This window comes from Protopterus annectens, chromosome 2.part0 (genome assembly GCF_019279795.1).
Source record: "Protopterus annectens isolate FY-2018-M chromosome 2.part0, PAN1.0, whole genome shotgun sequence".
Lineage (NCBI taxonomy): Eukaryota > Metazoa > Chordata > Ceratodontiformes > Protopteridae > Protopterus > Protopterus annectens.
The window spans coordinates 1,693,331,769-1,693,475,947 of NC_056728.1; positions in this window are offsets into that span (position 1 = coordinate 1,693,331,769).

A 144,179-nucleotide genomic window follows, 5' to 3' on the forward strand; every position below is an offset into this window, starting at 1 on the left:
TTAATGCCCACCCCTCCAGGCACGTCTAAAGGTCAGTTCCATGTGCTTTCTCCTATTAACCTGGTGAACTTGGGCATCCTGAGGCAACATAGCAACTGCCTCATGTGCAATGACAACCCTCTCCTTTTAACTCCCAACACTCAGACTTGCGAGAGTTGCACTTATATATTCAAACTGGAAGCCACACACTCTCCAGCCAAGACCGGAATAGCTGGTCAAGAGGAGAAGGTCAACACTTGCACCACACCACATGGAACACACAGCCCTCCAGAACACACACCAGCACTGCCTTCACATAAAAACACAAACCACACACCCACCTTCGCAGAGGCTCTCATTAAAAATCTACCCAAACAGCAGAGACCTCCAAGGCAGAAACACACACAACCACCACAACACAACACTAATCACAAGGCACATAACTCTCCTAAACAGTCTGCCACTCAACCAAAGCTCCTAAGGCAAAACGGCACGCCCAACAGACTTGTCATAGGTGACTCACTAGTGAGGCATACAGATGTCCCACTCACTAGGTTGAATAAAGAGAAAGTAACAGTCAGCTGCCTGTCAGGTGCCAGGATCCACCACATAACACACACACTCAGGTCCCTCAACAACAGGTATAAATATGACTCTGTCATTGTACACATGAGTATGAGTGACCTGAGATGTACCTCCATGGACTACATGAAAAGAGACATGGAGAAGCTCTCGGATTATGTAGCCCAGGCAGGTATGACCCTAGTCCTGAGCAGCATCTTACCATCACCCAGAATGATACCACAGTGCAAGCAGAAAATTATTGATTTCAACAATTGGCTTAAGTTTTTGGTGTCATTCTAAGGGGATCCAGTATCTGTCTGTCTGGGATGACATGATTGACAGACCTTGATGCTTTGCCAGAGATGGCCTGAATCTGTCACCCCTGGGCTTTTGGATACTGGCCAAGGCTCTTGCCACCCCTATAGTCCCTTTTTAGGCAGTGTTCCAAAGACCAAATTGCCACCGTAACAGCTACAAACAAATGCAGTCTGAGGGTCATGATGCTCAATGCTAGAAGTCTAAATCTCAAAATGCACTCACTCGAAGCACTCCTTAAAATGGAGAACATCGACATTTGTGCTGTAACAGAGACCTGGTTCAAGGCTGCAGAAAGCACCCCTGCACTACCAGGCTGTAAGTCATTCCACACCTTTCGGCCCCAGAACTTGGACCAAAGCTCCAAAGGCGGTAGTGTTTCCATATTTATAAAGGGTGTGCACACCTCCAGACTGGTAGCCCAACATAACGCATTTGAGATACTTCAGGTGCATCTAACATTGGGTAAGACAGCGATTCAGGTTTTAGCCTGCTATAGGTCCCCAACCATGTCCCAAGACTCACACTCTATGTTCCTAAGCACTCTGGAGAATATTAGGATCCAACCTAACACTATCATACTGGGTGACTTCAACTACCCCTCCATTAACTGGGAAAACTACTCGTGTACCAATACACTTGCCCAATGTTTCCTGGAATTCATTAATTCCAATGCACTTGACCAGCTCGTTTTTACCACCACTAGTGGTAGCAACATCCTTGACCTGGTCATTACTAACATGGACGACCATTGCTCTATACCAATGGTCAACTCATCCCTGGTTAGGTCCGACCACAAACTAATCATCTTGGAAATCCACCCCCCCCCCCCCCGCAAAGGTAACCACCATGAAAAACTTCTCCAAAGCTAACTTTGGGCTCCTTAAAACAGAGGTGGCTGACTTCACAGCAGCCATGCAAATGGAGAATAGTTGCATGACCGCTGAGTCATACACCAATGCACTGTACGAACCCGTACACAAATGCATGGATCTCACCATACCCAACAGAACCAAGACGCTCTCTTCCAAAAAAAGGAAGCCAATCTGGTGGTCCCCTGCCATAAACAAACTCTACAACAGAAGGAGGAAACTGATGCAGAATAAGGTGAAGTCCCAAGACTGGAAAAACCTCCTTTATCAGCCTCAACAAAAAGTTGAGATCCCTCATCTAATCCTCTAAAGCTAGCTATGAAAACAGAATTGCAGCAGATAGTAAAGACAACCACAATGCCTTCTATAGTTATGTAAAGAATCTCCATGGCAATACACAGATTTGCTCTGAGCTACTGCACAATGGTACCTCCTATACCGAGCCAACAGATATTGCTAATATACTGGCCGACAGATTCAGTGCAACCTTTACCCCTCCCCCCAAAGGACCAATCACAATACCAGTAGATTGCTAGACACCCAGTATTACTGCTGCACAGGTTAAAGTAGCACTGTCCAAGGCCAAGAATACAGCTTCTATGAGACCAAACAATATCCCTGGTTGTGTTCTACATGAACTACAGAGTGAACTGGCACCTCACCTGTGTGCCCTGTTCTGTCACACCCTCACCTCAGGCTTTGCCCCTACTGAATGGTGCACGGCTACAGTCATCCCTCTCCACAAAGGAGGAGCAACTACAGACCCTGGGAACTATTGCCCCAGTCATGAGCGGAGTCCCACAGGGTTCGGTTCTGGGTCCTTTCCTGTTTGGTATTTATTTCTCTGAAGTCCTGGCCAACACAAAGGGACTCTGGCTGACAAAGATCACAGACAATTGCAAGTTGGGAGCTATTATTAACTCACCAAGTGATGTTGACATCCTACAGAAAGGCCTCACTGAAACCAACGACTGGTGTCAGAACCATGGCCCTAAGTTTAATGCTTGCCAGAAAATTGTCATCATCCCCTATGGGAAAAACCTGGTTCCCATAAATTACCACATCAATGGTAGTCCACTGAACACAGAGGGCTTTATAAGAGATCTGGGAACACAGGTTGATAGCAACCTCTCTTTTGATCACCACATTGCCACTGTGGTCAGAAAGTCCTTCTATGTGGCACATCTCATTACTATGGGTTTTACATCCAGAAAGAAAGAGGTCATTGTCTCCCTGTAATCTTCCCTTATTAGGCCAATCATCGAGTACAATGCCCCATTTGGTATGTACCTCACTAGACACTTGCAACAACTGGAGAGGCTGCAAAAGTACCTCACAAAGAATATCCTAGGCCTTAAACACTTGTCCTATGTGGACAGACTCAAACTCCAACTATTCTCTGTCTCGTATCGCCTACTTAGAGGGGATTTCTGCTTGACTTACAAAGCCATGTCTGACCCAGCTCTGTTAGAAATGCTACATCTAAAGAAATCCCCATCCCTCCACACAACATGCTCCAATGACCTCAACCTCATAACCACAATCAACAGAACATGCTGGAGGGACAGGTTCATAACCCAGAGACTGCCCATGCTATGGAATAGACTTCCCATACATGTCAAGCATAGCACCTCACTGGCCCTCTTCAAGAGAAATCTTGATGAGTGGATGGGAAATAGAAAATTCACCCCAGGGATCACTTCAGTGGCTCTGCTCGACAGAGGCACTGGGAACTAAGGTCAGGTGGCATGATGCCAGAGTAATCCTATGGGCTAGGCTTGTAAAGGCTCCAGGGCCATTAGCCTAGTACACACCTATGAACCTGTATGAAGTCTGAAACTCAAGTGTATGTCATTATTTAGTGACTTCAATCCTCAATGATTTGCCAGAAAACCAACATTTTATGAGGAACAGACCAAAAATATGAGGCAAAAATCTGGACAATACCTGGCCCATAAATTCCCCAGTGATGAAAGTTACCTTGGTAGAGAGTAAACTACTTTCTCAGTGGAGAAACTCCTCCCTTGCTGTGGCTACTTAGTGAAAATCTTTATATGCTGCCAATCATACCTCTCAACTGTGCAGGTTTTCTCAGAATGTCCAGATTTTTGCCTCATATTTTTGGTGTGTTCCTCCTAACATCTGTCCCTTTTTGGCAAATAGCTGAGGATTGAAGTCATTAAATAATGACAAACATTTGAGTTTGAGACTCCACATCCTTCAGAAAATTTACTCTAATGCAAAACCTATTATTCTATCAACTTTCTAAGTTTATAAGGGCAATATTTCAAATCTGTCCCCCCATCATTTTAGGCTTTGTCCAGATAGTTTGCTCTAAGAGGTCGAGAGGTATGTTGCCAGCTGCAAAGAGCATGCCTCCACATGTTCACAGCTATGTACATGCACGTGATGGTAGCAGGTGCTCATAGGCGTAGGTTTGCTCCATGGATGCAACATCTAGTGCTTCTACTAGATATCATCCAAGTGGTGAGTGAACATTGCCTCCATCTCCCTAAAATGGGTGAGCTTGTAGTGATCACTCACTCCCATCCTCCCCAGACAGCTCCTTCAGGCGCCTGAGCCACTAATCATACTCAGGTCACTTGGGTTGTAGTCAAGGTTTTATCCTACTACACCACTAAAGCTGCTCTCCATCTGCAATGTTTTAATATTTCTATAATGACATTCAGACAGTCAGCACGTCTGATGATGGAGACTTACACACAACAAAAATGCAACAAAATGATAGTCACTTTGGTGTTAGGGGCTAAAATAGCCCCACAAACTACAACAGTTCTCATTTTAAAGACATAATAGGACTAAGTATAATACATTTATCAACCCTGAATAATTACTTGCTGTTAAGATGAATTAGTGGATAAAAATGTATGATCAAAAATAAGAAATATGAGGTGGTTAAAAATGAAAATGGAGATGACAGCTTATTTACTTTTATTTGTTAAATATGGTAATGGACTGATTTAAAGAGAAGCCATGTCAGTGACACCTCCGTAGTTAAAACAGAAGCCAAAAGAAGATAGGTTTACATTTCAAGAGAAATAAAAAGGCAACAGTGTCTTGAAAGCTACAGATATTTTCAAGTAAAGTATTAAGCAGCAAAGATTATCAAAGACACAATGTATAAATTTGTACAAGTGTGTAATAGATCCAGTATTACAAAATATCAACATATCATTGTATTTCAAACTTTTAGGTATCCCCTGTCAAGATGCAGAATGCAACATTTGCCGCCATCTGTAAATGAGGTCATTTTGCTCCCAAACTGAATACTGAAGAACTAACTATAGCAAAATTAAATTATAATACCAAATATGTTTTTTATTAAAAAAAATAATAAATACTTATAATGTTGGTGGTTTACAGGGTTTATAATTAATATGCTGTATCCTTTTTTCCATGCTTTTTCTTCATAAAATGAAGTCACAAATGTTTATTCATTTAGAGGAATGTAATTTTGTAGTGCAAATAACCTTTTTTGGTATTCAAAGAAGCAATCTGTTTCACATTTGAAATATGATAGTTGTGAAAAGTAGCAGAATACAGTGAAGACTGGGCAACCCGAAGGAAGCCACAGTGGAAGGACAGGTACAGAAAACAGCAACAATCGATGAAGGAGAAACAGAGCCAGAGATAGCCATACAGGAACCAGTACCCAAGAGCAACATGAGGGAAGTGGGCAGAGAGGACACCAAGCCTGATGGGAGGGTAAAAGGACAAAAGGGACATAGTGGAGGGGGTCTGGAGGAAGAGTACATAAAGGACAGGAAAAGATTTAGAGAAAGCACGGGGGTGGGAGAGGCAACCAGCGCAGACAATGGCGGCCTTGCTAATAGAAATGAAGGGAAAAGGAAAGGTTGCACCTAGGACAGAGTGGCATGTACAGAATGTAAAGGAGATGAAAGTCAGTACTGGACATAGAAGAGGACTTCTGTTACTGGAGACTCAGTCAACAAAGGGATTAAGACCCTTAGCATGGGAGAAAGGAGAGATCAAATTACAGTGAAAATGGTGCTAGGGCTCGAATTTGGCAAGACATAGGAAAAAGAGCACAAAAGGGTTCCCAGTCAGAACTGCAACAACCAAAGTGAAGACAACTATACAGGAAACTTGCATAGAAAACAGTGTGTTTCAAAACTTATATTTACAAAACTATTTGTGAGGGAGGCTTCACCTCTGTACTCCCTGGTGTGGCAGTGGGTTAGCCTTAGCAGCCCTGACCCCTGCTAGCTAATATATGCCAATTTAGGGGTCCGTGTACCAGGAGTAGGAGGAATATTTCAAGATTCCTCAATTTTGGATTTAATATATAGTTCCTAAGATTTACTCATAGCACTTCAGAATTCCGAGGACTGTCATTACAGTTGTTATAACTACAACAGGAAGTCGACCAAGAATGCAACGAAAGGGTAAATGTGGACTTATATTGTAGTCAATGTAAACCAATGACCCATCTCACGGGACAGTTAAGGTAGTAACAAAGGAGGTCATGGAGCTGGCAGAAAGATTCTTGCATGTGTTATTAAAAGTGTTAGTGTAAACCAGCAGCAAGCACCCAAAGGAAAGAGGAGAGAAGATTAAGAAATATAATAACTGTCTGTAGCAATGAACAGAGAAGAAGGGCTTGTGGTTGGTGAGACAATGGATGAGATATGGTGAAGAGATCATCTGTATGCTGAGGACAAACTCCATCTTAACCAGATGGGGCAGCAGGATTTAAAATTAGGCAGGAAATGTACATCTCTATGATCTTACCTCTAAATTAAGATGTAACAGGGGAGGAGAGGGATGTCACAGAGCACAACAGGGAAGTAGATATTTAGAAGAAGACAAGAAAGAACAGATGTAGTAAATAAAGAAACAAAGGTGTTTCTGTACATTGGTGGATAGTATCACTATGCAGATCAAAGAGTTTGGGTAGAATGATAGGGAGCTGCAAGCATTGATTCATGAGGGGAATATGGACACTGCTGGCATCACAGACACGAGTCTGTGGCAGGAGGTGTGGGACATGGAAGTGTCTGGATATAGATGTTCAGAAATGACAGTGATGGAGGTAGAATAGCATTTTGTGTAAATAAAAGTGTTAAATGTACTAGCATTCTGTGTAAATAAAAGTGTTAAATGTACAGCCAGAGAATAAGATGAATGTCATCCCACTGGAGGGTGGGGGGGGATATGCAGGGGCAGAACCTAAGATTAGAGTTATGGCAATTAATAAAAAGAAAGGGTGAGGGGGTAGACTGATACAATGTTCTGGCTCCCAGCCTCATCAAAGGGGATTTGGAATTGCAGTAGAGAAAAAAGAGGGGGAGCAGCAGGAAGAAGATAATACTTGTGGAAGGTCTGAATCAGTCTGTAAACCAATGTTAGAGTCTGAGCTGCATGAGAAAAGAAGGAGTAGGAGATGACTGAGATCTTGGACCATGAGAGATTCAATCAGCTGGTATAGAACTGTACCAGAGAGAGAGAGAGAGAAACTCTGAATGTGGCTCTAACTAGAGTAGAGGTTCCAGGTGATGGTCAACATTGGACTGGATAGCTTAGACTAGGGATGGGTGGGTAAGAATGCAAAAACAAAGGTGCATAGGTTCATAGGATCTTACTATGCTTTTGGCCAAAAGAGACCATCAAAAAGTTCAGCCACATCACCTAATATTGGTTGGAGACTAACAGTGTTCCCCATTAAGTAGACTTTCTCCACGTAGACTTGCTAAAAATTTGCAATCAGTCATCCAGCCAACCAAACTAATTTTTAAAGTTGCTAGGGAAGTACTCTGCTTGCCAGACAAGGGCAGCACATTCCAGGAATGGGGGAATATGTTGCATTAGGTATCTGTCATGCTATCTGGTATTCTTGATGTCATAGTGTAAGATTAGGTTTTTAGAACAGGTGTTTGTTTGCTTTACCACTTGTTCTATTTAAGTGAATGAGTTCAAAGAGTGCTGAGTTGTTCATAGTTCAGACAGCTAAACAGAGATCATCCATCAGAAGTCTGTATGACACTGAGTAGAGGGACTGAGGTTTTAGTCTATTAGAGTAGCTAAGGATGCTGAGACATGAGATCTTTTTGGTGAAGAAACGTTGAGGTCTCTTAAGACTTGCGGTGCTTGGTGAAGTACATGCTGAAGGATACATTATATTTAATCATGGGTTTAATAAAGTGTGACTAACTTCTTTGTGCCTGGAGATTGTTAAATTTTATAAAATGGCCTAAGAGTGACCAGACTGACAACGTACTACTGTATCTATTAGTATTTATTTGTATTCGTACAAATTCTTGCCAAGCAGTTAAACTGTCAGAGTTATTTCAGTTCTATTACAACACAGCTAGACACACAATACAGATCGATGCACACTCAATCAAAACGTCACTAAAGAAGATTAAACAATGTTGGGTTTATATATCTTTTAAAAATGTCAGTAATGTTATTTGCAATATCTTTGTGGTTTGTTCTTCTGGTTACTGTTTATGTCATCTTGTTCTTCTTTGAAAAGACAAGTTGTTATTTCTAGCATGGGAATTTTCTGTTTTTCTCCTTTGAAATGTCAAGTAAAAGGTCCTTGTTGTTTTTGATATGAAAAGTCTACATTATTTCAGAAATGAAAAGTCCCTGAAATGAAATGTTCCTGTCTGAAATGTCAGTGTACCTTCCTTTTTTGTATAACAGGATGCCATTTACAATAAGCCCACAATTACATGTATCAATAACTCTTAGAAAAATATGTATTAATGTGTGTATGTTTAATGCAAATTAGTAGTTTAAAGAGTTAACACGTTTTTCATTCTATTTTATATGCATTGTTTTATATACAAATTGAGTTTCATATGAGAACTGAAAAAGATGCTTTTTGAAACTGCAGTGTGCTTTCTGAAACTTGCAAGATGCCCTCTGACCTAGTAACTGCTAGCACAGCAATATTCATGTTTATACTTTTTGGAAATGTACTTGAGAAGCAGGTGCTTATCTGCTAGGTCAGGAACGAATGAATGAACAATGCTATATCCTGTAAATGTAATGATTCTAAACAACCAGCTCTGTTCGAAGTATGAGAACATGTACAGCTGCAGAAGCTTAGAGATAAAGTAGACAAAGGATTATTAGAGAAATGAACTGCTAGCTTTGTGTTTAAATTAGCCATAGTACCTTGAATGGTAACATAACATGTATCTAACCAGTGGTAACCAAGGCCACGTTGTTTTCCTTAGGAAGTTTCTCACAAAAATTGATAAATCAGCAGAAATTCATGAGAATGGTGGTCAACAAGTGATGATGAAAAGACTTGTAACTTGCTACGTCATCTTGGTAGGCAATGTCTTATTAGAAAGTGTATAAAAATGAAAGCATTTCCTGTTTCTAGTTAGACAAACTCTGTAATAGCCCGTTTTTGTCTCCTTGCTGCAAGATTAAAGTGCCTTAATCTGAACCTACCATGTTTTGATAATTTTTAAAGTATTTTTTTCCTTTGACAATAACTAAACTAGACATTCGCAGTAAGTCTACAATAAAGGTCATCACCTAGCTGTTTTGCAAAGCTTGCCGTACTATTTTGAAATCTGCTGTTCAGCCTTGTATTGAAGCATGTTTCTTTTACAGCATAACTTTGGGGAAAGAATATTTTAATTTAAATAATCTCTATTAATTCCCCCTTTTCTATTTATTTAAGCAAAAACCTGCAATTTATTTATTTACTGAAAGAAAAACTTAAATTTACAGAGTAATGTGATTTAATTCATCATAATCTGTTTCTCCATTTACTGTAATGTGGTCTACTGCACTGTAAACAGTTCTTTCATTGCTAACAAAAGTCACTTGTTTGATACCTTTGTTAACACAGATTTTAACACATATACGAACTGTTGTAGTTAGAAAGATAATGACAATAAGAGCAATCAATGCGGTAATTATTGTATCCCACCATCCTGAAAACAATCCGCTTAACCAATCTGACCACTCCGTACTCCATGTTTTCCTAGCCTTTAAGGAAACCTCAGCAATTCTCTCTAAATGTCGATGTATAGACTCTGATTTATCAGGAATGTACGTACAGCATTCTGTTTTGTTTAGAGCGCATACCCCCCCCCCCCCAGCTAGCCAGCAAATAATTTAAAGCCATTCAGTTTTGGAGGATCATTGTCCTCATTGCTACCATTTCTTCTGTTATATCTGAAATAGCCCTATGTTTTGCATTCGCCAAAACTTCCATTAGCTTTGTAACTTTTCTTAGTTCCCATATTGCCTTGGCAGCACCATACCAGGGCAAGATTCCAGCCCCTGAGATAACACCATACCCTATGTCCAGCTGTTTTAAGTCTTCCCCAAGTTTGGAGAAGCTATCATGAACCTCTTGAACCTCTATTTTATTTTGATAATTTCTAACCATCTCTTTTGGCAATGTGTGAGTAATTCTCACCATTGGACCTACAAACCCTATGTAACACGATCCCTGCCAGCCTATTGGCAGCCATTTATATGCATTTTTCCAACATATGAGAAAGAATCCGCTAGCCAAAATTGTACTCTTGTCTTGGCCTATTAGATTATTCATAGCTCTATTATTGAAAAAATAATTTCATGTCTTCCTTAAAGGAAGTATTATGTATTGATTCCCATTTTGTTTTTATTTTATCAACTCCTCCATGATACTCGAGCTTGTCTAGTGACCATAGGTAAGGTGATGGAATAGTTACAGTTACTAATACCCACCCTAACTATCCCTTTCTGTTGAAAACAGAGTATTCCCTTTTCTGCTTCCACTAATTGTAAATGTTCTTTTATGACTGACTGGTTTATAACTTTGTTTTTAAAAGTTCCTTTAAACATAAACCCTGTATCAGTAATATTTACAGGAACTGCATGTAATGGCATTTTCCCCTCTGTAAGGAATGTGGCTAGAAACCCAACAATTTAACTTATTGTGCATTTTTGCAAACAACCTTTGCAGGGCCAAAAATGTTTTCAAGTCAGGTGCTCAATCATGGTGTCCTTGCTCTCTTGATTTATTATATTGGAGTATCTCCCCCCATTTTTTCTTTACAACCCTTTTTGTTACAGCTCTGAGCATACGTATATTTCTTTGTGTTTTCCCCTTTTTAATTTTCTTTATTGGTCTCAGTGGTAGGTTTACCTCCTGCATTACCCATTTACCTGACCTCATTGGCTGTGAAATTATCCTGTATTTTTTTATGTATTTAGTTACATTCTTTTCATTTGCCCCTTTTTTGTAGATACATTTCTTTTATTAATTGCCTTTCAATGTGTTGGCTCCATTTTTCACCATTCAGTTAATTTCATTTTCTCGAATTCTTTATATATTTCTATACTAAACCAAGTATAAAATATGTACATTACAGTCATCAGTACAATGCCTACCCAGAGACCTTTAGGTACTTTGTAACAATTCATTTTTTTCTTCTTTTCCAACTGTCTTTCTATTGGACTCTCCTGTTCTACTTGACTCTCTTGGTCCACTGGGCTCTCCTGCATCTAGAAATAAATAAAAAAACATTACTTTTCTATTTCTGTTTGACTCTTTATTAATTTACACTGATCTCTATGAACTAACATAGTACGTTTCCTCTGTTTGATTCCTGTTTGTCTTTTGGGGTTTATTTTTTCTTTTCCTATCCTTTGTACTCTGTACACTAATGGCCCTATCTGTTCTATCACCTCGTAAGGTCCCTGCCAATTTCTATCCCATCGTCCTTCCTTTAAAAAGTTTTTTTACAGGGATCTCATCTCCACTCTGTAAGTTCATTTCCATGGGAAGCACTGGCATTTCTTTCCACAGACGGTAAGCCTGTTCTCTGGCTATAGTGTCACATACCCCCTATATGTCTTTTAACCATTTCTGATGTTCTACTGCTGTCAGTAATGGTTGATTTTCTACCATTTCTGGGTCACAGGGAAGTGTGAGGGGCATTTTTCTCCCAGTAATTACCTCAAAAGGTGAAATTCCTGTTTTAATTTTAGGTGTACCCCTAATGCCTAGTAAAATCCCTGGTGAATGTTTTACCCAGTCCTTACCTTTTTCTAGGCACACCTTTTTTAATCTTTCCTCGACTGTTCGATTCATCATTTCAACAATCCCATTGGACTATAGATGGTATGAAACATGAAATCTGTGCTGGATCCCTAGCAATTTGCATAGATGCCACATTATTTGGCTTGTAAACTGTGACCCATTATCCAACTCTATGATTCAAAGCCATCCCCAATGCACAAAAATGTTTTTCCTTAACGCCTCTGCTGTAGTTTTAGCTGTCATACTTGCATCAACCACCACCAACAGGTATCTGTATCCCCCTTTTGCTACTAGGAGGGGCCCTGCATAATCCACTTAAATAGTGTACTATGGCCCATCTACCACTGGCACCCTATGCAGCTGAGGATTTTTTACACTGGCATTGGTCTGTAAACAAACCAAACATCCCTTTAAAACCGTTTTACACAGCTTTTTTAGACATGGATTCCACATCTTCTGTTTAACTATACTCCACAACTTTTTTGTACCTATGTGGCCCAAAATTTTGTGATTGTATTTAACCAATTGCTTGGCCAGATCCCCTGGAAGATAGGGTATTTATTTCCTGTCTGGCACTGGGTATACAAAAATGTCCTGATTGCCATTCTCTTCCTGGATACAGCTGTCCATTTCTTTGGGAATCCCTCTCTCTCTCTGAAGACTTGTCAAATCCTGTATTTCTGCAGGCGCAGATGTCTTAACTGACATTACCTGGTCTGTATGTTCAAAACACTCATGTGGTTCTAACCAGTCATCTGTTTCTGCCGTCTGTTTTGCTTTGGTGTCTGCCAAAGCATTTCCTCTAGCCTCTTCTGTGGTGCATCTTTGATATGCCTTAATTTTTACAATGCTAAACTTTCCCTGTAAGTCATTTTGGGTAATCAATGCCCATAACTCCCGTAATATCCGAGCATGTTTAAGAGGTTTGCCAACACTATCGACGAATCCCCTTCTGGCCCAAACTGCTATATGCAAATGTAAAAAATTTACCACATAGGCAGTGTCACTGTAAATGTTAATGAATTCAAAATGCTGTAGAACATATTTGACTGCTTCCAACTCTGCCCTCTGGGCTGACATGTAACCCGACAGTTTCCTCAGGATAGGCTTTTGACCATCTCATGGGATCACTGCAAATCCTGTCAAATATTTTCCACCTTTTCCAAAACTTTGCCCCGTCTACATAGACTGTGGGTAGACTATTTTGGAAGTGTGTGTTTAATGGTGAGATCTCTGGGCATTTTAAGCTCCAAACACAATTATGAGGTTCCCCATCATAATTGGCAAGATCTGAGAGGTAATACCTACCCACTATCTGTATTTGTACATTTTTTGCACTGAATAGAGTCATCAATTTGGCAAATATGGTCTGACTCACCCCTTCTGTGCTTTTATTTATTTCCATGGAATTTAAAAGAATCTTTATAGACTGTGGTGTCTGCATGATTATCTTTGAAAAGACTGTCAAGTATTCTGTCTGTTTAATTCCTCAATAAATGGCTAACAATTGTTGAATGCATGGGTGATACCCGTTTTCAGCTGGGGTTAACTTCCAGCTGCAGAAAGTCATGGGTCAAAGTGTCCTTTCTACTTTACCCTATTTTTTCTGAGGCCAATGCTGCAGGAGAACTACCGAAATGGTCTCATTTTCTGCCACTGCCTGTAAGATGAAATCTTGTTTTCCATCTGATGCTACCAACTCAGTGGCCTGTGTCAGTTTTTCCTTTAAGAGTTTAAAAGCCTCCTCTTTCCTCCGTCCTCATCTCAACCGGGGTTCTTCCTTTTGATCCACTAACATTTTATATAGGGGTGTGGCCGCCGCCACATAGTCTTCTATGAACTCCCTGCTATAGTTCATAATTCCTAGGAATTTATACAATTCTGAAATAGTCAATGGCTGAGGCAAGTCTAGAATTCCTTTTACTCTCTCCTCACAAGGGGATCTGTCAATGGGATGAACAATTGTTCCCAAAAACTTCACCTCTTGTGAGAGATTCTGAACTTTTCCCTTGTTAACCTTGAACTCTGCATCCTGTAGAGTATATAGAACTCCTTTAAGAAGTTTTTCATGTATATCGTCAATATAATGAAGGACACTGTCATCTGTTTCTAAAGGTTTTAGAATTTCTCCTACAACTTTGTGGAAAATTACAGGGCTATTTTGAAATCCCTGTGGCAATCTCGTCATTATATACTGTTGATTGTCAAAGGTAAAAGCAAACCATTGCCAATCCTCCTTTCACAGAGGAACTGCAAAAAGTCCATTAGCTAGCTCAATAACTGTGAACCACTTGCTTTGAGGTTTTATTCTCGCTGCCAATTCCGGCACCCCAGGACCAGATGTGCATGAGGAGTTGTGAATTGATTAAATTTTCGTAAGTCAATAACTAATCTGTAACTGCCATCCTTCTTTTTCACTGGCCAAATCTGCAAGTTTGTGGGACTATAACCTTTTTGTATTATGCCTGCCCATTTCCATTGTTCTATGCACCTCTTCATGTCCTCTCCTGCCTCTTTGGGAATTGGATATTGCTTCTGAAATGGAGGAATGTAATCAGACGAACTGCCTACACTTATTGGTACCTTTAACTTACCACAATCTGTCTTTGATGTAGCCCACAAGGGCTTCAATTGTAATTTAATTTGTTCCCATCTGTCCTGCATTTGTGAATGTCCTTTGTCAATGTCTTTTTTTTATAGTTATTTACATCTAACATAAAACAGGAGAAATGTTGGACTGTATTAGATTTGTCTTCTGCAGTAGCGGACCATAAAACCCTGTTAGTAAAGTCTATTACTACTCCCAGTTTTCTTAGGATATCCACCCCCAAGAATTGTTGTACCACAGCTGGAATTCATAAGAAATGTACCCTCCACTGGAGGTCTATTTTCTGTGAAACGTATTCTTACCGGTTTGCTACCTATAGCCATGCAAGTGCTGCCATCATCCTTGAATATAAGATTTCTTTAGTGGATTCACAGACAGCTGTTTATTAGTAACTGAGACTGCCACCCCGGTGTCAAGTAAGACATCTTTCTATAATGTCCCCTCCACCCATACGTCCGCTAATGGACGTTCATCAATTCCACATTTGAAAGTGGTCAGAAAAGTTACTTGGGTGGGGGAGGGCACACCCCTAATAGGAGTCATATTCATTTTGGTCTGTCTGCCTGGGTATATCTCTGATTACACAGACTGCATGTTCTGTCACTTGTTGATTATTCATATCCTCACTGTCTAATGTGTACTTTGTGCTTTCGATTTCACGTTTTAATTCCTGACTTGTGCCATGTGAGGGATTACATGGTGGGTTCTCTGTGTATTCTACAGGATATACTTCATTTTTTACTGAGTCCCTTTGATTTTGACCCTGTGGTTGTCTATCATCCTGTACACCTCTCTTTTCTTGGTTTCTTTCCCTATAATTAATTTTAGAATAAATGGTATTGTCAGCATAGATACCCTTTTGGATTTGGGCTTCTTTCCATCATTTATAATATGGACAGTGCTGTTTAATATGACCTATTTTCTTGCAAGTAAAACATATTACTTGTTTTTTCTGAATTACGCTGTGTATCTGCCCCTGTCATTGGTGGAGCAGAAGCTGCTCATGGTTCCCCTGCACCTGTCCTTTCATCTGACCGTCTACTGTGTCCCCTTCCTTTTTCAATGAAATCAACACTTTGCTCCCCTTCTATAGTGAAAATTTAGTGTGTGTAAATATTTCCATCATTCCCCATTGTCTTAACTCTAATGAGATTCTGTACTACTTCTTCCAGGGTCTTAGATCCTAGTCCATAAATATATTTGATATCACCCGAGACTCCCTTTACTTGTTTTAAAAATGTATGTATAAGCATCTGCTGTACCTCCGGATCTGTCATTTATCATTTTTACCACGTGCCACCTATTATGCCAATTTAAAATGATCATCTTGTTCCATTAACTTATCTGTAATGCTAATTTTAAAATAATCAAGTAATTCTGGAGTTAAAAGTTGACCCTGAGTATACACTTTGAGAATCGCTGCCATAGGAGCTGTTCTACTATCTAGAGAACATTTTTCTAATTCAATGTATGACTTTAAACATTTAGGGATAAATGGAAAAAAAATCTACACAGATCATCATTTCAAGTGGACCCTACTGTGTATGTTAACCTTTCTTCAAATGCCAACATATTGAAAAAAATTCCTTTTTTATCTTGCCACTGGGGCAGTGTCTGCAATAACCTAGACTGTTGATAAATTTTGGCAGGTGAAATGACTGCCATTCCTGCTGTTCCCTGTCCAATATCAATTGATTTATTTTGTGCCCATTCTAAATCTTGTTGGGCTTCTCTTAACAGTGTTTTTAGATGCTCTACTTCCTGCTTTAAAAGATGATTTTCAGCCTGTAAACCTTTAGTATATGCTGTTAGAGGGCTTTCATGGTTTGTTACACTGTCCTTAGGCAGTTCATGTAAAACTGTTTCAATATTGTTTAATATTGTAATAATAGCCTGCACTATGTCAAGGTGTTCTTCCTGTGCCTTAATAAGACCCTGTTTATAAATATGCCGGAGTTGTTTTAACTCCTCATTTAACTTTTTAGTATCAGTAACTGCACCATGTAATTTATTCCAATCCTTAACGTAATCATCATACATGTGTATTATGTCAAATTTAGGCAATGTGTTTAAATGTGCAAGAAAATCAGTGACAACTTGTACTGCATTAGAAATAGGCATTACTGCAGAAGGTTGCTGTATCTGTTGTATATCTGCTGAACACTCAACAGTAGAATCAAACATATCCTGTTTAATAACAGGATAAACTTTTTTGTATGTCTTACATACTAGGTTTTTGTGATACCACAGACATACCTGTGGAAATTTGCTGTCACATAAAAGACAATCCTTTTGAATAACCTTTGATTTGGCAATATATTGAAAATAGCCATTTATCCATTTACAAAGACAACATTTTTCTAACTTTTGTGCATTAAAAACTCTGGATTTACATTTTATGTCTGACGTAGAAGACTCAAACCATGATTGCAAATATGACCAGACCTTATCAGGTGTCTCATTTAAATATATATGCACAGAATGTGGACATTCTAAGCTAATGTCATTTATGGCATCCATGTTATAACTGTGATGAAGTTACCATATTTTCCACGGAAGACAGGTGATCAGGCTGGAGTCACTCCTGAAAGAGATGGTCATTCTTCACAGACAAATTGTAGGTGGTCCATCGCAGGACAGCTACTGCGGCATTACTCTGCAGTCTGCACTCACCTGTGAAGCAGTGGAACTGTGGATCCGTTGGAGCACTGGAACTACCAGTCTGTTGAACTGATGTAGAAAGATAGGGCCCTATGAAACAATTAACTGCTGGTAACGAATATAAAGGTCATGGCCAGCGGCTCGCCACTGTTAAATTTTATAAAATGGCCTAAGAGTGACCAGACTGACAATGTACTACTGTATCTGTTAGTATTTATTTGAATTTGTACAAATTCTTGCCAAGCAGTTAAACTGTCAGAGTTATTTCAATTCTATTATAACACAGCTAGACACGCAATACAAACTGATGCACACTCAATCAAAATGTCACTAAAGAAGATTAAACAATGTCTGGTTTATATATCTTTTAAAAATATCAGTAATGTTATTTTTAATATCTTTGGGGTTTGTTCTTCTGGTTACTGTTTATGTCATCTTGTTCTTCTTTGAAAAGTCAATTTGTTATTTCTAGCATGGAAAGTTTCTGTTCAGCCTTGTACTGAAGCATATTTCTTTTACAGCATAACTTTGGGGAAAGAATATTTTAATTTATATAACCTCTATCAGAGATACCAGGAAGGATATGCTGTGCAAGGTAGAAGGATTGTCTAACCACAACAGAGATGGGGTAGTCAAAGGAGTCTGTTATCAACTTGCTTACCCAAGTCTCTGATGACTGTCAAATTTAAATGGAATGTTACTTATATAGTAAGCAGAAGTGATGGTAGACTTCCCAAAGGAAACTATGCTGCTGGTCTTAGTGCTAAAGGTAAGCATGTTATTAATACTCCAAACATTTGTTTGGTCTAGTCCTTGGTAGCTAATTTGAGTATCATTATAGGATATGATAACCACCCTCAGTTTGTAATCATCAGCAGACTTGGTTATCCATAATCCCTTGATATCAGCTTTTATGTCACCAAAATATATACCAAGGAGGAAGGGACCCAGGGCAGAGCTTTGTTTGACACCACAAATTACATTTTCCTGTCTAAAGCAAACACCCCTGACCTTAATGGCATTGGTTCTGTCAGACAGCCAATTACCATTTCAGAAAACTATGTATGGATTAATGTTGAATTAAGAGACTTTGTCAATAATCCCAGCATGATGATATTGGATTTTAGGGAAGTGGATTATGCTGAGTTGTGGGGACAGTCAAAGATGAATTAGGAGAATGACAACAAATCAGGGAAGTAAACAAACTCTAGAACTGGGTCATGGTTGAAGTACTTAAGGTTATGGACAATAGTTTGAAGAAAAAACAAAAAACAAAAAAGACAGAGGAGAAGGACAGGGTGAACAGATAAGAAATTGAGGCTAGTACTAAGTGCAAAAAATGAGTACAAAAGTTAGAAAGGAGGAGTGTGGGGTGGGATAGAAAAGGCTTAGAACAAGAATGGTAGCAGAAGGTTAACAAGGTGAGATCACCAAAGTCAGAAGCTGAAAGGGAGTTGCCAGAAGAGGTCAGAAAGAGAAAAAAATAAAAATTTTAATGTATGTTATTGAAAGGAAGGAAGAAAAACAGATATGGCAGTGTTGACCAAAGGCTGGATATAAATCTTAGAAAACTATGAAAAAAGAAGCTAAGTTGAATTAATACCTTTCTTCCGTCTTCATGATGGCGAACATGAAAAGGGTGAAAAGCTGAGAAACAAGAATGGTGAGAGCAGAGGCAGACACCAGACCAGAAAAGAGAGAGTTCTAGACAAGGAACCAGCTACTGTTAGGGAGGATAAAAGATAAAGAACTGTCAACAAATGGGCAATCTTCAAGGGCTTTAATGAGTCTGGTCTCCTTGATGGAGATAAATCACTGACCAGTGGAGAACTGCCTGGGGAATGGAAAACAATAAGTGTCATACCTCTGTACATGGGGGTGGGGGAGCAGGAAATATGTGGGAATTTCAAGCTTAACAGGCTAACAGTAGGAGGAAAAAGGTTGTTGCTCTCCTAAAGGATAACAATCTCCAGGACCAGCAACTGACCCAGTTTCATGGCCAGAAGGAGCTGTCAGTCAAGCCTAATCCAGTTTTATGGTTAAGGTATGGAAGAACGTGATAAGATTGATGTTCCCTAGGGATCACAAAATATATACAATCAAAAGGAAGCCAAGAAAGACCTCTAGAACAGAACACAGTGGAATCTGTCAAGAAAACATTATACAGAGACTCAAATGCTGCAGTAGGAGGAGCAGAGAGTGCTGAGAGGGACTGGCAGCATGCCAAGGGGATCCCCCTTCCAGTTTAAAAAAAAAATACCAGGCAGTAAAATAAAAGGCAGACTTGAAGGCAACACAACAGGATCAGAAAAAGGATAACAGAAGGACTCTGAGGGGACTGAAGAGCTCCATATGAGAGTTATGAGAACACTCAGAGTGAAAGCAGGCATAAGTTATTTAGTTTTTTTTTTGGGGGGGGGGACTCTTTTTCACTCCCCTGCTTCATCCTATGGCATTTAGCTGCTATGTCCCTGTTCATCGCCGTGTTGACCAGCATTCTCTTAACTTTCCCCAGTTTACCTGATCAAGTTGTGGTGGGTTGAGGAACTTAATCGTGTCCAGGGGATATCTCTGTTATGTTCTGGCAGGGTTTTTTTTTTTTTTTTTTTTTTTTTACTTATTTTATGGCCTACTTGTTCCCCTTACCCTCTGTGGTTGCATGGATAAATCTGAAGGGTGGGCATGAAACAGCAGCTCAGATTGCCTACACCCTTTTCTTCTCTTTGGACTATGCCCTATATGTCTCCAGCCTCCACCAGAGATTGCTGATAGGAACATCCACACAACCATCCTCCCGCTTTGGATGGGCCTGACTAAACTCCTCTGCTGCTCCATCAGTCACCTGAGCTGTTAACTAAACTCAGGTGGACTGGTAGCTTAAAGTGGATATAAAACATTGAGTAAAAAATAGAAAAAAGAAAAAAAACTGTTGTATCAGGTAACAGGGATCTTCCTTTTTTTTCTGAAATTTTGGCAATTTAAACGGTAACTGCCAGAGTGAAGGGCTGTGATTAATCACGTGTGGACACATGTCATTGTAAAGGAGAATATACATAGTCAATACAATGTTGACCATTGAAATTCCTGCATACAGATGGGCTGTTAATGTAAAGCACACGAGTACTGGTATCACCCAGGTGGGGAGAAATAATGGAACAGACTATTTGGCAAATATGGGCAGCAGTAACTGGTGCAAAAACAAAATGCTTTATAAAACAAAACAGATTGAAAGAGCAGAAAAATTGGGAATAAATAAGTAGAGTGAAAACAGGAAAGGCTCTAAACTAAAGATGAAATTAGATCCAAATGAAGGGAATGAAGTAGCTCAAGGTTAAGTGACATCGCTGTGTGGATGGATAGGAAAAAGTCTTATATACACAGTGACACTGCCCTGGGTGATACGAACTGTGTGCATATGAGGAGGTTTGTAAACATAAAGACAGAAGATGAAATTAGATCCGAATGAAGGGAATGAAGTAGCTTGAAGGTTAAGTGACACCGCTGTGTGGATAGATAGGAAAAAGTCTTGTATACATGGTGACACTGCCCTGGATGATACGAACTGTGTGTATATGAGGAGGTTTGTAAAAACAAAGACAGAGAGAGAAAATAAGTTCACCATGAGAATTCTGATGGACTAAGGGCATAAAAATGCAAAAGGGGGATGAGGACGATTATGCATGGATCAAACAAGAGTGTAAGTAGAAAAAGACCAAAAGAAACAGAAAAAGTAAATAGAGAAAGACCAGAAGAAAAACAAGACTGGGGAGGGGTTTACACACAGACAAAAAGTTACATACACACACATATATATATATATATATATATATATCACATATATAAAAGAATGCAAAGAAAGATTGAAGCAGAGGGGAAATCATGACACGGGGACTTGATTAAGAGAGAAAGGCAGGAAGGGATCAGCAATGAGGAACAAAATTTCCTTGAAGGAACAAAAAATGTCACCCACCAGTTTAGAGGGAAAATCAAGGCATAGTCAGTACATAATAAAGGGGCTAATGCTTTCACCATGGATGACTGTTTTTTTTTTATTTTGTATATAGTTAAGGGTTGGGGATAGGGGAGGGAAAGTTGGGAGAGTAGAAACTAACAGGCACAGTTTACTTAAGAAATGAAAAGAAGAGAAAAAAATTGCACTGTGACAAGGGAAGAGGAAATCGGGGAGGAGAAGCAGCATGAGAAGAAAAATAGGAACAAAAGAAAGTAAGGGAGCTAAGTAGAATGGATCTCTGGAAACAACTGTAAAATGTGGAATGTAAAGGAAGGAGGGCAAGTATTAGATTAATATGGGGAATATAACAATATGCACCTGGAATATCTATGGGGTAGTGAACCCAGATAAGAGAGACAGAGAGAATACTGGCATATATGAAGCAGTACAATGATAATGCAAGAAATACACATGAGCAAGGAAGAGCATAAGAAATTGGAGAGGAAAGGAATGGAAGTGTTACACACAATGCATACAATGGAGGAAGAAGGAGAGTAGTATTGTTATTGGCAAGAATTATATTAGAGCCATAGACAGAGTACACATACAGCAAGGTAATGGCTGCTTAGCAGTATAGATGTGGAGCATTAGGGGTAAAATGTGATATTAGCAGTGCTTTATATACCACTGACAGCAAAAAGAAGGGTAGTCAGGGAAATAATCCTTAAAGTGATGCAGATAAAGGAAGGATTATTATTCATGCCAAGTAAATGGAACATGGCATTAGAGCAAGAGGAAGTGGAGGCAGGAAGGAGAATAGGCAGGAGAACAAAGACTAAAAAAGTAATTCATAATTAAGAATGCTGGAAGTGACAGCTGGAAAATAAAAGGAGGGGAACAAAAATAACAGGGATATATACATAGTATGGTGCTAGATGGAAAACAGAATGCAGACAATAAGAGTTGGCCCAGTACTGCTCTGCACAGATCATGTACCAGTACTACTGGGTTGGGCATTTCAACCTGTTTAAAGAGTAGATAGGTGGCACTCTAACACGAAATGGAAATGGCAGCCAGAAAGTGGGAACAAATAAAATGGGAGCTTAACACAAAAAAATAGAGAGAAAATATGACAATATAATAAATAGAAGAAACAGAGAAAGGAATATGAAAAAATGAATAGGGTAAGGGAATTACAACTTAAAATAAATACAGTGCCAGAAGAGGAAGTGGAAGAGGAGGACATGAAAGAAATGCAAAAGGAGATATTAAAGTAGGATGATGAAAGTTTTTTGCGACAAGAGGTAATCTAGCAGCAACTTCAGGAAATTACATTGTGGGCTGTAAGGGCACTAGCAGGCCAGATTACAACAGCAGGAAGTGGAAAGGGTAATCTTAATATAAATGAAGCTCAGATGAAGGAATCAAGGTAAATATTGGAATGCATGAGAGTATAAAAAAACAGAAACCTGCTTTGGTGGAAACAGGGAAAGATTAAATATCTGGGCATTTGGGCAAAATATACAGATGATGAGTCATTGTCTGACAAGTACAGAAATATAATGACAAAGATTAAGAGAAATATTGAAAAATGGAAAGAAATGAACCTAGAAATATAGCAGAGGGAGTAGGTCATTCATTGGCAAGGGATATCATATGTGCTGTATTTGGCACAGGCATTTTGGACATCACAGAAAAGGAGGGGATATGACTTGGTTAAAAAATTGGATGGACAATCTTCTGTGGGCAGCAGAAAGGCCCCAAATACAGTGGTAGAAAATGTCACTCCCTGGAGAACAGGGGGGATTGACAGTCCCTGATCCTGAAAGATATGCTCAGGTGGCCTGGTTGTCTACCCTGGTGTGATGTGGTATGCAGGAAAAAGAAATGGGTGAAGATAATGAGGGAGATGAATAACTGGTTAGGCTGGCTGGATATAATGGGGGTAATATGGGGTAGAGAAGCACAAAAATGAGAATCTCAATAATGGATAAACTGAGAAGAGTATTGGGCCAGATGTTCTAGAAAAAAGAATTAAAAATTGGAAGCAAGCATTTTTTGATAGGAGGGGTTGGGAGAGACAGCAGAGATGAGATGGAAAAAATTATAAACAGAGATAAAAACTGGGAAGAGATAGTTATAGGAGAAAGAATGATGAAATGGAAAGAGATAAAAAGACCTATAATCTTCCACATAAAATACAATGCTATGGACTAAAACAGCAGAAGAGAATAGTCCAGCTATACTCAGATGGTAAGAAGAATGAAGAAGAAAGGGCAGGGTGTGCAGAGGGTTGATAACTAAATTATATTAGGCACATGGCAGAAAACTACACAAAAAGGACAAAAGAATGAGGAAAATATTTGGACAGAGACATTAATGAAGAACAGTGGGTAAGGATCAAGCAAATGAACAGGCAAGTGTTCAAAATGAGGACATTTAGAATACTTACCTCTAAGTGTCTGCACACATATTTTTATGTGCTGGAAAAAGAGGAGGAATATATAAAGGAGCTTACACAGACTGTTGGAGGTGCATGCACAACAGAAGGGAGAGTGGAAGCATATGATCTGGTGTTGTCCTGAATTAAAAACATGCTTAAGAGAAATAGGTGGAATGGTAGAAAAGATGGAGAATAATAAAGAAAGATTAACATGAGAAAGATGGTTCCTGGGAAAGGATTTGAGCTGTTAAGGTAAAAGAGATGAGGAAAAATGACTACAGGTAATCCTGTTACTAGGGAGGAAAAGGCATAACTAGACAGTGGAAACAACAGGAAAGACCAGAGATAACTCAGTTGATCAATCTGGTGCAGAAATAAAGGAAAAAGGAGGAGAAAGAGATACTGAAAAGAACAGAGAAGAACAAGCATAGTAAATGGGGCACATGGGAGTTCTACCTTCAGGAAAGGATGGCGTTGCATAACTGAAATGACAGAAGGGATACTACAGTCTTTGGACAGGATGAAGACTTATACAGAGTATAAATAGTTTAGAATTGCAATATGCATAAACAGAATGGAAAGAGAAAAGGAGCATGCAGTTGGTAACATAGAAAACATAGGGGACAGAATAAGATAAAAGTAACTGAAGCAAGGAGAATGTAGGACAAGACATATAACAGAGAACAAAAAAAGAGTCACTAAAAAGTAAGGAATTAGAAAGGAGGGATATGTGATGGGGTAAATGAAACTCTAGGTTTAAAGAGATTACTGAAAGAACTGAGGCCAAAGGTCATGTGAAGGAATATTACTGACAGAAAAGGACAGTGAAAATCCCTAAGAGTTCTTATCATGAATTATGCTCCCCTGTTTGATAACATTTAAGATGGCTGAATAGGTCAGAACAATTTAAGGAATGGAGAAATACAGCAAGATGGAATGGCTAAAGGAAAACAAAAATGAATGTAAACTCTAGCCTTAAGCTGTCTTGTCTGTATTATGTGTGAGGTCTGCATTGTTAGTTAGCCAGAAATTTTGTGAAATCCCATCAGAGTAACTGGTTAAGTGCAATGTTAATGAGATAAGCACTTGTGGTATAATATGAAAAATGGTCAATAAACCTTATTGTTATTGTGGAAAAAAAGATTTGGAAGAACTTGACAGAAAAGTACAGGTAGTCAGAGTCTATCCAGACTTCATCAAGACATTTCACTTTGTCCTCCACAGGAAGCTGGTAGGAGAACTGGAAAGGTTGAGGGTAGGGCAAAGAATGAGGAACTGGATTGATGAGTGGTTGAAGGGTAGAGCCTGGAGTATTGTGTTTATTTATTTATTTATTTATTTTTAACCTTAAAAGGGATTATGTAAGAAATAATAATGTGACAAGTGGCATACTCTGTCCACAGTCCAGGGTCCAGTTCTCTTAAATCTTTGTTTCAGACATATCTGAGGGAAAAAGAAAATGGGATATCTCTTCACTGATGATACAGAGATGGGTACAGTGGAAGACCATAGGGAGAAGTCTAAGGAAGGATATGAAAAGAATGACTATGTAGGCAGAAAGGTTGCTGCTGAGTTCATTGACAAATGAAAATTACTGCTTTTGGTTTGTTCCACTCATTATGTGTTGTATCTGCTCATGGCTGCAAAACAAGAAAAGGAAACAGAAATATTGTACCCACCTGAATTGGACCATCAGGAGTAGACTGAGAGGAAAGTGGTACCAGAAAGCAGAATTATGGGGTATATTCTTAGTGGAATAAACTCAAGATGCATATAGGTAATGCTCCTACTCTACTAGACTTTGGTCAGGTTACACCTTGAATAATGAGTGCAGTAATAGTGGACAAAAAAGGAAAAGAATGCCAGGATGCTAGGAGAAGTACAGAGAAGAAGCCACCAGTAAGGCCCAACGGATGACAGAAGAAGAATATGACAAAAGACTAGAGATTAAGGATTTATTCTTGTTAGAGATCTAAACTGATGGCTGTACGACAAAAATGTACAAGGTCATCTTAGGAACTTTGTAGGGGTCATTCTGGACAGGAAGGACAGAGAAAGGCAGAAGCTGTACATGTAGCAGACCTTAAATTCTAATTGCTTTCTGGATCTCTAAAAATAGTTCTTCAAATAGAAGATTGTGGACCATTGGAAAGGTCTGTCAGAATGCTGGGTGAAGAAAGAATCCACAGTGACATTCAAAAGGGTGATGAAATAGGTTGAGATAGATGAGGGTGGTGGGGAGATAGGAGAGATGGAATGTTAAATGCACACAAAGAGTAGACTAGAGAGGCCTATTGAAGACTGCCAATGTTATGAGTCTGCAGGCATCTAATTAAATACAGTGTTTGAATATGTCAAAACTTAACAGGTTTTCTTCGTTTTCATACCAAAAACAAAAGATATCATATTGGCTGGTAAAGAGGCAAACTGCAATGTTGAAGGAATTCAACAAAATAATGACCTTAGTGAAATGTTTGAGGCTGAAAATCTGTACTACTATGGCTGAAATCACAGCAAGGAATTATGCAAATTTATTGGGAGATGTTTGAAATAATGTAATGTAGATGATAAATATTACCAAAAATCTGATATATCCTGAGAAATATGCCTGTTGGAAAATAAATAAGAAAAGGAGAAGGAAAGGGATAGCATAGGAAATAGTAGGATGATAGATTTGCAGTCTCAGGGAGGCCAGATTTCTAGGGATGTGCCACAGCAGCAAGTCAAAGGGCAGAGAAAGCCAAAGTGCTGGCTGGCTAAGAAGGACATTGGGAAGGAGTTCATTGGATGGAGCAGATAACAGAGTGAAGAGGTCATAAGCAAGGATAGCAAGTCAGAAAGGGTGGTTAGTAGGACATTGGAAAAGTTAAATAAAAAAGGTGGGATTACTAAAATGAGAGTCCAGGGTGAGTTAGAGCAATCTACTGAGACATATGAAATTCAGTTCAGTTCATTGATTTATGAAGCCTAAAACTGAGTTTGTAATAAGATATTGACAATAATACAATAAAAACAGTGTTAGGAATAGAGACAGTGAAATATCTTCCAGTCCACTAAGAGGGTTAGTTTTAGAACCCAAGACATGGGAGCAGGGTAGGAGCGAGTTTGGACAGGATAAGGGAGAGTGACTTGAACCAATCATGAAGATAGTAGAGGAAACATACTACACTATTCAGCAAATAGCATACATTATTTTGATGAGGGCACTGAAGTCAAGAGCACTGATAAAGATAAGAAATTTAAGGGGTGAGCACTAAGCCAAAAAGGACCTCCGAATATAATGATAAGGGATAGAAAATGCAGGTCATGTATCCTGACTTAATAACTTTTGTTGGACAGTTGATTTGGAAGACATTATACAATATTAGAAAACATATTGTGTGATACAAGTTCAGAAAGCAGCTAAGACTGGGAGCTAGAGTCAAAGCATACTTTAAGTCAACAAAGACCAAAATATGGAGTTTCCCAGAATTCAGAGTGTTACAAATAATATCAGTAAAAAGATGATAGTAGTTAAGGTGCGGACAATTTCATTTTGAAATCCACACTGCTTTCTTTGAGAAGACCAATGTCTTTCAGATATTGTTATTTACATGACTGAATATAGCTGTATCAACAGTTTTCATAAGTGAGCAGAAAAGATGTGTGTCTAAAGAAGTCTGACTAAAGCAGTTGATCTGTTTCTTGGGTCCAGCCTTGGGGATAGGTATGATGGAAGGCTACCAAAGGTCAGAGAGTGAAATGGATAATAGTGAGGTGCTGACGACTGACAGAGAAAAACAGTAGTAAAGTACCATATGCACAGAGAAATTTTGAGAAAAGGCCATTAAACCCTAGTTGACTACAACGTAGTGTGCTTTTGAACTGATGGTCAACTTATAAGAGATATACTTGTTTCAAAGTTAAAGAATAAATCAATGAAGTAGTTTTATGTAGAGAATTTAAGGTGAAATCTTGTGCCAATGTAGTATTGGATATGCCTGTTTGAAAATGTTAACTAAGACATGGTTAGTTCATTAAGTGACTAGTTTGACTATTTTATTTCAATCATTTTGAGAGTGGTCATTCTAGACTTCTGTTTGGCAAATAGCTTGATGGTGGCTAACACATGATCAAAAGTAGAGTCACTGCCACATCATGTATGTTAAAATATTCTCTGCCTAAAATATAAAGTGAGACACAAAGCACCAATGTAAAAGCAGGTAGCTTGATTGTACAAACCACACAGAACTTAATACAAGCTGCACAGAACTAAGTGCTTTAGTCTCTCCAAATTACGGGACTTCATCAGAGTTTATAGTTAAACAATCAATTAAGAATGTATATCAAATAATTGCTCCACCCTCACAAAGAAAATAACCAGTAGTAATCATGAGAAAAACTATAAAATTAGGATAAAATATTTCCTCAACACTCTATAATTAAATTAAATTAAATTGATAACTATGGCATATCCTAGGTAGTAGAAACTTGTTAAAAATACAATATTTGTGTCTATGTAAAGAATTTGAACAAGTTTTAATACATAAGTGCCTTCATCTTTAAAAAACTAAGCAAAGAACTGTGGTTGTTCAGTCTTTTTGGTCCAGTTGCATTAGTTCTTAATTGCCATTCACCTTCTTTGCACTCAATTTTAATCTTCATGGGTCCCCTCTGATCATGTTCGATCACTTCAATAATATAAAAAGCAAAGGTGTGACCTTCATTCTTCTGAATGTGTCTCCAGAAGGCATTTGTCTGTTTTTTAATGTTGATGTCTGTAAGATGTTCATATATTCTTTCTTTTAGGGAGCTCTCTGTTTTTCCTATGTGAAATGAGCTGCATTCCCTACATAAAGCAACATATACAATGATTTTAGTCTTGCAATTGCACCTCTTAAGACATTTGACCTTACCAAACCCATAAATGTTTATATATTTTCCTTTTATAATAAAAGGGTACTGGGAACATCTCCTGCATTTTGTCATGCCCTTATAATTAATTATTCTTTTCTGGGGGGGTCATCACCTAATTCTATGAATTTTTTTATATTCCAGTCTTTCCTGAATGTTACTACTGGGGCTTTTCCAATTTTGCTTGTATCCAGACCACTTATGTCACAAATTTTCCCGTTGCTGGCACTTATTCCTAAATCTGTCCATGTTGATATTTCTCACACCAACAAACCACTCAGTACCTAAAAGGGGTTTATACAGTCCACTAGTCCTTTTATAGTAATCTTTAAAAATCCCTTCTAGAAACTAGTTGGAGTACCCCTATTTAGTAACATAGATCTCAGTTTTGCACCTTCCAAGTAGAACTTGTCCAATAGGCAGACCATTCTTACTAGTCTCACTAGTTGCCCCTTTACTAAGGCTATTTTCTGGTGTGTTGAGTGACAACTTTCAAAGTGAAGCAATGTGTTAGAATAGGTAATTTTCATACATAAATTAGAAATAAAACACTTATTAATATGATCTATTGTAATTTCTGCATCCAAATAGCAAACCTTCTTCTAGGATTTTTTTATTGTAAACTTCAAAAACCAGTGGTATTGTTCATATAATGAAAAAAATCATTTAACCTAGTTTCTGTATCTTTTCCAAAACAGATAATGTTTGTGTGTTTGTGTCTTTCATCTTTTCCCGGTTAGGGGTCGCCACAGCGGAACTCCGGTCCGCTAATGATTGGCAGTAGAGTTTTACGTGCTGGCTTGCTGGGCCTAACACACAACCTTCAATGAAGGAACGCCCATTCATGCATGTCACCACACAGAAGACGCTCTAACTGAGAATCGAACGGGCAACGTCTAATTGTGAGGCGACAACGCTACCGCAGCACCACCACCGCAGTATCATCCAAAAACCACCAGTAGAATATCCAGGCATCTTTGAATCCCAAATTGAAAATAGAAGTCTTCTCCTAGAAGGCCAACACAATATTAGCAAAAATGGGGGCACAAGCTGCCCCCTTTGCTACCCCTGTTCTCTGTTTAAAAATGGTCCCTTCAAACCAAATAAAGTTATTCTCTAAAATAAGTTCCATAAGAGTTCTAAGGACTCCAGTGGTGGTGCTGTCTAACTTGTCCTTCTGTATTAAGTACTCAGTAAACCAGTCTAATCCACACTAGTGAAGAATGACTAAGAACAAGTCTGTGACATCTATGGTAACCAACATAAGTTGTTCATTAAACAGGTTCTGCTGGACTTTTGTTAAAAGGTCTCAAAAATTTTTTAAAATGTATCTTTCTTCACGTTTCACTTCTTTTAGCTTCAGGTCTATATATTTGGCCACACCATGTGTCTTAGACTCTTTCACATATACAATTATGCACAGAGGTAGGCCAAAGAAGATTTTGTGTATTTTTGGTATTTAGAATATTCCTGGTATACGGGGGTAGGCAATCTTCAAATACAAATGTTCTGTATCAGAAATTTGCCCTTGCATTAAGAGGTCATATATTATTGCATCAGTTTTAGAAAATGCTATGTTGAGTTGAGTCCTAGAAATCTCATATTTCACAGAAAATAACATCTGTTCCATCCTGGAGTTGTAGTCAGTGGTATCCATTACCACTAACACTCCTCCTTTATCAGGTTTCGTGAATCTTACATTCCTGTTTTTGCTGATTTCTTTTAATAACTTCCTTTCTCTCTGGCTAATGTTGCTTGTATGTTTAACCTTGGTATTGTTTAAATTATTTCTAATATCACTTTCGCGTAGTTTTTCAAATAGCATTATAATGGGATGTAATGGGGGATTACAGAGACTAGGATTTTAAATGTATCCATATAATTCTGTGTAAAACTAGTTTCACCTAATAATACATCAAGGTTCAATTTTCTAGTAAAGCATTTTAAATCAATCAAGGTTTCCGATATTCTGCCCCTCCTGGTAGGTACAAAAGTCATCCCTTTTTCAAAAAAAGAAGCATACAGTTCAGTGATAGTACCTGAACAAAAGTTATAGATCTTAAAATCCCCTTTATGGTTAGATATTAAAATTAATGGTTCCTTGTGTTGTACTTTCTCCTCCCACCCTTCTTTTTCTGTTGTGTTGAGGGAACTTGTAGTTCTCTTGTCTGGGGGTGTAGAATAACGCCTTCCTGTCTGGCAACCTCTCCCCTTGGACTTGCATTTCTGATCTCTGGGGTGATGGTATTGCAAAAGGGCTCCCTTGCCTACTGGTGCCTATACTGAAAGGTCTCTCAAAGTTAGACTCTCTCCCATAAATACTCTCATTAAAGCAAGGTAGGGTTTTGGATAAGCTCTTTTTTTCTGATAATTACCCTTATCTCATATCATTTTCTTTTCCTTTCTATTTTTAACATCATTAAGTAGTTTTTCAACATTCATAAGGTGTTTATCATAATAATTTTTATAATGGTCAGAATAGTCCCATCTAGTTGAATTATTTTGGTCTCTAAAAGGTCCACAGTAATTTAGTTATGTCTCATAAGGAGCTTCATTAGTTCACACCCTTGTCGATCAAGCATTATCAGGAGGTTATTATGTAATTCTGAACCTTCCTTAAGTCCAGTGTGAAACTTCCAGGACCTTAGTCCTTTTGATACAATGCCCTGTTATAAACACTCACAGGAAAAACAATTTTCAGCCTGGAGTTTCCAGTGTTTAGTTAGTTTGTTCTCAGAAAAATGTAATTGTTTAACTAGGGATATTGCTGAACCCTGGTCCTGCTTAATGCAGTTTCCAAATTCAATTTCCTTATAAAACCAGTCTCTTAAACTGTTCCTAAAGTTACCTGCATTCAATTGTCAATCATTGGTGGATTCCTAAAGTAATTTGCATTCAATTGTCAATTGTTGGTGGTACTGTGGTTCCTCAAGTCTGAACCAAAATGGTAGTTAAGTCCAAATAATGCATCTCGATCCATGTCTCTCTGCCCACAAGGTATATTATATAATACTCATAATTATGTGGGCTTTCCAATATGTAAGCCATTTCCATAGGTAGGGAGGCATTCATCTTCTCATCCAATATGTTAATTTTCTGGGTAAGCAGAGCCACTGGTTGAGTTAAATTAATTAAAGAATAATCCAAGTTCTCCATTCCAGTAGAACTGTTGAGTTGAACTGCATCCACACAGTTCAAAGGAAGTGACATCATGGTTGAGGTTGACAATGCAGCCACAAGCAAACCAGTAATCAAAGATGAAAAAACAGGAAAACCAAGTTCCACCTGGGTTCACAGCCAAGAACTAGAGTCAATGCCACAAGGTGAATGTTAAAATATTTTCCACCTAAAATACAAAGTGAGCCACGAAGCACCAATGTAAAAGCAGGTAGCTTTATAAAAATTGCACAGAACTTAATACAAGCCACACAGAACTAAACACTTTCATCCCTCCAAATTACAGGACTTCATCAAAGCTCATAGTTAAACAAGCAATTAAGAATTTATATCACACAACTGCTCCACCCCCCCCCTGTAATTTGTACAATAAAGCAACCTGCTTTTACGTTGGTGCTTCGTGGCTCACTTTGTATTTTAGGCAGACAATATTTTAATATTTATGTTGTGACAGTGACTTTAGTTCTTGGTTGTGAACCCTGGTGGAATTTGTTTTTCTTCTTTTTTTATTTTTGATACATGCTCAAAAGGTCACATACAGTAGTGGTCAACATGCATCTCAGGTAGACCTCCTAGTAAGGAAAGGGCAATGGGTTAGAATCAGCATTTGCAAAGTTATCTCCAGTGGAACAGTCATCCCACAGCATAAATCACTGGTTGCCACAATCAGCTAAAAATAGTGGTCAGATACAGGTCTAAGGTCAACAGAGACTGGGCTGAAGAAAAGGAAATTGAAAGCCGAGAAAGCCCAGGAGTTCAAGGAAATACTCAAGGCTGAAGAGCACCTCAGGAAAAAAGAGGAAATAGGTGGAGTTAAAGAATGGTAGTGCCTCCAAACAGCATGTGTAAGGACTAGAACAGATATGCAGTGGAGACAAGTATGGAAATAAGGTACATAAAGAAAGCTGGTGATGAAATGCAGAAGTTCACAAAGTCATCAAAAGAAAGAAGGAATAAGATGGACCAGGCTAAGAAGGAATACCAACTGGCTAACAAAGAGGCTAAGAGAACAGATGCAACAGCATAGATCAAGGCATCATTTTCACTCTACCAGTTTCTGGCACGTGACTTAGCAGATGGCATAAATAATCTTAATCAGGTTGCAAGGCATAGAGAGAAAGATGAAGAAGATAGTCATCAGGTACCCTTCATAAGGGATGCCAGCTGTCCACAGAATATCAAAAACAGATGGAAGGAGTACTTCTAGCAACTTCTGCATGAAGAAAAGGCCACAGAAGCTGTACTGCACCAGATACAGCCTACGATGAAAGAAGAAGAGAAAAACATCCTAGAAGACAGCGGTAGCGTTGTTACTTCACAGCAAGAGGTTCTCCCGTTTGATTCTTGGTGTGGCTTGGGAGTGCCTTCTGTGTGGATTCTGCATGTCTTCCCCGCGGTTGGGTAGCATTTGAAAGACATGCGTGCGTAAATGGATGTGCCTTCGTTGAAGGCTGGGTGTTGAGCTGGCACCTCGGCGTTTCATAAAAAAATCTACTGCCAGTCATTAGCAGACCGGAGTTCCGCTGTGGCGACCCCTCACTGGGAAAAGCTGAAAGACAAACAAACTAAGGAAAAAGAAGTCAGGGAAATCAGCAGCCTCATATGACGTCTCGACAGGTACGTATGAGCAAAACATTGGGTGAGTTAAGGAAGAAATAACTCCAGAGGGTGTTCATAGCAGTATGGAGAGAGAGAGGTGCATCCCAATGAAGGGAGAGTAAGAATTCTGGTGCCAGAGTAGAAGAACAAAGTCAGCATTCACAACTCTGGGCAGTACAGAGGTATCAAACTTCTGTCACAATGCACGAAAGTTCTTGAGAGGGGTTGATAAATGAATATGCAAAGTAGCAGAAAGCAAGAAGGGAGATGGGCAGTTCAGATTCAGATTAGGATGCAGCACAACCGACCTGATGTTTGCAGTGAGGCACAAGCTGGAGATAAGAAAAAGAGTCTAAATGAACATTCCTAGACTTGGAGAAAGCATGTCACAGGGTCCTAAAAAAGTTGATTTAGGCAGTCCCACGATGGTTCAAAATCCCAGAAACATTGGTAGAATTAGTGCAGTCTGTGCACAAGGACCCAATAAAACTAGTATGAACAGTATTCAGACTCACAGAGAGCTTGCCATTAGAAGTGGGTTCAGTTTTGGGCTCACTCCTGTTCATACTGATGATGGACTACATTAGCAAACCCATTCAGAGGGGCCAGATGAATAAAGCTGCCTATGTGCGGACAATGTGGCATTATAGGCAGACTCTGAGCAATAATTTCAGCAAATGATAGGGGACTGGAATGTAAAACTGGAAGCACACAGGATGAAATTGCATACAGATAAGACTGCAGCAAATAGAGAAAATCAGAATAAGCTGAAAATTGAGATAAAAGGGAAAATAGTGGAATACGTAAACAACTTTATGGGAGTTTTGGTTGAGTAGAACGAAAATCTGAATGAGAAAGTCAAAGCTTGAATCAGAGAGTCTGCAGCCAACTGTCTCAAGACTATCAGGGATAGTGTCTGACAGTAGGATGCCAAAGAAGTTGAAAAGTGAGGTGTACAACACAGTGGTGTGAACAGTACTACTGTATGAAACAGGTACTTGGGCAGTGTAAGCAGACCTGAGTTGGGTGGTAGGATGCAGACATTGGGACAGATGAAGAAATGAGGACATCAGAGCTGAAGCCCAATTATCTCCATCTTTAGAGAAGGTCAAGAAGAACATATTAAGGTGGTTCGGACACATGCAGGAATGTAAAAGACAATCTGGAGGAGAAGATTTGGGACAGACAAGAAGAAGACAAGAAGAACCAAGGGTGCTCAGCAAAGAGATGTATGTATTGTATGAGAGAAGACTTGTGACAATCAGATATGACTGTCGCAGAAGGTAGAAGAATGGCACTGAATCAAGAGAGATGGCAACAGTTGATTTGACACTCCTACCCATGTAGAAAAATGGGACATAAGGGCTTGATGATGGTGAGTATAATGCAGGACGGTTTGTTTCTTCTCCTAGGATTGTTTATATTATGCAAAAAGATGTTTAAATTGTTTACAAGGGAAGATTTTCTTGGTCTGAGAATGTGGTGAATTAAGCATTTACACTGGTTCCTAGCTGTATGGTATATTGTCCAAGCAGCAGGGTTGTTGAGTGGTGTGTATGATTTCCAGACCCGTTTCATTTTTGCAGTGCTTTAATGAAGGAAGACTCCAGATCCGATCTGTTGCCTGAGGATAATTCAAAAATAATATCTGTTGCTGTATGTTATATGACAAATCCACTACTCACAGTCACTGTCAAACAAATACACAGCGTGATATTGGTAAATTGTTGCTGTATTGTGGTATGACAAAACTGTGACCATATGTGATGCCACATTTACCGATGTGAGAATGAGACCTAAAAAGAAGACAATAGGAAAGGCAGAGATTTAGAGAGGTTAGCCAAGAGTAAGCTTCAGGTGTGGCATTTGAAAAAAAACAAAAAAGCAATCTAAAGCTGAGCCTGGTTACACATTGACAGTCAGTGATAAGTTAAACAGTCATCTGGGAGATCAGGACATGACTGGGGCACTTAGTCAGATCTGCTTGTTTACAGTTTTGACAAATGACTTTAACTGCCATTTGGCTTCTGTTTAATTTGAGACTGGTAATTATGCTGATTATCATGATGACACCTCTAGCATAGGTGACGTTGGGAGCAGGTGTTCAGAACTGTGAAGTACTTTGACATCAGTAGTTCCATTTTGTACTGCTCATCTGCATGACATTGAATGGAATTATAAAAGTATTATATAAGACAACACAGTTACTGATGTGAGCAGATAGTAACAGAAGTATAATTAGATTAGCTATTTAAAAATACTCACGACACATCAAGATACTGATCATTCCTGAAAATATAACTGAAGTACATCAAAAAGTATTAAAAGTGTTGTTTTGAGGTTTTCTATTAAAATCCATATCTGTTCTTAACTTTGCACATAGTTTTTTTATTTTACTTTGTGCACAGTTTGCATTCTTTTATAAACTAACAGACTGTTCTTATAATCATTATATCTTGGCAGCCTAAAACTATCCAGAAATATAATGTTTAATATGAGATAGGTAATGCACTCTGTGACTTGTTTTAGTTAAAAACAATGCTACGTTTAATAATGCCACTCAAATCTTACAGCTGCCATCATAGTTTATTTTAACATTAGTTATCTATGACATTTTTAAAGTAAATATTTAGACTTTGTTTTATTTACTGACTACTATGAACCACATACAACAGGTTCTGAAGTTCAGAGAGATGTGTAACAGTATCATCAATAAAAATATATATGTCATCTGGACTAGCTGTATCCTAATGATTTCAGGATACACACAGTTTATTAGACACTGTGTCAAATGTATATTGACATTATGATGTGATTCTACTGAACACAAAGGCAGAATTATCTAATATGAATTTTGTAACAGTTTTACAGAATGACTTATTCTTACCATCGTGAGTCAAATGTAATTTTAAAGAAAATGATGTGGCTTATTTCATTATTTTGCATTAATTAAATAGTACCCACTAGACACATAGGTCTGCTTTTAGGTATTATCATTTGATAGCCTTGTGACTTTTTTAGAGTCACACAGTATGTAAATGGAATGTGTGGGAGTCATAGCCAGGTTAGCAGGATGTGACTCATGTACAAGTCATTACATTAATAACACTACAGGACAAGCAGCAGTTCTAGCAATGTGCATCATTTGTAAAGCACATATTTATAGTCATCTATGATGAGGAAAAAAATCCCGCATAAAAATATATATATTCGAAAATATAATTTTGGTTTAAACATTACATAAAAGTAAATTAAACAGTAACCAACTAGTAGCTGTAATTCATTCATAGTTCTGTGAAGATATTCTCAAAGGACTGGGTTGACTAGTAAAAGGTTCTTTTTCCTAGAAGAGTTAGTATCCAATAAGAATAGATTAAAGCTCCACCACAGAAAAGCCGAGGTTATCAGAAGCCTGATTAAGAGGCCATTTAGCTAGGATTTGGTTTCTACAGAGACATGTATGTCTACATCTGACCTCACAGATAATACTCCGTTTCATCATTAGCTTAATTCATATAGTGCTGGACTTCCATAGACCAGTTTTAAGAAACTTCACTACCATCCCTATTGACTGCAATTTCCATCAACTATGGTTTAATAAAACAGTTTTCTCCAGCCCAAGATGCAGTACTTCAGAGAAAACAGACTGGGAGAGGAGAGTGGTGAATGTCTGTATATTATATATATATATATATATATATATATATATATATATATATATATATATATATATATATATATATATATATATGTATATGTGTGTAGGGTTCCTATCAGTTCGTCGAAACGTCAGCAGTTCGAACACCATATGTTTGAACTGTGAAGTTTGAAAACTGATTATCGTGGAGACGCGGTACACCAAATTCTTTCCCAGGGAAAGAATTTGGTGGGCCGTTTCTGTGGCTTCCCTATTTTTAGCACTGTGGTGGAAAGTTATGGGTCAGGTTCAGGTAAGTGTGCGATTGTACGGAAGTTAGGGTTAGGGCACAGGTTAGTTGAGTTAGGGTTAGGCACGGGTGAGGTGGATGTGTGATAGTGACAGACTTTAGGGTTAGGGCGGGATAGGTGAGTTAGGGTTAGGGTGTGGGTCAGGTGAGTGTGTGATAGTGACGGACCTTAGGGTTAGGGTTTGGGTTAAGGTAAGTGGATAGATAGTAGTGTATGTACAGTTTAGTGTAGGGTTAGATGTAGGATTTTAAGTGTATGTGTGTGGATTTCTGTTTTTTTTGGTGTGCTTGTGTTGTGTGTGTGTTTCTTGGAACAGTGATTTTTTTCCCTGGGGAAAAAAAATTGCTCTTCTAAGCCATCGATGGTTTTGCACTTTGAGGTTAGAATTTCGAACATATGGTTTTCGAACTTCTGCCGTTTTGTCGAAGTGATATAGACCCTGTATGTATGTATGTATATATACACACACACACACACACACACACACACACACACACACTAAGCCCCAGTTTCTGGGTGAATTAAGAGTTTAATTTGGATATGGTACATGTAGTTACCCAATTCCGAACCACAGAAATGTGACATTCAGCATATTAACACGCAAATATAATGTTTTAATTTTTTATTTTTCTTGTTTGTGTTTGTCACTTGTACCTCTTAACTAAAAATTAAAACAAACAAAACACCACTCCAAAGTCAGACCAAAACACGTGTCCCAGGAAAAAATGTCCAATCTAAAGTAGAAAAGACCAAAGTCTACTTTTAATGGCAAAAGCTGGAAAATACAGTGGCTTAAAATAGTAGTAAAACAATCCAATAACAAATCCAGTAAAACAAGTCAGGTAAGTGCTTTCGTCTGGTAAAATAACAGAATTTATCAAAACCACAATGTAACCCTGTATCTGTGCTTAAATACACATCACTTCCTATCCCATTAAAAAATTTAAAGCAACAGCTTAAAACATTTAATATATACAGATAGTGACACAACACCACCAAGTAAAATAAAATTAAATAATATAAAAACTTTATAATACAAGTGCTCTTTGTTTCAAAAAGGGCATCAAAGATAAATAATCATTGATACCTGGGGGTTGTTTTGCATTCAGTGTCAATTGCCATTTTAACTCTCTCTTTTCAATTTCATTCTGCCAATTCCCACCCTCACATTTTCTCTGACAACATCCAAAATACCGAACTTGTAACCTAAAAAGTTACTACAAGTTTGTGCATGTTTGTAAAGGGCATTCTTAGTAGTTTGTGTTTCCATAGTATAAAGGTGTCCGTAGATTCTTTTTTTTAATTATCTTTCTGTTTTACCTATGTAAAACACATTACCCCCAAGACAAACTCACATAAACCAAACTTTTGGTTTGGCAGTTCCCCCTACTAGTTTAACTCGCTGTAAAGGGTCGCCCAACCAAATCTCTGTGTTTTCCAAAACGTGGGAGCATTGATTACATCTACCACATTTCATAGTCCCCCTTACATCTCTTGCTTGCACGAAAGGATTTTCCAGCAAATACTTCATATTGTGGCCCACCTTGTATGAAAATGAAGGCCCAATTCCCAGGGGAATTAATGAGGTCATCATTGCCTTCTAACAAATCATTGTTCTAGAGTGATCAGAAAAACCTTTTCCCATTCCATGGTTACACATTTTGGTTCTTTTGGCCACAAGATGCAGAATATTTTGTTTAAGAATTGGGTAATATTAGAAGGCTGTGATGACCTCATTAATTCCTTGGGGAGTGGGCCTTCATTTTCATACAAGGTGGGCCACAATACGAAGCATGCACAGATCTGCTCTGAGCTAAAACAGAATGGCATTAAATATACTGATTCCAGGGATATTGCCAATATCCTGGCAGATCGATTCAGTGCCAACTTCACCCCCTAAGTGGCCCATCTTAATACCGGAAGATTGCCAAATTCCGGTAATAATGGCCACACAGGTAAAAAACGCACTCTCCAAAGCTAAGAATACAGCATCCATGGGACCAGATGACATCCCGGGCTGTGTACTACATGATCTACAATATGAACTGGCACCTCACCTATGTGTCATGTTTAATCATAGCCTCACCTCAGGTTTCATGCCCACTGAGTGGCGCAGAGCTACAGTTATCCCACTCTACAAGGGGGGATCCACCTTGGATCCCGGAAACTACCGTCCCATCAGTCTGACGAGCCTTATCTGCAAAGCCATGGAGCGTATTATCATGGAACTTATAAACAATGACATTGACAACCTTCAAACACTGGACCCCACCCAGTTTGGGTTTGTGAAGGGACAATGTTGTCTCCTGAACCTGATTGACTTCTTCGAATCAGTCTCCAGAGCCATGGACAAGGGTAAGGTGGTCCACACAGCCTATCTAGACCTTGCCAAGGCCTTTGACACCATCCCCCACTCTGGAATCATAGATAAACTTACTAAGCTGGGCATTAATCCCTACGTCACCCAATGGGTTGCTAACTGGCTTACTGACAGAATCCACACTGTAAAAGTAGCCGTCTCCAAATCCAGCTCCAGACAAGTGACAAGTGGAGTACCTCAGGGTTCAGTCCTGAGACCGCTCTTGTTTGGCATCTACTTCTCTGAAGTACAGGCCAACACTAAAGGACTCTGGCTAACAAAGTTCGCAGATGACTGCAAACTGGGAGCCATTATTGAATCCCCAAATGATGTGGATACTCTACAAAAGGGCCTTACAGAAACAGATGCTTGGTGCCAGAGCCATGGGCTCAAGCTCAATGCCAAGAAATGTATAGTTATCCCCTTTGGGAAAAAACATGTACCCATGAATTACCATATAGATGGCAGTAAACTAAACACCGAAAGTGTGATAAAAGACTTAGGGACACAGGTGGACAGTGGTCTCACCTTCGATAACCACATCGCCACAACAGTCAGGAAATCCTTCTGTGTGGCACACCTCATCACTAAGGGCTTTTCATCCAGAAAAAAGGTGGTCATTATACCATTGTACTCATCCCTCATTAGACCCATTATAGAATACAACGCCCCGTTTGGTATGTACCTCTCAAGACATCTGCAACAACTGGAAAGGCCGCAGAAATACATCATTAAAAGAATCACAGGCCTAAAGCAGATGCCCTACACTGACCACCTTAAAAAACTCCAGCTATACTCTGTCGCATATCGTCTACTCGGAGGCGATCTCTGCTTAACATACAAGGCCATGTCAAACCCAGAGCTGTTGGACATGCTACACTTAAAGAAATCCCAATCCCTCAGAGCCACACGCTCCATGGATCTAAACCTTGTCATCACAATAAACAAAACATGCTGGAGGGATAGATTCCTGACCCAGAGACTCCTTAGACTCTGGAATAGATTGCCCATACATGTTAAGCAGAGTGCCTCTTTGGCCCTCTTCAAAAGAAACCTTGACAATTGGATGGGAGAAAGGAAATTCACCCCAGGGATCACGTCAGTTGCCCTGCTAGACAGGGGTCCAGGGAAGTAAATAGTGTGGGAAGAAATAACCAGTGAATTTTTATGGCTAGGCTTGTATAGGCCCTAGGGCTGATAGCCTAGTACCAACCTATGAACCTGTGAACCTATGAGAACCCTTTCTTGCAACCAAGAGATGTAAGGGGGAATATGAAATGCAGTAGATGTAATCAACACTCCTACGTTTTGTAAAACACAGAGATTTGGTTGGGCGACCCTTTACAGCAAGTTAAACTAGTAGAGGAAATTGCCAAACCAAAGGTTTGATTTATGTGAGTGTCTGTCTTGGGTGTAATGCGTTTTACATAGGTAAAACAGAAAGATCATTAAAAAGAAGAATCTCTGAACACCTTTATGCTATGGAAACACAAAATACTAATAATGCCCTTTGCAAACATGTACAAACTTGTAGTAACTTTTTAGGTTACAAGTTCAGTATTTTGGATTTTGTCAGACAAAATGTGAGGGGTGGGAATTGGCGGAATGAAATTGAAAAGAAAGTGTTAAAATGAGAATTGACATTGAATGCAAAACAACCCCCAGGTATCAATGATTATTTATCTTTGATATCCATTTTGAAACAACAAGCATTTATATTATAAAGTTTTTATATTATTTAATTTTATTTTACTTGGTGGTGTTGTGTCACTATCTGTATATATTAAATGTTTTAAGCTGTTGCTTTAAATTTTTGAATGGAATAGGAAGTGATGTGTATTTAAGCACAGTTAGAGGGTTACTTTGTGTTTTTGATAAAGTGTTATTTTATCAGACAAAAGCACTTAGCTGACTTGTTTTACTGGATTAGTTATTGGATTGTTTTACTACTATTTTAAGCCACTGTATTTTCCAACTATAACCATTAAAAGTGGACTTTAGTCTTTTCTACTTTGGATTGGACATTTATTCCTGGGACACATGATTTGGTCAGACTTTGGAGTGGTGTTTTGTTTGTTTCAGTGATTTTTCCACTCCTTCACGCTCGATTTATTTTCGTAGTTGGATTTTGAGCGTTTTTGTCTGACCGGATCCATTGAACTTCCATTTACTGCCTGCACATTTTCCATTCACACTTTGGTGTTTTACATGGAGTCCAGTACTGAATCTACATCCCATACTAACACCTTGCGTGTTTTTAACTCCGAAGGGATGACTGGTAACGAGAAGAATAATATTGGACAATTGATTAAACTGATGTCCCTTCAGCATCAACAGATACAGAAATGCTCGACAGACTACAAGTCCCAGCGATCCACTTTCTCCCACAACAGACTTCTATGATGACTGTTTCTGGTCCTTCTGGCCTGAATAGGGAAGGACTGCCGAATTCCCGGCAAGCAGCAGTGTTGTCTCCCATGAACAGTATTGCCTGCGGTCAAATGAAAACTAATAATTATTCACAGGAGAACCACAGGATAATTTTTTTGAACATTGGGTTCAGGATGAGCCCTTGCTTTTTAATGAAGAGAGATTGGAGAGACCTACGGATATTCAACATCGGCTGAAGGAATTCTAACTGAAAACGAGCAAGATATGTAACCTACAAGTTGACAATGCGTACCTTGCTGAATGTATTAAACTTCAAAGAATCCCCAAGGGGTTACATATGAGTACATTTCCTAATGGACTGGTAGTGGGACAACAAGAGTTAGACAAACTGTTAGCCATGTTTGACAGGCATGGCATGGAACTGTTACATTTTATTATTAAGATCAATAATAATAAAATTGAGGGACTTTTGGAAGATGTCAACAAGTTGAACAATAACATCTTAAATGATGCAATTTTCTTAATTTTGAGAATAAGTATGACAATGTTTTTAATAAAATCGAGCAGCAGGTTAAGGATAATATTACTAGAAAACAGAAGAAATTGAAAAGGGATGAATTAGAATACAGACACAAGGAAGCTCATCAGCTCCCTAGGAGTTATTATGATAACAACACAGAATCTAATCGGGAGGTGAATTCTACAAACGATTTAGGTTCAACAAGTTATGATGTGAGGAGAGGGAATGACGATGGGCAGATGGAATGTTTCAATGGTGACAGAGATGAGGTGTTTGAACAGGATTATCTCTCCTTATGAAGGTCCGAAAGAATTTTAAACAGGGACAGGAATAGACAAAGTTTTTTAGGGGGACAACAAACACCCAAAGGGAGGCCACAGAGGGGGCCCAGAGTATTTTGGAACAACAAGAACCACAGCAGATTTTGAATGCTTTGGGCTGTCAGGGTGAGGTGATTTCTAGCTTTCAAGGAACATTGCTTAGTTTGAATGGGTTCAATATATTCAACTACATGAAGCAAATTATTATTGAAACTCATTTTTCTCTTTTTGAAAAAGGTTTTAAGTTTGTCCCAGCTAGGAAACCTGATATAGCTAGTGTGTTGACTAAACTTAAACTTTATACTAGAAAACTTAACTTCCAGTTACTTTTTTAGAACACTAGTGAACAACAAAGGTTTTTACCCAATACGTTCAGAAAGAAAAGTGTTTTTAACCCCCATTGCACCCCGTGTTGGCTCATTTTGAAAGGTCTTGCATTAAAGAGATTTTTCAAGAGTTTCATGGCCATAAGGAGAAATTTTTCAATCTAACCAAAGAAGAAGCGACACTTTCAAAAGTTTTGAGAGAGTCTGATAGTATACGAATTATGAAGCCTGATAAGGGGGGTGGGGTTGTCTTGGTTGATAAAATCAATTATGTGAATAATATTACCAACATGTTATTGGACATGGATAAGTATGATGTTACATCCATTAATGAGATCAATATTTCAAATAGGAGGTTGCAATTGTTTTTTGGAGGACAATGTACTGCAAGGGGTTATTAATGAGGAGTTGTTTAAATTTTTGCAAAACAAATACCCCTTCATTCCTACTGTTTTCGGCATCCCAAAAGTGCACAAAAATGTGCAGCAGCCCCCTTACAGGCTTATAGTTGCGGCGCACAGTAGATTTTCTTCATGTTTCACTGTTGCAGTCATTACAGTAGGGTAATCTGCTGGCAGGTTGCCCTCAGTCGGCCTGATTAACAAAGTCTTGGGTCCTGCATCAGTTGCTGTCCCCTCTTCCATGACATCAGGTTGTCAGGGGTATAAAACATGCAGCCGATGCCATTTTCACCAGTCTTGCAGTGCGGTGCCCAAAGCAGAAGCAGTTTGCAAGTGCTGGTCGGCCAACTCCTGAAATTTTCGTTTTCGAGTTTCAGAACCGAAGTCTTCAACCTAAAGCTAAGTACCCCATTGGGGAAACTTTTTCTTGTTCCTTACCGATGTCAGTAAAAGTTAATAATTGTATTACTTGTGGGAAGCAAATACCTCATAAGGATTTTGATTTGTACTGTATTCCTTGCCTAAGCCATGACCACAATGTGCCTTGCTGTTGGTTTTGTGCTAAATTTAACCAACGCACTATTAAGCGTCGGTATATTTTTGCATCTAAATATTTTGGCTCAAGATTTAACTATCCAGAAATGTTGCCGGTTAGCAATCCGACTACTGGAATTCACAAAAAATGCAAAGAAAAAGACAGAGACAGACTGTCAAGGTCCAAAACCGACGACGAAGCTTCTCCTAAGCCAGTCGTCGGTTCGCAGGTACTCATTGAGGCGTGTTCACAGCCCCTAATACCTGATACTTTTGATCCGCAGGCCTCTAATGAGACCCATTCAGAGTCCGGTATGCCGCGAGACACTTCAAATATTGAACCTGCGGATGTCTCTACCTTAGATGGGTCCAGAGCCGCTGACCAGGCACCGTTTCTGAGGGTGTTTTCAGGCCTAAAGATTTGTATATTAAACCGACGCCATCCTCAAAAACAGTGCCAAAACCAACTTCTATGTCTAAAAAACCAACGATGGGCCACATGCACAGGCCCCTATGCCTAAAAAACAAATGATCAAAATGGCTGAGGATTTAATTACCTTGATCAGGGGGTTCCCAACCCCCACCTGCTAAGAGGCCCTAGGCAAGGCACTGATTATGAATCTTCAGATCAGGTTTCCATTTCTTCTGATTCCTCTTCTCATCAGGAATTATCTGTTCCACCTTATCAGGACTCTGATGCAGAAGAATCCATCCCTTCTGCTTCTCCTCCTGAGGATTTTTCTTTTGGAGAAACTTTGCATACCTTAAGGGAACATTTTCATTGGGAGAGTCAGGAATTTTCAGAATCCAAAAAGAGGCTTAGGGATTTCATTCTTCTTCCCCAGCATAGGCCTTTGGCTATACCTCCTGTTCTAGACATTGTTGATGATGTTTTCTCAGAATCCAGCATGGCTCCTGATTCCCTGCCTCTGGCTCTTAGTAAGCCAGACAGATATTACAGGGTTCCTGACTCCCACAAATTTATTTTTTAAAAACCCTACTGCTGACCCTGAAACAATTTCTCAGGGTCCCAAGTGTGTTAAGGCTTCTACTGCTAAAAATCCTACCCCTTCTGATAGAGACTCCAGGGCACCGGATAGATGGAGTAAGAAGGTTTACATGTCTGCTACCCTGGCAATCAGAGCTTTAAACTGTCAATTTCATATGCTTAAATATCAGCAGCATGTCATGGGCTTATTTAAACAGAAAATGATGTTGATTTCTGACTGTGTGGAAAATAAAGAGTTACAGGATTTATTGCATTCAGCTGAACAAGTTGGAAAGCATACTTTGCAATGTGGTTTTGATTCCTTGGAGGCCTCTTGCAGGGCCGCTGTAACTGGATCTGTGATAAGAAGGCATGCTTGGCTCAAGGAGCAAAATCTGCCTGATCATGTTAAAGCAAAAGTGTTGGATGCTCCTTTACAACAGGAGAGTCTATTTGGTAATAAGGCAGAAGTTTTGAAAAAGATGGAAGACAAAGCTAAATTTATGCAAACTGTAAAAGATTTCCTACAAGTGCAGCCACCCAGGTTCAGTAGGCACTGGCCTACTAAGAATTGGTCCTTTCCAGTACCCACCAGAACCGCTCAGGTCAAACCCAGACACTCTAAAGGCTCCAGGTTTCAGTCACAAGGAACTTACAGAACAAAACAATGGGGTGCCTCCACCTCCAAATCTGGAAGTAGCAAGACACCCCCCTATGGTAAACAGTCTCAATGACTTTCCTCTGCCATTTCCAAGTACTTATATTTTGGCAGCCCCTTTGGGGAAAAACTAGCACTTCATGCACAAAATTGGCATCTAATTACCCAGGACAAGTGGGTTTTAAATATAGTATCCCAGGGATACAGATTTCATTTCCACACATTGCCAATTCTAAATGGATTGCCAGATCTGCCTCCAAATCAGTGGGCAGAGGCCCAGAAACAAGTTATATCCCTCATGAATATGGGGGCTATTCAACCAGTACCAGAAAAGGAAAAGGGACAAGGTTTTTATTCAAGACTTTTCCTGGTACCCAGAAAAGACAAATCATGGTGTCCAATTCTGGACTTATCCATTCTAAATACTTTCCTGGACATTCCAAAATTCAAGATGCTGACTCTACAACAGTTACTGCCTATGCTAGGCAAGGATGCCTGGTTGGTAACTCTAGACTTAAAAGAGGCTTACCTGCATATCCCAATCAGGGAATCTTGCAGAAGATACCTCTGCTTCAAAGCAGGCTATTTGGATTACCAGTTCTCTGCACTGCCCTTTGGCTTATCCACTGTGCCCAGGGTCTTCACAAAGTGCCTAGCACCAGTAATTGCATTTTGCAGACAAAGAAACATTCAAATTTATCCTTATCTGGACGATTGTCTAATTCAGGCGGAAAACAAGGACACTCTTCTACAGCATCTGGCGTTTGTAAAAAGGCTTCTAACTTTCCTCGGGTACACTATAAACGAAAATAAATCACAACTGGTACCCTCTCAAAAAATTGCATTCCTGGGTGCAAGCTTGAATACAACTGCCCAGATGGCTTACCTCATGCCAGACAAACAAATCCAATTGATGACTTACTTCAAACAAATGACCACAAAAACCTAGTTATCTGCAAGACAAATTCTGCAGGCCTTGGGGTTCATGGCTTCCTGCGTTCTTCTAATTCCATATGCAAGACTGCATATGAGGACACTTCAATGGTACCTAAAAAGCTTATGGAGTCAACATTGTCACAGCCTGGAAACAATGATTCCTATCATTCCTGCCTGCAGCAAGAGTTTCTATGGTGGGCAGAGGCCTGTCACCAAAACAAGGGACTGTCATTCATTCCACCCCCTGCCACCCAAGCCCTGACTACAGATGCATCATACTATGCTTGGGGGGGGGGGGGCATCTGGCAGGGAGATGCATTCAGGGCAAATGCAGCCCAAATCAAATGCACCTGCATATCAACCAGAAAGAGATGCTAGCTGTACAGAATGCTCTGACAGCTTTCAAAGACTTTCTTCATCCAGGACAACTACTGATAAAGACCGACAACACCACAGTCATGTGGTACATAAACAAGCAGGGGGGTACCCATTCCTACCCCCTTTGCAGACTAACCATGGCCTTGTGGAACACATCCTTGACTTACGAAATACATCTACAAGCCCAATTCCTGCCAGGAAAGCAAAATACTCTGGAAGACGAACTAAGCAGAAATCTTATGAACCCACACGAATGGAAACTGGATGCACAAATCTTCAGCATGTTGACACGCAAATGGGGGAGCCCAGACAGAGACCTTTTTGCCTCAACCCAAAACTATCAGTTGGACAAATTCTGCACAACAATCCATCACAAAAAAGCTTGGAAAGTAGATGCTCTATCCTTCAGCTGAAAAAACCTATCAGTCTGTGCTTTTCCCCCTCTGCCTTTGCTCTCCAAGGTATTACTAAAAGTCAGACAGGAAAAAATAAAAATGATTCTGATTGCTCCAGACTGGCCTCGCCAACACTGGTACCCACTCCTACACAATATGTCACCCCTTCCTCCGTGGTACCTGCCTCAGACACCTTATCTACTGTCTCAGCAGAACTTTCAAATTCTACACACTCAGCTCCAAACTCTGAATCTTGCAGCATGGCTAATCAATTAATTCCCCCAGTTACATCTCTCAGCAAACCTGTGATGGATGCCATTTTGGAGGCTAGAAGGCCTAGTACTAGAAAATCTTATGCTGATAAATGGAAAAGATTCTGTGCCTGGAATCAGGCACAAGGAATAAGAACAGAAATGCCCAATATTCCTCAGATTCTGCAATATTTAACTGAGATGCTTCACAAGGGCCTATCTTTCTCTTCCATAAAAATCCACACCTCTGCCATTTCAGCTCATTACAACACAGAGCCTCCCCTCTTTTCTCATCCCCTGCTAAAGCAGTATCTCAGAGGGGCCAAAAATGTAAGACCTCCTAGGAGAGCACCAACTACTGCATGGGACCTCAATTTTGTGTTGGAAAAACTCACCCTGCCTCCTTTTGAGCCAGCTGCTACTGCAGACATAAAATTTCTCTCTTGGAAGACAGCTTTTCTTTTAGCAGTCACTTCAGCTAGAAGGATCTCAGGCTCTGATGGCAGTGGAGCCTTTTATTATTTTTTACCCGGACAGGGTGGTGCTTAGGACCAATCCATCCTTTATGCCTAAAGTGGTATCTAGTGTGGCTCTTAATCAGACCATTCATCTGCCAACTTTTTTCCCAAATCCACAGAACAAGGGGGAGCGGATTCTGCATTCATTGGATGTACACAGACAACTAAGATTCTACTTGAACAGGACAAAATCTCTAAGAAAATCTGAGCAACTATTGGTGGCATTTGCTGCAGGGGCAGAGGGAAAGGCCATCTCAAAGCAGACAATTTCAAAATGGATAAGCCGTTGTATTCGTTTCTGCTACATGCATCATGGTAAACCTGTCCCCAAGGGGATCAGATCCCTTTCCACCAGGGCTGCATCTACTTCTGCAGCCTTTCTCAGAGGGGTTCCTACCAGAGACATTTTAGAAGCTGCTACCTGGAGCTCAGTTCATGCGTTCACCAAGCATTACCATTTACCTCTCTTCTCTAAATCCAGAGCAGGCTTTGCCACTGCTGTCCTGCAGGGCCTTATAGCTGCTCCTAATGCTGTATAATTCCATCCTCCCAACCATAGCTTTGGGATTCTACCCAGCTGTAATGACTGCAACAGTGAAACACGAAGAACATAGTACAGTTGTGTACACTTACCATATATGCAGATGTTCGAGTGTATTCACTGTTGCAGTCCTGGTTACCCACCCGCCAGCCCCCTACTTTTCTCTTTTTATACCTCTTCTTTCTGTTACTATGCTCAAAAACCTTTTTTTGTTGTATTTGCTTTTATTTGGAGGTATATATGTTTTGTGTTCCAAATTACATGCACATATATATATATATATATATATATATATATATATATATATATATTTTTTTTTTTTTTTTTTTTGCTCCCATTTGAGGGGCACCTGACATCTGGGGCAAGAAAAACTGATGAAAATAGAGTTGGCTGCATGTTTTATACCCCTGACGATCTGACGTCATGGAAGAAGGGACAGCAACCGACGCAGGACCCAAGACTTTGTTAATCAGGCCGACTGAGGGCAACCTGCCAGCAGATTACCCTACTGTAATGACTGCAACAGTGAATACACGCGGACATCTACATTTATGGTAAGTGTACACAACTGTACTTTCCACCTATTCACTGGGGGTGTTTATTAACCGGTTATTGAAGGACTCACTCTGAAGAATAGGTTATGTATTGTTAGACTCATGGGACTTTTTGTCCAGGGTCAAACAGGATTTTTGCACGGAAACCACCGTTTTTTCAACCATTGATGTGGTTGATCTGTTCGGATCCATCTCCCATGATATTGGATTGGAATTTTTTTCAAGAAGCTTTACTGGAATACACTAACTTGAGTGCAAACATGGTTAATTTTGTTATAGAAACCATGGAACTGATTCTCAATAATAATTACATTGTTTTTGAGAATGAGTTTTGCAGGCAGTTAAGAGGGGTTGCCATGGGGTCAAGTTGTGCCCTGATTTATGTGAATTTGGTTATGACCATGTGGGAAAGGAAATTTGGTTTTGGATCAGGATTTGGCGACCACTGGTTACTGTATTTGTGATACCTTGACAATATTTTTGTTTTATGGAAAGGGGATACCATGACTGTTGAAAAGTTTGTAGATTATATTAATAGTGTTTGTCATTATTTTAAATTTACACACACTTACAATTCTACTGCTATTGATTATTTGGATGTTATCATCACTAGAGATGTAAGTAAGGGCATCTTAACCTCAAAGGTATACTGCAAACCAACTTATTCTAAAAGTTTTCTGAGTTTTAACAGCCAGCACCTATTCCATTTTAAAAGGAACTTAGGGGGCAAAGGATTAGGGGAGCTAGAATGTGTTCAACCCTTGGTGACTTCAAAAGAGAATAAGGTAAACTCATTCAAATGTTTGTCAGCAGGGGATACCCGGAAGTCTGGGTTTATGAGCTGAGTGTTGAAATTTTGGAAGTATGGAGTACCAAATATACCCCTTTGTTGGGCCAACCTCTACCTGTTAAAAATCATTGTTCTACAGTGATCAGAAACACCTTTTCCCATTCCATGATTACACATTTTGGTTCTTTTGGCCACAAGGTGCAGAATATTCTGTTTAAGAATTGAGTAATATTAGAAGGCAATAAGGACCTCATTAATTCCCTGGGCCTTCATTTTCATAAAAGGTGGGCCACAATATGAAGTAATTGTTGGAGCATCCTTTTGTGCAAGCAAGAGATGTAAGGGGACTATGAAATGCGGTAGATGTAATCAATGCTCCCACGTTTTGGAAAACACAGAGATTTGGTAGGGGAAACTGCCAAACCAAAGGTTTGGTTTATGTGAGTGTTTGTCTTGGGGGTAACATGTTTTACATAGGTAAAACAGAAACATTATTGAAAAGAAGACTCTATGAACACCTTTATGCTATGGAAACACAAAATACAAACTTGTAGTAACTTTTTAGGTTACAAGTTCGGTATTTTGGATGTTTTCAGACAAAATTTGAGGGGTGGGAATTGGCGGAATGAAATTGAAAAGAAAGAGTTAAAATGGCAATTGACACTGAATGCAAAACAACCCCCAGGTATCAATGATTATTTATCTTTGATGCCCTTTTTGAAACAAAGAGCACTTATAAAGTTTTTATATTATTTAATTTTATTTTACTTGGTGGTGTTGTGTCACTATCTGTGTATATTAAATGTTTTAAGCTGCTGCTTTATATTTTTGAATGGGATTGGAAGTGATGTGTATTTAAGCACAGATACAGGGTTACATTGTGGTTTTGATAAATTCTGTTATTTTACCAGACGAAAGCGCTTACCTCACTTGTTTTACTGGATTTGTTTTTGGATTGTTTTACTACTATTTTAAGCCGCTGTATTTTCCAGCTTTTACCATTAAAAGTGGACTTTGGTCTTTTCTACTTTGGATTGGACATTTATTCCTGGGACACGTGTTTTGGTCAGACTTTGGAGTGGTGTTTTGTTTGTTTCAGTGATTTTTCCACTCCTTCACGCTCGTTTTCTTTTCTTAACTAAAAATGTTTACATCCAAATCATGGAGAGCTGAAGGCAAGAACCGTTATTCACTTTGAATAGTCAGCTGTCATTCAGAATTATGAGGCTTTATTGATAGTGTGAATCCCTTTTAGTTCATGTGATATTTCAAAGGTAACGGAAGACAATCTGAAATACAGAAGCTAGTCAAGAGCCAATTCGTAGCCTTTTTCCTCAATTACCAATACATTGCTAGTCAGTGTGAAGGTAACTATCCTTAACAGGCTTTTCTATAGGCTAGCTCCCCTGTGAACAGACTGTGTGCCATATTTCTTTTAGCTTTAGTTCATTAATGCCACCATCTTGCCTGAACATAGCTTCATCCATTTGAGTACTATCCAGCCTCAGATTTCACCTGGGTCTTAGTTTATGGTTTAGGGAACTATGGGTACTACATACTAGGTATCAGGAGCAGAGGCATAGAAACACAGATTGCACTGTCTCATGGTCCCTGACAAGAGAAGTATACACATTACAAATAACAAGAAAGAGAATGCTAGCAAATGTCGAGTTGCACTGGTGACATGAAAGGATAAAGCTTTGATTTCAACCCAGGTGACCAGTGTTTGATTAGTGGCTTGGATGCCTGATGGTGCGGTGGGTGGGGAGATGGGATTAGCATGACCATGCTGTAGGAAGGATACAGAATGCTAGTCAGTCCTATGCCACCACTCCCAGATGCAGTACTTGAATGATGATGATGATAGATCCAACAAGCAGGGTTCAGGGCAGTGACAGGTGTGGGTAAGGGTGTGGCTGTGGCTCCGTTTGTGGGTGACTGTAGTCCATGATGGCCATATGCTGGGGGCATGCTCAAGCTGTTGGACGAGCAAAGGTAGTGCCTATAATAATGTAAGTGCCCACACCACCCATGGGGAGGGGTTAGGGACTGCCATATATAATGCTGCCATAGCCTGGATGCCAATAATAGCATAAACTCATAAGTTCATAGGTTTATATGTGTATGCTAAACTAACAACTACTAGTGCCCTTATAATCCTAGCCGTGCAACCCAAATGTGACCCACAAATTTGATTTATATAAGAAGTAATTTACTGACTACTGCTGTCCATCAGAGGCATAGGCGCCAAACTAGGGGTAAATTTCCAATTACCCATCCATTGGTCCAAATTGCACTAAAGTAGGATTAGAGAGGAACTCTGCTTCACATGGATAAGGAGCCTGTCCTAGAGAATGGGAATTCTCTGAAAAACATATCTGTTTCTCCAACATGTCCTATTTATGTCACAAGCAATGTTTAGGTCATTTGATCAAGTAGTTATGATGCTGTTTGTTTTGCAGATGTGTAAAAGGTTAATCAAAACAGGGTCCAGAAATGCCTTGTTCACCAGGCAAAGATCATGTCTCTGAAGTCTGTATGATGCCAAGTAAAGAGACAGGGTTTTGAGGTAATCAGAGTAGGGCATTGTGTTTACTCCCTGTATTCTTTTTGTAAGGAACTTTTATGGACATTCCAGTTGCTGCATGTGTCTGGTCAGGCAAGCCCCCCTACACCCCCCACGCGGGGTGCTGCCCCCCACATCCCCGTTCTTTAAATATACCAACTCCGAGACCGCACTGTTTACTGTTGCATCTTTTGTTTTTTTTTTCTGTGTTTGATATTTTGAAACTTTGAACAGACAAGTTCGTTATTGTCGTGTTCGAAGTTTCAAAACTTCGATTACGTAATAGGAACCCACATACCGAAGGGGGAATTATACTCTATGATGGACCTAATGAGGGACAAGTACAGTGGTATGATGACCTCTCTGAACACAGATGAAATACACTTACTTATAAGCTGAGCAACATAGAAGGATTTTTTTACTACCTTGGAAATATTTTGGTCGAAGGCTAGGCTACTATCTACATGAGTTCTCAGATCCTTGACTAGTGGATCAACTTTTAGGGGTGTTTTATCAGTGACATAGTTACACACAGTGGTTGACTTTCCAAAATGTACTATAATGCATTTCTTAGTACTGAGTTTTAAACCATGGCTTTAGCACCAAGTATATGTCTGTGTTAGACCTTCCTGTCATGTGTTCTTGTCTTGAGGGGATTAAATAACTGCCGCCAATTTACAATCATCTGCAAACTTGGTCAGCCAAAGAGGCCTTTGACGTTAGCTTTGACATCCAGAAGTAGATGCCAAAAGGAGTGGGCCAAGCAGAGAGACCTGAGGGACTCCACTGATGAAGGTTGCCTGCATGATGGCCCCTCAGAAGGGCTGCTACCCTATGGAATTTTGGGGAAGATTATCCACACCTAGGGAATAAATGTGCCTGAGTCTGATGGGAGGAGCCTTGATGGATGGTGGGCAGAAGGGAAAAACACATAGGAAAAAAGAAAAATATTAGCAGATAATATACCACATGAACGGGCATTAGGAATAAGGAAATTTGCTTCTTTATTGTCTTCTGTATCCCTTCACTGTGGTAAGATTCAGGCGCACAAGAAAAAATGCAGATTAGACTTTAATTCCTTTAAGTGGATAAAAAGGCAGCTCTAGTGTGTTATATGGAGTGGTGAGGAAAGGAGAGTAGAAAGGAGTGGTGTGACCTCTGAGTTGTATCCTTAACCCTCAGAAGATTATACCATACTTTGATAGAACAAAATGAAGAAAGGCCATGCTGGTCTACTAACAGGAAGCAGTGAAACACAGACATATTGTGATTAACTCCCAATGAAGCACTCATTTTAGTCTGAAAGCTCAAGTAACTATAAAACAGAAGATTGTTCATTAAAAGATATCATATTGTTTCTTTGCATGCTGTATTCTGGGTAATAACGTTTTATGATGTTCCTCAGTCAAAAACGAAATGTAAGAGATTCGGATATGTCAGATTGCAAGATATGTTCCTTGAACTGAACAGTTACTACCTAAATTATAGGAGCAGTACTTGATAAACCCAACATGAACCTTGAAAAAATAATCCTACATGTTTTACTTAGTATAAAATCGTGGTTAGTATATTTATTTAATATTAAAAAATAAACTAGGCAACCATTTGAAAGGTCGGGACCAACAAAGGTGATTCCTGTAAAGTGGAGAGTGAATTTCTGAAAATCCAGACTTATTTATATCAAGTCAAAGATTGCCATTTCTCAGAATATTCACTTTTCTCTGGAGTATGGTGATCTTGGAGTTGGTGTGTATGTATATATATATATATATATATATATATATAGAGAGAGAGAGAGAGAGAGAGATTCAGGAGGTGTGGGGGGCTTGCCTCCCACATGGGGGATTCAGGGGGGCTTGCTCCTTGAAAAAAAGAAGTTTAAAGGAGAAGAGCAATGTTTGGTATTTACTCTTTTCCTGCATTTTTAGGGTTTTTTGGCATGTCAGGGCTTGGAATTTTGAGTCCTGACAATTCAGTAAGGATTGGAAAATGATGACATTGTATAATCAATAGATACCTTTGTCTTTTGAATCTGTGTTACATGTTTATTAATGCTTTATACCTATGTTACTACGAATGGTGGAATAGTTTCATGGAACTACTTGCACTGACAGTCCATGTATATACTGCCTATCACATCCAAAATCCAGAATGTCGAGATAGTGGACTAGGTGGTGGAAAAATCTCTGTGATTCATTAAGTGTAGTTTAGAAAGGCACATCCACAGATAGAGGCTGTAGAACACATTGAGAATTTATGATGTATGTACTCGGGGTAGAGAAATAAAAATTACAGGACAGGACAGATTTGACAACACTGAGTCCATTTTAATGGATGAGCAGCTTTACACCCTGGCAACATGTCTCTTTACAAAGCTATCCTGAACTCAAAAGCGCAACAGATTTTTTAAAGAATATTTTCTTTCATGTAGGAGTTTGGATTTCCATACAGAGTAACAATCACTTAAGGGTCTGTGAGGAATAGCTGCATAACTCTGTTCATGCATCATGCATGAACCTTGACTTTTTGGATAGTCTTCCCAAATCTTCATTTTCTTCTTCTTTGTAAGTATCTTTATTTAGTAACCAGTGCAAAATATCTATAAACAGAAGAAACAGAGACTAAACTGAATAAACAGGTACAAAATCCTATAGAAAACAGGTATGCAGAATAAACCCGACACTAGTCCTGTTTACTAATCCAAAATCTTTACAAACTAATGTCTTCTAACTTCATGTATTGCAAAAAGTATCACAAATGTATATAATGGAATCATGTCAAGTCATTTCCAATTCCAGTAGGAGAGAATGATATATTTAGTTATCCTCGAAGGCAAATAGAACAATCTTTTTAACTTGTCATTAGATAAATCAGTATTCCCAAATATTCTGACTGTGTAAGAAAAAGATACAGTAAACCCTAGTTGTTTGCTTTTTAAACACCTTTATTAAATTATCATTTAAGACATATGCACACATTCGTTAATAGAAAAGAAAACAAGCAGGGTTAATATTTTTTTCATTTACATACATTATACATTACATATGCTTTTCTTTGTGTAGAACACATGATTCAGTTCAACACTAAATAAATTGCTAAATCACTGCCTTCCCTTAAATTTCACTCCTTCTCTTTAATGTTATTTTGCATGTTTTGTTCCCACAAATTACATTTATTTCTATGTAATTTTCTGAGTCCATTTTCTACAGATCCCACTCCATATTTTTTTTTATCACTTTTACAATATATGCAATACTCCATATACAATTGGTTTAGCTTTTGATTTCCATTTCCTAGTAATTGCTTTTTTGGCAGTAGCATTAAACTCGGTAAGAACTCATATCCTGTGTTCCATCTCAAAGAATCATTTCCTTGGTTACAGCCATTTGCTTCCCCAAGATTTCTGATAGTAATTTGTAGGGAATTTTTAAAATCTGCCAATTTATTATCCTCCCAAAAAACACATTCTCAGTTACCACTTTCTTCTCCATCACACTTCCAACATTTACTGTCTTCCTGAGGAAAAATTCTTTGGAGTCTGGGGTATAAAAATACCTATGCAAACACAAGCAAAAATTCTAAATCTTCTAGACTTTGTTGCATACATATGTCCTCCCATTATTCCCTTGTAAATTGCTTTTCAGTCTGTCTCCTCAGTCTTTTCTGACCTCCACTGATTGATTCTTATAGTTAAGAAATATTTTACAATCCCTACTCATCATCATCATCACCATCATCATCATCAGCCCCCTTTTTCCCGTTTCTTTTCTACATGGGGTCAGGGTATCATGTTAACTGTCGCCAACTCTCTTGATTCAGTGCCACACTCCTGCTTTCTTCAACATTCATGCCTGACTGTCGCAGATCTTCTTTCACACAATCTATCCACTGCTTTGCTGCATGTCCTTGGTTCCTGTCTGTCCCAAATCTTCCTCACCAGATTGTCTTCTCCTTTTCTACACATGTGCCCAAACCACTGTAATCTGTTCTCTTTGATCTTTTATGCAATTGGAGATACTTTGGCTTCTGCTCTTATATCCTCATTTCTTCGTCTGTCCCACAGTGTGCATCCTATCACCTTTCTCAGGCACTTCATTTCCATCTCCTCTGGCTTCTTCAACTGTTCTGCCTTTACTGCCCAGTTTTATGTACCATATAGTAGTACCTGTCGCACCACTGTCTTGTACACCTTACTTTTCAGCTTTTTTGGAATTCTTCTGTCATAGAATACACCTGATACTCTGCGCCAGTTGGCTGCAGCCCCTCTGATTCTAGCTTTGACCTCTTCATTCATACTATCCTTCTCCTCATACACCCCTCCCAGATACTCAAAGCTGTTTACCTGTTCCACTATCTTCCCTTCTACCTCTATTCTCAGCTTCTTCTGGTTTCCCCAATTTGCTGCCATTACCACCATCTTATCTGTGCTTAGTTTCATCCCATGTGCCTTCAGATTTGCATTCCATTCTCCTATCCTTTGCTGAAGTTCTAGTTCAGAGTCTGCCTGTACTGCCACATTGTCTGCATACAGCAGCTTTGTTGCTCTGTCCCCTCCAACCTGTTTGCTATTGTAGTCCATCACCAGTATGAACAGCAGTGGGCTCAGAGCTGAACCCTGGTGCACATCCATTCCCACTGGGAACCCCCCTGTGAGGCCGAACACTGCTTGTACTTGAGTCACCGGGTCCTTGTACACTGCACTAATTCTATCTATGGTAGGCTACTCTTCTTCTCTCATCGTAGGCTGTGTCTGGGGCAGTACTGCTTCTGTGGGGTTTTCTTCATTCAGAAGCTGCTGGAAATACTCCTTCCATCTGCCTTTGATGTCCTGTGGACTGGTAAACAGGTTGTTGCTGGCATTCCTTATGAATGGTGTCTGACTATCTTCTTTATCTTTCTGTCTTTGCCTTGCAACCTGATAAAGTTTCTTTGTGCCCCTTACTGAGTCACTTTCCAGAAGTTGGTAGAGTGCCTTTGATGCCCTATTCTTTGCTGTTGCAGCTTCTTTCTTAGATTTTTTGTTAGCCAACCAGTAGTCCTTCCTAGCCTGGTCAGTCATTTCCATCTCCCACTTACTCCTGCACTGCTTCTTTCTTTTGATGACTTCCTGGACTTCTGCATTCCACCAGCAGCTTCCCTTATGTACCTTATTTCCATACCTGGCTCAGCCACATATCTTTTCTGTAGTACTAACACATGCTGTTCTTAGGCGTTGCCACTCTTCTTCAACTCCACCTAATTCCTCCTCTTCTCGGGGTGCTAGAGCCCTGAGTAATTTCTTGAACTTTTGTACTTTCTCTCCAGTCAACTTCCAGGTCTTCAGCCTGGTCTATGTTGACCTTAGAGCCTTCTCTGATCACTGCTTGCAGCTGATTGTGGCAACTAGTGGTTTATGCTGTCGGCTGACTGTTTCACTGCGGATGACTTTGCAATCTTGGATTCTACCCCAGTGCCTTTTCCTTACTAGGAGGAAGTCTACCTGAGTTGCATGTTGGCTACTCTTGTATGTGATCTTGTGACTGTTTCTCTTTCTGAACCATGTGTTGACTACTATCAAGCCATTTGCCAGACAGAAGTCTAGAATGGCTTCTCCTTCTTTATTCCTGTTGCCCCACCCATATGGACCAAGGCAGTTCTCATATCCTCTTCTGTCTGTCCCGATATTTGCATTCAACTCACCCATTATCAACACCAATTCATGTTGTCCCACTTCATCTAGTAGGTCCTGCAACTGCTGTCTGAATGCACTCTTTTCTCACTATCACAACCCTACTGTGGGGCATAGGCTGAGATTATGAATACTGCCCTGTCATTACACTGGAGTCTGATTGCCATGAGTCTGTCATTAATTCTGATGATATCCCTCACTGCCTTCTAAAGCCTCTCTCTCACCACAATTCCTACACTATTTCTAGCCTGTCCTCCACCTGAATAGTAGAGTCTGGATCCCAGGCCAAGTGGCTTTGCTGCACTGCCTTTCTATCTCATCTCTTGGATACATAGGATGTCCAGCATCCTCCGTATCATCATGTCATCCACTTCCAAGCTGCGTCCTGTCAGTGAACCTAAATTAAGCGTAACAATTCTCAGTTCATGTTTGGCAGGTTGGTTGGTTTTAGGTCCAGCTTTCACTCAACAGAGCTATCCCAGGTAACCCAGGTTGGGCAACTAGACACTGGCCAGCCAGTAGCTTATTGACCCAGGGCTGCTGGGCTTTATGGCAGGCACACACTGGCCAATAGGAGTATATATACCCCTCTGACCATTACCAAGGGTCCCTGGCGTGGGTCAGAGTAGACCATGTCCTCAACCCACTTATCACCGGTAACTACCCATGCCCATTTCTGGCAACATGACTGAATCACCTAGAACCATATTTTACACCATTGAGTGGCTAGCCCTGCCACGGCATGCAGTCTGTGATCCATGTAATCCTGTCTTAAGGATACTGTGCCCCACAGTAGATGCCCAAAGTGATTGGTCTGTACAACTCTTCTACCTATAGGGCACCATGTAGAGTCTGTGCTGCTGCCCACAGCTCCATTCATTGGTGAGTTTGAGATGGAAACACTCAGCATGCTTTTCGAACATGGGAGAAACCCCACAGAGACACAGGGAGAACATGCAAACTCCAAACAGGCATTAGTTGGAGGTCAGGATCGAACCTTGTACTTTGTGCATGGGAGGGAAGCCATCCCTACTAAACACCCCTTTGTAAACAGCAGCTTCTGTTCCAAATTTCACTCAGGACTCACTTATTCATTTCTCTTTGCCTATAGTCTGATATCAGTCCCTGGTTGGGAAGGGAGACTTTAACCTGCAGCCCAAATTTCTTCTTGGCCTCTTCCCACTCATTACCTTTCCCTCTTTCGTTATTTACTGCCAGTACCTTGGTTTCTTTGTCAGTTTTCTCCATTAAATTCCAGCCCCCCCCCGCTTGTTTTCTGTACCCCTCCTTGCAGTTATCCCTATTGGCAAATCTCCTTTCTACATTCCGTTGTTGGCTTAGTTCTTAGAATACTTTCTACAACTTTAAGAATATTATATTCTGTATGATTGTTATTATTCTCCTTAAGGATCTGCATCCAAAAATCTCATTCTTCCCTTATTTCTTGAACTCCCCTCCACTTCGTCATCATCATCTCTTCTTCCACTTTGAATTCTAATATTCTGTTTGTATTATGGATATGAACTTTAGCTGCATAGCTCTAAAATATTCCTTCAGATCAGGTAATCCTAAACCAACTTGTTCTGTTGGGTAGATCAACAGAAAATAACAGTCATTGATATAAGAATATGACCTGCCTGAACCCCCCCCCCCAAAAAAAACTTCATTTACTTTATGCTGTTTATTATTCAGCAATAACCTTTTGTGCTTGTTATGCATGTTTTTTGCAATCTACTCAAGCTACATCTGTTATTAAGATCCCTGCTCTGTGATATACTCACAGTTAATCTGTACAGCTGTTTATAATTGAGAAAATGGGTTTTGCTTATTAAATGTATTGAATGCATTTTAGATTGGACTGGTTTTCTTGGCATCTCTCTGCTACAGTTACACTAAATGACCTTTGTTTGATTCTTGCTGTGAGACTGGCAGCTTGGCTCGCTATAGTTTCTGGGACCATTTGGATTACTCTGTATCCTAACTGTAGTTTTTAAGGTCCCCAAAATTAGTACTGCAGGTTTACATTGTTTGCCACTTATAAAGCTTGCATTTAACTATTTGATAGTGTCTTTTTATGTAAAATCGATTTAAATGCAGAATTGTAACTGTACATTTAGTCTGCCAGTCAAACTGTTTGGAATTTGCAGACTTAGTTTCTAATATCTGCTTATTTGATGTTCTTCTGACAGGCAGTGTGACACTTTACCCCTCCTACAAAAGTCAAGTGAAACCACTCCCACAAAAGTTAAGTGACAGCACTGCTTCCCAGGTTCACATTCTTGTTACAGCATTTGGAAATTGCCTACATCAGTCCTTGCAGTGATTGCCTTTGCTCTGTCTGCTGTGCTTTCAGATACAGCTCTTGCTCTGAGTAAGGTGTGCTTGTATCATTATTTGAGTAAGTGCACATCCCTCCTTATTCAGCTTACTATGGGAACATAGATGGTTGCTCCTCCCCAAAGCTAAGGCTTCCCTTTACCTCTGCTGCATCTCAATGAATACTTTATTATCAAGCATAATTCTAATATATAATAACATTAATTGTTTTAGGTCCATTTTGGAAAATCTTACTGAATAACTTGTTGCCAAAGTAAGTATACTTTACAAGCATATTAATCGGGGCTGTTTCTGCCCAAACTGAAAGCTTTACTAACATTTTAGATACCAATGTTGCAAGCCTAGCCAATGCTACATAGTCATAAAATGGTGATAACCAAATGTGCATTCTGCTGCTGTATGGCAGACTGAGCATACCTGAGTCAGACTTCCCATACTTTCAGTTATAGTCCGTAGATGTAACTTTCTAGTACTTTTGTGGGAGAATCTATGGAAAAGTAAGCTACTGATTGTTTTGCAAGGATCCCTGGGATGAATAAAAAATTTTCCACACACCCTCTGTGTGCTTAGGGGTGCTTTGTTCTCCTCACCTACTCCAATCTCTCTCACCCTCAACATCATTTCCTTTATAGCACTACATATCAACCCATGACCTCTAAGAGATCTTAATTCACCTCCCACATCTCTTCCCTTAAATTATTTCCTCCCTCCCCCACCCCATTGAATCAATTTATACAGTCTACCTCCAGCATGATTTCCTTATTATCTCACCTCCTTCTACCACCTAAATCAGGTATAACAATCTGTTATCTCCTAAGCACATGTATAGAATTCTGATGACATCTCTACTTTACTTCAAAGTCTCATAACTGACATAATTGCTGTTTTGATTAGGTATATCTATAGACATCATACTCTCTCAACTTTCTGTAGCGAAGAAACTTTAAATCCTTCAGTTCTTGGTGGCAGCAGGAGCGTCTTCATTCTTTATTAAAAGCACAGTTAATCTCATATCTTACTCCTGGCTTTTCATTCTTTAACTACTTTACCTCTTATATTCCTTCAGCTCCTGGGTTCAGTAGAAGCCTTCATAATAACACTTCCCAAATTATCTCCAATTAAACAACCAAAAGAAACACTATAAATTAATAATAAAAAATAATTCCCAAAATCCCCTCAATAAATCAGATAAAATATCTTTTCATCTATGTTTCCAAAGCCTGTTTTTTTTGCCTACCTCTAAGAGAACAGTACAGATGTTAACTTCTCTGTACATTTTCTAGTAATAGAGCTTATTAAACCTCAACTTAAACATCACTACCTAGTTATAAAAAAAAATGAAATAACTTTCCATACTGCTTCTCCTAATTCAATTTTCCCTTCACTCTCCATCATTCACCATAAACCTCCTCAAAAATCTAAAAAAGTCCTCTCTTTAACCTCAGCCACCACAATTAATGATCATACATCTCGACTTCCAAATATGCTACTCTCCCAAATTACCCAGGTCACTACCCTCCCTTCAGCTACCAGTTTTACATTCCCACACAAATAAAAAGCTGCTTCCCATCCAATACCATTTACTAAATACTGCAGATTAACTATTAAGTGCATCCCACTATTAAACAGCTTGATAATATGTGGCTGAACTCATCTAATTAAAGAGAATCACAAAGTTACTCTAACATGACAAAACCTATCAGAAAATGATCATGACCCTAGCTAGCTAGAAATCAGTTCATCTTAATCCAAATGCCATGTCACCCTGGTAGTAGAGTACCTTCCATGTCCATCAAACCAAACCAAAATGGCTTCAGTCTTAAAGACATCCTGTTACACACCATTCCTAAGCATTCAAAAATATTTTACTTCTAAGCAGCTTCAATGTGAGCCTCCTAAACCATATCAAGACAGAAATCCAGGGCTGTCTCTAAAGCCAAAGGCTAGTTCAAATAGATGAACAGCCCACAAGACCAAACGATAACATAGGTAATCACTTGCCCCTTGACCAAATAATTACTGATACCTCATACATTGTCTCAGGTCTTAACATTCTTGCTCCCACCATCCATCAGTGGCCACTTTCCAATAACCTTTTCACAAAATGCATGGAAAAAAATCCACCTGCATATTCATTACCTTCCAGCCAAAAACATAAGAAAAAAAAATAAAGCCCTACAAATCAAACTGTCCCAACCCCACCAGACCCACATAGTGTCCTCACACGACACATCTGAAGTAGCCACTACAATTGCAAACTGCTTTCACACAGAATAAATAGTTCCCCTAAAGTAGCCAGATTATGCAAAGCTGCCAAAAATATGTGCCTTATAAAATAACTAAAAGAAGTATTCAGAATAAGAGATGAAACCTGAGTTCAGTGAATACACCCTCCATTGAAAACTACGGAAGATTCACTGTACTTTGGGGCGGCACAGTGGCTAGAGTTGTTGCCTCACAGGAAGAGATTCTCCAGTTCAATTCTCAGCTGGGATGCCTTTTGTGTGGAGTCTGCATGTCCTCCCTGTATTTGTGTTGGTTTTCTCTCGGTGCTCTGGTTTCCCCCTACATTCCAAAGACATGCAATAGGTGGCTTGAACACTCTAAATTCTCCATAGATGTGAGTATGTGTGTCAGAGTGTGTGGTGTGGAAGAACTCAAAAAAGAAGCCAGCACCAAAGAGTGAGAAAAAATATATATATATATTAATATAGTAATATATAAACTATGAATCATCATTTGATTCATGGTTTATATATTAATATATATATTTTTTCTCACTCTTTGGTGCTGGCTTCTTTTTTGAGTTTGAATATGCTTTTTGGCCTTTGCACCTGCCTTACGTGTGAGTACGTTGTGTGGTGGATAGTGTGGAAGAACTACCACAACAGGGCTAGCCACCTGGCAGTGTAAACCTTGGCTCTAGATGATTGTCACTGTTGAAGTGACAACCTGACCCCCATGTGCAAAAATGGGAAAAAGGGTTGTGGATGCTTGGATGGATTCACTGTACTCAGAAATGATGCATGAAAAAGCTACAAAATGCTACAAACTTCTCACAATGGGGTCTTTTTAAGCCTAGCCATGCTTCCCAATAAAATTTGATAGGTATCAGTTTTGTGAGGGCATATATATTTGGACAATGGTGGTCGAGCAGACAATGGATATATTTACGGTTCTCCTGCCACTGATCCATGTTTTGCTTGAATAAGTTTAGGGATGAACTCACAGCTCTGTTCCAGAGAAGGGGGAGCCTCTGAGACATATACCTGTCCCTCCAACATGTCATGTTTATGTTGCAGCAAAGTTTAGGTCCCCGGATTGCATGTTCCTGATGCTGTTTGTTTACAGATGTTCAGCAGGTCCATTAGGACTGGATGAGAGGATGCTTGTAGACCAGGCAGTGATCAACTCTCAGCAGCCTGTAGGAGACTGAATATAAGGACAATGCTTTGAGGTCATCTGCATTGGGCTTGTTTTTTACACTACGTATTCTTTTTGTGAGGAATCTCTAAGCACATTCCAGTTATTGCATATGCCTGGCCTGGTACACGCCAAAGGAGGCATTGTACACAGTGATCTGTCTTATGAGAGCAAAGTACAATGGAATGATGGGTGGTTGTCTTTCCAAAAGATATTATGATGCACTTTTTGGGATTGAGAGTTTAACTCTGGCACCATTTATTAGTCTGTGCCAGGCCTTCTTGGAGGATAATTGTGTCTTGGGGGGATTCAGTGACTGCAACCAATTTGTAATCATCTGCAAACTTGGTCAGCCAGAGGCCCTTTGCATTAGCCTTGACCTCAATGAAGTAGATGCCAAACATGAGTGTCCCCAACACTGATCCCTGAGGTGCCCCACTAGTAACTGTCCTTTTTGTGGAAGAATACTCCCCATCTAATTTCTTGGGTCCTGCCTGTAATCCAGCTGACTATCCAGAGGGTACTATATGGGTTTATACGTAGTTTAGTGAGCTTTTCTACAATACCCAAGTGGGTATTGTATCAAATGGTTTATCCAAATTGAGATATGCAGTATACATCATTTTGCCCTCCTCCATTGCTTTGGTGACCTTCTTAAAGAAGTTCACCAGACTGAGTAGGCAAGACCTGCTCTTGGCCTACCCAAACTGATTTGAGTCCAGTGCTTGTACGCTAGCCATGTTGTCATTTAGGATGTCCATGATTCTTTGCTCCATAACTTTGTATATCAGACTAGTCAGACTTATGGGTTGATAATTCCCTGGGACCATAGATGGTCCACCCTTGTGCAGCAGGATAACAAGTGAGTAACTGTTTCATAGGTTCATAAATACATACTAGGCTAGCTGCCCTTGTGGGCCATTTAAGCCAAGCCAGTTTCCCTTTTTGTGTTCAAATTAACCTATCTCTTTTGGTTGGCCTTACTCATCCCATGGTTGATAGTTATATATTACCGATAATGAGAATAACTGGGATCATACCACAGATAATTTGAGGGAAGTCATGTATGGGATAAAGAGCTGGCTCTGTTCATTAATAGTACAGGGGGAAATCCTGGGGTAAATTTTCTTTTTCCTATCCATAGATCAAAGTTGTACTTGAATATGGACGAGGATGAACTTTGTTTAATGTGAACGGGGAGTCTGTTCCAGTACAGTGGTATCTTCTTCAAGATATACCTGCCCCTCAACACTGGTCTTTTGATGCTGCAGAAGAGATTTATATCAACAGACGAGTGTTTCTGATAGGCGGCCACGGTGGTGCAGCGGTTAGCATTGTCGCCTCACAGCAAGAGGTTCTCTGGTTCAATCCTCGGCTGGGGTGCCTTCTGTGTGGAGTCTGCATGGAGTCTGCATGTCCTCCCTGTGGTCATGTGGGTTTCCTCTGGGTGCTCCGGTTTCCTCCCACATCCCAAAGACATGCGGATTGAACACTCTAAATTGGCCCTAGGCGTGAGTGTGTGTGCCTTCCATGGAAGGTTGGGTGCCAGGCTGGCAACTCAACACTGTAAAACTCTACTGCCAATCATGAGCAGACAGGTGTTCCACTGTGGCGATCCCTAACTGGGAAAAGCCGAAAGAAGAAGAAGAAGACCGAATGTTTCTGATAACATTGGACTTGCTGATTTGCAGTTAGTTCATCAGTACTGGAATTAAAGGCTGTCTTGGATGCCAAGTAGTCCTCCGTTTGTTTGTCATGAAACCTGTTTTGAGGTTGTGGTTAAATAATGTTTACAGTTGTCCTGATAGTTCATGTTTCATGGTATTAAGGAGGCATCCTGGCATAATATCGGGATGCATCAGTTTACCTTAGAATAGTCCCTAAAAGTTCCATTGTTAGCCAATGTGCCTGGTTTTACCATTATTTCAAAGGATACAGCTTTATGGTCTGATGTGGCTAGTGAAGACATTATATTAGGGAGGGTACAATGTTCTGGCATGTTTGTGAGGACCAGGTCAAGGATATTTGTACCCTTAGTTGTGTACAGGCTAACTGGCACAAAGCGTTTGTGTCCACAAAGTCCAGGAATCAGTGGGCCTGCATGTTAGGGGTTGTGTATGATTCCCAGTTTAAACTGGGGTAGTTAAAGTTGCCCATGCGTATGGTGTTAGGTTGAATGCTGGGAGTATCTAGTACATTTAAGTATGTATTATGATTTTCCTGGTTTATAGAAGGGATCTGTAGCTTGCAAAGATACAGCATAAGACTTTATCTAACATAATTTGAATATGGAGAAGCTCAAGTGCATCATACTGATGGACCAGCCCTGAGGTGCATTTGCTTTTAATGGAAATAGACACACCTCTACCTTTTGTCCCTTCCTGTCCAGTCTTCTTCTTTTTCTTTCAGCTGTTCCCATTAGGGGTCACCACAGCAGATCATCTGTTTCCATTTCTTCCTGTCCTCTGTATCTTTCTCTATCACACCAACCACCTGCATGTCTTGTCTCACCACATCCATAAACCTTAACTTAGGCCTTCCTCTTTTCCTCTTACCTGGCAGCTTCATCCTTAGCATCCTTTTCCCAATATATACCGAGCATCCCTCCTCAGCACATGTCCAAACCAACATAATTTCGCCTCTATGGCTTTGTCTCCAAACCGTCCAACCTGGGCTGACCCTCTAATATACTTATTCTTAATCCTGTCCACCCTTGTCATACCCAGTGCAAATCTTAACATCTTTAACTCTGCTGCATCCAGCTCTGACTCCTGCCTTTTTGTCAATGTCTCTGTCTCCAACCCATATAACATAGCTGGTCTCACTACCCTCTTGTAGACCTTCCCTTTCACTCTTACTGGTACTCATCTGTCACAAATCACTCCTGACACTCTTCCCCACCCACTCCATCCTGTCTGTACTCTCTTCTTCACCTCTCTTCCACACTCGCCATTACTTTGAACTGTTGATCCCAAGTATTTAAACTCATCCACCTTTGCCAACTCTACTCCCTGCATCCTCACCATTTCTCTATCCTACCTCTCATTCACACACATATATTCTGTCTTAGTCCTGCTGACCTTCATTCCTCTCCTCTCCTCTCTAGACCATATCTCCACCTCTCCAGGGTCTCCTCAACCTGCTCCCTACTCTCACTACAGATCACAATGTCATCTGCAAACATCATAGTCCACGGGGACTCCAGTCTGATCTTGTCTGTCAACCGGTCCATCAATATTGCAAATAAGAAAGGGCTCAGAGTTGATCCTTGATGTAATCCCACCTCCACCTTAAACACATCTGTCACTCCCACAGCAGACTTTACTGCTGTCACACTACCCTCATACATATCCTGTGCCACTCTTGCATACTTCTCTGCCACTCCTGACTTCCTCATACAATACCACAACTCCTCTCTAGGCACCCTGTCATATGCTTTCTCTAAGTCCACAAAGACACAATGCAACTCCTTTTGACCTTCTCTATACTTCTCCATCAACACTCTCAGAGCAAACATTGCATCTGTAGTGCTCGTTCCTGGCATGAAACCATACTGCTGATCACTAATCATCACCTCCCTTCTTAACCTAGCTTCCACTACTCTTTCCCATGACTTCATGCTGAGACTGATTGGTTTTATCCCTCTGTAGTTACTACAGCTCTGCACATTACCCTTATTCTTAAAAATTGGTACCAAAACACTTTTTCTCCACTTCTCAGGCATCCTCTCACTTTCCAAAATTTAATTAAACATTCTGGCTAAAAACTCCACTGCCATTTCTCCTAAACCCCTCCATGCTTCCACAGGTATGTCATCTGGACCAACAGCCTTTCCATTCTTCATCCTCTTCATAGCTATCCTTAATTCCTCCTTGCTAATCCATTGCACTTCCTGATTAACTATCCCCACATCATCCAACCTTCTCTCTCTCTCATTCTTTTCATTCATCAGCCCCTCAAAGTACTCTTTCCATCTGCTCAACACACTCTCCTCATTTGTGAGTATGTTTCCCTCATTATCCTTTATCACCCTTACCTGCTGCACATCTTTCCTAGCTTGGTCCCTCTGTCTAGCCAATCAGTATAGGTCCTTTTCTCCCTCCTTAGTGCCCAACCTTTCATATAACACTTCATACGCCTTATCCTTAGCCTTCACCACCTCTCTCTTTGCCATGTACCTCATCTCCTTATATTCCTGTCTACTTTCTTCATCTCTCTGACAATCCCACTTCTTCTTCGCCAACCTCTTTCTCTGTATACTCTCCTGTACTTCCTTATTCCACCACCAGGTCTCCTTGTCTGCCTTCCTCTGTCCAGATGTCACACCAAGCACCTTTCTAGCCATTTCCCTTACTAGCTCTGCTGTAGTTACCCAGCTATTTGGTAACTCTTCACTCCCACCCAGTGCCTGTCTTAACTCTTCCCTGAACTCCACCTCACAATCACCCTTTTTCAGTTTCCACCATTTGATCCTTGATGCTGCCCTCACACTCCTCCTCTTCTTCTTGATCACCAACATCATCCTACAGACCACCATTCTATGCTGCCTAACTACACTTTCCCCTGTCACCACTTTACAATCCCCAATCTCCTTCAAACTGGCCCTCCTGCATAGGATATAATCAACCTGTGTGCATCTTCCTCCACACTTGTATGTCACCCTCTGCTCCTCCCTCTTGTTAAAATATGTATTCACCACACCCATGTCCATCCTTTTCGCAAAATCCACTACCATCTGACCTTCTGCATTCCTTTGCTTAACACCATGCCTACCCATCACTTCCTCAGCCCCTCTGTTCTCTTCACCAACATGCCCATTGAAATCTGCTCCAATCACCACTCTCTCACCCTTGGGTACAGTCATCACCATTGTAGCCCTGTAATACCGGGTACTTTCTGTGGCTTTAAACCATATCTCAGTAACTGCACAGATGTTTGCATTCTCTAAGTTGAGGAGAGCTTGTAGGGAGTGGAGTTTTTTTGTTTAGACTGCTGACATTGAGCAGTATCACCATCAGATTTTCCTAGACTGGATTAGCTATGTCAGTAGGTTTATCAGGTTGACAGTACTTAAGAAGGCAGTATGGAGGTTGTGAAGATATGTGAAGGCTGCCAGTCTAGCTAGATAGAATTTTGTAGATAATTCTATGTCTTTGTAAATATTAATGAAAGCCATAGGCTTGTTCTCTTAAATGTGAGAAGATTGCATTGGATGTTGAACTGCAAAAATGTAACAGCAGTGCACTCTGCTGTAAGAAAGCTGATAAGTCAAGCATTTTATGACTATTTGATCTCAGGGCTCGGAGCCATGGTGTCTGAAGCAGCAGATTCTTTCTACTGTTTTGAGACTAGAGTTAATTGCTAGATTTTACATATATAATGTCTTTAATTGCTGTGGTTTCCTGACCAGGTGCAAGCTTACTAAGAAATGTAAATGTAGAGTTTTTGTTAGCCTGGGAAACCAAAGAATTGTTAAGATTGATATAATCTAAAATGAGTCAACAATTTAAAGAACTTTCTCAGAGACAGAGACAGAGCATTTTGGATTGTGTCTAAAGCTGACAACAACTCACCAGTACTCTGCTTTGCTCTATATGTAAATTTATTTAGAATTGTGATTGCTCTTAGATATAGATAGAAAATAGTAAATTTAGTCTATTTGTTTTATGTATTGATGTCAGATCTGTTCTACTGCATTATTTTAAGCATTTTCCTGTGATCTCTGAACTCTTGACTAGCACTGTGTAGTAAGACGTATTGTCTTGTGTTTTTATTATTTATTATTAAATATTTTTAAAGCTTTCAACTGTGGCTGTTTTGTGTGGAGATAATTTAAGCTCTAGAGTACATTGCACGTATATAGTGATACTGTCCAAACCACTCCAATAGCTTTAGCTCTGGGTCACATTTACTATTTGGATAATAATATTGGACAGTAATAACTGGACACCCTTTGGTAAGGGCCTTTTTAGTAGCTGATAAGAGAAGATGTTAAGTTGTCTATCTCGCCTTCATTCTTGCTGGTTGGAATCGGAGCCGATCCTCAGCTCTGACTCGGCCATCTTCTATAGCTCGAGAGCCGTTTACTAGCTCGAGGCTACCTCTTATCCCATGATGCCTAGCGCTAGCTACCCAGATCTTGTTTGCCGCTTCAGCTGCGAGGTGTCGTTTTTCTGGATCAGGCTCCTATAAAGTTTCTTTATAGAACTTTTTTACTAGAAATATTCTTTTTCCTAGGTGTTTTTGTTAGTTTTTAGTCTTATATTTGTTGTGTTAGCTAGTGTGTTTTTGTAGCTTCCTTCCCTTCCCTTTAGAACTTGTTTAATTTAGAGAGTTCTCCCCCTCCCCCCCTCCTTATTCCTGTCAGGTTAGCCGTTTGAGTTAGAGGCTTTCTTATTAAAAAAAAAAAAAAAAAAAAAAAAACTTTAGCTTTAGTCTGTAGTGTACTGTGTTATTCTCTTTAGACTATATTTTGATTGGTTAGCTATTGTTGTATTTTTGTTACAGGATGTCCAAAGAATCCAAGGTGTCTGGGTTCAAGAAGTGTGACTCATGCTGTCAAAAAATGTCTCTGACAGATGGGCACACTTCTTGCGTCTATTGTTTAGGCGCTGTGCACCTGCAGGACTCTTGTTCTATCTGCCATGCATTTAGTCCAAGAGGTCTGCAGGAGCATAAGAATAAGCTTATTCTTAGGGGCCTTTTAAAGCCCCAGGATTCACTGGCCAAGACTCAGCCTGTGAAATCCCCTAAATCTACCAAATCGTCGGCTCCAAGTTCGGAGCCGTCTTTGGTTCAGACTCTACCTGCTACTTCGGTTCCGATAAGACTATCTCCCTATCAGCTCCATCAGAAACTTCGGAGCCTTCGTGGAGCCACAAGAGGCTGAGATCCCCTTCTCTAGAATCGATACATTCGGCTCCTCAGTCTCCCCTGCTGCAAAGCGAGCGCAGTCACAGATCTTCTCACTCCTTTTGATCCTCTAGGCTCTCGGATCACGACGTGGAGAGAGTGGTCAGTAGGTTGCTAAAGTCGCAGGCACTTGCCAAGATGTTGTCCAGCCCTCCTCAACAGGTGTCGGCTCCGTCCACTTCTATCGATGTTCCTCCTCCTACTCCATTGAGCTCGGAGCCAGAGTTCATTGGGGTTTGAATAGTGGAACCATCGGCACCGATAACTTTATCTCCTTCGATTCCGTTGTCGGCTCTGATTTCCTCGATGGTGCCGTCCGTCGAGGGATCTGGGTGCCAGGCCTCCCTCGTCGACTCCGAGGGGGCGAGTGGCATCTGACCCTTGTCCGACCCCGTTCTCCCTCTCGGAGCTTCGGCGCAGGTGAGCTCGGCTCCTACATCTCCCTCGGAGCCATCTCCCTCGGTGCGGAGAAGGATTCCGATTTCCTCAGAACCGGAGCCTTCTCTGCATCATGGCAGGGATGCCTTCGATGTCACGAGGAGTGTGCTGGCCACTGAGTCAGCTCCACTACCGGCCCCATCGGCTCCGTCCCCTGTAGTGCCTGTGCCAACCTTTGCTCCTCCTCCAGACCCCAAGCGTGGGGAACTACCGCTCCAGGGTACCCCATTGGGTGTTCCCTCTTCTTCCGAGGCCTCCCCTGAACATTCAGAGGAGCCCCCTCATGAGAAGAAGTGCAAGAGGAAGCACATTGACTCCCCTGAGTCTGTCACTTCGGATATAGACTTAGATGATTCGGAAGGGTCCCCGAGATCCCCCACTGAAGATGTTTCCTTTTCTGACATCCTCAAAATGCTTAAGCAGAGGGGGAACTGGAATCCCCTAGCCCCTACTGAGGATGAGTCTGTATTCCTGGATGCGCATCTCCTGGGTTTCTCCGCCTTTCGATCCACTTATGTCCGTGGTGGCTCGAAAGGCTTGGTCAGACCTGGATACAGTGGAACCAACTCTGAGGAGACCTGGCAAGTTCATCACAGCACCTCATGATAAGCAGTTCCTTACCAAAGGTGTTCCTGTTGATGCCATGGTGGTAGAAGCAGCCACCAAAAAAGAGTTAGCGGAAACCTCTTCATCTGTCCATCCTCCTAACAAGGAGTCTAGGACCATGGACAGATACGGGAAGCAAATGTTTGCTTCAGCGACCTTTTCTATGAGGTCACTGAACTACTTATGCCATTTTACCCAGCTTCAGAGGGATATCCTTAAAAAGCTTGGAGATACCCTTCAAGATCCATCAGCTGAGGGGGCTCAAGCTAAAGTGGCTTCCCAGCTGGCGACCCTTAATTCTGTAATCAACTCCTCCATGAGGCTCATTTCTTATGCAGCCGATGGTGCAAGTAGAGCCACAGGTATGGGCGTGGCCTTTAGGAGACATGCATGGATGCGGCTGTGTAACTTTGTGGAACCCTTTAGAGTGTCATTCACTTTGATGGTTCCTTTCTTTTTGGACCACAGGTGAAAGACACTTTGACTAGGTGTGAGCAAGAAGGCAAGACTCTCTCTGCTGTAGGAGTCCATTTTTCCACTCCTTCCAGACCATACCCCAAGGGTCAGAAGAGTGGTAAAATGTGGTTCCAAAAATCCCAGGGAGCCTCGCCTGACACACGTAGTGATTTTTCCTCCAGGGGCAGAGGGGGAAATAAAAACAATAGACGCCACCCTCATGGCAGAGGGGGTCCGCAGAACAAGGGCAACAGAGAATCCTTCTCTGAGAAGCCCTTTCAGCATCCCTGAAGGTTTGCCCGGCTGCCAGTTTCTGGAGGCAGTCAGGGGAAGACTTTCACTGTACCCAAAAGTCTGGCAAAATTTAACGCAAGACAAATGGTTACGGTCAGTTATATCCGGAGGTTACAAAATTCCCTTCTCTCAACCCCCCTTACCATCAAGCAAATCCCTTTCAGATGTTCCACCCAATCTGAGGGACCAAGCAGTCATAGAAGTTTTAAGACTGCTAGAAAAAAGAGTCATCCAGGAAGTCCTGGCAGACTAACATGGATCCGGAACTTACTCAAGGTTCTTTTTGGTACCAAAAAAGACAGGGGACTGGAGACAGATTTTGGATCTCAGCAGACTAAACAAGTCTGTTCAAAGAACAAAGATTCGGATGGTCACGCTACAGTTCATTCTACCCTTTCTGGGTCAGGACAATTGGATGTGCTCCATAGATCTTCAGGATGCGTACTACCACATCAAAATGGACAGGCGCTCCAGGAGATTCCTTTGCTTCTGGCTGGGAGCCAGTCATTACCAGTTCAGAGCTCTGCCCTTTGGTCTCTCCACAGCCCCCAGGGTGTTCACCAAATGTATGGCAGTACAAATTAACAATGGAATACAAATTGTAATGTCTGGTATCAATAAAATTGGTGGGGCATAACTTTATATAGGGGAGAGAGCGAGACAGCTGATAAAAAGAATATACTGTCATTTTATTCTATATGTATGGCAGTGGTCATGGCTCACCTGAGATGTTGAGGATTCCAGGTGTTTCCATATCTAGACAACTGGCTCCTCACCGCTACTACCAGGCATCAACTTCTGCAAGCCAGGGACTACACTATCACAATCTGCTCCCAGCTAGGCATTACAATAAACTTAGAAAAATCTGTCTTGTTGCCCTGTCAATCTATCACCTATATAGGAGCAGATTTAGACACAAAGAACATGTCCGCAAGGCTACTGCCAGAAAGGGTGTCTACAATTCGCCAGCAAGTACAAATTCTAATGCAGAGCAAAAGGATCCAAGTCAGGTTCGTCCTTCAAACTCTGGGTTCCATGGCAGCGGCAGTTCTTCTAATCCCACTGGCCCGCTTTCACATGAGGATCCTTCAGTGGCTTCTGTTCACACAGTGGTCTTTCCAACAGCTGCCCATGTCTCACATGATCATGATTACAGACGCATGCAAAAGGCACCTTTCCTGGTGGATGGTCTCCCCACTAGTGACTCAGGGCAGACCCTTCATTCAGCCCCCTCCAGTTGCCACGGTGACCACAGACGTCTCGCTGATAGGGTGGGGGGGCATTATCAGGTCAGGGCAGTCCAAGGTACTTGGCAGCCTCATGAGTACCACCTGCATATAAACGTCCTAGAAATGAGAGCCGTGCTCCTAGCATTGCAAGCTCTTCAAGACTCTCTCCCTTCTGGGACCATTGTAATTAAAATGGACAACATGTCAGTGGTCAGGTACATCAACAAGCAGGGTGGAACCAAGTCCTACCCCCTATGTTGAGAAGCACTCAGACTCTGGCAGTGGGCGATTTCTTCCCAACGATTTCTGATTGCGACGCACATCCCTGGGAGGTCCAACGTCATAGCGGACAGGCTCAGCAGAGCTATTCTCATGCCTCCCGAGTGGTCTCTGAATCAGGTAGTTGCGGATCTGATCTTCCGCAAATGGGGACAGTTTTACTGTGATCTTTTTGCCACCCCCTTCAACAGCAAATGCAGCAACTACTTCTCCCTTCTTCCACTTCCAGGTCACACACCCAGAGATGCTCTAGTCCACGATTGGCCTCAGGGACTTCTTTATGCCTTCCCTCCATTTCCCCTGATACCAAAACTCATACAGAAAGCAATATCGTTGGGTTGCAAAATGATCCTCATTGCCCCCTACTGGCCTCGACAGATATGGTTTCCGTTCCTGCACCATTACCTTCTCGATCAGCCCTGGACTCTGGATCCGATTCCAGACCTACTGATTCATCAATCAGGCGGGCTGCATCTATCCCTCCAAACACTCCAGCTCACAGCTTGGTTGCTCCACTTCCAACCTTAGCCAGGCTTCCCAGCATTTCCCCGGCCATGCGTGAGGTTATTGTCTCCTCTCACAAGTCCACAACTAGAAAGACTTATGCTAGCAAATGGAAATGTTTTTCTTGTTGGGCAGAGGCTAGGAACGTAGATCCTTTTTCAGCCCCAGTCCACGAAATGTTGGAGTTCCTAGCACAACTTTTTCATTCTGGGTCCACTTCTGCTACAATCAGGGTTCAATTGGCGGCCATTTCTAACTTTCATGTTGGGTTGTCTAATTCAAACATTATGTCTCATAAGCTCTGTAAAGCCTTTTTAAGAGGGACTACTCTCCTTTGACCTCCAGTGAGAGATTCCCCCTCCTCCTTGGGACCTCAATTTGGTACTAACCTCCTTAATTATGCCCCCCCTTTGAACCAGCAGCATCCTGCTCCATTAAATTTCTGTCTTGGAAAACACTTTTTCTGGTAGCTATTACTTCAGCCAGATGCATCTCTGAAGTTCAGGCACTATGTGTTCATCCTCCATATTTGGTTTTTCATAAGGACAGGGTTGCTCTGAGGACTAATCCCTCATTCCTTCCGAAAGTCTGCTCAGAAAACAATTTAAACCAGTCTATAGACCTTCCTGCATTTTTCCTTAACCACACCAACAGGGCAGAATACAAATTACACCAATTGGACGTTCATAGACAATTGTGTTTTTACTTGCATAGGACTAAGGATATAAGGAAGTTGGACCAACTATTCCTTTCCTACGCTCTAGGCAAACAAGGTCTCCCAGTTTCCAAAGTGACCTTATCCAGGTGGTTGTCTGACATTATTACTTTTATTTATCAATTGAGAAACAGAGTTGCCTATCAAACCAAAAGGTCATTCTACTAGGACTTTGGCCACCTCTGTAGCCTTCCAATCTAGGTTGCCCATGGATTCTATCTGTGCAGCTGCTATGTGGGCAAATCCTCATACCTTTATTTCTCATTACAAGTTAGATATGGTCTCTAGGAGCAGAGCTGACTTTGGTTCCACTGTTCTGAAGAATCTGTTCCAATGAGCCACCCAGGATTGTAGGTGCTAGGGACGCTGTCCCAACCAGCAAGAATGAAGGTGAGATAGACAACTTAACATAAAGAAGTTATGTACCTACCATAACGTTCCATGTTAGTTGTCTTCATCTCACCTTCTTTCTTGCATCCCACCCTCCATCCCTCTGTTCTATTGGATCGAGAGGAGTTTTGGTTTCACTGGCTGAGTGTTCTCTGGTTTGTTTCCACAACTGACTTAGAGAGTATGACAGGTATGCTCAACCTGTTTGTTTGGACATGTTGATTCTCTGGTTATGTCTGGGGTTAGCTATTACAAACGAGATCTGGGTAGCTAGTGCTAGGCATCATGGGATAAGGGGTAGCCTTGAGCCAGTAAACAGCTCTCGAGCTATAGAAAATGGCCGAGTTGGAGCCGAGGATCGGCTCCGATCCAAACCAGCAAGAAAGAAGGCGAGATGAAGACAACTAACATGGAACGTTATAGTAGGTACATAACTTCTTTTTGGTGGCAGTGATTACTACCGTATAGCCTGGCAGGAGGGGGCATAGCTGGAGAACCTGTTCCAGCCTTCCCCAGGAGTGTCTGTGTTTGTATATAAACCAAATCTCAAAGTGTGTGTGTGTGTGTGTGTGTGTGTGTGTGTGTGTGTATGTCAGCTACTTGGGCAGGGGCACAAAGCAGTGGTTGGACAGAGGGGGCACTGGAGGTTTTGGCTTGACTACTCGGCTGAGATCTGTACCTTATAGCTGTGCCAGTGGGGAGTCTTATTGGGGATCTGGAGAGAAAGGGAGAAACCAGCCCCAGACTGACTGTGATCTCTGTGTGCTCTTAAGGGAAATTGTACTTTACTGTGCGTGTATTTGTTATTCTTCCCAATGTGGATGCCCCTCACTGGTGTTAATGGTGAGGATTGAGGCTCCTTGATTACTGGGCCAGTGCACGGGCATCACAGAGGTAGAAAAAGTTTTAGCCAAAATTTGAAAACCCAGAGAGGACAGGTGCAGATCCTCTCTGGCAAAGCAGCAGGATCTGTTAGCCATATGGGTTCATAGGTGAATACTAAGCAAACTGTCCTGAAGGGCCATTTTAAGTCTACCCAATAAACCGAGGTAAGAATCAAACCCTGTATCTTGACTCTGTGAGGTGAAAACCTTAACCATTATTCCAAACCCAGAAAATAACCACATCCATATATCCCCCAAAAATAATAATACCCATTTGTTAACCATGTAGGCCTACAGGACACACAATCCCTTTTCAGGAGTGACTCAGGAGCAATGTCTGGTTAAGTTACATGTTCAAAGTTATACAGTCGGTAGATGAGAGTTGCAGGAATCAAACCCTGTTCTACATGAACTATAGTGCACATATCCTCCCAGGCTGACAAATATTTTACCCCCTTAGAATCACTTAATACTCTAAGACAATTGTTAAAGTCAATTATTTTCTGTTCATATTGTGACATCTTTTTAGGAGAAGGTAGAATGCTGCTCATTGCTAGGCTGATACTGACCTGGGACACATAGTCTGAGAGCTAGCTCCATCATGTCTCTCTTCATGTAGTCCAGGAGGGTTTGTCTCGGGTCATTATGCCCACATGGACTATGACTGAGTCATACTGGTACTTGTGGTTCAGTGACTTAATTGAGTGTGTGATCTGATGGATTCTGATCCCTGACAGACAGCTGAATGTGACTCTTACTTTACTTAGCCTGGTGAGTGGGACATCTGTGTGTCTCACAGTGGCATCTCCTATGACAAAAATATTTGGTTGTGTGCTGGTGTGCCTTATGGGCTTAGAAGCTGAGACATGGCAGGATGGGGCTGTATGATTTGTGTTAGATGCTGATTCTGTGAAATACTCTTCAGATTGCTGGGGATACTTTTTGTTTGTGCAATGTTGGGAACTATATCTTCTAAATTTCTACAAAAAGAATAATTAGTTCGCATACCATTTGAGAGTTACAGTAGGGTCTTGTGGCCTTCACCCATGGTAAATCATATTATGCAAAGACTATATCCTTTACCCCTTCAATACTTTTACAACCTATTATGCAAAGACTATATCCTCTTACCCCTTAAATACTTTTACAACCTATATCCTATAAAAACTTCATGCCTAAAGAATGGAAAACTGTAATAATTAAACCATTCCCTAAAATAACCAAACTTTTCAGAGCAAATGACATTCAACCAATTTCCATAGTACCTAATTTCGGCAAAATATCTGAGAATCTAGTGCACAGCTAAATAGCCAAATATATCCAGTCTTACCAAATTCTCTCTCTTGCCATCAACATGGCTTATGATCTAGTAACAGCGACAAGACTGCACTTAACAGGAACACTCATCATCAGCCTAACTAGTGCCTTTGATCTGGTTGACCACACAGACCTCTTACACTACCTCTTTGGTGCAGGACCAAGTTCCAGTGCAGTAGAATAGTTTGTACACCTCCTTCACAACAGGCATTTCAGTATGCAAACAAGACACACCTCTTCCCATTCTGCTCCACTTAAGAAAGGAGTCTGACAAAGATCATTGTTATCCCCCAATTTTTCTTTTTGTTGATCAAAGAATTACATACTGAAATCCCCCCACATTTCATTTAGTTTATACAAACATGACATGGTCATATACTGAGCTAATAACTCACATTAGATATAATACAACCCAAACTAGTGCAAGACTTACTTCAGCTGTTAGACTGCAGACTGGTTACATCAAAAAATCCTTCTTTAACTCAAAAATATACATTATATATGCTATTCAGAATCACCCACAAATTATTCAAATCCCTAAAAAGATGGAGCCTTCTCTAATAACCAAGAATAAACAAGAAAACCAAACAAGTAGAAACAGTGCAACAATTCAAATATCTGTGTGTTTGGCTTGACTAAAATTTCCACTTTTAAAATGTTTGTGTTCAAGCTACTGGACTACTGGAACCAAAGTAAAAAACAAACAAATGAAAAAAAATCCTTTACAGATCAGAAAAATTCCCACATTCTCAACCGTTCAGGGAGACTTGCAATAGGAAACTGACTCCTTTTCCCCCAGCTTGAATACAAACTTTTTTTAATAACAGCAGCCTCTAAAAAGAAAGAGATATCTCTTCAATCTACAGCCAGTAATATCCATAGATTCATAACCCTATCTGTAAACAAAAGCATTAATTTACCAAGTTCTCAAAAGCAAAGTTTCACCCAGTCAGGCACAGATAAATACATTTCATAGCCTTTCTGGTCTTTAATGTACTCAATCTGGAGTCCTTTCCCATTTTTATAGAGGCTTGACCAAAATAACTCCCACATACAGCCTTAGATTGATAAATTCCATAATAAAATCCACTATACAATCATTGTCGCTCTGTGTTAGCTCCAAAGAATGGGAAACAGGTCTACAAGTGCTCATGCGCTAGTAGCTTGTGACAGACTTGCTCGTTGCCACTTGCTGTGAATGGAAAGTACCTTACCTGCCTCTAGCCTGATCCAATTTAATTACATAGCCCACCCAACACCTGACCTAACTAAACTACATAGTCCTAACAAAGCTCTAACTCTAACCCTAAAACTCCCACCCAGTCCCTAACCTTAACTGTAATACTCCCCTCCTGCTCCCTAACACTAAAGTCCTTGTTTGATTCCTGAACCTAAAACTCCACTCTTCTCCCTCTAAAACTAAAGTCCCTGATCACTGCCTAAACCTAAAACTCTAATTCAGTTCCCAACCCTAATCTCCCCTACTAATCCCACAATTAAAGTCACTGATAACTCCCTAACCCTAAAATCCCCCCCATTCCCTAACCTTAAAACTTCCCTACTCTGCTGCCTAAACCTAAATCTCCTTCCTGATTACTGCCTGAAATCATAACCTACTCTACTACCCGTCTCATTCCATCCCTGTGGATGCCTCACTTACCTTGCTCAAACTCGGCTACTGTATATGCATGAGGTGTGACAGCTCCACTCTCTAAGCATAGTTACCAAACCTCACCTGAACATGTAGTCAAGTTTGTGTGTGAGTCCTTGCTTCGAGACAGTTGTCTTCAAGTACTGGGTAAATCCTAGCCACTAATGTAAAAATGATTGAATCATATTAAAAATTCAAAAGCAGCTTAAGCAATACCTATTTAAAAATGATTAATGTAAATCCATCTCATGCAAAAGTGTTACCTGCATTGTAGCCACAAAGCAAATTTCCCTTTTACTTTTATTAAAATGGGTTATGGTTCTATATTTCCAAAGAATGACCAAGACTTTTCTCAGCAGGGCCTCTTCCTTTTCTTCCTTTCTTTCCATTTCAGATAACCAGCTTTATATCTATCCTTTTCTTCTCTCTTCTCATCTCAATGCCATGACTGCTCTCTAAACTACTATCCATTACATTCCAATCTTTCCATGTCTTGTGGATTATATTTAGATTGTAAATTCAAAATCTGATTTGCATATATTTTAAATGTTATAACCATGTTATCATGTATAGGTTCCTAATAAACGTGCTTATTGTTTAATCTGAAATATACGGCTTTAGCTTGCTTATTATTAATGTGGTGCATGCTAATTTTCAAATTGCTATATATGTATACTCTCTCTGATTGTAACCGTGAGCTGAACCTAACAAGGATTCACAGGGGCTAGTGCTCTACTCTGTTTAACAAAGAAAATAAATAAGCAAATAAAGTCAATAAAATAAAATAAAACAGATAAAAAGTAATAGTCACCCATGCTGTTACATTGTTATTGGGAGATGATGTAAATTTGCCCAATAATCAATTACCCTGTGTTTATTTTCTTAAATATGTATCTCTTGCAAGCAAGCTATTAAAGCAAAAATGTAATTAATATGCACAAATAAAGCCTTTCTCTTCATGGGATGGTTTAAACCATTAATTTTGATGGTAAGATTTCATATAATGTAAGATCAATCAAACAACAGCAAGACCACCTATATAAACCTATCATTAAATAATGTGGCAAGAGCAAGACTAACCCATTCCCTTCACAACCTCCACACCCCAAAATACAAATCACATAGCAAAAAGAGAAACAAATGAAAAGTAATAAAATTAGGAACATTCTCAAGACACACGAGTGGAATGCTAAATATATACTGCACATTTTATTTTATAACCTTCCAGTTCTTCTGCTGTAGATGAAAAAGACAAAACTGGCTTTTTAAAGTTCACTTCTAAATCAGGAGGGAGATCCAGTCTGGTTGCAATGCTTAGATGACATAAAGACTTTCTTAACGCAAAAAAAAAAAAACTTAAGTTTTATAATTGATTTCTGAAGGAAAAAATAGGAAATTAGCATTATAGTTTGGTTAATAGAGATCACCTTTTGTTTGACAGCTGCCTGTATACAGGACTTCTATGAAATATGCAAACAAACAAGTATAATAATTCTTAGTGCTCTATTGAAACGGCCCCGCTCAGTACACAATATCCATTTTGATGTGCTGACCAGAAGCACAGTCCTGTTGAAGCATATGGGGAAAATTTGGACTACTGACAGCTCTCACCTTTGAGTATTATCCTAAATCTCTGGTAATCCACATAACCTTAGAATGTATCTGCAGGACAGAGCTTTTTAGATTTAACATGGGCAAAGTCCTTTTCAAAAGGTTTATGTTTTGCCTCAAACTAGGAAGGGCCAAATTGAAGAGGTTGTATGGAAGTTAAGAAATATTGACCTGGTCAGATAAAACACAAATTTGTTAACCTAAATCCTAGTTAAGTTTCTTAATATGGCCTAGCTCTGAAGTTGCCTGCTGATTGTCAGTTTTAGAACTAAGCACCTCTGATTTACTTAATGATGTAGAATCTACTGGGAAATGACTATGGAAGTAAAATCAGTTTGAGACTGGTGAAATGTAACTGTCTGAAAGAGAAACCCTCAGGAAGAAAACAACTTTCAGCTTCTAGTTCCTGAGCAGAAGAGTTGCTAACTGCCAGTGTAGTAAAAGGCTAGGCTTGTATTCTGGATGTCTTAAAAATGCCATTTGCTAGTAGCCTGGAATTTCACGCTGAAGCATCAGATCGGAAATGGATATCATGATGTGCTGTGAAAGAATATGCCAAGCCCTTCTGACCATTAATTTATTTATTATTATTTATTTTATTTTACATTTGTTGACCAGGATTGTCCAACTGAGCTGAAGAGCCCTTTTTCAGCAGAGGCCCGGGGAGAAAAGCTCCAACATATTATACAATTTTCATTATAATTTAGCGTTAAACAGCAATGTTACAGGATTATTACAAGGCATTAAGTAGCAATACAATGTTATACAGTGTCAATAATCAGGAGTATAGTAAAGCTCTTTCAAGATGTATAAAAAGAAATATGTCATTAAGATGAATATAGTTTTTGGGGTAAGTGGTTACAAAAACCCAGTTTTATCATAATGTAGTTCCATGAAGGCAAGACAATTACAATAGAATGTTTCTCTGAGGTGATTTGCTTAATAGATTTTATAAGACAGTAGAAAGAGCAGTCAAGGAAGATTAGAGAGAGCTAGTGAGAAGAGTGAGTTAAGGGGAGAAAACAGATTGCGGTATGAGAAGTAGGGGATGTTTAAGGAGGGACAGTGCAGTGGCACTAACTGTAATTTTAGTCATGAAAGATAAATTTGAAGAAGGGCAATTTTGACTAAATCCACAACTGCAGCAGCTGAATCTTTCCCTGGAAACAAGTGCATCTCCAAAATAGTGCTGACAGTAGCATTTTCTAATTCAGCATCCTGGAATCGCAAGTCATTATTTATATTAGACTTAGTGGCATGTGATATTCATGTAAAGATATACATTTTGAAGAAAGATATTCATAGACTTTAGAAATATAAGAAAAGTCTGTGAAAACTGGTTAAACAACTTTTTTTTATGAAACTGTTCTTACCAGATATTTTGGAAGAAGGGAGCTTTTGTATTTTTTCTCACCTCTTTTGCAGCTCTAAACAAAGCTTCATCTGCATGACTCAACCTTAAGTATTTGTACATCCTGCTTGAACTCTTAGAGAAAAACAGAGATGCTACTGAAAATGAACTTTATAAACTGCTGAAATGCCAAAAGTTAAAACAGAAGCCAGGGTGTATTAAAAATGGTATTCCACTCTGCACTGAATTCACACATGCACCATCATGAAACAATTCCTCCCTGGGGAAATTCCGCAATCTCTTCAAAATATCTTCATCTTTTTGATTCTTCATTTAGCAGTGAGTGTCTTGTGCTTCAACAATGGGCAGTAATTAAACCACCAGTTCTTTACTGTGTGGAAAATAGCCTCTCACCGATATGAGTCTTTACCTGATTCAACAGTTGCAGGTCGGTGCCTGACCATTGCATCTTGTCTTACAAAATCCTTGTCATGAATGCAGGCTTCCGGAAAAATTTATAAGCTATTTCTTTAATTTTTGCCAGTGGTTTTGGTGTCATCTACTTTCTGAGAAGTGATAAATCAGCAGTAAGGCTCATAGGATATTACTTTATTGCATTATACAGAGTTACAACTATTCCTCAAAGGCTGCATGACTGAATTGGAGGTCCACATGATGAGAGCAAAATGTCACTCAGGGAGCATTATGTTTAACAGACTATAACAAATGTAGAAAACGTCAGACATCACCAACTACTGTCTAAAATTAAACAAAAGTATCAAAAATACCCAAAGGACTGCAGTTTCTAACATTATTCTTCAATGGCAGTTGTGATCTCAGCAACAAATTATCATCATTCTACATTAGAACGCTGAACATCTGCTTTTGCATAAAGATTAATTCAATCAGCTATAATTTTGCCAGACACTGTAACAGTCAGAGCTTTAAAAAAAAACAGAACATACACATCAATACAAGGCTGTATCTCAGTTTCATTTCCTTGTTGCTAAAACCCTTTATAGACTTGCATTCACCTCATTTTTGACCAGTCAGTCTGGGATTTTCAGGCTGGTCTTCCAAGAAGACCAGAACTGGATCCAGTACTAGATGACCTAGGCAGTTGCCTAGGGCCCGCTGGCTTGGAGAGGACAACTAGCTGGGGGGATCACTGGCCGGGGTGCTGCCATAAATCTAAAATATCTTCTTTAAGAACGCATTCTGCATGCGTTACATTTCTTCTTCAAGGACGCATTGAAGAGTGCATCCTTAGTAGCATCTGCATGTGCGTCTTTAGTACGACCCATGCACGTTTAAACATTGGAGTGAAGCAAGCAAAATGAGTATAGATTATTATGGAGGAATTACTATTGCCAGACAAATTCATTCATGAAACAAGATAGTATGGAGGTTTGCTGTTGCCAAACAGACTCGTTCATGAAACAAGGTAGTGTGTGTGTGTGTGTGTGTGTGTGTGTGTGTGTGTGTGTGTGTGTGTGTGTGTGTGTGTGTGTGTGTGTGTGTAATGTCCAAGTTTTTTTTTTCAAAAATCTCTTTATTGATTTATAGAATATAACAAAACATCAAACATCAAGACAATGTACATATAGTCAGTTAGGAGTTGATTGAAGTTGTACAACTTGTAAAGAACGTTTCAACTCATGAAAGTGAGAGAAAATAAAAACCAAACATTATATACAATATATACAAATGGTAACCAAAGTGCAAAAGATGAAATAATATTATAAACATATGCAAAAGAGAAATAAGAGAGTGAATAAATCCCACACTATACGAAGATAAAAAGTGAGAATCCATTAGTCATAATTAATAATAGAAAGGACCTTCTCCAAAACTTTATTATTTAAAGCCCCTTTTTTTAGGACTTTTCAACAAAGTCTTTTGTGCTGAAATGTACAAGTAAGCCATTGTTCTAAAGGCATTCCAATTCAATTTAGTACGGACAAGCCAATTTCTGGAAATGTAAAGTTTTATGAGAGAGCAAATAAATATGAACACATGTGTGTCTGATTTAGAAAGATGTAATATAGGTATATGTAGAATTGCAGTTTCCCAGGATAAAGTGGACTTATGATAACCCATTTTCTGTAATCTTACTTTCAAGGAAGTCCAGAGTTTATGTGAGTAATGGCAATACCAAAAAATATGTAAAAGGTCAGCTTTAGGATAGGAGCAACAAGGGCAAGACGGAGAATTATTAGCATCAAATTTATTAAGTTTGGAGGGAGTATGATAAGCATTCTTGTTTATCATCAGTTGGGTATAGAACAATTTCTTGAAAGGGGAGTGTTCCAGAGTGTTTCTAATGGCCAAGAGTTTTTGTTTCTCATTTAATTGAGAATTATGTTTGTCCCAGAAGTTAGAAAAGAGACATAACGAATTTTGTATAAATTTATTTAACAAGTTATAAGATTTTGATAACATTTTCTCAGGTAACGATAATGTTCTAATGATAATTTCTAAATTATTGAAATCATGCTCCCTTGGCATAGTGAGAGCATATTTAGCCATAACCACATCTCTTAACTGACGTAGCACTATAGTATATTTACTGTTAACATTCAGTGTATTTCAAAGATTAGCCAAGGACAAATCTTTATATTTCAAGAGATCCCAAACATTCAAATGTTTTATAAGGGGATAATTTGTTAGATTGAATGGTATATTATCCAACTTTAGGCTGGGATTCAGATGAAGTGGTTGTAGTACATGAAAAATATTATCAAAATTAATAAGTTTTAATAGCTCCTGAAATGCTTTGATCTTATGTTTAAGGAAATTCGGAATTTTAAGAGTGTTCAAAATATCAATGGAGATGAATGGAATGGCAGCCGGGTTTATGTTCTTGGATATAATATACTGATGCCATAATTTCACCCAAACTGGAAAATGATTGTAGTGAATATTATTAAATTTAGAAATGGAGAGTAGTTTGTTTGCTGAAACAATTAAATAATAGAGATACAAATTTGGCAATCCTAAACCACCCCTCTCTTTAGAAGTTGATAATTTAGAATAAGAAATCCTAACTGTTTTAGGGAACCACAAAAATTTAGCTAATTCTTTATTAACTTTATCAAAGAAAGATTTAGGAATGATTTGATCAGAAGAGTTGAATTGGTAAAGAAACTTGGGAAGAATATTCATTTTAATAATTGCTGCTTTGGAAAGAAGTGATAAATTGAGAAGTTCCCATCTATGCATGTCTAACATTATTGAAGTCCATATTTTATGCAAATTATTTTTTAATGAAGATAAGCTATTATGAACCATATTAATACCCAAGTATTTAACCCCATAAGTAATATGATAATAGGAGTCCGGAAATAGATATGGTTTATGTGCCAAATGATTTACAGGGAAAATATGAGTCTTTTGGGAATTGATGTGATATTCCGATGCTAGAGAAAATATGTCAATGGAATTAATTATTTTTTAAAGATCTGTGACAGGAGTTTGAAAGTATATGACTAAATCATCAGCAAAAGCAGAGAAAAGTAAATTATTGTTTAAAATCCTAGGAATCCTATGGCATGTGTTTTGTGCTATGTATAGAAGTAAAGGTTCTAAATACAAATTAAAAAGAAAGGGAGATAAAGGGCATCCCTGTCTCGTGTCTCTAGTAATCTTTATAGGGGGTGATGTGGATCCATTAATATACAATTTGGTAAATGATTCTTTGTAGAGAGTTTTGATTAAATTAATATATGCACTGGGAAAATTGAAGCAGGACATTGTTTGAAAGAGGAAATCCCAACTTACTCTATCGAATGCATCAAGAATTAATGCATATATTGGGTTATTGTCATTTTTTGTAAAATGAATGATGGATTCCAACATGAGGGTGTTATCCCATGCATGTCTGTGAGATATAAAACCTGTCTGTTCTTGGGAAATAATTGATGATATAACCATTTTCAGTCTATAAGCCAAAATAGAGGATAAGATCTTAATGTCTATATTGATTAATGAAATGGGTCTATAATTATGGGGGTCTGTTTTATCTTTGTTGTTTTTTAAAATTAGTATAGTTTTTGAAGTGTTCTAATGGAGATCTGATATATCATTTATTTTGATGTAGTTATAAACTTTGAGAAGGAAGGAGGCAATTACTGACTTAAAGGATTTATAGAATTCAGAAGTAAAACCGTCGGGTCCTGGGGATTTTCCAAGTTTGAGTCTGTCAGTAGACTCAGAGATTTCAAGAAGACTTAGTGGGGCGGAAAGAATACTTTGCTGATTTTCATTCAAAATAGGAAATGTTATAGAACCTAGGAAACTGTTTATATGATAATTTACAAATGGTTTAGAAGTTTTGGAATATAAATCAGTATATAGTAATGTGAAAATTTGCATAATTTCCTTGTCCGTGTTGTATAGTTGATTTTTGAATAGTATGGGCGATATTTTGGGCCTAACAGGATTATTTTTAATTATTCTAGCTAGGGTTTTTGAAGGTATTTGAGCCCATTCAGAGTAGGTGACTAATAATCTTTGCTCCTGTATTGAAAGATTATTTTGATGTAATAGAATCAGTTCTTTTTGAGAATCTATAATTTGTTTATAAACAGCAGAATCTGAATTTAATCTGAATTGATTATCAAGAGACTGAATTTTTAGTTTTAACAATCTTTCTTTGTTATTGAATTGTTTTTTAAGGTATGAGGCCTTACCAATAAACCTTGCCTTACAAGCCGCCCACTGAATATCATAGGGAATATCTGTTGAATCTAAATTGTTTTCCATATCCTGAATTATTCCTATACACAATTTACTAATTTCCTTATTAGAAAGCAAGTTGTTATTCATTGTCCAACAATTCCGTTTAAATATATGAGTAAGCTTAAAATCTAGATTTAATTTTAATAAAATTCTAGAGTGATCTGAAAGAAATCTGGGCTCAATAATAAAATCCACTAATAAATGTGAAAAAGAATTAGATATGAGAAAAAAATCTAACCTTGACCAAGAATGATAACATTTTGAATGATATGTGTATATATCTTTTTTCTTTGAGTATTTGATAAGTTGTAAAGGGTCTATAAGATAATAATCCATTATTAAATCATCAAGAGCAAAAGATGCTTGATGGTTATATGAAGAGGAAGAACTAGATCGATCTATGTCAGGGTTAATTACAGCATTCCAGTCTCCACCCAGTACAACATAATGATCTTGGTAGGAAGAGAGGATATTATATATTTGTAAAATGAAAATATGTTGATGGTTACAAGGACCATAAAGATTTAGTACCAGAAGTGGTTTATCAAGATTTTGTATATTAGTAGTAAAGTAGCACCATCTTCCCTCCTTGTCATATTTTTCTTCGATAATAATCCCCTGAAATTTTTGTTTAATTATGATAGCCACCCCCTGGAATTAGAAGTATCCCCAGAGGCTATTATTTTTTGGATCCATTTTTTATTTGTTCCTTTGTACCAATCCTCCCTAGGTATATGTGTTTCTTGCAGAAAACATATATTTGCTTGGGATTTATAAATTAAATGAAATAATAAAGATTTCTTATCTTTATTCTGGATCCCTCTTACATTCCAGGAGTCTATTATTAAGAAATTAGTCATACGTCAATCTAAAGTCCATTGAGAGAAGTGGAGTAGGTCAAATAGTTTATATATAGAGAGAAAATGAAAGAGAAGATCAAACAAATCTTAATTTTTATAAGATGATAATTCTGAGTAGAGGTATATTTCAGCATAGGATTAACTTCAGTCTCAAAATCTTCCTTCATCCCTAACCCAGTGCCTACCCACCTTAACTTAACTAAAGAAGGAAGACAAAAAGACCAATACACAGGATGTAAGTACATGGTCACCATTATCACAAAATTGAGGAAAAAGAATTTAAGTAAAGTCCTAAAAAGGACTAAAATCAAGTTATCAAAACTAAACATATTTACACAACTATCAAAATACAAGATGCCCGACAAACACATTCCCCATTCTTCTGTGTATTCACAGACTCCAGTTAAGGTAAATATGTATGTATTAAATATACATAGAACTTGCTAAATCAACATTATGATAAGAAGTTGTAAAGAGTTATAGTGAGACGAAAATATAATTAATAAAGCAATAATATAACTAGACATTAATAATCATAAATGTATGTGAAAAGGCTTAAATATATGTCTTAAGTTATATTGAATAAATGTAATTAAAAAATAAAGTAATGTCCACTAGATATAAAATATAATACTATATGTTAATAAACTATAAAAACAGTTAACACTAAGTAATCTTCCCCATCCTAGTCCAAATTTAGTTTGTAAGGCTCTAATAGGTGTGAAAGCTTTTGATAATAAGAATACTAACTAGTCTAGTAGAAAGTTACAATATACATATAAAATTTCATTACTCCTATATTCTATACACCAATTTCTAATATATATAACCTATTACTATAGAAATAAATGAAAAACTATTTATGAAAACATATAAATATTTTGCCCTATTATGAGTATATTTTAAATTCAGGTTTATTTGAATCATGTCCATTGAAGTGTATAGCTAATGCTTCTAATAACCCTTAACATCTGTGATATACTATACATATTCATATTGTGCAACATGACATTAATGTTTATGAACTTGAAAACAAGTATTATTCTTTGTAATATAATGAAAAAACAGTGACAACTACAAGACCCTCTGTTGGCTGGGTCACCATTTCAGATTCATTGTGAGATAAATAGTAGCAATATAAAGCACTTTAACATTTATACGCCTAAAGTGCCAGCTATAGTAAGTACAATACTATAGAGCCAAAATACTAGACATATTAACTGGCGAACTAAAGACTTTCAGTAAATGAGGAGATCTGAAGTGTGTATCAGACATTTAGAAAGCCTGATTAACAGGCACAGAGACAGCGATACTTTTGCACGTCCGTAGGAAGCATCCTGATCTCGCAGAAGGCTTCCTGCCGCACACAGATCTTCGGAGCCAATCTGAGTGAGAAAACAAGCTTACATGCATGGAACCAAGCTGGATTGAGCAACAACAGTCCACGATACTGAATATTTGCAAATCTCGTCAGGAACCACATCACGAATCCAGGAAACCATAAAATTAGTGAATGGAAAACTAAAGGGAACAGACTACACTCTCCGATCACTTCAAAAGCAAGCAGCCAAGCAGCAGGAAGCTCAAGCAATCGGGAAGTTATTGACTGGATGATCAGGACTCTAATCTCCTGGGAGTAGTAACGTCATCAAGCAGGCAAACAAGAGGGAAAATGAATTGTGCCTGGGTACAGATAGAAAACAACAGAATTCTGTCCAGGTTGGTAGCGCTGCGTAAGCACGAGGGTTCAGATGACTTTCTCTCCTTTCTGATTGAGTGACATTTATGACTGAAGCTATATTACCACATAAACACTTTGTAATGAAGACACTCAGAAACTATAAAAGCATTATATACTAAAATAAAGATGTTTAAAACAATGGCAGCTCAATAAACTAATAAACGCAAATAGTACACATAAAACCAGAGTGTCTTTCTATGGTAAAGCTTGTCATATAAACTGTTGTTAAAGAGTATATATAATGAAATGTAAGTTCACTAGATGAAATTCAATGTACTTACATTAGTTAGCAGAATTATTTATTGAGTAACAGTGTCAGGAAGGACCTTGAATAATTTTAAAAAGATATCCTTTGCTTCTTGTGGTTCTGTAACAGTAAAACTTCTGTCATTGTAGCTGAAAGAGAGTGTGTTTGGATATCTCATCCGAAATTTTATTCCCCTTTTTATCAGGTCTGCACAATATGGAGATAGCTTTTGTCTGTTCATTTTTATTTGTGGGGGTAAATCCTGTGAAAAAGTTAGCTTATGATTGTTCCATATGAGATGTTTTTTACTTTTGGCTGCTTCTAAAATACTTTGAGTGTCTTGGTAGTTTAGTAATCTTGTGTAAATAATCCGAGGTGAAGTAGATTCTTGTCTGGCACGCAGGGCTCTGTGCGCTCTTTCAACAATTAAGTTGTTAGTGGTTGTCTCACAATTAAGTAATGCCTTGAATATTTGTTTAGTCACTGAGATTAAGTTCTGATTATCATAAGATTCAGGTAATCCTCTAATTATTATATTATTTCTGCGAGACCTTGCCTCTAAATCCAATAATTTGGCTTGTATTTCTGCAAAGAGAGTATCTTTGGATTTTAGCTCACGTTCAATAGAGTCTGCTCTTATTTCCATATCCAGATTTTTATTTTCAAGTAAGTCCATTCTATCATTTATTTGTTTTGAGTTTTACCAAAGTCAGTAAATTGTTCAGAGAAACTCTGAATAGCACTTTAAATAGGCTGTAGTGCCATCTTCAAATCTTCTAAATAAAAATTAGAGTCACTTTTATCTTTAGCACTTACTTTAATGTTCTCGGTAGATTGTTTGGTGGTTCTTAATCTCTCAGAGCCAGTGTCTTTTTCTGGAGAAAGCATAGAGGAGAATTTGGCCTTGGTTGTCTGCGTCTCCATGGAGTCAGAGTTGCCAGCCATGCCCAGGATAGAGGTGTGAAAACAGGAATGCTGACACAGAGAGGAGCTTCTAGAGTGCATGTGCCCAGAGACTGTTGAGGCCAAAAATACTCTGAAGTAAATTAATATAAAAGTTTCACTCTTTCAAAAAATGAATAATCCCAGAGATACTTTCTGTATAAAAAACTGTGGAGAAATTTCGCTTAAAAGTTGTTAAAAATTGCAGGTAGTTAAAAAGCTGTGAGGAGCTCAGTGAATAGGGAGCAGTCTAGCCTGCGACCATCTTGGAATCCGTAATGTCCAAGGTAGGGTTGGCAAGTTGGTTGATGTGTTTAGGTTCAAACCCTGTACCTTGAATACAGGACCATAGAGCCTGAATCCTTTACAGCAACTACCAAACTGTCATCAGCAAGCTCATTTCAAGGACTGTTGAGTTTCACTGCATTTTTCAAAGAATATTGATTTTCTGTGCATTTTTAAAGAATATTGGGCTTCTCTGCATTTTCAAGGACTGTTGAGTGTCAAGGGAAGAGAAGTTTACTGTTGCTCATGCTAAGTCTGTTTTCAATAACTCTGTTGTTTAGCAAATGGTCATCATCTGTGTTTGTGCTATAAATTTTAAAAGCCGTGTTAGTAGCATAACAAGGTAGCATACTTGTCTTTGGTGCAGAATGCTGTGGGTTCTACTCATACACCATGTAGCTGGAGTGCTGATATTGCAGTGTCCCCCTTAAAGGGGGATGGGGGTGCTGGCTGCACACCTGACTGGGTCCTTCTTTGGATGAGATGCCTAGTAACTATGAATCTGTTGCCGTTTGGTAGCTATTCCCTACTGCAATATTACTAGCTTACAATTTTTTATTTAAATGTAACATGGGCAGTTTATTCTTCAAGGCCAGCAGGCGCTGAATTTGTACATTAAACACAAATGTAAAGTTGATTGCCAGCAGCAACCTCCTCACTAGTTATGGATCTCTTTAATGTGGAATTATTCAGATGACTTACTTCTGCAGAGATATGGACTGATATTGGTGGAGCATAATGACAGAAGTCTGAGTGGCCTTTTGTGATTGAAATGTTCTGTAATAGGTAGTTTTGTCCCTATTGATTCATATGTTTTGTTTAATTTTTTTCTGGAAAAATGTTCAAATCTACAAATTTAAAACACACTCTAACAAGTGGTGCTGTATTATACAAGGAATATAATTTAATACAATCAGGACAGTACATCAAAGAACACATACATGTATTTATGGCCCTAAAAATGTGTGCAAGGAGCCTCTGGTTTCAAAACAGCCCAAAGGTAAACAATCTGCCACTGGCCAGATGCATTTTCTTTGAATGTGGGTTTCAATGCCGTTTCAATGAACGTGAGTTCCAAGGGCAGAGAAGCTTAGTTTCATGCTAAGTCTTTTTTCACTGTGGAACTGTGTTGTTTTGTTTAGCAAATGGCTTTCAGTATTTGTACTATTAAATTTGAAATACAAGTTTTAAATATCTCTAGTCATTGTAGAAGTAAACAGTATGATAACTGAGGAGAAATAGCCAAGTAATGGGACACTGGAATGACTGGAGGGGTGCTGCCGGGGGGGGGGGGGGGCACTGGAGGGGCCCTATTTATTACCCTGCCTAGGGCCTCATTTGACCATGATCCTGCTCTAAAGAAGATATAGTGCATCCTTCATGCTTAAATGGATACCTCTCACTGGCCTCTTGATAGACATTCAACAGTGTAATTTCTGTTATTTTTAAATCAGTATAATTTCTTAAATCGCTGTAGGCAACCATAGTGCACTGGCTATAGGTCTAGCTTTCAGGAATGGGCAGTGCATGATAGCTTAATTACAAATACTACACAATCCATCCTGTTGTAAAATGAAATAAGCTGAAGTTTTCACACTTCTGGTATTACAACATCCTCTTTATAGACATGCTGTCATCATGTAATATAAACATCATGTAAAGTCATTTAGTAACTACTTTATACTAATCAGACACACTCACAAGCGCGCGTGCACACACACACACACACACACACACACACACACACACACACACACACACACACATATTCACACAAGCATTTAAGAAGATCACCAGTTGCCTATGGTTATGTCTTTGGAGGGAATCAGAGGAATTAAAAATCCATGCAGAACAGATAAGGATGCATAGACTCTGCACAGATGTTGCTAGAGATAGAAGAAACAGGAAACAAAACACTATGAGGCAGCAACGCTAACTGTAGCACCAATGTGACTTGTTTGCTGATATGATAGCATACTTGCAGCTACCATTCACAATCCCTGTATGGTTTACCAATATTGTTATGGTATGTAGAAAATAAGTACAATTCTATTGTAGAAGCAGATATATAACAAATCGGTGAAAGTTATTTCTCTGGCAAATCATCAGTATCTTGCAACAGACACATAGTATAGTGACAACACTGTGTATTGCCAGAGTGCTATGTTTTTTTAGGAGAAGAAGCTCTCATATCCCCCATGCAGGGGTACTGACATCTGCACTCCCAAAATATATATATATATATATATATATATATATATATATATATATATATATATATATATGATGACGCAGCAGGTTAAACAAAAGTGAAAACTGCAGCATGTAGCAATACTCTATGAAAAATGCCATCTCTTATAAAATAATACCATTTTGGATGCCTCCCTATTGCAATGTTGGTACTCAAAATGCCATATGTAAGAAGCTGAAATAAAAAAAGACTGAAAACCCAGGAAAAGAGCGAATCTTGAAGATTGCTCTTCTCCTTTAAAATCTTTTTTTTTTTTTTTTTTGAGGGGGAGCAAGCACTTACACACACATCCACCCCCCTGCATACATACACCACTAGCCTACCTATCCCCCAGTGAACTCCTCCCTACTGTGACTACATAGGCAGATACGCGTGCACACACACACACACACACACACACACACGCACTCAATGGACACCACTCATACCTCTGTGTATATGCACACATGCAGTCATATACATATACAGCCCCCAACCCTACCTATCTGCTAAACTCCTCAACTTGTAAAATCTAACACAATCTCTCCACTTGAGAGCAATGGGTGACCACAAACCTTTGATTGAGTTAACTAATGTGGCTGGCAATGATGATTTACCCAGCCAAACAGTTCTGTAAAGCACTTACTGTATGCATTTCTGAGGACAGCTTATGTTCAATTCATGGCTGATTATCATATCCCAGTCCACTGGAATGCCTCATTATCATTTGTGATTGGCCAGAGAGACAGCCCACCATGGCGCTGCACCTCTTGAAGGTATGCACTGTAGTAGGGCTGTATAAGAATCAGAAATGGCTACCGCCAGCCATGAAAAGAGTTTAACTCTGGCAGTAATGTTTCTGAACCCTGGCCTTTATGTGCTCACCTGATGTCTTTTTATGTACTCTAAATTATTAATGCTATAATCTTCGTATCATATTGCAAAAACATGTATATTTTGTTATTGATATGTTTAATGGAAAACAGTTACAAAAAAGTATTAGTCACCTGTTATTCTTCTCTTAAAATATACCCAGTCAGTACTTATTCATATGAATTTGTGCAGTTATTGGTTACTAATCATTTCTTTAACTTTACATTCTGGCAGTTAGTGCTGCGAGTTAAAGCTGTGAGTCTGGCAGTTAGTGCTGTGAGTTAAGGCTGTGAGTCTGGCAGTTGGTGCTACAAGTTAAGGCTGTGAGTCTGGCATTTGTTGATGTGAGTTAAAGCTGTGAGTCTGGTGGTTGGTGCTGTGAGTTAAGGCTGTTAGTCTGGCTGTTGCTGCTTTGAGTTAAAACAAAATGCACAAAAAGTGCATCCCTTTTGTGAATAAATCAAAAAGTTTCTGCTTTTAAGTTAATATTGGTATAATTATAGGAGTTAAGACTGTGAGTATGGCAGTTGGTGCTGTGAGTTAAGGCTGTGAGTCTGGCGGTTGGTGCTGTGAGTTAAGGCTGTGAGTCTGGCGGTTGGTGCTGTGAGTTAAGGCTGTGAGTCTGGCGGTTGGTGCTGTGAGTTAAGGCTGTGAGTCTGGCGGTTGGTGCTACGAGTTAAAGCTGTGAGTCTTGCAGTTGGTGCTGCAAGTTAAGGCTGTGAGTCTGGCAGTTGGTGCAGGGGGTTACGGCAGTTAAAAAGTCAGAAATTAGAGCTAGTAGAACTCTGTAACACAGGTCCTGCAGCAAATGACAGTGCTGTCATGACTGTCAGTCTAAATTACAAGTCTAGTCCTAGCTGGGCTAGAATTTCAAATAACTGTACCTGTTTCTGTGGAGGCAGGGAAACCAGTAACAAGTCTGTGGTCCTGGTGAAGTTTGATTCCTTCAGCCCTCATTTGCCTACTGTGTAACTGTGAGCATGTCACTTAACCAAACAGTGACTGGGGGCAACTGGCAATTTGGGCTAGGCTCCTCAATGGTCTCCTAGACTGCAAGCCTAATAACTACCTATGAGCATGGTAACTACTACCTATTACTAGCCATTGTTAAGGAAAAAATATACAGTTGTAATACAAGTTACTACTTTTATAAACATTTTTTCATCCAAGTTACCCCATTGTAATAGTTTCCTTTCATCACTGGAACCAGTAATGCATTCATTCTCCTCTGATTGGTATTAGCATCCAATATCACCATGTGATGGAGTCCCTACTTTCCAAAATAAATTTGCTTTATATTAACTTATTGCATTTTACATATGCTAGAATTTTGCTTGACTTCTCTATCCAATCTCTGAAGCTATGATTTCAGTGTCATTTGGGCATTACCTGAATAACTCCATCTGGGCAACCCATAAGGAACAGCACTGCTTATAGAGTCCTTGTTGCCCAGGTCTACCCCCCCAGTTCATGGTGACCCTGCAGTGGATTCATCTTGTACACCTCTGAGGAAGAAGAGCTTGCCCACGGGCACTAGATCATTGCACCATCCTCTAGGTGCCTGCTTGAGAACAAGGCATCTAAATGATCCTGGAACACTAAGTACTGAGATCACTGTCTTGGTCTTGTTACCCTACCCAAATTATACTGTCCTCTACAGTACAAATACACTGCCTTACTGGTTGCGTTATAAATTCTAATATATGTCTGTGTGACTACTAATTGCTTCTTTTCTTTGGTTATCATACAGGATGTCCTAACTTTTTTTTACTTCGTTGTTATTGGTGCTACTGATTTACTATGACAGTATATACTTTCCTTTGTTATATATAACTAACTACTTATCTTCTTTTTTGAAACTTCATACATAAAATGAGAAGCAGTAATGTGATGGCCAATGTGTCATTTCTGTGCATTCATGTAGACTTAAGCTGGGATATTTGAGAAGTGTGTTGTTTCCTCTTATCTCTTGTAGATATTCGAGTCACATAGCTCTCATATCGTGGAAATGTAAACAGTATACACTGCCCATGTAACTCACAAACAAGAATTTAAAGCCTTTCCTTGTATAATGTCACTAATTAGTGAATGGAGGACAGCAGCAATCATACTCCTGCACAAACGAGGACCATCGACTGACCCAGCCATTTGCCATCCCATAAGTCTGACTAGCCTCATATGTAAGGCCATGGAAAGAGTTGTCTTAATACTAATCAGTAAGGACATAGGAAACCTCTAAACACTGGACCCATCACAGTTTGGTTTTGTAAAGGGCAGATCATGTCTGCTCAACCTAATAGACTTTTTCAAAAAATTCACTAAAATGATGGATGAAGTGAAGACAGTACACAATACCTAACTTGACCTGGTCAAGGCTTTTGACACTATACCTCACAGTAGCATTGTGGATAGACTGGCCAAATTAGGAATAAACCCCTACATCACTGGGTGGATTGGAAACTGGTTCACAGATATGACAGGGGAAGTCAGGATAGGGCATGTCTTCTCAATAAAAGACGTGCCACTACTGGGAGTCCCATGGGGCTCTCTTTTGGGACTGCTGTTATTTGGCATCTAGTTCTCAGAAGGCAAAGAAAATGTCAAGGGCCTATGATTGGCCAAGTTTGTGGACAATTGCAAGCTGGGAGCAGACATTGAATACCTTAATGTTTCAGTGATCCTACAGGAGAGGTTATTCCAAACAAATAACTGGTATCAGAATCATGGACTAAAATGAAATGCCAAAAAAGTGTATTATTGTGTCTTTTGCAAAGTCAGCTACTCTTGGAATTATCAAATTGACAATATGTACTTAAGGGTAGACCCAGTAGTCAGGGATCTGGGCACTTACATTGACTGTAACCTAGCTTTCCACCAACACATGTCCAGTGTTGTGAGGAAGTTAATCTATACTGTACAGCTTATACATGATCAGATAGCATCTAGGTCCAAAGAGGACATTGTCCCACTTTAGTCAAGCTCTCATTAGGCCCATAATAGCATACAGTGCCCCCTTTGGTTTGTAGCTGTTGATGCACTTGCAGCAGTTAGACAGTCAACAGAAATTCTATACAAAAATTCCATACAGAAAGAATAGTGGGTCAAAGCCCTTGACGTACATGGACTGTCTCAAAGCCCTGTCGCTATACTTGGCCTCATACAGACTATTAGGAGGCAACCTATGCCTGTCTCATAAGGCATCCATAGATCCAACACTAATTGACCTACTGCACATCTGTAAGTCAAATAGTATTAGAAATACCTGATGCAGAGACCTCAACCTCTTCTGCAACGTAAACAGAACAGTCTGGAAGGACAGGTACATATCACAGAGACCACTGCTATGGAACAGACTCCCCATATACATAAAACAAAGCTGTTCCATGACCCTTTTTAAGCATAATTTGGACCAGTGGATGAGCAATAGGAAATGTATCCAAGGACTGACCCCTTTCCTCCTAATGGACAGAGGCAGTGCTTAAATAACCTACCTTAAAGAAGGAACCCCTAATACAATGAAAGTGAAAACTAAATGAAATAATCCACTACAAATAAGAAGTACTTAAATATAGCTATGACAAGGACAGTAAAATATGTATGGGATAACACAGCTGGGTAACAGATAGCAAGCATAGCTAGGCCTAAAATGTCCTGTCAGGGATAATAGGCTAGTACTCACCTATGAACCTATGAGACTCACTCTCACCCTGCAGTTATTTAAAACTCAAACTAAATGAAAACGTAATGTATTATCATTTTTCCCTAACCAGGATACACATTTTGCCCTAAGCAGAGTAGTGAGTATGGACATAAGCAGACTATGACTGCCATCAAAATGTTTGTCTTTTTTTTTGTATGTCCAGGCTGATTCATGTAATTTGAAGTATGAAGTGCAGGAATGGCTGAGCACTTTTTTGTGAATGGTAAATGACTGTTGTCCACACTATCATTTTTTCAGTGATAATGGCTTAACAGTATGAACCTGAAACAACAAATATATGATCCATCAAAAGTTATTTTACAGATATACTATTTCTTACAACTTTTGATAGGTTGTGCACTAATTTAGTTTCATAATGCATTATTGATCATACTCTTTTCAAATACTGCATCTATATGTGTGCCATCAAGAAATACAGAATGGAATCATCGTGACTTATTTTTTTCTTTTCAAGCAGCAGACAACTTTTTGTCAAATGCCATGCAATAACCAAAACGAATGCAACTGATGCTTTTTGGGAACAAGATCATATCATATAATATATATATCAACAGCAATGAAGTAGCAGCAGCTTTATTCTAGAATATTAGGCTTCCCAGAATTGCACTATACTTGGGGGCAAACTCCCTGCCCTTTCCACACTCTCCAGAAACTGCTATTGTCATATCTGACATTACCATAACTTGGGGAAAGAAAGGAATATTCAGAGATGTGGCAATTGTGGAGCTCCTAAAACTCTTGACAGAATGTGCAGTGTACCTGCCATTTTCAGCAATTTGGCTCACTTCATCTACTTCTGCATCAGCAAGAATGTTTTTTGCCTATGTGTAAGGGTTCAATCAGTCTAAATAAAAACTACATGGTGCTGCTTTGCATTTCTGGTTGTGGGGCACAGGCTAAAGAGAGGTACAGGAAAGTCATTTGCCGGCCAGCTCAATTAGAAACTTGGGACAAGAAGTGCCTTGGAGAAGAGTAGTGAACTGCACACGCAGTACCTCTCAACCTCTTAATCTGGCAATGTGGAACACTGCAATGTGGTACAGACCAAATGGAGAATACCTTAATAATGCACCATGCAGATATCCTGTTTGTTTCCTGGTACCTGCATGAAAAGGGTTTTCAACAGCTTTGTGTTCCTCCTTCTGCTTCTGTGAACGAAAATGTTTCCTTATTAACTTGTATTCACTAGCAGCCATAATCATGAAAAATAACCAGCCATTAGAAATATGATTAGTATATTAACAGAGTAAACAAAATATTTATCTGTGCCACTGACATAATCAAAAACAAGAATTCATTAAATATCTCAAAAGTGAGTGTTGCAGTACAATTAGTAAACAAGTTAGAAGTTCCTTCAGAATAGCAGACATAGACCACCATTTATTTAGAAATATAAACAGTACAATTTTGAAAAAGAATGCTTCTTTAATAGTTGTAGTATTTTATTATTATACTCCCACCATCACTATTTTACCAAAAAAATAAAATATTTATTATGGACAACTAAAAAACAAGTAAATAAGTAAAAGCAGGGCACTGATAATTTTGCATGTTAAATTTGTTATATGACTACTTTTCTCATATTTGCTTTGTGAAGCCTCTCTTGCTCATGGAAAATGTTATTCTACCCAAGTGGACAGAGCATATAAGAATGAAGTAATAAAAAGGTTTACTATGGTAAGGTCGAACTGGGTTCGGTTGAACCCACTTCAGTCGAAGTCTGGAGGCTGAACGGCGGCAATGTCGAACCCGACATTGTTGAAGTATGAATCTCGCCCCTATCTCGACCCATGTTAAAGCCAGTTTCGAGGTCAAAGACGAGTCGTATTTCGACAATGTCGGAATTCGACATTATTATTTTTGCGTACGTGGGTCAACGATCCCATCATTCGATAGGGTCCGTTTCGACCATACCATAGTAAACCAATAAAAAAGTGTTTGTACTTCATCCTACTTTTGACAGGCAGTAGCTCCCTTTGCCACATTGTACAACTCATTCTTAAAAAAAAAAAAATGTTAGTTTGCTTAGCTTCTGTCTGTTGAAATTAAAAGTTGATGAGGTTTTTTGATAGGGATGGGAGAGCTCTCAGGACTGATACATTAAATGTGGAAGCAACTACAGCTTGTATGGAAATTTCTAGCAAAACACAACAAAAACTGCTGATGCCGTCAATCAGAACCTGTTGGAGTCTTGTCTGACTGGGTCATCCTGAGTCACTAATTTCTACCAGACATTCCAGTGGACCTCACATTGCCCTTTGATATTTGAACTCAGCAGCATGGCCGGCCTTAGGCATAGGCGAACTAGGCAACTGTCTAGGGCACCATACAGGCCGGCCTCATAAAGGGCGCAGTTGTAATGTACAGTTGTTTTCTGTTTTCTCCACCCGTTCTGTAGCATTTGCTCCCTCCCCCACTTCCGTAATCTAAACTGGCTACTATTCTTGAGCTTTATTTAAAACATCCAGTCAGTGATGCCTTCGTACCACTGACGTCCCTGGCGTGAGCTTCTGTCTGCTGAGGGTGATGGGGAAAATATGTAGTATTGTGTCCATCACAGTGTTGCTTGGTCTTGTCCGGATGTGGACTAACGCTGATAAAAAGCATCGAAGTGGGACCAGAATGAAATTTTAGGGCTCTGGGTGGGGGTGGGGGGTCTTGTCTTTCCCTTTGTTTACAGGAAGCAGACAATCTATCTTGGTGCAGTGATTTTTTTCTTTTATACTTATTGACACGAAAAGTCAAATTGGAGAAGAGGCATTTGCAAAGCTAGGTAGTGGTGCAGGCACCCATAACCATGTTTATAATTGCTGATCATTTCTTGGGTGGACACTAGGTCTTAAACCTTTCTGTTTTTGAGTTGGTCTTACTGGTGTTGTGGAGTCGGTACAAGGCTTTTGAGCTGTATGAGCTCCAGAATCTTCGGTTGGTATCAGTTGTGGAGGACACTTCCTTTTACACCCTTTGTTTCTTCTGTGCTTTTAACTTGAGTAACAGTTTAATGTTTCAGACCCTTCTTTTCAGTGCATTCCCGGGTTTTCTAATCCCATCGTCTGTTTTTCACATGCACGTGATTGTAGGTACGGTGGAAGAAGTAAAGTGAGAAATCGGGCAGTCTTAAGAGTGGTGCAAGTAATTTTTGCCCCCCCCCCATTCATTTTGGGAGTCAAGTATACAATTTACAAATTTCAGTGCATACATTTCTGTGATTAGCGTTAAAAGCGTTTTATATATTATAATATACACACACACACACACATATGTATATATATATATATATATATATATATATATATATATATATATATATATATATACACACCCACAACAAAGATATAAGTATGTGTGTCTGTGTATACATGTATGTATGTACATACTTGTGTTGTAGTACATGTATTTCAATGGTTGTATTGATCAGATGTTATGCTTTTGAATGAGATCTACTTAGTAGGCCCAAAATGTCTGAAATGTAATGAAGTCCAGATGAGTTGTTATATCCATGTCAGTAAATAAAGTACAATAATCTAAATACATTTTCCTTTCCCAGGCTTTAATGTCTGATTCTAATCTAACAGCATTGGTAGCAATTATCAGGGCACTTACAATTATGTAAAAATAAAAATGACAACATAAGTACATAAATGTGCAATGTACTGTAGTACCTATAAACAATGAAAAGAAAGATGAATTGATCATTACTGTCATTTTACTTTTCAAGAATTGCTTATCACATCACCTCTGTGTTGCAACCTATTATCACACTTGCAAAGGTTTTATAGAATTTGATAGATGAGCTGCCTTTTGTACATTACAAAATGTCTGTGGTAAAATGTGTAATTTATGTGAATTACTGATTTTGATGTATCAAGGGAAGTCACGGTGGTGCAGCGGTTAGCATTGCCACCTCACAGCAAGAGGTTCTCTGGTTCAATCCTCGGCTAGGGTGCCTTCTGTGTGGAGTCTGCATGTCCTCCGTGTGGTCGCGTGGATTTCCTCCGGGTGCTCTGGTTTCCTCCCACATCCCAAAGACATGCTGTAGGTGGATTGGACACTCTAAATTGGCCCTAGGTGTGAGTGCATGTGTGTGTGTGCCTTCTGTCAAAGGTTGGGCACCGGGCTGGCAAATCGACACCGTAAAACTCCACTGCCAGTCATGAGCGGACAGATGATCTGCTCTAGTGATCCCTAACCGGGAAAAGCCAGAAGAAGAAGCAGACAGTTTGAAAATGTATTGTGTTCATCTCATAATATTGTGGAAACTTCTAAAATGCCACAGGTATTATTTTAGGAGTGTGTAACTGCCATGAAAGCAGATGTGTCTGAACTCTTGTGCCCAAGTGAGACAAAACACTGAGGCTGTATGTAAACTAGGGGAAGTAATACTGGACTCCATAGAGATGGTAAAACGGGCATTCCAGATGAGCACAACTGGAACTTGACCTTATGGTTTAAAGAGATCTGTATTGTTACTCTAAAAGGGTCTATTTTTAACTTACTGATAGAGCCTAATTTAGATCTTTAAAAAATATGTGACGCAAGGGGTCCTTAGAAGAATTGATATAAAAGGATGCCGCACATAATGCTTTGCAGTGCACTTGGAAGTTAATCCACCAAGTCCACGCTATATGCGCACTCTTTTTGATACCTGGGACTTTGGCTTGTTATGTCACCCTGCTGTTGTCACGCTAGTGTTTGGATTGGAATCCTCAGCGTCATTTACTAGCACATCAGGAGTGAATCACTGTACCTTCAGGAGCGCCCCCTCCCCATTGAGTGCCATGTCCATTACCACTCAGACTAAGATAAGCTGTTTTAATGGTGGGGTGGGGAGGGGGGGTCTGCTGGTGGGGTCCTAGAAAAAAGTAAAAAGCGAGACAAATTGCTTTTTAAAATTTACTTGTATGTTGAGGTTTGGGGTAGCAGGTGCAGGTTTGCAGAGGATGGAGAGTGGAAGCTGAACAGGTATGTCGCATGTCAACACCATTCACTTCCCCAAGCTTTCACCTGGTTGAGGAGCTATAAGTCCTTGAATTTATTTTTTTGGACACTGAAGATGCTTCAGATGCGAATAATTTTCAGAGATTGATTTGAAATGGCACGTGATTACAAAAAGCAGCCAGTCTGATTCTGGGACACGTTTTATGATAGGAGCAATGCTGATGAATATGCACCCATCTACTCAAGGCACACGCAAAGGTTTACCTCATAACTCTCAACAAATCAAGGACAAATCTCTAAGAATCAGGGACACATCCAGAAATAACCAGGTGCATTTTTAAAATATAAGCGCCATCAACTTTAGACAGTGACAGAATAGTGAATTTAATATAGTCATTAATTCTAAAGTGTGCTTCACCAGCTTTTCTCCAAAAGTCACCAGTTTTGGAGGGATTAAGAGGCCAGAATTAAAATCTGAGTCAAAATTAGGAAGGTATGGTTTACCACCATTGTGGCTCATCCTGAAGTAATTTGATCTCAATGTACCAATACAGGGAGGATGCAGCAGTCCACTGATGCTCCAAAGCCAATTGTCTAGCCAGTTACGATGTGCACATGTGGTGCATACGCAGACATGCGCATAGCCTTGTGTAAACCGCAAGTGAGTTTTGAAGAGCTGGTGATCAAACCCAGGCATGTTTATATCACCCAAGGGGTCAGAAATAAAGTTGGATTTAATGAAGCTGGGGGATCTGTGATGATGATATCTTGCAACAATCACAGATTTGAGGAACGTCTCTGATTTTGGCTCAGACGTTTGATTTGTCCCTCCTAATCCTTCTTTAAACTGATGATTTGGAGATAAAAGGGCGTGGAATAATTAAAATTACAGACTTATTTTGGTTCATAAAATGCACGTTAATTCACATTCTCTTTTTTCCTGCCAACTTTTCAAGTTAACAATACTCTCAGATGTACAGATTTTCGCCTCACATGTTTGGTCTGTTTTTCATAAAATTATGGTTCTGGCAAATTAGTGGCAAATCATCAAAGACTGAAGTTAGAAAATAATGACAGACATTTGAGTCTCAGACTTCATACCCTACAGACGATTAATTCTATCAACTTTCTAAGCCTGCAAGAGCCAGGTTTAAAAATTGCCCCTATCTTTGGGCCATTGTCGCATTTTTATCTATGGCTTTGTCCAGCTTTCTTGTCTTAGAGGGTTAGAGGTACAGTATGATTACAGGACTAATATTTTAAACCGTGTCTCTTATTAGCCCTTGATTATTTCTGGATTTATCTCTTGATTCAGGATATAAATGGTTGAGAGCTGCGATGAACATTTTCTGAGATGCTTATTCCAAAGACATTCTAAATATCATAGACCTGAATTGCCATTACTGATGGAAATAATACTTTATGTGCCAACCATGAAGACTTCACATAATTTACAGACAGCCCTTTAACCAGACTTAGGTTTATTCTCACAACTGTATATGTTGGCCTTCACCCACCTTGTACAAACAAAATGTACACATCTCTTTCCACCAGTAATACTCTTTAAAATTGAAAGAACTGGAGTGCCTTTGGTGGGAGTGACCCATCTGTGGGCATGGCACAAATAGGGGTGTTCCTTAAGTGCGGTGTGGGTGGGGCTTAAGGGGCACCAGAGCAGTACTTTGCCTAGTGTGCCGTTTCAGCTAAGGCCGGCCCTGCTCAGCAGGGTTTCTTTCAGTTTGCTTCTGACAATGAGCTAAATGGGCCCAAAGAGTCCAAAGAGCAATAAAGGCAAACAGAGAGCTTTAAGCATAACAAAATAACTGCAGTTCTTTTCTTTATAGCCTATATTGTAACATTTAAAAACTGTAAGAGGAAGTAGTTTGTGAAGTAGCTGTGGGAACATAACAGAGCCTTATGCATTTACTCTTTAAGAATAACCATTTAACCTGCTTTCCTTTTCTTTTATTTGTGCCTTATTTTGTTTCTCTGAACTGCTGCTGGTGCAGGGATAGTGTCAAAGTCTCATAAAATGCAAGACATCTGACTAATGAAACCATACAAAAAATAAATAAATAAAACAACCTGGTTCTTTTCACTGTTTCCTAGGCTGTGATAGATAGAAATGGTCCAGGAGAAAAAATGGTTTGCTTAGTAGCAGAGTGGACTTTGCAGAACTAAATGCATTTAGTGTTTAATGCAACCATATTAACTGTTAGTCTGAGTAGTTGCTCTGCTTTGTTATAACTTATTTTGTTTCACTGAGCTTCTGTTTGGGAGTTGGGGGGGGGGGGGTTCAGAAAAAAGTCATGGAAATGCACTGTAGTTCAGAGGTAAGACAGGAACCCAAAGTGGTTATAGTCTCGCATTTCTCAGCTCATATCTGATGCAAGGTTAATTGCTTATAAACAACTCAAGACAATCTTTGAAAACAGAAATGCAGCGATGTTATGTCCTGAAAGCTGTAAGTGACCACATATCTTACTTGTAATGAAGTGCCATTGGCTATATGATATGGAACAATAGTGGTATATTTCTTTTCATCATTATCCATGATTTGCACATTGTTCATTTGATACTTGGAGCCACTAGCATTTAACCTGTTTTTTTTTTTTTTTTAGGGATTCACCAGTGAAGGAATATATAGTTTCTGCTTATAAATGGAATGCAAAAACAGCACAGGACAATCCTTTTGAACTGAATGAGCATATAAGTATGTTCCAAAAAGTCAGGAGAGTACTGAAAGCCCATAGGCCCTTTCTTGGCTGGTGTACCACTGATAATGAGGAAATTCAGGCACTGGTAGTTTGACTCACTTGTGGAGGTCCTTAATGTGCTGCAAACATGATGAAGCAAAGACCCAGTATTATGGTATCAGGTTATGAAACTACCCAAGAAATGCTTATTGAGGAAGAGGAAAATAGGAGAAGAGGACTGAATAAAGGGAGATCATCAGGGACACTGTTGCTTTCTAAAAAGCTTTGAGATCTGTCGAAAGAAGACTCATCTGATGAAATAGTCATGAAGAACCATGAGGGGTTAGGGATTGCAGAGGTAAAGGAGAGGTAGGGGAAACAAAATGGCAATTAGTAGAAAAAAAGAGTTACATCAGGGAACCAGCAGTTTCATAACCAGAAGAAAGATGAAGAAAAGGGTGATAAAGGGTATTTCTCATGACCAGAAAAGGAAGTAAAGAAATAAAGAAAAAAGATCAAAAGGTGAAGAAGCAACAGATAATTAGGGAAGAAACATATAAGTGATGAGAGGAGTTGTAAGGTATGTAACCCCTTGCTATACTTTTCTCACTCTGAGGTTAATGCACCTAGGATGAGAAGGATCAGTCGCTGACAGGCAGTAAAATACCTGTCTCACTACCTTTTCTGATGGGCTTCATTGCTGGAACACATAGGAAAGACTAAATGATGAACCTTAGAATCTCCCTCCTCTATAAAGTGAGCAAAACACATACTGCCATCCAAAAACTATTGTGCCCTAACAGATGTGATCTTATGATCCAAACAAGAGCCAGAGACACCCTCTTCATTCTGTGCATGTATGTACTCACTATTTCAGCCGTGGTCTTTTCACAATAACATTTCCCTTAGCTGTTATTCTGGCTATTGTTTTCTTAATTCTGTTATGTACATTCATAAACACTTGGTTTTCTTACTTCTTACAGTTCTGCCTTTCATTTCCTTTCTCATTTTAATCATTTGTTCTTTGCAAGTGAAAACATATCACATGATGTAATAATCTTACATCAAAACAGAATCTGCATTTTCATTCTGCTCTGCACTTTGGGCTTTTCAAGCTGTTTCTGCATTTTTGCATTTTTCAAGAAAAATTCTGCAGTATCACATCCATATACAATTGTGAGTCAATCCTGCTTTTCACATTTTTGTTAAAAATCAGCCTCATGTTTCACCCTTTTGTTATTTTAACATTAAAAAATAGATCTGATTCAATTAGCTTCAGATCATTTGTTCCAATTATTATTATTATTATTATTATTATTATTATTATTTTTATTATTGCTGTTGTTCAGCAATCTAATTCATCAGTTACATTTCTAGTTTTTTATTTGATATGCCTTCACTTCAGGAATTAGGGTGTATGATAACATGACATCCATCAAATGCTGGAACTTTGAAGAGTACTTCTCCATGGAAAGCCATGTGGAGCAAAGATTTAGGCAACAGCAGCATAAGGTTTCTTTGCTGAAGTATTAAGAATACACTGCAGTGTTACACATACATTGCAAGGAACACCTGCAGCTTGATGGCTTTCACTACAGATGGCACTATCTCTGCATACTACACAATAGTACAGTGGCTGACTGTTGTGACTGTGTGTATGTTTGTTTCTGTGTGTGTCTGTGTGTGACTGATCACCTGTCCTGAGTATAGGGCAGTACCATAAGCCATATATACTACTGTTGCAATACAAATACGTGACAGTCTTTGCAGGAGAATATATTTTCTATTGATATATACATGCGATAGGTATAACTACATTTTGATGCACTTTCTTCTGCTCTTTATACATTTACTGAGTTTCCTCTCAGCATACGTCAGTTGTCAGTTTTCTCGTTGTCCATAGAACATGGGGCGTATCATAGGAATCCTTCACTGCAACCACCAAAGGCTTTGAAGCTTTAGAAAAACTTGTCAGAAAGCTGGAAACTATAGACTCAAAGATTTAAGCTGTATATCATGGTCCCCTGTGAAAATGTCAGACTTGCAATGCTGAGTCCTGACACACTTAAAAAAAAATGACTGCCAATCCAGGAGAAGAGCGAATATCAAATATTGCTTTTCTCCTTTAGACTTTTTTTTTTCATAGGGGAGCAAGGCCCATTGTATCCACTGATGTGGAGGGCAAGCCCTCACACCTCCAACTTCAAGACTGCCATACCTCTGAGAAAGGGGAATATTTCAATAAATGTCAATCTTGGACTTGGTATATGTAAGGTCAGATTTTCTACTATTCAGTCTACATCTTTTGGGACTCAACATTGCAAGCCCTAATATTTTAAATGGTTGCCACATTTCACTGCAAGACTGTAATTCACTCCAGCAATGCATAAATTGCTCATTTCTTGCCTTCCCTTAAACCTCACGCCTCCTCCTCCTCCTGAACATTATTCTGCATGTGCTCTTCTGACAAAATCCATTTATTTCTATATAATTTGTTCCTTCCTTTTTCTAAAAATCTCACTTCCAGTTCTTTTAGATTTTAATAATATTCAATATTTCAATTACAGTTGGTTTAGTAATTGCTTTTTTGGCAGCCAATAGCATTAAATTCATTAAGGCCTTACTATGACTAGGCAATTCAGAGCCTGTGTCCCAGCTCAAAGGAATAATTTCTTTAGTTACAGCAGTTTACTCACCCAATATTTCTGATGGACTATTCTGTAGGGTCTGCCAATGCATTATACTCACAAAAAACATATTCCAAATTACCACCTTCCTTCGCATCACACCTCCAGCATTTGTCTACTTGGGATATAAAAATATCTATGTAAACACTTCCAAGCAAAATTCTAAACCTTCTGGACTTTTTGCATACTTGGGAGCCATACATATGTCCTGCCACTCTTCCTTTGTAAATCGCTTTTCTAGTCTCTCTCCCAATCTTTTCTAATTTCCTCTGGTTGATTCTTATACTTCGCATGTAATATTTTATATGTCCCTCTAATTATCCTTTTTCAACACAGGTTCATAGGTGTGTACTAGGTTAATGGGCCTGAAGCCTTAACAAACCTAGTCCAAAAAAGTGCCCTGGCATCATGCCGCCCGATGTTAGTTCCCAGTGCATTTATCCAGTAGAGCCACTGGAGTGATCCCTGGGGTGAACTTTCTGTTACCCATCCACCCATCAAGATTTCTCTTGAAGAGGGCCAGCAAGGCACTCTGCTTGACATGAATAGGAAGCTTATTCCAGAGTATGAGCAGTCTCTGGGTGATGAACCTGTCCTTCCAGCAAGTTCTGTTGATTGTGGTAATGAGGTTGAGCTCTCTGGACCATGTGGTGTGGAGGAATTGGTATTTCTTTAGGTGTAGCATTTCTAGCAGAGCTGGATCGGACATGGCTTTGTAAGTCAAATAGAGATCACCTCTAAGTAGATGATAAGAGACAGAGAATAGCTGAAGTTTCTTGAGTCTGTCAATGCAGGACATGTGTTTAAGGCCTAGGATCTTCTCCATGAGGTACCTTTGTGGCCTCTCCAGCTGTTGCAGGTGTCTGGTGAGGACGTGCCAAATGGGGCATTATATTTGATGATTGGTCTAATGAGGGATGAGTAGAGAGATGATGACCTCTTTCTTCCTGGATGCAAAACCCTTGATTATGAGATGCATCAGATAGAAGGACTTTCTCACCTCAGTGGCAATGTGGTGATCGAAGGAGAGGTTGCTGTCAACCTGGGTGCCCAGATCTTTTATAATACCTTCAGTGTTTGGTGGGCTCCCATTGATGTGGTAATTAGTGAGAACTGAGTTTTTATCAAAGGGAATGATAACACATTTTTTGGCATTAAGCTTAAGGCCAGTTATTGGTTTCAGTGAGTCCTTTCTGTAGGATGTCTGCATCACTTGGGGAGTTGACAATGGCTCCAGGTTGCAGTCGTCTGTGAACTTGATCAGCCAGAGTCTCTCTGTGTTGGCCTGGACTTCTGAGAAGTAGATTCCAAGCAGGAGGGGACCCAAGACCGATCCCTGTGGGACTTCACTCATGACTGGTCATCAGTCTGACTTAGAATCCGCTACTTTCACTCTGTGGGTTCTGTCTGTGAGCCAATTTGCAACCCACCTAGTGATATAGGGGTTGATGCCTAGTTTGGTGAGTTTACCAATAATCCCTGAGTGAGGAATGGTATCAAAGGCCTTGGCCAGATCGAGGTAGGCTGTTTGCCCTGCCTTACCCTCATCCACAGCCTTGGTGCCTGTCTCGAAGAAGTCAACCAGGTTAACTAGGCAGGATCTTCCTTTAACAAAACCAAATTGCGTGGAGTCTAGAGTTTGAATATTACCTATATCTTTGTTAAGCAGGTCCATGATGATGCACTCCATAGCTTTACATATCAGACTTGTCAAGTGAATGGGGCGATAATTCCCAGGGTATGTAGTCGCTCCCACTTTATGGAGGGGGATGACTGTAGCAGTGCACCATTCGGTAGGGACAAAGCCTGAGGTGAGGCTATGATTGAACCGGGTACACAGATGTAGTGCCAGTTCATTTTGTAGCTCATGTAGAATATAACCAGGTATATTATTAGGTCCCATGGATGCTGTATTATTGGCCTTGGACAATGCAGCTTTTACCTGTTCTGCAGAAATGCTGTGTACCTGGCATTCTTCTGGTATTGGGACTGGGCCTTTGGGGGGGAGAGGGGTAAAGTTAGCACTGAATCTGTCGGCCAGTATGTTGGCAATATCTGTTGGCTCAGTATAGGAGGTACCATTTGTACAGTAACTCAGAGAAAATCTGGGAATTGCTGTGGAGGTTCTTGCTATAAATATAGAAGGCTTTGTGGTTGTTTTTAGTGTCTGCGGAAATTCGGCCTTCATAACTGGCTTTAGAGGATTTGATAAGGGATCTCAACTTTTTGCTGATGTTAATAAGGGTTTTTTTCCTGTCTCGGGACTTCATCTTTTTTTGCAACAGTTTATTCCTTCTTTTTTAGAGTTTATTGATGGCTAGGGACCACCAGATTGGTTTCCTTTTTTGGAGGGGGTGTCTTGGTTCTATTGGGTATGGCTAGTTCCATGCATTTATGTACATGTTCATACAGTGCATTGGTGTATGATTCAACATTCATGCAGCTATTTTCCATTGGCATAGGTGCTGTGAAGTTAGTCACCTCTGTTTTTAGGAGCCCAAAGTCAGCTTTGGAGAAGTTTTTCAAAGTGGTTACCTTTGTGGGGGGCATGGGTGAAATGTAGATTTCCATGGTGATTAGTTTTTGGTCGGATCTAACCAGGGAGGAGTTGACTATTGGTGTAGAGCGATGGTCACCCATGTTAGTGATAACCAGGTTGAGGATATTGCTTCCTCTAGTGGGGGTCAGGATGAGCTGGACCAGGGCATTGAAATTGATGAATTCCAGGAAACATTGGGCCAGTGTATTGGTACATGAGTAGTTTTCCCAGCTGATGGAGGGGTAGTTAATGTCTCCTAGTATGAGAGTATTAGGCTGGACCTTGATAGATTCCTGGATCTTAGGAACATGTAGTGAGAGTCTAAGGACATGGTTGGGGTTCTATAGCAGGCTATGATTTGAATTGCCGTCTTACCCAATGTTAGTTGTACCTGAAGTATCTCAGATGCATTATGCTGGGCTACTAGTCTGGAGGTGTACAGATCCTTTATGAATATGGAGACACCACCAACTTTGGAGCTTCCAGCCATGTTCCAGGGCCGAAAAGTGTAGAATGAGTTATAGCCTGGAAGTGCAGGGGTGCTTTCTGCCGCTTTAAACCAGGTCTCCATTACAACACAAATGTCGACATTCTCCATTTTGAGTAGTGCCTCGAGCGAATGCATCTTAAGATTTAGACTTCTAGCATTGAGCAGCATAACCCTCAAATTGTATTTGTTTATAGTTGTTATGGTGGAACTTTGGTCTTTGGAACACCACCTTAAAAAGGCACTATAAGGGTGGCAAGAGCCTTAGCCAGTACCCTGAATCCTAGGGGTGACAGATGCAGGCCATCTCTGGCAAAGCATCAAGGTCTGTCAATAATGTCATCTCATGCAGACAGATACTGGATCCCCTTAGAATGACACCAGAAACTTAGCCAGTTGTTGAAGTCAATCATTTTCTGCTTATACTACGGTATCATTCTGGGTGATGGTAGGATACCGCTCAGGGCTAGGGTCATACCTGCCTGGGTCACATAATCTGAGAGCTCTTCCATGTCTCTTTTCATGTAGTACAGGGAGGTGCATCTCAGGTCATTCACACCCACATGGACAATGGCTGAGTCATACTTGTACTTGTTGTGGAATGACCTGAGTACATGTGTTATGTGGTGGATCCTGGCACCTGATAAACAACTGACTGTTACCTTCTACTTGTTCAGCCTAGTGAGTGGGACATCTGTGTGCCTCACTGTTGAGTCTCCTATGATGAGTATATTAGGCAAAGTGTTTTGCCTTAAGGGCTTAGGTTGAGGGGCACACTGTGGAGGTGAGCTATGTGTCCTGTGGTTGGTGCTGTGTTGTGGTGGTCGAGTGCATTTCTACCTTGGAGGTCTTTGCTGTTTGGATAAATTTCTATTGAGAGCCTCCGTGAAGGTGGGTGTGTGGCTAGTGTTTCTATGTGTGAGCTGTGATGGTAGGTGTTCTGGTGGGCTATGTGTTCCATGTGGTGTGGTGCAAGTGTTGACCTTCTTCTCTTGACCAGGTAGTCCAGTCTTGGCTGGAGAGTGCATAGCTTCCAGTTTGGTGATATAAGTGCATCTCTCACAAGTCTGAGTGTTGGGAGGTAAGAGGAGAGGGTTGTCTGTGTACATGAGGCAGTTGCTGCACTGCCTCAGAATGTCTAAGAGCACCAGGTTAGCAGAAGAAAGCACAGGAAATTGCCCTTCAATCATGCCAGGAGGGGGGTTAGAACTAATAAGTACTGGTGCTGTTACTGTGTAGGAACAGCTAGTGCTGCTACAATAACTGCTACAAAGGCCTGTTGAAGTGCAAAGCGATTAAGCTAATTGAAGTGCAAGAAGGAAAAGAACAAGCAAGATCTAAGGGAAAAACTGAAGAACAGACTTTCTGGCATTGGTAATAGTTTACCTCAGCTCAGCGCCACTGAGCGGAGCTTAAACAAGTGCAAACCCAAGCAAATGTTTGCTTTTAAACCAGAAAGTTGAAAGGGATGGAAAAACTGCCCAAATGGCCAATAAACTACAATTTCTGGGCCAGAAAACACTCCTCTTGTGGTAGATAGGCTACCTAGTGCTTACCATTCCCACTGATAAGCTAGATGGCTTCCCTCCAACACAGAAAGGCCTGGGTGGACTCAGAAACTTACAAACAGTCCTGGATACAACAAATCTGTATCTGGACTAGACTAGTTACAGGAAAGGTGGGAAACAAGCTTAGAATTTGTTTTAATAGAAAAACAGCTAAAAAAAGCAGTAAATACAATTCAAATTCAGTGCAAGCTAGCACACTTGAGTGTGTAGCAATATGAAACCAAATACTGTTTAAATAAATGCAGTTAAGTTAGAAACGACTAAAAAGAATTGCAGAAAGCAGTAAATTAGGAAAAAATCAAAATAGAGGTACGTAGATTATCTCTTTTTCCTTCCAGTTGCTCTCGCAGTCAACAGGACGCCAATTCTGGATCTGCAGGGCTTAAACAAGCTCAAACCCATGCAAATGTGGACTTTTAAACCAGAAAGTTGAAAGGGATGGAAAAACTGCCCAAACAGCAAATAAACTACAATTTCTGGGCCAGAAACCACTCCTCTTATGGTAGATAGGCTAGTTAGTGCTTACCACTCCCACTGATAAGCTAGAAGGATTCCCTCCAACACAGAAAAGCCTGGGGGGACTCAGAAACTTACAAACAGTCCTGGATACAGCAAATCTGTATCTGGACTAGACTAGTTCCAGGAAAGGTGGGAAATAAGCTTAGAACTTTTTTTTTTGTTTGTTTCAGAAAAACAGCTAAAAAAGCAGCTTCTGCTCTAGACTTGGCAAAAACTCTACCAGAGGTCGTCTTTCAGTTAGAACGTCTTTGTCTTTTTCTGTTTGCCTATGCTCTGGCATCAATGCCAGGTAGGGAAGGCAATTTTTAAACTGCAGTCAAAACGTCTGCTTGGCCTCATCCCACTCTATTAGCTTCCCCTATCTCAAACTTTTCTCTCAATACATTGGTTCCTTTGCCAGTTTTTGCCAGAAAATTTCCACACTCTCTTGCCTATTTTCTGTAACCGTACTTGCAGTCATCTCTATTGGCAAAATCTCCTTTCTTCATTCCCATGTTGACTTAGTTCTTAGAATATTTTCTGCAAATTTATGAATATAATATTCTGTATGTTTGTTATTCTCTTCTGCATCCACGACTACCTCTTTCCACTTTGATTTGTAACCTTCTACTTGTATTGTGTATATGAGCCTTAACTGTGTAGCTCTAAAATATCCATAAAAAACACCTTGTTCTATAGGTAGGAGAGGATCAGTATATCCCATTTAACTCTCACACTGCCTCCCCCAAATAAATTGCTTCAACTATTTTATTAATTATTGTTTACAAATTCTCCACTGCTTGTGAAAAATATACCTGACCTGTACATAAACTAAAGGGAACAAAAATATTTTATTGCTTGTATCTTATCATACCTTTCAACTGTCCAGATTTTCACAGAATATCCAGATATTGGCTTATATTTTTGGTCTGTTCCTCATAAAAATTGTGGTTTTCTGGCAAATCACTCGGATGATCTGAGGACTGAAGTCACAAAATAATGACATGCATTTGAGTATCAGACTTCAGATCCTTCAGAAAATGTATGTTAACACAAACCCTGTTACTCTAGCAACTTTCTAAGTTTATAAGAGCAATATTAAAATACGCTCCTATTTTTGGGCCTTTGTCCCCTCATTTAGTCATTCTTTGTCTAGATTTCTTGCACTAAGAAGTTGAGAGGTATGCTTACTATCATTATCCATAAACAAGAGCTTCCAGTTTCTCAGCTTTTGTATTATCTTTTGTTTAGTTTCTTCCTACAAATCCTTAGCTGCTATAACTGAATCCTTTTTAATTCATACACCTAAATGCTCCATCTTACTATGCCCCCATAAATATGGGTACTACTGAACCATTTCATGTGTGGTTACTTAATTTAGCCTTTGTTTCATCTTCATTAATTTTATATCCCATAAAAGACATGAAACTGTCTCAAAATATTCCACAACACCAAAATGTCATTTTCTGGATTTAACTAGTGCAAAATAATATCTGTAAATAAAGTTAACTTTTCTTAATTACCATACCAATTATATCCTTGAATTTCTGGGCCCTTATTTTCTTTGCCAATGGCCATAAATATAAAGCAAATAACAAAAGGGAAAGAGAATATCCCTACCTAGTTCCTCTGTTCAAATACAGCTTATCAGTGAATCAACACATTTAATCTTGAGGAAGAAGGAGTTGGTAAGATTTCTGTTTTGAAAAACAATTTTCAGTGACATTGCAACCACCATGTGTAAGGCATTCATTTTTCATTTGAAATGAAGGGGTTCAGGAACTAATTGACACTTAAGCAGCTGAGTTAAAACTGAGTGAATTTTGAGACTTTCATAATTAATTTGTAAGAGTCAGAACTGTGAGAGGAATCAAAGGTAATCAGACTAGAGGAATTTTAAGGGAAGATGACCTGACACTGGATAAAGATTTTGATATATGCAGAATGAATCAGCTTTCAAGCCCATAGCTTAAAAGAATGACTGAGCGTTGGAATGTGTAAAATAATGGTGGTGATTTAAATAAAATATTGAGAAAAAACAAAAATGCTGGTGACTGTTTACATTTCCAAGATGCAGCTCATAATGAACAAACGTGCATTTACTGCATCCAGTGCAAGTAATGTAGCATAAGGAAAGAGAAAACACACTGCAAAGCTGTTCATAGATTTTGTAGACTTTGTGGGGGACACAACTTCACAAAATTCTGTAAAAGTCAAAACAAACTGTTGCAGCAAAATTTGCAAAACAGCAGAACAAAAATTGCAAATGTTTGTTGGCACTGTTGAGCTGTATACAGTAAATGTCATGCATACTGTGGATAGTGATAAAGTTATTGTTACTGCTGGCAATGACAACATTTGTTCAGAAAAGCTTATGATTAAGGCTAATGATAAAAGACACAAGTGCAGTGTTTAAGGTAGATACAAGGGCAGAGGAGCTGAATTTGTCTAGTAAAGTGCACGTCTGCATGCAAACTTTGACTATGCTGGGCGCAGACTGAAGCCTGTGGGGCAGATTTGTCTACAGTGTGAGTACAAGTGCAAAAAATAATGATAAATAGTCCAAGCGGTGCCCTTGGAAAAGTAGTTAAAGCAACCAAGTATTTTCAGTCCTAAAGTTTGTAATGTAGTTAACACAATTAAAAGGATTTAAACTGCACAGTTGCAAAGTGCTTTACTAGTTAGTGTAGACTACATAAAAATAAAGTCATTTAGTGGACCAAGAATTATTATAAAAAGAAAAGGCAGAGTCAGATCACAAATCATTCACTGTCAACAATTATGCTCACAAAGTCACCATACACATTTGTGCAGTACAACAGAACATATTCCTGGAACAGTCAGCTCCTGTACTGGATGCTAATGAGCACAGTCTCTGGCATAAACAGAGATGTAGTATCAGCACAGAGAGGCATGGTGTTAAAAGTAAGAATGCTGATGTAACTAGCAGACACAGTAAAAGAGCTTCTGCAATTAATGCTTCACTGCAGCTTCAGAAACGTTTCCTAACATGCTGAATGTGTAACACGAGGTGATGATGACTTTTGCAGAAGTATTCTGATTTATTTCAAGGTTTGGGCTGTCTGCAAGCAGAATGTTACATTAAGAGTTCCCTAGGTAATAAGAGTGAATGCTGCTCCAGTTGCACTCAGAGGTAGAAATGGAAGTTGCAGGATTCATAGTTAAGCAAGAAGAAATGTCTGAATGAGTAAATAGCATAATAACAGTTGTAAAGCTGGACAAGCTGAGAAAATGTATAGATCCTCAGGATGTAAATACATGGATCAAAACTGAACATTATCTGCTTCAGTCAGTTGAGGAAGATGTTCCCACCAGTTATTTTGTATTCTTTATGCTAACCAAGAGCTCTGGCAAGCTAAGCTAGGTGAATCTAGTTCCAAGCTCTGCACATTTAATCCACAGTTTCATAGGATCATATGATTTAGTAGGCTAACTGCCCTAGAGCATTTTTAAGCCTAGCCATTCATGCCACAGTTTTCCCAATTATCAATGCCCACGGGCTAGAATGGCTTTGGTATATGCCTGTGCCTTAGGGCATTTATATACAGTCCCTGTCAATGAAGGCCACATGCAACACGCTGGAGTGAATTTGTAATTTCCTATCCACTGGTCCAAACTGCATTTGAATATGTTTAGGGAAGAGCTCTGTTTCACATGAATGGGGTGTCTGTTCTAGAGAAGGGTAAAACTCCTTTCATTAGCTATTTTTTTTTCCGGTCCCGCAGACCTCATTGTTACTGGCTCAGCCCCCCAGTACCCAATGTTCATGCTGGGTCAACTAGCTACTCTCCAATTCCCTAGATTTACTCTGTATTTGCTGGGGCCAGTCATAATCTTTAGGTTGTCCTGTGGGATCGGGTTGTCTGTGCTTCTGTCTGGGAAATTTTTTTGTTTATGATCTACCCACTCTATTTCATAACCCCGCCCCCCACTCATTGATTACAGCTGAGAGTAACTCCTGTCTTTAGACCACTCCTCCCCTTAGGGAGCCCATCCCTTCCATGCTGCTCCATAAGTCATCTGAGCTGCTAATCAAACCCACCTTGACTGGACTCCAGTAAGTTCTTTAGCTTCTATGCCATCTTGGCGGATTCATATTTTTGAAGATACTATTTGGCATCTCTTTCATTTTAGTTGTGCCCAGAGGGTTGTAGCGTAAAAGATAGAAGTTCTGGATGATACTAGTCTGACGAACTACCAAGCAGGAACATGACTTGTATCTGGAAAAAACTGCTAGACAGATTGAGGAAAAGATGCTTGAAACTGAGCAAAAGTAAGTGCCAGAAATGTAATAACTTTTGTCAAATGCAAGGGACATGTATTGACTACAGAAGGGTATAAACCTGATTCTGACAAAGTCAATTCAATTATGAGTAATGGAAAGCATGGTAAAACATCTCTTGTGCACTTCCTTATTTAGCACAATCTCTTTCTATGTTTATCACTAACTTGCCAGATGTAACACTGACACACAAGAAGCTACTATTGCTTGTTGTAGTGTGTTCTTAATGAAACAAAAGACAAAAAATGAACTGCTCAAACATCTGATCATTACAGCAGCTATACTTAAATTCTATGATGTGTCACAAACTGCTACTGTCTAGATAAATGCTAACCCAGAAGGTCTCAGTGCAATGTTATTGTGGGAAGGAACACCAACAGAGTATGGCTCAAGAGATCTCTTGAGTGATGGTCAAATGTGCTATGTTTAAATAGAAAAGGATATATTAGGTGTAGTATTTGGTTGTCAAAAATTCCATGCCTATATATATGTGCTATGTGTAAATAGAAAAGGCTATATTAGGCATAGTTTTTGGTTGTCAAAAATTCTATGACTATACACACACACACACACACACATATATTAATATATATATATATATATATATATATATATATATATATATATATATATATATATATATATACATACACATACATACACATACATACAATTCTACCATGAATGTTTGATATGTCTAAATGCCAAATACAAAACCTCAACAAAAACATTTGGAACTTTCACATTATCAAAACCCCCCAACACTAAAACTAAAAAAATATGATTTATTTCAAGGCTTGAGATGTCAGCAAGTATAATGTCAAATTAAGATTTCTCTTGATGTAATAACATTAATAGGATTAAGGTTAGGGTTAGCAAGCACTACTAAAGAGGGTTGGGTACCTTGCCTCCCTGCTCCACCTTAGTAATGCCTGCTAACATTAACCCTAATCCTAACCATAATCCTAATTCTACACTACAAGACAGCTCAGACACACACCACATACAAGAATGCATGCACACACACACACACACACACACACACACACACACACACACACACACACACACACACACACACACACACACTAACTCTATCCCCCTAACTCTAGCCTTAATTTGAAAACATACACATAGATGCTCTCACCCTTGCTGCAGCCCCACTTACCTTTCAAGAATACAAATGTTTTGACAATTCAGACTTTCAGTAAGAAGTCACAGCCTGTAATTTATGGAGCAAATGCACAATCAATAAATTTCAGGGGAACCATATGCTAAATACTTACATATAGATATATATGTGTGTGTGTCTTTGTGTGTATGGAAATAGATGCTTCTAAAAACAGTGCAGTTGATTGACATCTTTTCAATCAACCAGTTTTGGTCACCTAAACCAATGGTTAACAGGTGTGTGAGACTGCACAATTCTTGGGTATGTGTAGCAGTGCATCAGCATTTGTGTTATTGACATATTGTGGTGTCCGTTTGGGATGTCGACATTCAAGTTTGTCCACGAAAGCTGGTATAATCATATTATTTGTATGTATATATATATATATATATATATATATATATATATATATATATATATATTTTTTTTTTTTTTTTTTTTTTTAACAGCTAATATGGTCAAATTTACTTATAGTTGACATCTGCTTAGCCAACACAATTTGGTTAACTCAGCAGATGGTCAACTACAAGTAAATTCCCAGGGATGGGGAATAAACCTTTTCCCATTATTGATTATTGTATGATCTTGAAGTTAGTGTATATAGTTAACAGACAGTGTGTGGGGGGCACAGAAGGAGTTGCTGTCTTGTGTAAAAGCTATGTTTTTTTTTTTTTTTTTACAAGCTCCAAGAAATTCCCTTGACACATGCAAATGTGTTTTCCAAGTTTTGTTGTTGACGTTAGTGACATTAACATTTTATTTCATGCACCCATATATCTGTCTGTGTTTTGTATGTGTTAAAAAATAGTTGTGCAATCAGACAATAAACTTCTTCAGAGTATTTGACAGAATCTATATTACAGTCTTTGCAAATATAAGTTCTGTAAATTTATTACAAACCTGGTTAATTAACACAAACAGTTGATGCCATAAATAGAACATATTTTTAAGAGAGTAAGGAAGATTTATTTAGTAGTTAGTTTTGAGGAAGCTCTGTTAAGTATCAAGAATTGTTTCTCAATTAATATATCTGCTGGGACGCTACAAGTACTTAAAGCATATACAAAGGAAGGTTCTGAACTGTAACTGCTATGTGATATCATTATGGTAAAATGGCCAAGAAATTGCTAAGTTCTTATATCTCACCATTTGTGTTTATTTTTCATCTTAAAGGATTTTTTTGTACTTAAGGCTCTTATTAAAGGGTGACAGACTCATTATCTGCTTAAGGATGCCATGTTAAGTACAATCTATGAGTCATACCTACACATGAGCAAGTATCATTCATTGGCCAAAGATATACAGATAGAGCAAGTGGGGCAGGAATGTGAAATCGTTAACATTTTTAGAAATAAAATTCCAAAAGAAAAGCTGATGCTTTGCAGTATTTCATGTTTTCCCTGAATGAAAGTGGTACCTGACTTGTTTCTGTAGAAAGATGGAAATATACACATTATCTCTTATGCATAGAAATACCACCTGAAATTTCCAGAAATTGTGCAGTTACAGAAAAACCACAAGTTAAGTTGTTATTGTTGTTTTGCAGTCATTGTGGACATAGAATTCATGATGAAATTATATCAGATAATGATTAGAATATGTAAGCCAGGAGTTTTGCAACTGTCTGAATGTGGGAGTTCAAATACATTATCTTGAATCCTAAGTGTGCGAGTTCAGATATATTACTTGAATCCTAAGTATCCTGCAAACAATGGACAAGTTGAATGAATTGTCCAGACAGTTAAATATCTCATCAGAAAGAACAACAGTCTGGGACCTTTTGATTATTATTTGCCAAATGTTCGGTGCAGACACCATTGCAATCTGTTTTTTTCCCCTAGCACAGCTGAATGGGTAGATATCTTAAGTAAAACCTGCCTACTTCACTGCCATGTCTATTACCTGACACAGCAAACAAACTGGTGTTGAGCTGTTTTAGAAAAGGCAAAATAAATATAACTTTTAGCATAAAAGATCAACAGCAAAAAAGTAATTTAGTTTTACAAAAGGAAAAGGACACGGATGAATTTTGATTGGGATATTTCACAGAAAGATTCAGTGTCTACAGCTCTGAGAGGCACTGTAACTGGTTCTGCAAAGCATCCTAGATCATGTCTGGTGCAAGGTTCTAATATTCAAGTGTACAGAAGAAATAGGAAACACTTGAGTAAGTTACCAGATCCAGATGATATTTAGGTGTCTATGAATAAAGTCACAAAAGGCTTATTATGTGTATCAGAACTGGAGAAATCATTACCTCTTTTTCAGAATGAAAATGTTCTGATAGCTGATAATTCAGCACAGTTATGATCATTTACTGATTCTGATCCGAATACCAAACTAATTTCATCAAATATTCAAACTGGTCCAAGAGATATTGCTAATTAGTTTACACAGCGTCAATATTTTTCATCTGGAATGCAGATTAAAAAGCCTCTTCATTATAGTGACAGTGCATAATATATGGCTCCTAACTGAAATGTTGGGACTTACAATTCCAAATCCTGAAAAGCAAAAAATAAATAAATACAGGAAGATTGAATATTGAACATTGCTTTTCTCCTTTAAATTTGTTTCTTGCAGGATGGCAAGCCCCCCTTCACCCCTGATGGGGGGTATGCCCCTCACCTTCCTGAACTTATGTATACCAGCTCTGAAATCTCCATATCTTGGCAAAAAGAGAATATTTTAATAAATGGCAATCTTGGACTTAATTTTCGATCATTCACTCTCCATATATATTACGGGACTCAGCATTGTGAATCCTAGCAATTCAAATAGTTATCATAATGTATAAATGCCAAATTCTCATTTTTCTACAAATCAAGTTGAACTTTCTGTGGTTCAGAATATATCACTGCATGTCATATGAGGCGCACAACATAGGTATTCTATAGTATATACTAAATTGCTATATGTAATGTATATATTATACAGTTCTTTTTAAATAACGGGATGCCATATTTATAAATGAATATCATTTATTAGTTACTAAGGTGTCAGCTTCTGTAAGGGAGATTTTACTACTGAGAACGGAGTGTCAGGCGACCCTGAAATCTGACTCAGTATGAAGTAACGTTTCTTGGTTTTAACAGCTGTATCTAGTCATCGTACTTGTTTGTCTTGACATCTTGCATTCTGATGCACATATACTGCAGGAGGAAGGATGCAAGGGTTGTTGCACATTCTGCAATCGCTTAATGGCAAAGCATGAAATGAAGAAGGGGAGGAACTGTTTAGATTCAACAAAAATATACAGTACCCATAGCAAGGAATACATGGTAGAGAGAATAGAATGCATAGGTATAATGGAGGAAGTAAAATAAAAGGACAAATGTGTCTGGGGGCGAAACATTCTTCCCTTTACTGAAATGCGTCAAGGTTGCAGGAAGCATCAAAACAAGTGGAGAAGTATGGACTTTGTATGAACAGCTCATGAACAATACCTAGTTATTAATAGTAATTCTTTGGGTACATAATATTTTTGATTATGTTCTCATGTCCTCTGATTGACTATATTATATAATGGTTTGGGATATACATCTTCGTTTTTGCAATCCAAAGCCCATTTAGTTAATAACCTTATAACCTTCTGTTGAAAATTGAATATTAAATTATTTTTAAAGATAGAAGTGGAGAAGATGATGGGGATGGGGTTAAAAAAGTTTTTGTTTTAAAAAATCAGATTTTGTGTCACCCTATAAAACTATTGTTTCCACATCCGAGAAAGCTGTTATGAGGATCTTGCATTTCCACAAAGATTATATGTCTGATAAAAAGAATGATAATGTAATCAATATAGAAAGAACAAGTTTCAAAAATCTGCAGAATAATAAGAACATTGTTATCTCTCAGGCATTTAAGGGGAAGAGTATCATGATATGGAACACTAATGATTACAATAATGAAGTACATAGACAACTTAGTGATGGCAGACATTATTTTAAAATGGTGATCTACTCAATCAAACATTTTAAATAGGGAATTGATTCCTTTTTTGAACTGGCAGTGGATGAGGCCATTATTGATCAGAAGGTGATGAGAGAATTGGCAGTATCCAAACCAAAGCCTCAGTATTTTTATATATTGCCCAAAATTCATAAAGATTTTCAAAAACACCAGGTAAGCCTACTGTATCTGGGAAAAGGTCAGTAACTGAACCACCTTCAGTTTTTCTGGCCTTTAATTGAAAAAAAAAATATTAAAAGTCATTAGGGTAGGTTTCCATGGTACCACACAATTCCTAGAGCTTGTAGTATAAGTATACGGTGGTCCCGCTACACAAGGGTGGGGCCACAACTGACCCTGGGAACTACCGACCAATAAGCCTGACCAGTCTGATATGTAAGGTTATGGAGCGAATCATTATGGAACTCATAAATGGAGAGATTAGGAACCTCCAGTCGCTGGACCCCACACAGTTCAGCTTTGTCAAGGGCAGATCATGCCTCCTGAACCTGGTGGAAATCTTTATAAGTTCATAGGTTCATAGGTGCATACTAGGCTATCTGCCCTAGGGCATTTATAAGCCTAGCCAGAGTGTGTTTGGCTTTCGCCACCCATTTTAAATGAATTTTGCTATGCCCTTTTTCGAGGTTAGTATACTGTGCCTCTGTCTAACAGTGACACAGAAGTGATACCCGGGATAAACCTACGATCTCCCATCCACTCATCAAGATTCCTCTTGAAGAGAGTCAATGAAGGACTCTGCCTAACCTGGACTGGGATTTTATTCCAGAGTGAAGGGAGCCTCTGGGTTATGAATCTGTCCCTCCCACATGTCCTATTTATGTCAGTGCTGAGGTTCAAGTCTCTCGCGCACGTAGCTCGATGGAATTTGGATTTTCTGAGGTGTAGCATGTCCATTAATTTCGGGTTGGACATGGCTTTATACGTCAGGCACAAATCGCCTCTGAGCAGGCGGTATGCCACTGAGTAGAGCTGGAGTTTCTTTAACCGGGCAGCATATGGCATCTGTTTGAGCCCTTTGATCCTCTTGGTGAGGTACTTTTGGGGTCTTTCCAGTTGCTGCAGGTGTCTGGTAAAGTACATCCCAAAAGGGGCATTGTACTCAATTATGGGCCTGATGAGGGATGAGTAAAGAGGCACGATGACCTCCCCTGATCTAGATGTAAATCCCTTCATGATTAGGTGGGCTATATAAAATGTTTTTCTGACCGCTTTGGCCACGTGGTTTTCAAATGAGAGATTGCAATCAGCTTGAGTCCCCAGGTCCCTAATTACTTCTTCCGTACTTAATGGATTACCACCTATGTGGTAATTTGTGGGCACTTTGTTTTTGCCAAAGGGGATGACTATACACTTTTTGGCGTTTAGCTTGAGGCCATGGCTCTGGCACCAGTTGTCTGTTTCTATGAGGCCCTTTTGTAGGATGCTTGTGTTGGCTGGAGAGTCAATTATGGCGCCTAGTTTGCAGTCATCTGCGAACTTGGTCAGCCACAGTCCTTCCATGTTGGCCTGTACCTCTGAGAAATATATACCGAACAAGAGAGGTCCCAGGACTGAGCCTTGTGGGATGCCACTTGTAACTGGTTTGGAGTCTGACATGGCTCCAGCAATTCTAACCATGTGGGTTCTGTCCTTGAGCCAGTTTGCAACCCATCTAGTGACATAGGGGTTTATAGTTAAGCTGGTGAGCTTATCTATAATGCCCGAGTGGGGTATTGTATCGAAGGCTTTGCGAGGTCCAGGTAGGCTGTGTGGACCACCTTCCCTTGTCAATGGCCTTGGTGACTGTTTCAAAGAAATCAACCAGGTTTAAGAGGCAGGATCTGCTCTTAACAAAGCCTAACTAGGTAGGATCCAGTTTCTGTAGGTCCCCAATATCTTTTTTTATGAGGTCCATGATGATCCTTTCCATAGCTTTTCAGACAAAGCTAGTCAGGCTTATGGGGCGATAGTTTCCAGGATCCGTTGAGGCACCACCTTTGTGGAGAGGGACCACTGTTTCTGTACACCACTCTTTGGGTACATATCCTGTAGTAAGGCTGAGATTGAACAGTAGTTTTATGTTTGGATTTAGCTCTTCTTGGAGTTCATGTAGGATGCAGCCCGGGACACCATCTGGTCCCATTGATGCTGTGTTTTTTGCTTTGGAGAGGGTGGCTCTTACCTGAGCATCTGAGATGTCAGGGGGGCAGCACTCTGCTGGGATAGATATTTGCCATTTTGGTGGGGGGGGGAGAAGTTTGCGCTGAACCTGTCAGCTAGGATGTTGGCAATGTCTGTGGGTTTGGTGTATTTTTTGTCATTTTGGACTAATTCTGAGCATATCTGGGAATTCCCACCCAGGTTCCTAACATAACTAAAGAAAGCCTTGTGATTATCCTTAGTGTCCTGTGCAATTTTTCTTTCAATGCTGGCCTTAGACGATTTTATGAGTGCCCGTAGTTTTTTGCTAATACTGATCAGAGATGCCTTCCCTTTTTGGGATTTTGCTCTATCATGTAGTAGCTTCCTCCTTCTATTATATAGTTTGTTTATGGCTGGGGTCCACCAGACAGGATGCCTGCCTTTGGAGGATTGGGTCTTAGTTTTATTTGGGATTGCATGATCCATGCATTCCTGAAGGTGTTCATAGAATGCGTTTATAAAGGATTCTGCTGTCTGGGCTGTATTTTCCACAGGCCCGGGGGCTTTGAAGGATTCCACCTCAGTTTTGAGGAGTGTGAAATTTGCTTTAGAGAAGTTTTTCACTGTGGTTTTCTGGGCAGGGGGTGGGGTCGGGATGTGAATATCCAGTGAGATTAGTTTATGGTCTGATCTTACCAGTGAGGGATACACTTCTGGTCTGGATCATAGAGCCCCATTGTTGGTGATGATCAGGTCCAGTATGTTTTCCCTCTTGTGGGAGTGGTAACAAGTTGTTCCATAGCATTTGAGTTTATAAATTCTAGGAACCTTTGGCCTAGGGTGTTGGAGCTAGAGTAATGCTCCCAGTCTATGTTAGGGTAGTTGAAGTCGCCCAATATAATGGTGTTTGGAGAGACCTTCATATTTTTCCAGTGTTCTCAGGAAGGCCGAGTGGGGTTCCTGGGTTTGGGAGGGTGGTCTGTAGCAGGCTATAAACTGGAAGGCAGTTTTACCCACTGTTAGTTGCACATGGATAGTCTCTGATGCTTCGTGCTGTGCCACCAACCTGGAGGTGTGGGTATCTTTGACGAATATTGATACTCCCCCTCCTTTTGTGGATCGGTCCAAGTTTTGGGGCTGAAAAGCATGGTAAGAGGTATAACCTGGTAGTGCTGGTGTGCTCTCAGGAGCCTTGAACCAGGTTTCTGTTACTGCACAGATATCGATGTTCTCCATGCTAAGGAGAGTTTCAAGTGCATGCATCTTGAGGTTTAGACTTCTGGCGTTGAGTAGCATTACTCTTAGTTTCTTATCCCTTGTGATACCTATGGAGGTGGGTTTGTCTTTTGAGCCTTGCCTAAAAAAGGCACTATGGGGGTGGCAAGAGCCTTTGCCAATATCCGAAAGCCCAGGGGTGACAGGTGCAAGTGGTCCCTAGTGAAGCATCATGGCTTGTCAAGCATGTCATCCCAGGCTGACAGGCATTGGATCCCCTTTGAATGACACCAATACTTAAGCCAGTTGTTGAAATTGATCATCTTGTCTTCATATTGTGGCATCATTCTTGGTGAGGGTAAGATGCTACTCAAGGTCAGGGTCATACCGGCCTGGGCTACATGCTCAGAGAGCTCCTCTATGTCTCTTTTCATATAGTCCAGGGAAGTACTTCTCAGGTTATTCACACCAGCATGGACAATGACTGAGTCATATTTGTACTTGCCTTGGAGTGACCTGAGTGCTTGTGTTATGCGGTGGATCCTAGCGCCCAACAGGCAGCTCACCATGACCTTCTCCTTGTTCAGCCTGGTGAGCGGGACATCAGTGTGCCTAACGATAGAGTCACCTATTACAAGTGTATCAGGTGTGTTGTTTAGCCTTAAGGGCTGTGACTGTTCAGTACACTGGCTTTGTGAGCTGTGTGTTGCATGTGTTTTGTTTTGGGGTAGTGGTTGCTTGGGTGTCTGCTTTGGAGGTCTCTGCTGCTTAGGCAGATTTTTATTTAGAGCCTCCGAGTATGTTTTTGTCTGTTTATGTGTTTGGTTTGCTGTCGTGGTAGGTCTATGTGAGACTGGAATTGTAGTGAGTGTGGTTTCCTTCTCCTCCTGACTGGTTATGCCAGTACTGAGTTGAGAGAGCTTAGCCTCCAGTTTGGCTATATGGTTGCATCTCTCACATGTGTTGGAATTTGTTGGGAGGAGGAGAGGGTTGTCTGTGTACATGAGGCAGTTGTAACATTGCCTCAAGATTCCCAGATTCACCAGCTGGACCGGAGAGGAGATTGACAACTGACCTTTGGACATGCTAGAATAGTATTGGGAATTCCTTTATAATTGAAAAAAAGGGCCAATGGGGAACAAGGTACTCAAGGGGAGTTTGTGAGGGTGTAGTGCTTTTAATTTTTAGTGCTGACTTATATAATTGCTTTAGTGAGCAAGTGCCAGGCTTTAGAGTAGGAATAGGGTGTTTATTATGAGAACTAGATCAGTTCTAAGGGAAAAAGTGAAGAGCAGACTTTGTGGAGCCGAGAATGGTTTAAACACAATTAAGCGGAGCTGCCCGATGCTGTGTTATACGCAACATCGTGCAAAGCTGCGCCAAAGCGGGTTTTATACAGGGGGACTTGAAAGAGCTAGAAATTGGCCCAAAACAGCCAATAGACTACCAGATTCTTGTGCTGGGAACACTCCTCCAGGGATAGATAGGCTGCTCTAAGCTCCCCACTGCCACTGGTGAACAAAGAAGCCTCCCTTTATCCAAGAAAGGAAATGGGCAACACAGGAACTTTCCAAAAGTCCAGAATACAGCAAAGCCTGTATTTGGACTACTCTAGGTCAGGAAATAAGGGAAACAAGGATAATTTTTTTGTTTTTTTTCTTTTTTGCAACAAACAGCAGGAAAATGCAATAAATATGTAACACAGGCTAGTGCACTTGAGTGTGTAGCCTCAACAGGTAAATGCAACAAACAGAGACAGTTATTCAGGCTATAGATAAGGGAAAGGAGGTACACACGGCTTACCTTGACCTTGCTAAAGTATTTGACACCATTCCCCATTCAGGTATTATTGATAAGCTCACCAGCCTGGGCATAAACCCTTATGTCACAAAATGGATCGCAAACTGGCTCTCAGACAGATCCCATAAAGTAAGAGTAGCGGGATCTATGTCCGAATCCAGACTAGTAACGAGTGGTGTGCCTCAGGGCTCTGTACTGGGGCTCCTCCTGTTTGGCATATACTTCTCAGAAGTACAGGGAAGCACAGAAGGGCTGTGACTGACTAAGTTTGCGGACGACTGCAAACTGGGTGCTATAACAGAGTCTCCGGCCGACATGGAGATCCTCCAGAAGGGCCTAAATGAGACTGATGCATGGTGTCAAAGCCATGGTCTCAAGCTAAATGCTAAAAAATGCATTGTAATCCCCTTTGGAAAAAACAGAGTACCAGCAAACTACAACATAGGAGGTAATCCCCTGAAATCTGAAGAAGAAATAAGGAATCTAGGGACCCAAGTAGATAGTCAGCTTTCCTTTGATAACCATGTTGCCAAAGTGGTTAGAAAATCCTTCTATGTGACCCATCTGATCACGAGAGTTCGCATCAAGATCTAAGGATATAATGGTGCCCCTCTACTCTTCCTTCATCAGACCCATTATTGAGTACAATGCACCAATTGGAATGTACCTGGCTAGACATCTCCAGCAGCTGGAGAGACCACAGAGGTACCTAACCAAGAGGATTACTGGCCTCAAACAGTTGCCCTATGCAGCACGATTGAAAAAGCTAAAACTGTTCTCTGTTGCATACCGCCTTCTCAGAGGTGATCTCTGTCTAATGTACAGAGCCATGTCTAACCCAGAATTGTTGAACATGCTCCATCTTAGCAAAACCAAATCTACTCGAGCTACATGCTCTAGGGATATAAACCTCAACACAACAATGAATAGAACATGCTGGAGGGATAGATTCCCTTCGCAGAGACTTCCCTTACTATGGAACAGGGTCCCGATCTACATAAGACAGAGCCCCTCACTATCACTCTTCAAGAGGAACCTTGATGAGTGGATGGGTAACAGAAAGTTCACACTGGGGATCACACCAACAGCACTACTAGATAGGGGCCAAGGGTACTAACTGCTAGTACAAGGGTCTAGGGAACTACTAAAGGGGAGGTGAATACCGCACAATGTGGCTGGGATAATATATGCCTTCAGGCAGATAGCCCAGTACCAACCTATGAACCTATGAACCTATGATGTTCATCTTGAACCCGAGTGGTTGTTATGCACTTTAGATGCAACAGCATTACACACTAGCATTCCACACTGGGCAGAACTCCAGGTCTTAGAATTGGCTTAGAAAAACTGATCTTTATCCACCAGGTTTTAACACTTCCCTTATGTAGTTAACTCACCAACACATATGGTATGGAATGGTATACCTCTAGCAGCCTACACATATCCTTTCATTCCAGAACATTCTCCGAAAAATCAACTAAAAAGCATAAGATAAACCAATATTATTAAAAGCATACAAAGAGCAATGTTATTAGTAAGAATTGTTCTTTACAGTAACAATGGTCAGTGCCCTCACAGTCTTTCCATAAGCACTATAATATAATATATTATTAAACCAGAATTATATATTTGCTAACCTTTCACAAACAAATTGACATATCTCGAAAATTATAGTCCTAGACATATATTGTTCAAATACTTTTGCTAACCAAGCATACACTTTCATGTGATAGCAAGAAGTTCCTTTCTGAGTGCATATTTACTGAGATATTTACAGAAATATGAAAATATATGCTCAGCTGTATAATTAGCAATATAAATAATGCTGAATGTCGCTCAAGTTACACAATTTACAGAGCAAATATCAGTGACAGTTTCTTCAACAACATCTAAAGTTTCATCTGCTATCATGTAATAGTTTGTAAGTCACTTGGTTGTTGATGTGTTAAACATATATAGAAACATTACTTATTTTCATAATTATTAACAGACATCTCCAATATTGTGTGATATAAATGGATATTGGCAATGGATTTTCTTACCCCCCCCACCATGACATTTCACACCATACCCATCAGTACCATTTTGATCTCTCAGTTACGAAAATATGAAAATGTCAAGGTCAAAGTAAACTTTATTGTCATTCAGAATCACACAAGTGCAAAAACTGAATGAAATTCTGTATCTCTAGACTCAAATGTACGGTTATCACATAGACTTAATACGATAAGACATTGATACATAAATAACTACTTACTCTATACCATAATGTTTTAGCTAGATAATCCTAATATTGGACATAAATTAAACTCACTTTAACATTTATTATACAGTGATTTCTTTATTTGCTTGAGTGTTGCGCAATACTGAGGTAAGACATTGCATTAAAGACTTACACTGAGTATTGCCCAGAATGAGACATTCATGTGTATTGCACTGCACTTATGACTGAGTTACAGACTAGTATTAGATATTGCACTATAATGAGGTATTTCTTTGGCCTTACTACTGTTGCTGATGACCAGTGAATTGGCTCGACTTACTGGACATTGCACTAATATTGGATTGAGACAGGCAGTTAAGTTATTGCACAGTTGAGACAGTCTTTCACACTGAAGTAATGGCCCAGATGGACAGCATGGAGCATGATTGTTGCAAGAGTTCAACAGTCTGATGGCCTGTAGAAAGAAGCTGTTTCTGAATCTCATAGTTCTGCATCTTATACTATGGAAGCTCTTGCCAGATGATAGGTATGTGAACAGTCTGTGAACAGGGTGGGTGCAGGCCTGAATTATTCATTTGGCCCTGCCCAGACGTATGGACATGTGCAGGTAATGCACCGCTGGTATGGTAGTCTTGATGATACTCTTGGCTGCCTTCGCCACTTTCTGGAGAGCCTTGCGCTCAGAGATAGAGCAGCTTCTGTACCACACTGTGAGACTGTTTGTCAGGATGCTTTCTATTGTACCCCTATAGAAGATTGTGAGAACTGTTGATGGTATGTTTCCTCTCCTCAACCTTCTCAAAAAGTGCAGCCTCTGATGTGCCTTCTGACATTGGCATTTGTATTGGTAGAACAGGACAAGTCCTCATCAATATGCACCCCCAGAAACCTTGTGCTTCTCACTGTCTCAACTGATTCTCCGTTGATGGTAAGAGGATAATGTTCCTTGTGTTTTTTCCTGTAGTCCACAGTTATTTCCTTTATCTTGTTTATGTTTAGTGATAAGTTGTTATTGTCACACCAGGCAATCAGTTGTTCCACCTCAACGCTCTACGCTGTCTCATCATTGCTGATGAGGCCCACCACTGTTGTATCATCAGCAAACGTGATGATGTGGTTAGTGTTGTATCTCGTTGTGCAGTCATATCTGAATAAGTGGCAAACAGTGAGTAATTTCTCTGCTGCAAGGCATCCTAGATTAACAGTATCAGTGCCATTTTGTTGATAAGTCTTTACCCTTTTCTAATACTGCTCATAAGTAGCTGCTGATTCCCTAAGTTAAAGAAATCAGACCCAAAATGGTCTGGACATGATAAGGAGCTATGGGGGTTAACTGGAAATATACAAAAAAGGCATTATAGGCTTGAAAAAGTTAACAGATTGTATACTGTTGTCATTTACTACTAAATGGTACCATGATGGAAGCATCATCCATACCCATATATATGCAAAGTGCAGACAGTTTTGTGTTTTTTTTTTTAATTGAGGAAGGAATAATTTTGATCACTCACATCATTTTTTATGGTGCAGCTATGTAGGGAAATGTTTTGGATGATTGCTAACTCATACTGACTTCTAGTCAGTAGGAATGAATGGCATTTGTTTAGCATTTAAATGACAGCTTGTGAGGAATGCAATTTAGCTTAGTGTTTTCATTTTTTTGGATGATCTGTAGGGTAGATATGAAGAACATATTATTAGTACCACACTCTTTAGAAACCCTTTTTTTAATTCATTGGTGAGTTTTACAAGTTGTAATCCACCCTGTTTAACAAAACAATCCAAAAGCTCAGAGGAACTGGAATGTGATAATTGCTCTAATGATCTATTCTTTAGATTTAAGGTTAGGGGCTATAGTGATGATAGTATCCTTGAGGCCAAGAGATTAACATACAATAGGAGCAGGACCTCATTGTTGCAATATCAAGATATGAAAAAGAAACTTGGTGAGGAAAGGCTTTTTGTCACAATTTGTGCTGAGGATACAATGACTTTATGAGTTTAATTAATAAACATTGGCCAGTTTTACATTTTAAGAATAGTTTGGAAGATATTCTGCCTTTATAGTGTAGATTCTCATTTTAAAAAGACAAGACTATTGAGCAGTCCTCAAGAGTCTTTAAATGAAGGAGAAAAGCTGGTTTTCTTCAGACTAACCTTTCTGGCAATATACCTACTGGTTGTTATTCATGCAGAAAATGGACACTTTGTCCTAATGCCATGAAAAATAAATCCTTTACTACAGTGAATGTTGACAAAAAATTGATATTGGGGGTTTCATCAATTAGACTGTTAAAACTGGAGTTAGCCTCCATTTCGTACATTATCTGGCTCTTATTACATATTTAAACTGTACTTAAGCCACCTTCATTTTGATGCATTGATTTCTGCAGTTTCTGCCACTTGTTTCATTTTGTATCAAAAGCAACACATTCTAGAGCTGCACAGTTGAGGCTCATATACATAACATAAGCAGAAAGCTATAAGTCAAGGTGGAAAGGGGTGATGATGAAGTGAGGGAATTCAAGAAATAAGGAGAGAGTGAGATTTTGGATGCAGATCCTTAAGGAGAATAACAACAGCCATGCAAAACAGTATATTTATAAAGTAGAAGAAAGTATTCTAAGAATTAAGCCAACAGGAAAATGGAGGAAGGAGATTCTGCCAATAGGGATGACTGTAATTAGGGGTTCAGAGAATAGGAAAGGGGGCTGGAATTTACTGGATAAAACTAGCAAAGTAACCAAGGTATTGAGAGCAAATAACTTGAAAGAGAAAGGTAATAGTGTGGGAAGAGGCCAAGAAGACATTTGGACTACAGGCTAGAGACGATCTTCCCTATCAGGGATTGATATCAGCGTATATGTAAGGAGAAAGGAGTAGGGGAATCCTAAGTGAAAGACCAGTTTTAGTAGAGTTTTTAGCTGAATCTAAAACAGAAGCTGCTGTTAAAAAAGTGATAATTAGTAGAGCCTATACAATATTGCACACAAACTATAGGAATCAATCAGAAAAGGTTAGAAAATACTGAAATGAGAGATTGGATGAACAATTCACAAGGAAACAATGGAAATATCGATGTATGGTTCCCGAATGTGTGACAAAGACTAGAAAATTCAGTATTTTTGTTTGGAAATGTATGCATAGGTATATTAATATCCCAAGTATACTCCAAAGAAATTTTTTCTCAGGTAGATGGCAAATATTGGAGGTATAATGGGGAGGAAAGGGGTAACTGAGAACATATGTTTCGGGAGTGCAATGAGTTGGCAGACTTTACAAATTCCCTACAGAGTAGTCTGTCAGAAATATTGGGTAAACAAATGGGTGTAAATTAAGAATTTTCTTTTGCGCTAGCGTACAGGATCTGAACTGCCTAGACATAGAAAATGGAAATCAAAGTCTAAACCAACTGCATTTGGAGTAGTGCATATTGAAACAGATATAAATGACTAAAAATGGGATCGTCAGTAAAGGATAGGAGTAAATTACATAGAAAAAATGGAAATTGTGGGAACAATACATACAAAATAATGTTTTAGAGGAGGAGTGAGGGTTAAGAGCAGGCAGGAATTGATTAATTTAATTGAAAATTGTATAAATGTGAACATGTTAATTTGTTTTGTTTTCTTTTATATAAATGCATGTTTGCCTATGTCCTAAGTGATTATTCAATAAAGGTATTACAAAAAAGTAACTTGTTCTGGGACCTCTAGTAGCTTCATTTGCAATTGCAGGAGAATTCTGAATTATTTCTAAGATCTGCGTATTGTTTATTCATTACACTACATTGTTATCACCATAAGTAAAATTACCTGTAAAACTTAACCGTTTTTATTTTAACTCAGTTTGGGACATTAGCCTTCTAGTTTAATTTACAATTTAACTAGAAAGAGAAAGGTAATAGTGTGGGAAGAGGCCATTTACTAATTTACTACTGCACTTTCCATAAGCAGTGTTATTGATAAATCTATGCAAGTTCCAGTGCCTTAAACTATAGTTAGGATTGCGATGGTGGCAATATTGTATTTTTTTGCTATATGATTTGTGCTTCTTTGCTTCTACACCTATTTACATTCTAGCTTTGCTGCTTGAGTCTTATATTCTGCTCATCATTTGCTGGGTCTATATCACATCATCGAACGTACTATTTAGTGAACGCTTATTAGTCGAACACTAATAAGCGAAAACACTAAATACTGAACGTTCATTTATGCAAAACATTTCACTGGGTTAAAAACCAGTTGGCCAACCCAGCAAACCACAGAAAAACATCACCAAACAAAACCCATTGTAGTGGGGGACTAAGCCCCCCACACCCCCCAACTAAATATACCAACTCCAAGATTGCAGTACAGTGGGGAGGAGGGTAAATCCCTGATGATGGCTGATCGGTTGTTTTCCCAGCAAAATGTTTCACTTAAACGAACGCTCGCTATTTAGTGTTTTCGCTTATTAGTGTTCAACTAATAAGCATTCACTAAATAGTACATTCAGTGATATGATATAAACCCCATTTGCCTGTTAAAGTTGTTTGTTACATTTGCTACTGTGGATACATTTGCTACTGTTTTCCCTTGCTCTTGTATCTATTAAATTGTTACTCTCTTGCAGCCCCCCACTGATACATGAAATATTGCTTTCTTGCTGCTCCCTATTGTTTGCACATTAATTGCAGTTTTTCCCATGCACCACAGTAAAACCTACAGTTTCTGAAATTCTACCATACCTGGGGTCATTGGCTTGTAGCCCAGAGTCATAGCACTAAGTAAGGTGTGATTTGTTACAGGTCGTGAAGTCACAGAGCTGAACTTTTGGCTTCATTTGATTGGTCCCCTCTCTAGCTCATCTGCTATAACTTGCATAAAGCTGCACCCAGCAAAGAAAAAAAGGATAGCAGAAGCGCTCAGTTAAATTCTCTTCACTTTATTTTCAACAACAGCAAAGCTTTCAGGTTCCCCCTTCTTCAGTGCTAACATCAGAATACAGCATATCTTCATCACTTAAAGCCATTTTCTTTGATATAAAACTGAAACCAGTGACCCATTTCTCCCAATGAACCTTTAGAAATTTATCTAAGACAAACTACCTACTCCTAAGTAATACATTGGCAAGCTTCAAATCCCTAGCAAACTCAGTTAACTCAGCTGAATACATGGAAACGTACACCACCACACTATACCAGCTTAGATCCAGCTGTATCCTGTAGGGACAAGTACAGGGTAAAGCCCAAAAACATCTTCTGCCACGGTAGAGCTATTATATCAACCGGCTTCACAAAAAAAGGAAGAGCATTTTGGTCAAAAGTAAGAAGAGTAATGCCTATGATGATAGAGTTCTCATCACTGAAATAAACAAGTAACTCAGAAGCTTAATAAAGTCCATCAAAGCCAATTTGAGGCTAAAATAGCCACTTAAGCCAGTGACAATCACATAGCCTTTTTTAGTTATGTTTGTAATCTCAGAAGAACAATGGAACAATGAGCTGAGTTGATTGTGAAAGTGGTTATCTACACCAAAACTAAAGATATAGGAAGCTACTAGCCAATAAATTCATCTCATAATTTACCCATCTCTCCCCTCCATTTATCGTACAAGACATTCCTGAAACTGACTCATCTCCAGATATCACAGATGAACAAGTCCTAAAAGTGCTATCAAAAGTTAAAAATACTGCATCAGTGGGTCAATATCCCTGGATGCATCTTAAATAGCCCCCATAGCACTGTTCAACCTCAACCTCCATACAGATTTTGTGCCAAGTGAATGGAGAATAGGTACAGTCAAGCCCCTTCATAAGGGAGGAGCTTCCACAAACCCATGTAATTACAGACCCATAAGTCTGACCAGCCTCAAATGCAAAACCATGGAAAGACTTATCATTGAACTAATCATAGGGAACCTTGAAACACTAGACACGTCTCAATTTGGATTTATCAGGACAGTTTATGCTTACTTAGTCCGGTGGGGACTTCCACAAACCCATGTAATTACAGACCCATAAGTCTGATCAGCCTCAAATGCAAAACCATGGAAAGACTTATCATTGAACTAATCATAGGGAACCTTGAAACACTAGACACGTCTCAATTTGGATTTATCAGGACAGTTTATGCTTACTCAGTCCGGTGGACTTTTTTGAAAAGGTCACCAAAGCAATGGATGAAGTTAAAATAGTACACACCACATACCCCGACCTGGCCAAAGCTTTTGACACAGTCCCCCACTTAGGAATAGTAGAAAAGCTAAATAAATTCAAAATAGACCCCTACATCACCCACTGGTTTACAACTGTCTCACAAATAGGATGCAGGAGACCAAAATAGGCAAAGCTACCTCCAGAAAGAGAACAATCACCAGTGGAGTCCCCAGAGTTCTGTGCTAGAACCTCTCCTGTTTGGCATCTACTTCTCTGAAATCCTCCAAAGCAAACTTCGAGTGCAAACTGGCCTCATCTACTAAAGACAATAATAAGACCTTTTTCACATAGGTCTGCAATCTCAAAGGAAGCACCCAGATCTGCTCTGAACTGGTGGTCAAGGACACCACATACACAAATGCCATAGATATAACCAACCTGCTGGCAGACAGGTTCAGTGAAAACTTCACCCCTCTGTCCCCCCATCAGTAAATCAGGACATCCACAGCACCTGCCCTGTCCCCTTATCTCTGGGGAGCAAATCATCACTGCCTCTCAAAGGCAAAAAATACAGCTTCCATGGGACCCAATAACATCCCAGGTTGCATCCTACATGAACTCAGGCAGGAACATGCAGCATCATTAGGCATCCTATTCAACCAAAGCCTGAGTACTGGCTTCATCCCAGCCACTGTCATCCCTTTGCACAAAGGAGGAGTGTCCACCAATCCAGGAAATTATAGACCCATCAGCCTAACTAGCATGATCTACAAGGCCATGGAGCGGATTTTCATGGACCTCATTAACAAGGACATAGGCAACCTCCAAACACTCGATCCCACACAGTTTGGTTTTGTCAAGGGAAGGTCATGTCTGTTAAATTTGGTTGACTTCTTTGAGACAGCCATCAAAGCCATGGACGAGGGGAAGATGGTGCACACCACCTACCTTGACCTGGTCAAAGCCTTTGATACTATTCCCCACTCAGTTATAATAGATAAACTCTCTAAACTAGGCATCAATCCATATGTTATCTGATGGGTAGTAAACTGGCTCACTGACAGAACCCACCTAGTCAAAATAGGGGAAGCCACCTCAAGCAGTAGACCCGTAAAGAGCGGTGTACCCCAGGGATCGGTCTTGGGGTCTCTGTTGTTTGGGATATACTTTTCTGAGGTGCAGGCCAAAACCAGTGGGCTATGGCTGATCAAGTTTGCAGATGACTGCAAGCTGGGTGCTGTCTTCAATTCCCCTAGTGATGTAGACATCCTCCAGGAGGGTCTCACCCAAACAAATGACTGGTGCCAGAAAGATGGCCTCGAGCTGAATGCCAAAATATGCATCATCATCCCCTTTGCAGAGAGTGACATCCCCACAAATTCTCACATTAATAATAAGGACTGAAGCATGCAATCAGTTGTGAAGGACATGGGCAGCCAAGTTGATAGCAAACTGATTTTGACCACCATATTGCCTCCATTGTATGGAAAGCTTTCTGCATGACCCACCTCAATAGTAAGGGTATCACATCCAGGGATAAGGTGGTCATAACATCCCTGTATTCTTCTCCTATAAGGCCCAATATTGAGTACAATGCCCCTTTCAGCATGTACCTCACAAAGCGCATGCAGCAGCTGGGAAGACCACAGAGGTTCCTCACCAGGAGAATCCAGGGCCTCATACATCTACCCTACACAGTTAGGCTAAAGGCCCTGTCCCTCTACTAAATCTCCTACAGACTCCACAGAGGTGACCTCTGTTTGGCATGCAAAGCAATCTCAGACCCTGCCTTGATGGGACTGCTGCATATCTGCAAGTAAAGTTCCACTCGAGTAATCCACATGCGCAACCTCAACCTGGGATGTGACATCAATAGAACTTGTTGGTGGGACAGATCTGTGTCCCAGAGACTCCCTCTTTTGTGGAATAGACTCCCTCTCCACGTCAAGCAGAGTACCTCATTAACCCTTTTAAAGTGCAACCTGAATAACTGGATGGAGAACAGAAAATACACCCCTGGGATTCCACCTGTGTCCTTGCTGGACATTGGCATCAGGTGCTGACTTGTTGTAACATGGGCTAGATTCTTGGCTAGGTTTGTAAGTGCCTCAGGGCCAATAGCCTAATAACTTCTTATGATCCTATGAAGTAAAACCAATACCAAAGGGCTCTAGCTGACTAAGTTTGCAGATGACTACAAGGTAGGAGCAGTCATTGAATTCCCAAATGACTTAGCCATCCTGCAGGAAGGTTTGTCCCATACAAATAACTGTTTTCAGAATCATGGACTGAAGTGCTAAAAATTGCATTATCATATGCGTTGGGAAGTCATTTACCCCTGGGAATTAGCACATTGACAATATGCCTCTAAGAGTTGACCTAGTTATTCAGGATTTGGAAACTTATCTGGACAGTGACTTAACTTTTGACCAACACATGTCCAATGTTATAAGAAAGTCCTTCTATATTGTGCAGCTTGTCAACAAAAAGATTGCATCTAAATCTTGAGACATCATTGTTCCCCTTTACTCAGCACTCATTATCTGTCTAGCCGCATGCAATAACTGGAATGCCCACAGAGATAGCTTATTAAAAGGATACAAGCCCTGAACACTGTGTCCTACATGAACCAACTCAAAGCCCTGTCACTATACTTGTCACTATACTCTACAGACTGGTAAGAGGTGACCTGTGGTTGTAATATAAGACATTCCCTGACCCAGTACTGATGGACGTACCGCACAAAAGCAAGTCAAATGGCATCAGAAGTACTCAGTTCATAGATCTAGACCTCTTCTGCAAAGTCAACAGAAAGGTTTGCAGGGACAGGTGTATCTTTCAAAGAATACCACTGCTCTTGAACAGAATCCCCCTCCCATGTAAAACAAAGCTCATCCCTGTCCATAATCAAGCACAAGTTGGATCTATGAATGGGTAATAAAACATTTACCACAGGATTGTCTCCTGTACTACTAACTGACAGAGGCAGCTCCTGAGTGCTTTTTCTCATGCATGGGTCCCCTCAGGTTATCTGTGATATAATTCCAGTTATTCCCACTAGAGGTAACATATACTATACACCAAGGGATGGGAATGACCGGTTAATTGGGTCTATATTATATCCTTGAACGCTTAAAAAAGCGAATGCTGATTGATCGAACTTATTTTCGCGAAACTGCAAAATATCGAAGCAGCAGAAAATCGAATTTTTTCCTAGAGAAATAATTTGGTTGTCCGTTTCTGTTGCTTCGGTATTTTCAGTGTTATGGTGGAAAGTTACCGGTCGGATTCAGGTAAGTGTGCGATTGTGTGGATGTGAATGTTAGGGTGATTTAGGTGAGTTAGGGTTAGGGCTTGGGTTAGGTGTGCGTGCGATTGAGTGGACATGAAGGTTAGGGCGGATTTAAGTGAGTTAGGGTTAGGGAGCGGGTGAGGTGAGTGTGTGATAGTGACGGACCTTAGGGTTAAGGTTTGGGTTAAGGTAAGTGGATAGTTAGTGGTGTGTGCATAGTTTAGTGTAGGGTTAGGTATCAGATTTTAGGTGTATGTGTGTGGATTTCTGTTTATTTGGTGTGCTTGTGTTGTGTGTATGTGTTTTGGATCAGCAATTTTTTTCCCTGGGAAAAAAATTGCTGATCTGACAGTTTGAGATTGTAAGCTTTCGCTTAAATTAGGTCAATCAATCAGCGTTCGCTTTTTTAAGCGTTCGATGATATAATATAGACCCGGTTAATTCATGAAACAAAATGGAAATTGGCTAGGCTTAAAATGGCATGAAAGGCAGGTATCCTAGTACTTGCCTATAAACTTATGAACCTATGTTTTAGTAAATGGCTAGTATATAGCTTACCACATGTAATTGTTCAGCATTTTATGTCGAACAAAGATCAAGGGTCTTCAAAAATAGAATATATATGAACACCTTTGTGATATTAGGTGTAAGAAAGCAAATAATTATTTGTTTAAACATAGTTTAAAGCATTCTGGAGCTGTGTTTAAGTTTACTACAGTGGCAAAATAATAATAGAAGGAGAGTCAAAGGAGAATTTACAGTTTATATTGGCACAAAAAGAAAAATTCCAGATTATCAGATTAGTGGCTTTATTTTACCCCAGGTCTGAATAAATATTGTTAATTAGCATGTTTCCTTTTAAGAATGAGGACTATTTTGGTGCTGTCACGGTGTAAAGGTCAATAAATACACTGATTTGGTCTTTAGATAATTCTGAAGAAAGCAAGTTCCGATGAAACTGGTTCTCTTTTTTATATCTCTGAGGTGGAAGTATATAGATTGGAATTTAAGTGCTCTTGTCATGGAATAAAGTCATTGTGATCTACCAAGTGGTATTATTCATGAATTGTGCAGTTATTTTGAGTTGCACTGCTACTGGGTTGGAGTGTGCACATTTACAAGAATGGAACTGACCTGGTGGATGGTTGCTTGAATATAATTTCTGCTATGACAAACATCACCAAGTTGTTTTACCTCAAGAATTCTTGCAAGTCCTTTAACTTACTCAGCACTCCACTTTCATCACATCTAGTTCATTTTTAGCTTATTTGAGGTCAAGATTTCTCTCGGTGTGAAGCTAACATATCAGAGTACAAGCAATTATATACTCCTCATCCCCTGGAAGACTGATCATTTGTTCTGATTAGCTTCACCATTTGTACTTTTCTTAACGCTCTTTTCAAAGGAAGGACATAAATTCATCCAAATGTGCCTTTAATATGGGTTTCCTTTCACAGCTAGACATTTACTTATACTAATCAGGCAGAGATGGTCACTAACTGGGTCAGTCAAGCAATATCATCAAAATCTCTTTTGCTAACTATCAAAGCATAGAAAGTGTCCCTCTTGATGAAATAATGTCCCACATTCCCTATCATACGGTATGCAGTTATTACTTGCTTGATTTTTCCTCCTCAGCTTCCCTTTGTCCAGCTATGTATTTTACTTATTTACTTGTTAATTGGGTACATGAACTGTTCCACCGTGGACCATTTTCAGTTATAGTGAGGGCGCAAAGGCAAGAATAAGTGTAAATATGAACAGCTTAGAATAGTCCATCAATCAGAATGTTTCTGGGATTTAAAAAGAAAAACAAATAAACTTACAGTGACTCTGTAAACATGCAAACGCAGTACTGACACTACCCAGAAGTGAAGACTGAACCTCCATGTTGTGCAGAGGTAGGCTCTTAGCAATTTTAGTGGCAGATTTGTGGATCCCTAAATTGTGAAATGGTATTTAGACAGGAACAGATGCATTCATTAACATTTATCTTAACAGATATGTGGAAATATCTGCGTTCCTGTGACACTATGTGATATTTTTAGTAAATATACCTCTTGTAATTTTGTTGCATCACAGGTTGCATGCAGTCAATCACACACATGCATGTGCACGTCTGCACACACACACACACACACACACACACACACACACACACACACACACACACACACACACACACACACACACACACACACACACACACACACACACTCTCCCTCATGAATGAATTTACATAATCTTCTGCTATTTTCTGTAAGTAGCTGAGCATCACATGCTGGGCAGCCGCAGTGGTGGAGCAGTTAGCATTGCTGCCTCACAGCAAAAGGCTCTCTGGTTTGATCCTTGGCTGGGGTTCCTTCTGTGCAGAGTCTGCATGTCCTCCCTGTGATCGCGTGGGTTTCCTCTGGGTGCTCCAGTTTCCTCCCACATCCCAAAGACATGATGTTGGTGGATTGCGTACATGTGTGTGCCTTCTGTGAAGGTTGGGTGCCGGGCTGGCAACTCGACACTGTAAATCTTCACTGCCAATCATGAGCAGACAGGTGATCCACTGTGGCGACCCCTAACCGGGAAAAAGCCGAAAGAAGAAGGAGTTGAGCATCACATGCTCTGATTAATGTAGCACATTTAGGTCTTAGTTTATAACATCTTTAATCATGACATATACTTTAAGTTCATGAAGTGGTACATAACAGGCCCCACCAAGAGCATTCTTCAGAACTGTATTAGAGAGCAAACTTGGTCTACTAACCAAGAATAAAGCAATAATCTTTCCCCCCTTCTTTGTGGTGTGGTGGCTTTATATAAAAATCTGATTTAATTGGCATACGTTGCAAAAATCTATTATTTTTTTTCTTTATTTTTGTCTCTTTTTATCTCTCTCAGAATGTGCCACCATAGCATCCCACTAATGTCTATTAACTGTGTATATAAGCATTTTTTTTTAATAAAGTTAGTTTCCCTCACAGCCTTCCAGTCACAAAAATAATTTTCATTTTGGGGGTGAGCATGCCTTTCTGGCTAAATCTCTAGGTGTCAGACTGGATTAATCTCGCGACTCACAGCAATCGTGTGCCATTGTTTACCATATTAATTAGCCAAATGGCTTTCCTCTTCATCCACACTATGGAAACAGACTGCATGTTAATGCAGTTGTGTTACTATCCACCCCACTTTGGGAACTTATTTCATGCCTGCTAGCTACAGACTCTTGTACACATCAGAACCACCCTGAACACGCACACACACCAACAAGTAACAACAGTTGTAATACACTCAAACCCATCCTACATTCCTCATAGATCAAATATTTTTGGACCAGGATCACTGGTTCAACTGATGTCATAGGCAGGACTCCACCATACCAAATTACTATTTTAACTCCTTCACAAAGTTTGCTTTTCTCTCTCTATCTATTTATAAAAGCAAACATAGCTGAAATGTTATACTATGAAATATTTAGTCAGTCATTTATTTATTTTGCACTTCCCTAAACACTAAAAAACTCCAGAGTTAGTTAAATCACTTCAGTAACTGAACTTCTTTTAACGTTAAATATACTTTGCTGACAACTTTGTGCAAATAAGTTCTAAGAGCATGGATGTGAGATGATCTGACTAGAAAATTGTATTCAGCCAAAACTGCGCACATATTCTGTTTTAAAAATAGATCAGTGCTGGCCCATTATTTGCATAACAAAGCAGTTCAGAATTAATTTTAGTTTCATGAGGAAAACTTCCTGCCAAAGTTACTGATGACTGAAGTATGCATTGACTTGTTTTTGGTTGCAGCTTTGCTTTGACACTCCTCCTTACCCATCATTTCTCTCCTTGTATTTTTTTCCACTTGGAATCATGCCAATATATTTGCAGTCATCTCCTTCTGTCTGTTTTTCTTTTCTTTTCTCTTTTTTTTAACTCCCCAGAGCAATTTCCTTGTCTCATTCTTATTTTGAGAATTCATGCTGTCATGTCCAGAATGAGATTTGTTTTGCTTAGACTTTTCTTCAGTACCACATTAAGGTTATTTTTTTGCTTCAGCCATTTTAGAGTCCACTTTCATGGCACTTTGTTTGAAGATGTGTCATGTTAAGCCTGTTTTATTTCTGACTACTCACTTTTAATTTTTCCTACTCTGCACTGCACTGTAAGACAAGTAAAACAGTTGCAGGACCATCTGCCAATGTATGTCCTACTTGTGTGACTGCTGTATGTCAATGTATGTCCTACTTGTGTGACTGCTGTATGTCAGTGTATGTCCTACTTGTGTTACTGCTGTATGTCAATGTGTATCCTACTTGTGTGATTGCTGTATGTCAGTGTATGACCTACTTGTGT